The 122,420-nt window shown below is 38.1% G+C and overlaps 1 protein-coding gene across 2 annotated transcripts; it reads right to left on the reverse strand.

The window, feature by feature from the left end:
• Nucleotides 1-7,461: 7,461 nt before the first annotated feature.
• Nucleotides 7,462-91,595, reverse strand: LOC101442035 (prolyl 4-hydroxylase subunit alpha-2). Of its 2 annotated transcripts, XM_023589180.2 has the most exons (14): nt 91,514-91,595; nt 90,763-90,859; nt 80,833-80,981; nt 58,226-58,363; nt 57,275-57,514; nt 52,777-52,973; nt 50,554-50,730; nt 24,074-24,144; nt 23,326-23,425; nt 22,787-22,840; nt 21,387-21,449; nt 10,231-10,299; nt 9,621-9,717; nt 7,462-7,891 (listed from the first exon to the last, which is right to left on the reverse strand). In XM_023589180.2, exons 1-14 carry the CDS (start codon nt 91,593-91,595, stop codon nt 7,821-7,823), a joined length of 1,605 nt encoding a protein of 534 aa, XP_023444948.2. In that variant the 3' UTR covers nt 7,462-7,820. The 2 variants fall into 2 exon arrangements, with proteins under 2 accessions (XP_023444948.2, XP_071075220.1); XM_071219119.1 differs by lacking the exons at nt 57,275-57,514; nt 58,226-58,363.
• Nucleotides 91,596-122,420: the final 30,825 nt, after the last annotated feature.

Raw genomic sequence — 122,420 nt, forward strand, 5'->3', positions numbered from 1 at the left:
AACGAAATAGGAGGAATCACACTTCCTGACTTCAAAACATACTACAAAGCTACAGTAGTGAAAACAGCATGGTACTGGCATAAGGAGAGACACACAGACCAATGGAATTGAATTGAAAGTTCAGATATAGAACCTCATGTATATAGCCATATAATATTCGATAAAGCCACCAAACCCTCTCAACTGGGAGAGAATGGCCTATTCAACAAATGGTGCCTGGAGAACTGGATAGCCATATGTAGAAGAATGAAAGAGGATTACCATCTCACACCTTATACAAAGATCAACTCAAGATGGATCAAAGACCTAAATATAAGAGCCAAGACCATAAAGACCTTAGAAAGCAGCGTAGGGAAACATCTACAGGACCTTGTAATAGGAAATGGCTTCATGAATATCACACCAAAAGCACGAGCAGCAAAAGAACAAATAGATAAATGGGACTACCTCAAAATTAAAGCCTTCTGCACCTCAAAGGAGTTTGTCAAGAAAGTAAAAAGGGAACCCACACAATGGGAGAAAATATTTGGCAACCATATATCTGATAAGAGACTTATAACTTGCATATATAAAGAACTCATATATCTCGAAAACAAAAAGATAAACAACCCATTTAAAAAATGGGAAAAAGATTTAAACAGACACTTCTCCAAAGAAGAAATACAAATGGCTAAAAAGCACATGAAAAAATGCTCCAAATCCCTAGCTATCAGGGAAATGCAAATCAAAACTACAATGAGATACCATCTTACTCCCATAAGATTGGCAGCCATGAAAAAAACAGTAGAATACAAATGCTGGAGAGGATATGAAGAAAGGGGAACACTCATCCATTGCTGGTGGGAATGCAGAAGGATCCAACCATTCTGGAGGACAGTTTGGCAGTTTCTCAAAAAATTATCCATACTTTTGCCATATGACCCAGCAATACCACTGCTGGGTATATACCCATCAGATCTGAAAACAAGGACACAAACCGATATATGTACACCAATGTTCATAGCAGCATTGTTCACCATCGCCAAAAGTTGGAATCAATCCAAAAGTCCATCAACAGATGAGTGGATCAATAAAATGTGGTATATACACACAATGGAATACTACTCAGCTGTAAGAACCAATACACTACAATCGCACGTAATAACATGGATGAACCTTGAGAATCTTATGTTGAGTGAAGCAACCCAGGCATTGAAGGACAAATACTATATGACCTCAATGATATGAAATAAGTTAACTGCCTCAGAGAGCTAGAGTCTGGAAAAGTGGCTTACTGGAAATTGGGGGGTGGAGGAAGGATGTGAGTTAATGTCTGTAGGGGTGGAATCTGTGATGAGCTGGGGGTAAGTATGAGCACAAAGAAGGGACAAAATGGGGGCAAGGGGTTACCTTCGGGTGGGGTTTTCTGGGTTTGAGGGGGGCTGGGCATGGGAAGAGGGGTAATATGGTCCAAGAAATAGGTGGGAGGGAGGGGCAACATACAAACATGGGAGAGTGCCAGAATTTCGTTGAGAACTAAATGTTGAGTAAAACGTATCAAAGTATAAGTAGGAGGGTCACCTGGTTAGGACGCTCAGGGGGTATGGTCTGATGCGGGACGGACTCCAGAGGGAATAGCTGAAGGCTCATTTTGCCAAGGTGGGTTCTACCATTGGGTGGGGTGGACCCATATCCTGGGGAAGACTAATGCCGTCGAATAGAGAGAACTGTATCTCTCGTGAGAAAGGACGGCTCCCAGGGCATTAGATTGGCAGGCGTTGTGGGCCCTAAGGGGAGGGGAAAATGGACGTGCAATGGATGGAACAAAGGTAAATAAGGGGGCAAAAGAGGAGTTATGTGAGAGTACACGAGGATGAATATAAAACAGCTAATATTACACCAAAAACATATAGGGGACGACAGACTAATAATGAAAACCATAAGACAAAACATAGGATAACTAAAAAATTTAGAAAACTGTACAACCTAAAGTATGGACCACATAGTAAGCACAAATGTTACCTTGTTTGAAAACTATAGTTTCGGAATCTGTACATCAGTTTCAGGAAATATGATATGAATAAGTTAAAAGATCATTGCTGTGGAAGGGAAAAGGTTTTATGGTGGATCTGGGGAAATACTGTATATTGTATATATGAATTTCGGTGATCTAAGACTCTTCTGAAGCTGACATTATGTTGGGATTCACTTTACGGGAAGTTTTGGATCACAGAGTGGTTCAACAATGGCAGCGGAGGAATACTGATAAGGGATGTTATTGACAGGATATATATGGTTGACAGGGAGTTATACAGGGCATATGCCCAGGGTATATGGTAATGTCTATATATACTCATAGTGGAAACAATTAAAAACAACAGCTGGGGGGGTACTGGGCTCCTGGCCGGGGGGTCACTGTTGTGGGCCCTGGGAGAGCAGCGGCAATCCTCCAGGTACAACGGCAAGAACCAGGAAGGAAGGAGGGCCCAACAGTGGGCTCTTGATACTAATGGCTACACTTTTGAGCCTATGCACCTGCAATAAGAACAAGGCCTAGAGTAGCATTGTGCCTGGGGGTTTCCTCCTGACAGCCTTCATGTTACTCAAATGTGGCCACTCTCACAGCCAAACTCAGCGTGTAGATGTGATGCATTCCCCCCAGCGTGGGACACGACACCCGGGGATGAGCCTCCCTGGCATCGAGGGATCACTACCACATACCAGCTGAAGAAGCAACTATAAAATGACCTTGAATTAAAGATTCAATGCGGAACAGCAGAATATACCTGTCTACATATAATAACATGACTTCGGGAAGCGGTTTGACCTAATGTAAGGGGGAAATGGAAAGGAGAAATGAGATTATAAGGCTGTGAGTCTCTAAAAAAGAGTCTGGAGGTTGTCAGAAGGAATACCCCTATGTACAACTGAACAGAGTCCAAGAGACAGATAAGGTAGATACAACCCCAGGTATTGGTTCTTTTGAGGGATAAAAAGACCCACGGGTTCTATGGTCATGGCAGAAGGGGTTCACTGCCATGACAGATGGCCCTTCTTTGGAGCTGGTGTTTCTGCGTGATGGAAATGGACTCAGAGGGGATCTCTTTTCACAAGACTTGCATGCTACTTTATTGGAATTGTAGTTGGTGCTGGGTTTAAGATATATGTAGGGGATTTGAATCTCTGGACTGATAATATGACACCCAGGCCCAGAGCCTCAACAGACTTCAGCTCCTACACTTTGACTTATTGGACTTACTCCACTCAGCTAACATAGAGTTGAAGAAGGTCAACCACCACAACATGGAGCCTAGAGTGTCTACAACTAGAAGCGGGAAGAGTGCATCCAGTACCCATGTGGAATCTAAGCCCTCACTTGACATAGGTGTGCAATGGACACAACCAATCCAATGTCCACAGAGAAAATGTGGAATGGGTGTGGGAACGGTAGCCATGGGGGCTGCTGGGTGTGGGGAACGGGAGGAAGAGATGAGATGTGGAGGCGTTTTCGGGACGTGGAGTTGTCCTGGATAGTGCTTCACGGACAATTACGGGACACTGTAGATCCCTCCAGGGCCCACTGGATGGAACGTGAGAGAGTCTGGGCTATGATGTGGACCATTGACTATGGGGTGCAGTGATGCTCAGAGATGAACTTACCAGGTGCAATGGATGTATCACGATGATGGGAGAGAGTGTTGCTGTGGGGGGAGTGGGGGGCGGGGGCGGTGGGGTTGAATGGGACCTCATATATTTTTTTTAATGTAATTAAAAAATAATAATAATAAATAAATATTTTAAAAAAAAAACAAAAAACGATACCACTGCACCCTTATTAGAATGGCCAAAATCCAAAACACTGATAACATAAAATGTCATTGCTATTGGGAATGTAAAATAGTACCACCACTTTGAAAGACAGTCTGGCAGTTTCTTACAAAACTAAATATAGGCAATCATTCTTCTAAATAGAGTTGAAAACTGATGAAGCCTGCTCATGAATGTTTATAGTAGATTATTCATAATTTCCAAGAACTGATTAGCAACCAAGATGTTCTTGAACAGGTGAATGGATAAATAAACTATGGTACATCCATACACTGGAATATTATTCAATAATTAAAAAAAGAAATGAGGGAGCCACCGCAGCTCAGTGGTTGAGCACTGGCGTTCCACATATGAGATCTTTGGTTCAATCTCCAGCCTCAGTACCTCCAAAATAAATAAATAAATAAAAATGTTAAAAAAAGAAATGAGCTAGAAAAAGGTACAAAAAGACATGGAAGAACCTTAAACACATATTACTAAGTGAAAGAAGCCAGTCTGAAAGGCTACATACTATATGATTCCAACTGTATGACATTCTGGAAAAGGCAAAACTACAGACATGGTAAAAAAATCAATAGTTGCCATGGATTGGAGGTGGAGGAGGGATGATAGGTAAAGCACAGGGTATGTTTAGGGGAGTGAAACTATTCCTGTCTGATACTGTAGCAGTGGATATATAACATTATGCATTTGTCAAAAACCATAGAACTCATAAAGAGTGAAAACAAATGCAAACTCCAGACTTTAGTTTCTAATAATATATTAATATCGGTTCATCAATTTTAACAAGTATACCACACAAATGTAAGATGTTAATAATATGGAAAACTGTTTGTGGGAGGTGTACTTTCTGTGCAATTTTTCTGTAAACCTAAAATTCTTCTAAAAATAGTTTACTATTTTAAAAAATCAGTAATGATACAGGAATATCTGAGCAAAATGATTTAAAAATATAACCTAACTGACAGACATAGAACACTGTGCCCAATGACTATAGAATATACATTCTAAGTTCTTTTTTTTTTTATTTTTTGCTTCTTGGCAGGTGTAGTTTTATTTTTTTAGTCTTTATTCATTTTTTTAATATTACATTAAAAAATATGAGGTCCCCATATATCCCCCACCCCCCTCACCCCACTCCTCCCCCCATAGCAACAATCTCCTCCATCATCATGAGACATTCACTGCATTTGGTGAATACATCTCTGAGCATCGCTGCACCTTATGGTCAATGGTCCACATCATAGCCCACATTCTCCCACGTTCCATCCAGTGGACCATGGGAGGACCTACAATGTCTAGTAATTGTCCCTGAAGCACCACCCAGTACAACTCCAAGTCCCGAAAACGCCTCCACATCTCATCTCTTCCTCCCATTCCCCACACCCAGCAGCCACCATGGCCACTTTCTCCACACCAATGCCACATTTTCTTCGATTACTAATCACAATAGTTCATGAATAGAATATCAGTAAGTCCACTCTAATCCATATTCTATTCCTCCATCCTGTGGACCTTGGATTGGTTGTGTCCACTCCACATCTATGTCAAGAGGGGGCTTAGATTCCACATGGATGCTGGATGCAATCCTCCTGCTTTCAGATATAGGCACTCTTGGCTCCGTGGTGTGGTGGTTGACCTTCTTCAACTTCATGTTAGCTGAGTGGGGTAAGTCCAATAAACCAGGATATAGGAGCTGAAGTCTGTTGAGGCTCAGGGCCTGGCTATCATATGGTCAGTCCAGAGATTCAGATCCCCTGGGTATACATTAAACCCCAGCACCAACTACACTTCTGGTAAAGTAACAGGACAGGCTTGTGAAAAGAGATCACATCTGAGTCCAGCTCCATCACACAGAAACACCAACTCCAAAGAAGGGCCAACTGGCATGGCATTGAACTCCATCTGCCATGACCATAAAACCTGTGGGTCTCTGTAGCCCTCAGAAGAACCAATACCTGGGTTGTATCTATTTTATCTGTCTCTGGGACTCTGCTGAGGTGTGCATAAGGGCAACCCCTCTGATAACCTCCCAGCTGTTTTTTAGAGAGTCACAGTCATATAAACTCATTTGTCCTTTCCATTTCCCCCTTGATTTAGGTCTAAAAGCATTTTTAACTCCTGTTATTATATGTAGACAGAGCTATTCTGCTGGTCTGAGTTGAACTTTTTATTCAAAGTCATTTTCTAGTTACATCATCAGCTGGTACTTGGTAGTAATCCCTCGGCACCAGGGAGGCTCATCCCTGGGAGTCATGTCCCATGCTGGGGGCAAGGCAACAAATTTACATGCTGAGTTTGGCTTCGAGACTGGCCACATTTGAGCAACACGGAGGCTCTCAGGAGGTAACTCTTAGGCACACTGCTGCTCTAGGCCTTGTTCTTATTTCAGGTGCACAGGCTCACAAGCATAGTCATTAGTATCAGGGGCTCATTGTTGGACCTTCATTCTTTTTTGGTCTTTGCCGTTGCACTTGGGGGACTGTTGCTGTTCCTTTAGGGACTGTGATAGAGCTCCCCTCACTAGGAAGTCAGCACTCCCTCAGTTGTTGTTTTTCATTGTTTCCACTATGAAAATATCCAAACATTTTTATGTACCCTGGTCTAAGTTCATTTTAAATATTTTAAGAATTAATCATATGCTGGATCATTAAGAAAATTTCAAGAAATTTTAAAGGTCTGCAAACAAACAAAATACATTCTCAGGTTACAAAGGCAATTAAATTAGAAATTAATAACCAAAGATTTTAAAAACCCACAAATTTTGAAATTAAGAAATCTGTTTCTAAATAATACATGGGTTAAAGAACAAACCACAGTGGAAAATAAAAAGTATTTTGGATTAAGTAATAATAAAAATACAGCATATTAAAACTTGTGGGATGCAGCTAAAGTCATGGTTAGAGGCAAATGTATTAATTAACTATTTTGGGGGTTACTATCTAAAAGTTTTCTGTTTTGCTGGGCTGCTCCTTTTCTGGTCCTTTGGCATTACCAGGTTGCCAGCTTCTCTGTCACCAAGTCTGGGATACATAAGGCAAAAAGGAAACCCAAGGAAGTAACTGCTGGGTTACTTTTTATGTCCCAAGGTCTCTAGCTGGTCTGCCTCCCTACTCCACTTTCAGAGTCTCCTTACGTTTGTTTTATATATAAATCCAGGGCTTTTAGCTGTACTTAGTAAGGGTTAAAGGGAAAAGTACTTCTCCATTTTTCTATAAGTAGAAGTCTTTCATCACGGTTTTTAAGGTAATAACAATACTGTTGTTTCTTAATTTTGGTGGTGGTTTTGTGGGTGCTCACTTTATTATTCTTGAAACTGTATGATTTATGCATGCTTCTATGTGCATACTTCACAATTTTAAAATAATCATGATTGTAAATTGTAATAGTATCACAGTCCCACAATTACGTAAAGCAAGAAGGGAATATCCCCACCACTTTATAGCAGAGACCACTAAAGCTTTGAAAAGACATAAGAGTACTGGACCTGAGTCTAGAACCCAAGTCAGGGCTCTTTCCACCACACCATTCATCATTCAAACCCCCAAACTCTGAGGCTTGACTACCACAAAGATGATGTTTAAGAAATGCTGAACTTGGTAAAAATTTTTCTACTCTCAAAAAAACTCAACATAAGGCACTTCAAGGTTTTTGGAAGGGACACTTTATTTTTTGGTTAAAGCCACAATCAGTGGAAATCACATAAAAATAAATCAGGGTATCAGAACTTGGATTCACTAAAATATTTCACAAAAGCATCACTAGGCACTAGAAAGCTTGACTCCACTGCAGTCACTCCAACCTTGTCCTACGGTACGGAGATGGCACAGACTAGCCAAAGAGGCTGCCAGATCATCAGGGAGCCAGCTCACCCAGGAACTTCCCTAGTCTTCTTTCTCACTGCTCCAGACAAACATTCACTTCTGAAATTCTTGCCTGACTGGGGACTGAATTCACAAAGGTGTGTGTGAATGGGCTGTGTGATCAAGGAAGAAGAAAAGCAGAGAAGGATGTCAGTCAACTTCTGTTGTTCCACAAGGCCTCAAGAATTCCTGTCCTCGTGCATGGAACCACTTATTGGAGACTGTGAACAGAAGAAAGCATGTTACAATTCTCTTGGGTCACTCAAAAGCCAAAAATGATGACCCTTTCATAATGATCCCTGTACTAGGTCTTAGGAATAGATATGAGTAAGACAGTCTCAGGGCTCAAGTTGATCATGAGTTGGTGAGAAATACAAATGCTTAAACAGCTAATTGTACATAATTCTGCCAGTGACATAAGACAGTTGTGTGCAGGCTGCCATGGGAGCAGAGTCAGGAGTGTCTAACTAGGTAGGGCAAAAGGAGAACCCAGAGCTGTAACACAAGGCTGCATAGGTGTTATCCTGGAAAGAAGATGGCCATGCCAAGGTGGTTCTCACACAAAGGAGTCCAGGAAGTGGTACAGGATAAGAAATATATTGAGCAGAAACCACCCTGGCACATGCCAAGGACCCAAAGAAGCCTGATATTGCTAAATGTGGCAGATGGGAACTGAGAGGCAGGAGAGGATGAGGAAGACTGTCAGGGCTGTGGAGGGTTTGGGCCATCTACCTCAGGGGCATGCGCTAGCATATCCAGTCTGCATGCTGTGGGTACCAGAGCAGCAGAGCCAGTCCTAGCACTGTCTGTCTCCTCAACTTCCCTGTCTCCAGTACAAAAGGACCATGATTTTCTTCCTCAAACACACTTTCATGATGAATAAAAACAAATACATTTTAATGCATTTCTGAAGTCATAGAGCTTTTAAAATATAATTTGACTTTTAATTTTTTTAAGTACATGTACTTAGCTGAAAAAGTAAATTGATCTACAAGTTTACAATGAAAAACAGCAATCTCATTCCTTATCCCCATCCACATTTCCAGAGGATTTTCAACTCTTTTAGTTGTTTCCTTTGATACTTACCTTATTTTTCTAGGTAATATGCTTGTAGTGCTATTTCCTGACTTTCAACTTTGGAATTCTTTTATAATACCCCTAGTACACATTTTTATCACAAATTTTGGGTAAATTAATATACAGTGATTACATTATTATGGTCACATAAATGTTGCTCATATCCAAGCTACCTAATAAATTATACTTAAAGATCTTTTCTTATATAACTTTTCTCTGACGTCAGAAATTGCCTCATTAAATTTTTTTTTGCCTAGTTTTCTGCGTACTTATCACTATCATCCCCAAAACTTTCCAACAGAGCTATAAAACTTGTCTTTGCAATCACTTCCTGTCACGTCCTGGTTCATTCCTCTCCATGACTCAAAGCAGCTGCTTCTGGGATAAGGCTCAAGCTCTAGCCTTGGCAGTGTGGATTCAGCCTTGAATCTTAACTTTTGGCCTCTGTGCCTCTTAACTCAAGAGACAAAGACAGCCTCCATCCCTATGGCTTTAGCCTGTTCCTCATTCTATGTGGGCCCCACTTGCCTGTAACACCCTTTCCCCTTTCTGATTCCTACTGTCCACTCTGCTCCCTGGGAATCCTTGCAAGTCTCTGGAGAACCATATTCAAGAGCCTCTCCTGGGCCCTATAGTATTTTCAGAGTACTCAAGGGGCACTCAATCAGTTGCCTTGGTACTTAACCAGCGAAGTGGATGGACAGCTCAGTGACTGAAAGAGGATTTAAAAACAGTATAGAAAATCTTGCACAGGAAAACTGTTTTGGCTTTGTGAAAATTTGGCAATAGTTTTCTCCCAGCTCAGAATCTATGGCTGACCACTAAAACCCAGTCTGAGGTCACCAAAGCTAACCCACGTCTTAAGCCACTCACCCCACTTGCAGCCCACAAGCACAGGGCAAGAACCATGATTTGTTAAGTGGTCACCTTTCCCACTCCGCAGAAGGTTGTACCAGAACAAGGCCGACCCCTGGGAAAGAGACAGCATGTCAGAACATGTTTTGAGACTAGAATTGAGGGGATAAATGGGAGATACAATTTCTGAACTCCATAAAAGATACCAGTGTGATGAGCATGGGATTTTGTTTTTGTTAAGGGAAGGGCATCAGCAGCACATATACCCACCATCCCATCTCCACAGTGTTTCTGGAACCTGACCACAAAATGGTCCAGAAACTCCAGTCTAAGAGGAAGACACTCACTTCCTTGTTTCCAAGAGGACAGAGCTCTGGAACTCCAGGGACAGGAGAATTCTCCAGGCAACACCTATGCCTCATTGTGTGGTGGATGTAAGGAAATCCACCTGTCCCTGAAAACCTGCTCCTACTCCCAAAATAGGTGTCACAAGATTGGAGAGTAAGCTGTAAGTTCCTGAGGTCTATCGTAGTCAGAGTCAAGCAGGGTAGGGAATGGGGCAGGAGCAGGGAAATGGACAAGGACTGAGCCCTGTGGCAACCAGTGACCTATACAAAAAATAATTTACCTTCTTAGGAAAAATCGCAGCTCCCAATTCTGGGAAGACAGTGGCACCACCAGCTTCTACATCACTCATCTGAGAAAACAAAGCACAGTGGTTGGCCCTTCTCACTTGAGTTTCTCAGACTCTAGATCCTGCGTGGTCTGAGCTATTGACTAACTAAAAAGCTTAAAAGGAAAAGCTGGGGAATTAGGTGTCCACAGGAGTTTTGAAAAGCTTTGACATATTCCTAATAATCTAGAAGGTCACGCACATGTAAAAGACTGGGTGCATGCTCAGGAAAGACCCCAAGAAGGCCCTAAGGTTTCACCTCAGGCTGACCTTGAGCCTCTATGCAAGCAGGAAGAGAAAGCTAAGGCATGGTTGTCCAATTCCTTGCCGAGTGTTGAAGGAATGCACCAAGACACACACAGCACCACGGCAAAGACTACAAGACTAATTGCTTCAAAGTAGTTAATATCCCTGTTCAATCATTGGCAGACCAATAGGCTAATTTAGTAGAGACTTCAGTGGTCACACACAACAAAAAATACAGACTTTACAGATTGAATTCAGAAAAGTCACTAAACACAAAATAGCAATAACTAGAACAAGCCACAACAACAAACCCAAGGGAGAGGAGAAAATCTGGTTTCTGAAGATTCCAGAATTGCCTGACTATACTACTTAAAATGTCTGGTTTTCAACAAAAATTACTAAATATGGATGAACAAAATGTGTTATAGCCATATGATTTCATTTTATTCATCCATAAAAAGGAATGAAATACTGATACATGTTACAACATGAATCTTGAAAACATTTGCTAAGCGAAAGCAGTGATATAAAAGGCCACATATTGTATAACTCTACTTGTATGAAATGTCCCAAATAGGCAAATCCACAGAGACAGAAAGATTTGTGCTTCATAGGCACTAGGGTAAAGGAAGAATGTGAGGGACTGCTAAGGGGTAGAGAGTTGCTTTTTAGAGAAATGAAAATATTCTTGTACTAGTGGTGATGGTTACATAATCTTGTGAATATACTGAAAACACTGAATTGTACAATTTAAATGGCGAATTTTATGGTGAATTATATTCAATAAAAATAAAAATAGAGAAAAATAAAATAGTGCTACTTCATGGCTTGACGATGAATACAGAGACCTCAGCCTTGCAAGACTATGTGTACACCTCTCAGGATCTATGCCTGCCTTCCCTTCCGGCCACTACACCAAAAACAAGGTCAGGTTACAATATAACCTGATGAGGAAGGGTTCACTGAAGAAGGCACAGAACCTAACCAACAGGTTCAAGCAGGATCTAAATAATATTATTGGGTCTGCATTCAGAAAGCATGGGTTCAAGAGGTGTCCTGCCACATGAAATCTTGGTATGAATGTTTAATTTTACCTTGGGCAATACTTCTTTTCATCAAATGTGCACCACCCAGAACTCTGATCATTAGAAGGATTTCCAACAGCAATGCTTTTCAGGCTGTGGAGGACCAGGATTTGCTGAGACTAAACTCCTCCAACTATGGGAAAATGGTGGCTAAAGCAGAATGGGCTACCACCAAAATGTTTTTTTGCCGAGTTTTTACCTGCCTCAGAGCCTTGTACTTGTAACTCTTTTTGCCTGGAATATTCATCTTCTGTATATTTTATATGGCTGGCTCTTTTATCATTCAGATCTCAACTCCTTACAGTGGTTTCCGTTGATCAAAAACTCCTCTGTTACAGGTATTATTTTTACAACATTCTGATTAATTCACACATAAGACTTCTAAAATATGTATTCATCTTCTTTATTGATTTTTATTAATAGTTTTTGTTAGAGAGGTTGTAGGTTCACAGAAATATCATGCATAAAATGTATATAATAGAGTTCCCATTTCCACCCTATTATTTTTTCTCCCCCCTGCCCCGCCCTGCTGTGTTTTTTTGTGTTTTTTTTTCTGTGTCCACTTGCTGTGTAATCTTACTATATCTATTTCTCTTTTTGTCTTCTCATCTTTCTCCTCTAGGATTCACCAGGATTAGAGCCTGGGGACCTTGATATGGAGAGAGGCTCCCTGTCAATCGTGCCACCTCAGTTTCTAGTCTCTGCTGTGCTTCACCTTGACTCTCCCCTTCATCTCTCTTTTGTTGCATCATCATCTTGCCCAATGACTCACTTGTGTGGGCACTGGCTCACCCCACAGGTACTCACGTGGGCACTCAGCTCGCCACATGGGCATTGGCTCACCACACAGGCGTGCTTTCTCGTCTTCTTTTCTACCAGGAGGGCCCAGGGATCAAAGCCGGGTTCTCCCATATAGTAGGTGGAGGCCTTATCACTTGAGCCACATCTGCTTCCCCACCTTATTATTAACACCTTGCATTAGTGTGGTTCATTTGTTATAATTATAAAAGAACACTTTTATAATTGTACTATTAACTATAATTTATCATTTACAATAGGGGTCATTGTGTTGTAAAGTTTCGCCGTTTAACCAAATTCACGTATATAATACAGTACTGTTAATTACATTCACAATGTTGTGCCATCATCACCATCCATTACCAAAACATTACAATCAACCCAAATAGAAATTCTGTACAATTTAAGCATTAACTCCCCATTTTCTACCACAGACCCAGTCCCTGGTAACTTACATTCTAGTTCCTGATTCTGTGAATTTGCTTATTCTAATTATTTCATATCAATGAGCTCATACAATATTTGTCCTTTTGTGCCTGGCTTGCTTCACTCAAAATGATGTTTTCAAAGTTCATTCATGTTGTCGCACGACCAGAACTTCATTCTTTTTTAATGCTGAATAATATTCCATTGTATGTTTATAACCACATTTTGTTTATCCATTCATCAGTTCATGACACTTGGGTTATTTCTATCTTTTGGCAACTGTGAAGAATGCTGTTATGAACATCAGTGTGCAAATTATCTGTTGGTGTTTCTGCTTTCAATTCTTTTGGGTAAATACCTAGTAGAAGGATTGCTGGGTCATGTGGTAATTCTATATTTAGCTTTCTAAGGCGCTGCCAAATAAATTGTCTTTCATAGCAGCTGCAACATTTTACATTCCCACCAGCAATGAATGAGAGTTCTTATTTCTCTACATCCTTTCCAGCATTTAATATTTTCTGGGCTTTTTTTTTTTTTAATAATATCCATTCTAGTGGGTGTGAAATGATATCTCATTGTTGCTTTGGTTTGCATTTATTGAATAGCTAAGAATATTGAACATCTTTTCAGGTGCTTTTTTAGCCTTTTGTCTATTCAAGTCTTTGCCCATTTTGTAATTCGGTTCTTTGTCTTTTATTGTTAAACTGTAGGATTTCTTTATATATTCTAGATATTAAATCCTTATTGGATATGTGGTTTCCAAATATTTTATCCCATTGAGTAGGTTGTCTCTTCACTTTTGTGATACAGCCCTTTGATGCCCGAATGTTTTTAATTTTGATCTGGTCCCATTAATGTATTTTTTCTTTTTGTTGCTTGGGCTGTGTGTGAACTCTAAGAAACCACTGCCTAACACCAGATTCTGTAGATGGTTCCCTATGTCTTCTATGAGTTTTATACTTTTGGCTCTTCTATTTAGGTCTTTGATCCATTTTGAGTTGTTTTTTTTAATATATTGGGTAAGATAGGGATCTTACTTCAGTCTTTTGTGTAAAGATATCTAGTTTTCCCAGCACCAATTGTTGAAGAGACTATTGTCTTCCAATTTAGTGGACTTGGAAGCCTTGTCAAAAATCAACTGGCAAAAAAAAAAAAAAAATTGCCCACAGATTTGAGGGTCTATTTCCCTGAAATATTAATTCTATTCACTGGTCTATATATCTATCCTTGTGCCAATACCATGCTGTTTTAAACACTGTAGCTTTGTAATGAGCTTTCCTAAGGCATAAAGTGTGAGTCCTTCAACTTCGTTCTTCCTTTTCAACATGTTTTTGGCTTTTCATGGCTCCTTACTCTTCTAAATTTGATGATTGGCTTTTCCATTTCTGCAAAGTAGGCTGTTGTAATATTGATTTGGATTGTATTGAATCTGTAAAACATTTTGGGTAGAATTGACATTGTAACAATATTTAGTCTTCCAATACATGAGCATGGAATGTCCCTCCATTTATTTAGATCCTCTTTGATTTTTTTAGCAAAGTTTTATAGTTTTCTGTGTACAAGTCCTACATTCTTGGTTAAATTTATTCCTAGACATTTGATTCTTTTCATTACTTTTGTAAATGGAATTTTTTCTTAATTTCTTCCTCACATTGCTCATTACTAGTACACAGAAACACCACTGATTTTTGTTTGTTCATCTTGTACCCTACCACTTTGCAGAATTCATTTATTAGCTCTAGCAGTTTTGTCACAGATTTCTCAGGGCTTTTCATTTATAGTATCATGTCATCTGCAAATAGAGAAAATTTTACTTATTTCTTTCCAATTTGAATAGCTTTTCTTTTTCTTGCCTAATTACTCTGACTAGAACTTCCAGTACAATGCTGAATAACAGTGGTAACAGTGGACTTCCTTGTCTTGTTCCAGATCTTGAGGGAAAGCTTTCAGTCTTTCACCATTGCGAATGATGTTAGCTGTGGGTCTATCATATGTGCCCTTTATCAAGTGTAGGAAGTTTCCTTCTATTCCTATTTTTCTGAGGGTTTTTCTCAAGAAAGGATGCTGGACTTTGTCAAAAGCCTTTTCTGTGTCAAATGAGATGAGTATGTGTTTTTCTCCCTTTGTTTTGTTAATATAGTTTCTATATTAACTGATTTTCTTATGTTGAACAACCCACACTTGCATACCTGGGATAAAACCCACTTGATCATGGTGTATAATTTTTTTTTAATTTTTAAATTTTCATTTGCCTTTTTTTTAAAAAAGATACATAGATCATAAAAAATGTTACATTGAAAATATAAAAAGTTCCTTTATACCCCACCCCTCATCCCCCTACACTCCTCCCACATCAACAACCTCTTTCATGATTGTGGCACATTCATTGCACTTGGTGAATGCATTTTGCAATACTGCTACACACCATGGATTATAGTTTACATTGTAGTTTACACCCTCTCCAGGCCATTCAGTGGGTTAGGGCAGGATATATAATGTCCTGCATCTGTCCCTGCAATATCATTCAAGACAACTCCAAGTCCCAAAAATGCCCCCATATCACACTTCTTCCCTCTCCCTGCCCTCAGCAACTCCCATGGCCACTGTCTCCACATCAATGATACAATTTCTTCCATTGCTAGAGTTACAATAGTTCTATAGTAGAGTACCAATAAATCCACTCTAATCCATATTATATTCCTTCATCCTGTGGACCCTGGGATGGTGATGTCCACTCCACCTCTAAATCAAGAGAGGGCTTAGATCCTACATGGCTGATGGATGCAATTCTCCTACTTGCAGTTGTAGAGAGACACTCTTGGTTCCCTGTGTATAATTCTTTTCATGTGTTTTTGGATTCGACTTCCTAGCATTCTGTTGAGGATTTTTCATCTATATTCATAAGAAAAATTGGTCTGTAACTTTCTGTTCTTGTAGTATCTTTATCTGGGTTTGGTATTAGGGTAGTATTGGCTTCATACCAGAGTTAGGTTGTGTTCCCTCTTCACCATTTTTTGAAAGAGTTTGAGCAGGACTGGTATTAATTCTTCTTGGAACGTTTGGTAGAATTCATCTGTGAAGCCATCTGGTCCTGGGCTGTTCTTTGATGGGAAATTTTGATGACTGATTCAATCCCTTTATCTGTTATTAGTTTGTTAGGATTTTGTATTTCTAGAGTCAGTGTTTGTTGTTTGTGTATCTCTAGCAATTTCCATTTCTTCTGGATTGTCTAACTTGTTGGTATACAGTTGTTCATAGCATCCTCTTTTGCTCCTTTTTATTTCTGTAGGGACAGTAGTAATGTCCCCTTTCTCATTTCTGATTTTATTTATTGGCATTTTCCCACTTTTTTTTGGTCAGTCTAGCTAGAGGTTTGTCAAATTTTTTGATCTTTTCAAAGAACCAACTTTCTTTTTGATGATGCTCTCTACTAGTTTTTAGTCTATATTTCTTTACTTTTTTTCTGTTCTAATTTTTTATAATTTCTTTCCATCTGCTTGCTTTGGATTTAGTTTGCTATTCTTTTCTAGTTTCTCCAGGTGAGGAGTCAGGTCTTTGATTTGGCTTTTTCTTCTTTTTTTAAAGTAAGCATTTAGGGCTATAACAATCCCTCTCAGCACTCCATTCACTGTATCTCATAAATTTTGATACGCTGTGTTCATTCATCTAAAAATATTTATGGATTTCCCTTGTAATTTCATTTTTGACCCACTGATTATTTAAGGGTGTGTTATTTAACTTCCATATATTTGTGGACTTTCCAGTTCTCTGTTATTGATTTCCAGCTTCACTCCATTATTGTAAGGGTCGATGCTTTGTATAGTTTCATTCTTAAATTTACTGTGACTTGTTTTGTGACCAAACATGGTTCATCCTGGAGAATGATCCATGAGCACTTGAGAAGAATATATCCTGCTCTTCTGGGTGCAATGATCTGTATATGTCTGTTAGGCTTGAATCCTTTACTATATTATTCAAGTTCTCTATTTCCTTATTGATCTTCTGCCTAGATGTTCTATCTATTGATAAGAGCAGTGTATTGTGGTCTCCAACTATTATTGAAGAAGTGTCTATTTTTTCTTTCAATGTTGCCAGCATTTTCCTCATACATTTTGGGATACTGTGGTTAAGTGCATAAATATTTGTAATTGTTAGTTCTTCCTGGTGGATTGACCCTTTTATTAATATTTAATACCATTCTGTATTTTGTAACAGTTTTTGACAGAGTCTATTTTGTCCTTTGTAGTATAGTTACTGCAGCTCTTTTTCGGTTGCTTTTCACATGGATTATCTTTTTCCATCCTTTCATGTTCAACCTGTTTGTATCTTTGGGTCTAAAGTGATGCTCTTGTAATTAACATTTAGTTGGACTGTGCTTTTTTATTCATTCTGCCACTCCATGTTTTCTGATCGGAGAGTTTAATCCTTTAACATCAGTTTAATTACTGTAAAGACAATAATTACTTCAGCCATTTTGTCTTTTGTTTTTTATATGTCATATCCTTCTTTTTTTTCCTCTTTTCCTCTATTGCAACCTCCTTTTTGGTATAGTTGATCTTTTGTCATGTATCTGACTGATCCCTTTCTCATTTCTGTTTCTGTGTATTTTTTAACTACTTTCTTTGTGGTTATCCTGGGATTTGTATTATACCATCTACATCTATAACCTAATAATTTGAATAGATACCAATTAGCTTCAATAGTATACATGTTTTCTGCTCCTCTCTTTATGTTGTTTTGCCCCACAAACCTCTTTATATTTTGCGTGTCCATTAACAGCAAATATTATTTTTCCTGTTCAATTGTAGTCTGACTTTTATAAGAATTAAAGAGTAGAGTTATATATTGAGGATACAGTACAACTGGGTCTTCCATTCTTTATTTCTTCACACTGCTTCAAGCCTCTCTCCCACTCTCCCATCTTTTCCTTTCAACGGTAATTCTTGTAGAGCAGGTCTTTTATTAATTCTCTGTTTCTGTTTATCTGGAACATTTTTAACTCTCCCTCATTTTTGAAGTAAAGTTTTGCCAGAGAAAGAATTTTTGGCTTGGAGTTTTTCTCTTTTAGTACCTTAAATATATCATAATATAGTCATCTTGCTTCCATGAGGCAAGATTTCTGATGAGAAATCAGCACTTAGACTTATGGGAATCCCTTGTATGTGACCAATTGCTTTTCTCTTGCTGCTTTCAGAATTCTCTATCTTTGGTATTTGACATTCTGATTAGTATGTGTCTCAGTATTCTACTAGGGTTTATTCTACTTGGAGCAAATTGTGCTTCTTTGATATGTACATATTTATGTTTTCCATAAGAGCTGGGAAATTTTCAGCCATTATTTCCTCAAATATTCTTTCTGCCCCTTTTCACATCACTTCTTCTTCTGGGACAGCCATAATGTATATGGTTTGTGCTTCATGCTGTCACTCATATCCCTGAGACACTGCTCAATTTTTTTCTATTCTTTTCTCTCTGTTCTTCTGACTTCAATTTCAATTGTCCTGTCTTTTAGGTCACTGAGTCTTTCTTCTGCCTGTTCAAATCTGCTGTTGTATGCCTCTAGTGTATTTTAATCTTTCTTGTGCCTCTCATCCCCATAATTTGTTATGGTTATTTTTAAACTTCTGAATTCTTCTTTATATCCACATATTGTCATCTTAAAATCCTTTAGTTCTATATCCATCATTATTTTATTGCTATCCATATTTTTCTTCATTTCCTTGAATTAAGAGATTTTGTCTGAACTTCTTTGATTAATTTTTCCCAATTCTGTCTCCTCTCAAGATTTAATTTGTTCTCTTGCCTGAGGCATGTCTTCTTGTTTCTTAGTATGGCTTGTAATTTTTGACTGATGCTTGGGCATTTGATCATTTTGATGTGTTAACTCTAAAGGCTTAGGATTATATTGTTGATTGGCTTTGTGTTACAGCTATTCTTTTATACTTGGCACAATTTACTCTGGATCTTTAGAGTAGCCTGTATTTAATTGTTCAGGTGTTCTCAGCTTTCCTGCATCTGATTCTTGCCTTGGATATGTAGTACAATTTTTTAAAAATCTTCTTTCATGATTATTTTCCAGAGGGGAGTTTTCCTCAGCTGAGGCATATGCAGAACAAGTTTAGAGACTGCCCATTTTGAGTGTAATTGTTTCACCTCCAAGAGAAAGCATCCTTTCTTCTGTTCATTTTCTGGGTATCTTGACTTTTTGTTTGTATTAGTGCAGAATTTTCTGCCCAGCTCCTACAATTTATTTAAATTCTTTCCCTCAGTCTATGACTCCCTTTCATTACACTTTTCAGTTCCAGGACCCAACCTGTCTTACAGTACTTCAGTTTCCTCCCTGCTCCCCTTTTTTCCCATGAAGCTTTTTTGCCTCCAATTTCTTCCCCATAAGGGTATCCTGCCCTAATAAGCCAGATAGGGTCAGTCCAGAGAAGCCCATTTTGCATGTAGGTGGTCCAGCAAACAGATACTTGACTGAACTCTTGCCAGCAGTTCTGCCATCGTCTCTTTTTTTTCCTGGGGCACTTCTGTATGAGGCACTCCTCAGCCACTTGTGTTCTTCCCTGAGTCTCTGTGGACTTGGGTTCCTGTGCCTGGATACACATGGGGTTATAACTTGCTGCTGTGAGTGGCTCTATGCCTGCACCTGCAGTAGGAAGGATCCAAGTCATGTTGCCTCTGTAATGACTCCCAAGGTGTGTGGAACCAAGTGGGGGGGAGGAGCCCAGAGTGGTGGGTCTGGGCTGTATTCTCCTATCTGATTTGGGTGCTTTTTCCCCTTTTTTTAAATTCAGCATTTGTGGAGCTTTCTCCAGTATTTATCACACTTCAGAATTCCAATCAAGTGGGATTTTTCCTTTTATTAGCTGATTCTGAGAGAAAAATTTCCCAAGGGATGTCTTACATTGTCATGTTGATGATGTCCTTTATTGATTTTTTATTTTTCTCTTTTATTATCCAATTCTATGAATTTAATCTTCATGTGGGCAGAAACATTGGAAGGTCTATTCATTGCAGTATCCCCAGGACCTTACACATTTAGGTGCTAAATGATTATTTGCTCATAGGAACAAAAAACCTAGAGAGGAGAATAACTTCTCAAATATATACAGCTGATTCCTAGTAGGTTACACACCCAAATTATGGTTTTCTGGTATCAAATGTCCTGCTCTTTCTATTGAATCACTGGCACAAATGTACTGATACTGCAACCATTCTAAGAATATGGCAAGCAGCTCTTAAGCCACATGTAGAAGTGAATTACAATTAGCATCAGCTTTATTACTCTATGGACCACTTCTTATCTGTATCATCCTTACAAAACTGAACAGAACAACTCCCAACTGTCTATTGTAGCAGCAATGACTGGAAAGGTAGGAACATATTAAATTCAAAAGAGAATCCAAACTGCATTTCTTTATCAGTCTCTCTTATAAACCCTTTATTAATGCTTCTTGAAGTGCCATAAAGACAGTATTTCTCCTATGTTCATGCTTATATAAAGGAGATGTGGGGGTTGTGCTGTGAATAATCTGTAACTAGAACAATGGAGTTCTGGAAGTAGAACATTTAATGAAGCCTAAAATGCTTTACACTCATTGTGTAATAAATGACTTTTTCCTACTCTATCATGGGAGAAAACAGAAAATTTTCTCATTGTGAATACTGTTTATTACACTAAAGTAGATCACTTGTGTATATTTTCCAAATTATAAATTCCACACATTGTAACTAATAGAATAATGCTTTAAAAAGTCCTGTAAGAAAATTCCTTTGCCAAAACATGTTCTTTTCCTGATAAATTTTGTTATTAACAGAAGAGGATCTTCATATTGTACCAGCCTCAAACTGGATAAAGGATTATGACAGAATTTCAATATAACAAATTATTTTTTCTCAAAAGGAATCAATAAGGATGAGTTTCAGAAATCACTCCCTTTTGAAACATTCACCAGTTATGAGCAAAATTCTCTGGGGCTGTCCCTCCATTCAGATCAGTCTAGATCTAACATGACTTTGGAATGAAGAAATCTTAAAAGCAATTTAAGAGCTGAATTTTATTTAATACAATTTTGGGTAGAGAAGGAAAGACAGTAGAAATATGCCTGATACATACCTAAGAGTCCTGAAATTTTTTCCATCATTGTTTATTAAAAAATTAGTTTAAGAATGAAATAATTATTTTAAGAATTAAAAAATTAGCTCTAGTCCAGAGGAGGAAGTCACATCTGATGAGGCAAATCAAATGGTCAGATCTTTACTCCTCAGTGAGGAGACTGACAACATAAGGAGTAATTGTAAAGAGGTACTGTGTAATAAGAAAAAGTTCCCTAGGTGATTCTGCTACACTTCCCTTTCTCTCCCTGCCTCTCTTTCCACCTATAATCACTAGCCAGTAGTAGCTCCTATACCAGATTGATCATTAGAATCTCTTGGGGAGTTTTTTAAACTACAAATTCCTGGAGCCCAACCCTAGAGATTTTGATTCAGAGGGGACCTTTCCAGCCTGTGTCTGGCGTGCCTGTGGGGTAATCCAGCATTAACCATACTTACATAGTTCAAGAACGTGGCCACACGATTCCCTTCCTTTACAAGTTCCAAGTCATATTCAAGTCCCTATGAATTTTAAGTTAAAGTTAATAAGCAGGTCTTACATTTAACTAGTTAAGAAGCATGAAAAAAAAAACCAGTTACTTTCCCACCTATTATAATTAAGGATATGATATGAGAATGGGAAACCCATCATACCCAAATGGAGTTCACCCTATCCCTTAGGGATGCAATACATAAGGCAAGTGAGACTGGAATCCAGGCAGGATAGAGAAATACAAGAACAAGTGTTTTCACAGAACAAGCCAATCTATACATTTGCCCATGATAGTTAGAAAATTCAATATAGGAGGTGGGTCAGATAAGATGGCTAAAAAAGAATGCATGCCACTCTTAGAAAACATTTGACCCAAAATATCAGGAATAGTTCAGAGTACAATAACAGAAGGGGTTTATCCACAGAAGAAGCTGAATTTTGCATTCAAGGTCTACGTGTCTCCTCTGTGAAAACTGTTCCTGCAGCATCAAGAAGGCAGTTTCCCAGATTCCTATAACCAGTGGGGTGACCCTGTAGAAACTACTATTACTGGACCATACCCTATGGGCATTGAGAAGGTTCTTATTCTAGGGATATCTTCAAGTGAAGGGACAAGTTTAAAGAAAATGTCTTAGCTCAGACCTAGCTCTCCCAGGAAGCTGTCTCTGAATGAACAGACTTCACGGCTGCTTACTGGGTCCTACGAACACTCCATGCATACTTCTTTTACACAACTTTCAATTATTTTTAAAGTAGCTATACATATTTATGTCTGAAGACAAAAACAAAAACAAAAACAAAAACAGCATCATGGTTTCTATATGGGAAAGGACACTGTCTTCTTTGCCTTTTTATCCCAGGTGAGCAATACACACATCAAAAGTACTAAAGAAATGTTTGTTGCTTAGTCTGCTGGCTCAGCTTGTCCTTCCCAAAGCACAAAATACTTATCTTCTCTCTCTGTTTAGCTCAGCCATTCCAGGGGTTGTGCTGGGCTAAAGTATTGGATCTCAGAGCAATAAAATCAAGCCATTCCTGTCAACGGAAGAATGAGATCTGCCTGAAGATTGGGGCAAAGGCATAATTGGGGCCACAGGTGGGGGCAAAGGACCTTATGTGGCTTCCTTGCCATCACTTTCATTCCAAGAACTAATCAGAATTCCAGGTGCCTGGCAGACACAGCAATACATTAGGAGAAGTGGGTAAAAGATGTTTCTTATTCTGGGCCTAATTTTAATACTGTTCTCAAAAATTTATCCTTGAGAATTTAGGGGCCCCTGCGTTAAAAGCCAAGCCTCCCATATGAGCTCTGACCCATCTTTTGCCACTTGCAATACAGTCCAAAGGAATAATATTTTGTCCTTACCAAAAAAAAATCCACATGAGGTGCATAGAATCCCCCAATGCCATAACCAGCAACCTGGCAATTAAAAAAAACAAAGAGGCAGGGTTAGCCACATGGGCAGCCTTCAAACAAGCCTAGAAACTCTGCCTTCCAAGGTCTGCTCCTAAATGAAGACACAGTAAGAAGATTATTTAGCATGAGGGGTTCTGCAAGACAGAAGTCATCCTGCATTTGAAACTTAGCCAAGGAAACACAGCTAATGAGTGGCAGAGCTGGTTTTCACAAGCAGGCTATCTGGTTCCTGAGCCCATGCTCTCAAACCTTCAGCCATTTGTAGATCCAGATAAAGATACAAGAAACAATCAACAATCAGACTGGGTGGGCCCCTGTAGGAAGGGCATAGAAGTGGGACTCATAACATTTCAAAGCCAGTGTCTACAGGATGGATACCAGGAAGTTTCAGGGTAAGCAGTTACTATGGCCAAACTGCCAGGCTTGAAAGGACAAGAAGGGGGACAGGACAGAGATTCCTCACTCATGTTGACGGGGACACCTCCTACCTGTAAATATTCCGCTGTTTTATCTGACAGACCAGTGATGAGCTGAATCCTTCTATTCACTTGGCGAATGAGAGGGTCTTCCTTTTCCTTCAGAAATACACTGGGTGGGGAATATCAGGTGGAAGAGAAGGGCATGGGGAAGGGAGTAGAAAGGACTAGTGTGACTGAGGGGAAATGGAGTAGAAAATGAGGGGAGGGGTTCAGCAATCATTCCCATCTCCTCTGGATTCTATGTAATAGTCATTTTTGACTCAGAAATACCTCATGAGGAGGCTCAGAGTTCTTACACTGTCAGCATTCAAAGGTCTCTCATCTCTTCCAACCTTCTCATATGACAATGACAAAACTGAGACAACATTGAGGAAGTGAACTGCCCAAGTATATAAAGCCAGTAAGTGGCAGAGCTGGGACTATAGCTCAGGTCGTCAGGATACTAGTCCTTTGCCTTTTTTGATGACCTAAAAAGGCCTCCCAAATGTCTAATTAGTAAAAAAAACCAACAATATAAACGAGAATATGCAGACCAGGACAAAATTACTCCTGGGGCCCATAAACAAACACAGATTACACACATGCATACATATACACTGTCACACACAGGTCCACATAGAGTCACAACTAAGGAAAGCATGATAAACAAATAGTAAACAAATGCAGAGACATCAAATAAATATCTAGATCAGAGAAATCTAACATATTTGATTGGGGTGACTGGAAGAGATGTCAAACCACCCCATCTCCAAGTTACCTTTTGCTGATCCTGCTTATGGATGCATGTGTGGAAACTGTTGTGTAATTATAGATTCTGGACCGTTTCATCTAGGTAACAGAAGCCAAGAATAAATATAGTTTCACTTCACGCCTATCTACCTACTTATACCTTAGACTAGAAGCATCATTAACTGATTCATTCATTCATTCTAATAAGAAATTATTCTGAAATATTTCAAGCATATAGAGAGATTTAGAGAATAATATAAGAAATTCACAGGCATCCCTCACTCGTCCAGTCAAATCTTAACATTTGGCTATATGAGAGAGAACCTAACTGCTTATATAATATTTTTTTCTCCCTTTTGATTATTAAGAGTTTTTATTTAGGATACCAATGTTCCCAGAAAACAGACTGTACCTTCCCATCTCACTTGCATCCTGGTATGTCTCTGACTCTTTTATGGCAAATTATTTGTATGCAGCTATTGTTGGGAGGGGAGGGTATGGAACTTCCAGGGAAGCTCATTAAAAGAGGATAACTAGTTGGAACAGACCACTTTTTGGTCCTTCCCTCTTTTACCTGCTTCCAGTCTTAAACTAAACTGTAGCTCTAGAAGCCCTTTTGTAACACTTGGGATAAAAACTATGAACTAAAAAAAAAGATGAAGCAGAAAGAAGGCTCCAGGTCCCTGATGATTCTGGGGAGCTACCATAATGACCTCCAGCCTCCTTACATCGGTTTATGTGAAATACTAAAAGTTAGTGTTTAAGTCACAGTAGTTGGGTCTCTAATACAAGTAGCCAAACATAATTCCTAATTATATACTATATTTACTATTGTAAAGAAATAAAACTTTACAGATAAACTAGAAACCCCCTACATTTACCTCTGCAGCTCCCAAAAGATAATCACTATCCTAAAATTAGTACTGCTTTATTCTGCAGTATGTTTTTATACAGTTACTAGTTTTGTATTAAAAAAGTGAATATAAGTAGAAATGTTTTCCATGTGTTTAAATATATATATATAGTATAATAATGAACATATCCTTCTCTACCTGGTTTTACTTTGGTTTAATATTATACTTTTTTGATATATCCACGAAAAGCATGCAGTCCTATTTCACTCATTTTCACTAGAGCTGAATATTGGATTATATGCATATTACGCAAATTATTTATCTATTATCCTTTGATGGACATTCAGATTTCTGTTGCAATGAAAAGGCTGTAATAATTCTTCTACTATATCTCCTTGTTCACATAGTAAAGTGTTTTACTATCACAGTGGTCTTCAAACTAGGGTGTGTGTCCTCTAAGGTGTGCAAAACTTTATCAAGAAATACACAGGAATTGATTTCCAGATCCTCAACTTCCATATATTCTTTCTTAAATCTGAGTAATTTCTCTTTTCAAATAGTCCTTCTCTCTCTCCTCCCATATATACACAATTCCAAGAAAAGCCTGGCACCAATTAACTCACAGTAGGGTTTCCCGTATTTAACACATTTCTGTTACGTGTGAAGCATGGCATGTAGAATTGGGACATTTTGGCCCTTGTTGGATGTTTTCAATAAAGAAGTTATGGAGGAATACTGATATGGGATGTTATTGACAGGATATATATGGTTGACAGGGAGTTATACAGGGCATATGCCCAGGGTATATGGTAATGTCTATATATACTCATAGTGCAAACAAAAACAACAGCTGGGGGGGGTACTGGGCTCCTGGCCGGGGGGTCACTGTTGTGGGCCCTGGGAGAGCAGCGGCAATCCTCCAGGTGCAATGGCAAGAACCAGGAAGGAAGGAGGGCCCAACAGTGGGCTCGTGATACTAATGGTTACACTTTTGAGCCTATACACCTGCAATAAGAACAAGGCCTAGAGTAGCATTGTGCCTGGGGGTTTCCTCCTGACAGCCTGCATGTTACTCAAATGTGGTCACTCTCACAGCCAAACTCAGCGTGTAGATGCGATGCATTCCCCCCAGCGTGGGACATGACACCCGGGGATGAGCCTCCCTGGCACCGAGTGATCACTACCACATACCAGCTGAAGAAGCAACTATAAAATGACCTTGAATTAAAGATTCAATGCGGAACAGCAGAATATACCTGTCTACATATAATAACATGACTTCGGGAAGCGGTTTGACCTAATGTAAGGGGGAAATGGAAAGGAGAAATGAGATTATAAGGCTGTGAGTCTCTAAAAAAGAGTCTGGAGGTTGTCAGAAGGAATACCCCTATGTACAACTGAACAGAGTCTAAGAGACAGATAAGGTAGATACAACCCCAGGTATTGGTTCTTTTGAGGGATAAAGAGACCCACGGGTTCTATGGTCATGGCAGAAGGGGTTCACTGCCATGACAGATGGCCCTTCTTTGGACCTGGTGTTTCTGCGTGATGGAATTGGACTCAGAGGGGATCTCTTTTCACAAGACTTGCATGCTACTTTATTGGAATTGTAGTCAGTGCTGGGTTTAAGATATATGTAGGGGATTTGAATCTCTGGACTGATAATATGACACCCAGGCCCAGAGCCTCAACAGACTTCAGCTCCTACACTTTGATTTATTGGACTTACTCCACTCAGCTAACATGGAGTTGAAGAAGGTCAACCACCACAACATGGAGCCTAGAGTGTCTACAACTGGAAGCGGGAGGAGTGCATCCAGTACCCATATGGAATCTAAGCCCTCACTTGACATAGATGTGCAATGGACACAACCAATCCAATGTCCACAGAGAAAATGTGGAATGGGTGTGGGAACGGTAGCCATGGGGGCTGCTGGGTGTGGGGAACGGGAGGAAGAGATGAGATGTGGAGGCGTTTTCGGGACGTGGAGTTGTCCTGGATAGTGCTTCACGGACAATTACGGGACATTATAGATCCCCCCAGGGCCCACTGGATGGAACGTGAGAGAGTCTGGGCTATGATGTGGACCATTGACTATGGGGTGCAGTGATGCTCAGAGATGAACTTACCAGGTGCAATGGATGTGTCATGATGATGGGAGAGAGTGTTGCTGTGGGGGGAGTGGGGGGCGGGGGCGGTGGGGTTGAATGGGACCTCATATTTTTCATAATGTAATTTAAAAAAATAAATAAATAATTTTTTAAAAAAAGAAAAAAAGAAAAAATATTAAAAAATAAAATAAAATAAAAAAAAAAAGAAGTTATGTAAAGTAGGACTGTGGAAATGATAAACATTTTTGTTTAATGGCTTTTCCTCTTTCATCCCTTGACTATTTTCAAAGAAGTTGTGGCAATTTGAGATTATTTATGAATCCCAAAAAAACAGATTGTTTGTAAAATAATCTATTCCCCTGGGTTTGATATCCTTTGAATGCATTAGATTCAGCTCACATGTCTTAATTAGAGTGTTGATTAGACCACATCAGTAAGGCATGACTTAGATTGAGACTCCCCTGCCCCCTTGGTGGGGCTAAATATAAATGGACTCTCACTCAAGAAGACACATGACATGGAATAGGAGAGACTTGGTCATTTCAGTCTAGCCATATGACAAAGAGAAGGCTCAAACAGCTAAAGCCCCTGGAAGAGAGATTCCATTCACCTGAAAGTATGCAATGGAAGAGAACAGCTGAGCAGCTAAGAAACTAATATAGAAAGCCCTGAAAGACCAGGCAGAGATTGCCTGCCATCTTGCCTAAACATGTGGCAGGTGACTTTTGTGAAAAAGTACCTCTTATGGTACCATTAGTTGGACTTTCCACTGCCTCGGGACTGTAAGCCTGTATCCCAAATAAACACTCTTTATAAAAGCCAACAGATTTCTGCTACTTTGTATTAGCACCCCTTTGGCTGACTAATACAGAAGGTATGACTTGAGAGAGGATCTAGTAAGGGTAAAGTGAGCCTTGACTAAAAAATAACATGAAAAATGGTAGATTCATGTATTTCAATATAGGCAATTCTTTTCAGTAATTCTTAACATTTATCCCTGGTATGTGTCATTAGCAAAAAAGAAAAGCAAATGCAAATTGGTGAAAACATTCAGGTTAGTGACAGTGATTATTTTAAATATCACAGAATATAGACATCATCCTAAATGCAATTCTGTCGCATTTATTCCTGAAAATCACCGATAAGAAAACAAAACCACCTATTATAACATATGCCTACAATTAAGTAGGAAACAAAGAATAATACAAATTTCAATTTTCTTTTAAGTTGGGTAAATAAACACTCAATAGCAAAGAATCTAAGCAAAGAATTGGTCTAGACCTGTAGAAAAGGAAAAAGAGTACAGTGGCCATAATGGTGATGAAACACACACAATGACATCTAGAGGCTTTCTTTCAGGAGGAAAGTACCCCACTCTGTGTGGAAAAACACTGAAAGAACATTTGAGACTTAGGGGATCACAGCACTGGCTTTAGATCTCTTGAATGAAACAACTCGGAAAGTGTACTGAACCTAAGGTGGCAGTATAGAGTAGACATTATTCCTTGGGTTAAGGAAGAGCCTTGGAAAGTAAGATATACCTTGGTGGTTTGGTAATGAAAAGAAAAAGGAAATAGTTGAATATAGGGACCCAATTAAAATTATATAGTAATAAAAAATTAGAAGATAGACAAAAAATAAATAACAATAAAGCCCATTAATTAAAGAAACTACACTTCACGGTAGGAATAGAAGAGGAAACACTTGGTGTAAGATCACTGGTCCAGAAAATCTAACACAAATAAACATGAACAATAAAAATAAAAAAGAACCCAGGATCCATGTAAGGCACTATGAACAGAAAAACATACAATGAGAATCAAAATTTCTCAGGAGTTTGAAAAAACAAAAGAAAAACAACCCAGCCAAAAAAAAAAAGTTGTAATAAAATATTGCAATATGTATTAAATATAATTAAATAAGCAACTGTACATATGAAAGAACACCACAGATCAGAAATTCAAAAGCTCAGGAGGATATGGATAATAAAAGAGATGTGAAAGATGGCATGTGGTGATGTCATCAACATGGCAATTCAAAAGATCCCCTGGAAAAGTCTCCCCTCATCATCAACCAAAAAAGAACAAATCCCACTTCCTTGGAACTCTGGAGGGCAATATAGACTAGAGAAAGAATCCACAAACACTGAATTGAAGAAAAAGAAAAATAATCTCCAAGATCAGGTAGGAGATTTCCATCTTGAAACTGCTGGCCTAGACCCTTCCACTTCATTCGGTCCCATGCAGCTTGGGAGTTGCACAGAGGCAGTACAGCCTACCAGGTCCCTCCTGCTGCAGATGCAGAATATAGAGCAGCAAGTTAGACCCACACACATATCCAGGCATAAGGACACAAGTCCACAGAAACCCAAGGTGGAAAACACCAAAGAGTGTCAAACACAAAACGTTTCCCAGGGGGAGAAAAAAACAAACAAACAAGCCAGAACCACTGGCAAGAGGTGCACGCAATCAATCCAATTTCTGTAAGCTGGACCCCCTAAACACAAAACATACTTTTTAAAATTGATATATCTTTCTGGATTGATGCCATTCAGCTTGCCGGGGTAGCATAAATTAATGGGGAAACTGAAAGCAGAGAAGCCTCATGGAAAAAAAGGGGGAGGGAGCTGAATGAACTGCTAGAAGACAGGATGGGTCCATGAACTGAAAGTATAAAGAAAAGGAGACACTAAGAGAAGGAGGGAATTTAAACAAATACTAGGCACTGGGGAGAAAATTCTACATAAAAACTGACAGAACAGATCAATTTTCTCAGAGAAGGAGCAAAGGAAAAGAAGCTTTCTCCTGGAGGTAAAAAAAAATTACACAAAAAGTACAAACTTAAAAATTGTACCACATATCCAGGGCAAGAATCAGATGAAGTAAAGCTGAGAAAATCTGAACCATTAAACATGGGCTAATCTAAAGCTCCAGAATAAGTTGGAGCAAGCACCAAAGAGGGTCTTAACACAAAACAAAACAAAACAAAAATCAATAAAACTGAGACAAGAAGGAAAACTAACCTTTGGAGTAAACATACCAAAAATAAGCAGATGCCCAGACATGAGCAAAGAGTCAAAAAATAAGAAACAAGAAGATATGGCTCAGTCAGGGAAACATATTAAAACTTCAGAGAATATAAAGAATTTGGAATAACTAATCAAAGAAGTTCAAACAAATCCCCTAAATCAATTTTTAAAAATGAAGAAAAATATGGATATAAGGTAAAGGATATAAGAAGACAATGTATAAGCATAAATAAGAATTTGAAAGTTTAAGAAGAAAAATAAATTGTAGGATAAAAAGTAAAATAATAGAGATTAAAAATATATGAGGGGCATATGAAAGCAGTTTTGAACAGGCAGATGAAAGAATCTGCAAACTAGAAGACAGGACAATCAAAATTATACAATCAGAAGAACAAAGAGAAAGAAATAAAAAATATTTAGCAAGAAGAGGCTGTGGCTCAGTCAGTTGGGCTCCCATCTACCATATGAGAGGCTCTGGGTTCGTGTCCCAGGGCCTCCTTGTAAAGGCAAAGCTGGCCCCAGCCCATGTGCCATGAAGAACTGACGGCCCATGCATGGCAGAGAGTTGGCACAGCATGATGCAACAAAATGGAGACAAGCAGATACAGGGGAAAAAACGCGCAGCAAATGGACACAGAGAAGAAGACAGCAAAAGAAAAGGAACAAGCCACGAGGGGGGGGGATAAATAAATAAATAAATCTTTAAAAAAAAAATTTACCAGAGTCTCAGGGATTTGAGTGACAGCATGATGTGCACAAACACATACATCATGGGTGTCCCAGGAAAAAAAGCAGAAAGAATATTTGAGGAAATTACAGCCAAAAATTTCCCAACTCTTAAGACATAGATATACACATCAAAGAAGCACAATATGCTCCAAATAGAATAAACCTTAATAGACCTACTCTGAGACACACACTAATCAGAATGTATGCCAAAGATAAATTCTGAAAGGAGCCAGAGAAAAGCACCATGGGAGGATACTATGAACAACTGTATGCCAACAAATTGAACAACCTAGATGAAATGGACACATCACTAGAAATACAAAAACAACCTACACTGACTCTAGAGGAAATACAAAATCTCAACAAATTACCAGTAAAGAGATTGAATCAGTCACCAAAAGGCTCCCAAAAAAGAAAAGTACAGGACCAGAAGGCTTCACAAGTGAATTCTACCAAGCATTCCAAGAAGAGGTAATACCAATCCTGCTCAAATTCTTCCAAAAAATTTGAAGAAGAGGGAGCACTCATTGTTTGAGGCAAATATCACCCTAATTCCAAAGTCAGTTAAAGATACTATGAAACCAAAAAGTTACAGACCAATTTTTCTTATGGATACAGATGCAAAAATTCTCAACAAAATGCTAGGAAATCGAATCCAAAAACACATGAAAAGAATTAGACATCATGATCAAGTAGATTTTATTCCAGGTATGCAAGGGTAGTTCAACATAATAAAATCAACAATGTAGAACACCACATTAACAAAACAAAGGGAGAAAACCACATGCTCACTTCAATTGACACAGTAAAGGTTTTTGACAAAGTTCAGCATTCTTTCTTGAGAAAAACCTTCAGAAAAATAGGAATAGAAGGAAACTTCCTACACATGATAAAGGGCACATATGATAGACCCACAGCTAACATCATTCGCAATGGTGAAAGACTGAAAGCTTTCCCTCAAGATCTGGAACAAGACAAGGAAGTCCACTGTTACCACTGTTAATCAACATTGTACTGGAAGTTCTAGTCAGAGCAATTAGGCAAGAAAAAGAAATAAAAGCTATTCAAATTGGAAAGAAATAAGTAAAATTTCCTCTATTTGCAGATGACATGATACTATAAATGAAAAGCCCTGAGAAATCTATGACAAAACTGCTAGGGCTAATAAATGAATTCTGCATAGTGGTAGAGCACAAGATGAACAAACAAAAATCAGTAGTGTTTCTGTGCACTAGTAATGAGCAATGTGAGGAAGAAATTAAGAAAAAATTCCATTTACAAAAGTAACAAAAAGAATCAAATATCTAGGAATAAATTTAACCAAGAATGTAAAGGACTTGTACACAGAAAACTACAATACTTTGCTAAAAAGAAATGAAAGATCTACATAAATGGAGGGACATTCCATGCTCATGTATGAGAAGACTAAATAAGTTAAGATATCAATTCTACCCTCAAATGAATTACAGAGTCAATGCAGTCCCAATCTAAATTCCAATATCCTACTTTTCAGGCATGGAAAAGCCAATTATCAAATCTTTTGGAAGGTTAAGGGGACACAAATAGCCAAAAACATCTAAAAAAGAAGAATGAAGTTTGATGACTCACACTTTCTGACTTTAAAGCACATTACAAAGCTACAGTGGTCAAAAAAGCATGGCACTGGCACAAGGATAGATCAATGGAATCAAATTTGGAGTTCAGAAATAGACCCTCACATCAAGGGCCAACTAATTTTTGACAAAGTCCATTCAACTCTTCAACAAGTGGTGCTGGGAATACTGCATCTCCATTTGCAAAAGAAGGAAGGCTGAATAATACCTCATGCCATATATAAAAAACAACTCAACCAAAGACCTAAATATAAGAACCAAAAGTATAAAACTCATAGAAGAAAACATAGGGAACCATCTACAGAATCTAGTGTTAGGCAGTGGTTTCTTAGAGTTCACACACAAAGCACAAGCAACAAAAAGAAAAAAGTAGATGAGACCAGATCGAAATTAAAAACACTGGTGCATCAAAGGGCTTTATTACAAAAGTGAAAAGACAACCTACTCGATGGTATAAAATATTTGGAAACCACATATCCAATAAGAGTTTAATATCCAGATTATATAAAGAAATCCTACAACTTAAAATATGAAAGGACAAACAGTCCAATTACAAAATGGGCAAAGACTTGAACAGACAATTCTCCAGAGGATATACAAATGGCTTAAAATGCACCTGAAAAGATGCTCAACATCCTTAGCTATTTGGTAAATGCAAATTAAAACCACAGTGAGATACCATTTCATATCCATTAGAATGGATATTATTTTTTTAAAAACCAGAAAATCACAACTGTTGGAAAGGATGTGGAGAAACAGAAACACTCATTCATTGCCGGTGGACATGTAAAATGGTGCAGTTGCTATGGAAGACAATTTGGAAGCTCCTCAGAAAGCTAAATAAAGAATTACCATATGACCGGGCAATCCCTCTACTAGGTATTTATCTAAAAGAATTGACAGCAGGCACTCCAACAGATATTTGCACACTGATGTACATAGTGGCATTATTCAGGGCCAAAACATGGAAGCAATCCAAGTGCCATGAATCAATGAATGGATAAAAATGTGGTGCATTGTACATACAATAGAATTTTATTCAGCGTTGAAAAAGAATGAAGTTCTGTTTCACATGACAACATGGAAGAACCTTGAAGACATTATCTTCATTGACATAAATCAGACACAAAAAGACAACTACTATTTGAACTCACTGATAAGAAATAATAATAATAAGCAAATTTATAGGGTTAGAATCTAGCATATAGGTTACCAGAGGCTGGTTTGTAGTAGGGAATGGGGTGTTAATGCTTAAATTGTACAGAATTTCTATTTGGGTTGATTGTAAAGTGTTGGAAATGGAAGGTGATGGTGGTAGCACAACATTGTTAGTGTAATTAAGAGCACTAAATGATATATGTGAATGTAGTTAAAAGGGAAATTTTATGCCCTATGTAAGTTACTATAATAAAAATTAAAAAGATACAACATAGGACTGTAAAAAAATTACTGCATGCAGTTGGCCTCAGAGAAAGAAATTTTTTGTAATGCAAAAAAGGATGCCTACTGTCTCTGAAATAATAATATGAGCACACCCTACCCTGTAGTCATACTTGCTTTAATCTACTTTGATTTTTCAAGGGGATCGGATGAAAAGCCTATCTGTCCTCATCTGATCTGTGGTGTGCAGCTCTATTGATGAGGTTACATCTAATCTGCATCTGCCTACTTCTTGCCACTCTCCTATTGCCCTGCTTTTTCCACTTCCTGAACAAGGATCTTTGCCAATATTTACCTCAAGTACCAGAACACGGAATAACATGCTTTATCTCACAGGACACTGAGCAGGGAACAAATGATGCTAAAGAGCTCTCTTAGATATGATGATGCTTGCATAGAACAGAATTGAAAGAACAGAATTGCTTCGGAAGAGCACTGGGTACAAGGTATTTTGTTAGGATATTATTTTACTTTATTTTTTAAAGATTTATTTATTTATTTCTCTCCCCTCCCTCCACCCCACCCCTGGTTGTCTGTTCTCTGTGTCTATTTGCTGCGTCTTGTCTCTTTGTCCGCTTCTGTTGTTGTCAGTGGCACGGGAATCTGTGGTTCTTTTTGTTGCGTCATCTTGCTGTGTCATTTCTCGGTGTGGGCGGTGCCATTCTTGGGCAGGCTGTACTTTCTTTCACGCTGGGCGGCTTTCCTTACGGGGCGCACTCCTTGTGCGTGGGGCTCCCCTATGCGGGGGACACTCCTGCGTGGCATGGCACTCCTTGCGCGCATCAGCACTGCGCATGGGCCAGCTACACACGGGTCAAGGAGGCCTGGGGTTTGAACCACGGACCTCCCATGTGGTAGACGGAGGCCCTAACCGCTGGGCCAAGTTCGCTTCCCAGTATATTATTTTAAATAAAAAATAAAATCAATTATATCTAGTTTCATAAGCTAATGCAATGTCAAATTACATTTAATTTTAAATAAATAATTCTCTTAATGTTACTTATTAAAAATATTCTATTTTCTGGTTATAGACTCACATATTTTTCATAACTTATAGGTAGTTTCATTTTAATCTATAAATTGTAGGATAACCTTTTTGACATTTACTCCGAAATTTTTAATTAATGATTGTATATAATTTGATATTTGAATTTAGCATATAAATTTCCTATAGAATGTGCAAAAGTGAAAAACCTATGGAGGATGAGAGAACTGAAAAGAACTTGTGCAATAAATATGCATATTTAAAGTTCAAAATTAAAAATAAGTGAAATAGAAACCAAATAAACTCAGGAAAGATAATGAAGAAAAGAACAAAATCATTTCAGCAATGAAAACTAAATTGTATGGTGTCCAAGGAAGAAAAATATATGACCAAAAGTGTACCAAGATGCTCAGAGGAAAGAATGAGAAAAAATCAAGAAAGTAAAGCAAAAACAAAGGTAAAGGTAAATAGAATCAGAGAAATAGTGCTAAATAGAAAAGACTGGCAAAGAACAACAACAGAGGTGTAACTGAAGTCCTTAAAAAAAAAAAAAAAGAATGGAGACCTGCAATGGCCAATTCCAAAATTCCAAGATATGTATAATTAATCCACAAGACTTTAAGATAAAGAAAAAAAGATTTGGTGATCTCCACACAAAATGACCAAATCAATTGTGAAGGAAAAAATCAGGTTGCCATCATATGTCTCAAATAACATAAAAAGCAAGACAACAATGTAGCAACATTTTAAAGAAATGCAAAGAAATCAAGTGTAACCTAAGGATTTTATATCAAATCCAACTGTCCTTACATTATCAAGACTATAAAAAACAAGCAGTTTTCAATCAGTATGAACTCAAGCACACATTCTTAAGGATGTGATCATCCCAAAGATAATCAGAGAAACTTTAACAAAGTAGTAAGCAATGGGCTGTTTTAAAGTTATCACTCTAAGACTAAACAAAGGTGGTGATATGGGCGGAAGAAAATTATAAACATGTTATATGCCCTTACAAAGTAGAAAAAATACAACTTTTTAAATGGAAGAGGAAGGAGAGAGAAGGAGAAAAAGTAGTATAAACTCAGTGATTGCTTATCATGAAAAATATATCAAAATGCATCATGAGCACTGATTTAAAACACATAAGGAAAAAAGAACATTATTTAAATATATTTGTGTAAAGATATCCAATTGAATGAAAATTCAATCCTTATTCAATATGCAAAGAAATAAAAAACAATGGAACAAGTCAACAGTTAAGTAGGTAAATATAATAAACACAGTAAATTAACCTAAAATTATGTCAAAACTGATACCAAATAATTCAATCACATGAAAAAATTTAAGTGGATTTAATCCAGTTTAAGAATTACAAATAACCACACTCTCAAAGGAATATAACAGAATCTAGAGTCCCTACATCATAGTTTTTACAGCAGACAGAACACAATCCAAAATCACTTGACAAGAAGAATCAGGAACATATGATCCATTCTCAAGAGATAAAGCAATGAACAGAGAATGTCCCAAAGCTGAAACACATTTTGGAATTAGCAGACAAGTATTTTAAAGCAGCTATCATAATCATACTCAATGATGTGAACAAAAATAATACAATGAATGAAAAGAAGGGAAATCTGAGAAAAAAACTAGAAACTAAAATAACAAAAACAATAATAAAGTAAGCAGCTTTAAAATTTGACATAGTTATGAATTCCAAAAATAGGTATTAGATTATGTTTATAAATTGATCTGAACCTGCATACGATTAAGTTATGATTAGGGCTTTGATTGGGCCACGTCATTAGGGCATTGAGTCCCCACCCACAGATAAAAGGCACAGCAAAGGACAGAGTTGAGGGTTTTTGATGTTGGAGTTTGATCTGAAGCCTTAAGCTAGAGCCCCAAGAAGTAAGCCCACAGAGAAAAGACAATCAAGATCCTGGAAGGAAGAAACCCAGGAAGCCTGAACCCTTGCAGACGTCAGCAGCCATCTTGCTCCAACACGTGAAAACAGACTTTGGTGAGGGAAGTAACTTATGCCTTATGGCCTGGTATTTGTAAGCTCCTACCCCAAATAAATACCCTTTACAAAAACCAACTGGAAAGCGGACTTGGCCCAATGGATAGGGCATCCACCTACCACATGGGGGGTCCGTGGTTCAAGCCCTGGGCCTCCTTGACCCGTGTGGAGCTGCCCCATGTGCAGTGCTGATGTGCACAAGGAGTGCCGTGCCACACAGGGGTGTCCCCTGCGTAGGGGAGCCCCACGTGCAAGGAGTGCACCCCATAAGGAGAGTTGCCCAGCACGAAAGAAAATGCAGCCTGCCCAAGAATGGTGCTGCACACAAGGAGAGCTGACACAACAAGATGACGCAACAAAAAGAAACACAGATTCCCAGTGCCGCTGATAAGGATAGAAGCAGTCACAGAAGAACACACAGCAAATGGACACAAAGAGCAGACAACGGGGGGCAGGGGGGTGAAGGGGAGAGAAATAAATAAAAAATAAATCTTTAAAAAAAAAACAACAACCAATTTCTGTTATTTTGCATCAGCACGCCTTTGGCTAACTTATACAAAGTATAAACTAAAAATCCTATTACTGAAAAATACAATTGATGAATTTAAAATTCACGGATGGGCTTAACATGAAAATGGAGATGACAGAGGAAGGAGTCAATGAAGTTGGAGGTAGTTTAATAGATACCACATATTTTGAAAAACAGAGCAAAGGCTATCTGTACTTTTTTTAGGTACCAGGGGTGGGGAATTGAACCCGGGATCTTGCATATAGGAAGTTGGCACTCAATCACTGAGCCATTTCAGCTCCCCTGAGTTGGTTTTTTGTTGTTGTTGTTTTGCTTGTTGTTTGTTTTTGGCTTTTTAGAAGGCACTGGAAACCATACCCAGGACCTCCCATGTGGGAAGCAGGTGCTCAACCACTTGAGCCACATCTGCTCCCTGTACTTATTTTGAAATGAGAAAATTCTGAGAACATTACCAGTAGCTTGGGGAACTATCAGACTACAACAAAGGGTCATACATATGTGTAATTGGAGTTCCAGAAGAAGAAAGACAGAATGAAGTAGAAAAAACTATTTGAAGAAATAATGGCCAAAATTTTCACAAATTTCATGAAAGACATAAACACTTACAGATTCAAGCAGCCAAACAAACTCCAAGCAACATAAATACAAAAAAAAACCATCGATAGAATGGATGTCCCACAAGTTGTCTACCCATTCACCAGATGTTGGATTTTTGGGTTTTTCTCGGTTATTATAGATTATAAAGCTTCTATAAACATTCACATACAAATATTTACATGAAAATGTTGTCATTTCTCTTAAATTCTTAGGAATGGGATAGCTGGGTCATATAAGACTGTATTTAACTTTAAAAGAAACTGCCAAATTTTTTCCAAAGTAGTTGTACTATTTTGCATTCCCAGCAATAATGTATGATAATTTCAGTTGTTCTGCATACTTGCCATTATCCTGTCAGATATTTTTGTTGTTTTTCAGCCATTCAATTAAGTCTTTATTGACATGTCAGTATGGTTTTAATTTGCCTTTCCCCTTTTCCCATAAGGATATTCAATTGGTTCACCACCATCTCTTAAAAAGATCACTCCTTTCCCACTGAAATGCAGTGGCACTTTGTCATAAATCAGTTGACAGGACTGGCCTCTTCACTTGTTTAGTTGCTCTCTTTGCCTAATCTTTGTACATTCAATATCACATTATCTTCATTATTATAACTTTATAAGTCTTGAATTTTGAAGTATAAGCCCTCCAAGTTTCTTCTTCAAAATATTCTTGTCTAATCATGGTCATTCATATTTCCGTATGAGTTTTAGAATCAGCATGCTGACTTCCACAAAAAAAAAAAAAAGCTTTGATTTTCATTGAGATTGCAGCAAATCTATAGATCATTTTGGGGAGAAGTGAAACATTACAAAATACAGATTCATCCAATCCATGAACATTTTAAACCTTCCAATATTTTATAATTTTCTGTGTACAGATCTTATATACATTTTTAGTTTTGTATATATTTCTGGGCATTTTATTGTTATACTGTTTGTTTTTGCTGTTTTGATGCTATTGTAACCTACATATTTTTATTTCATTTTCTAATTATTGCTATACATAAAAGTATATTTGGTTTTTATATACTGATACCTCAAGTAATCTTAGTAAATTCCATGAATAATAATACTTTGTATTCTTTCGGATTTTCTACATACCCAATAATGTCATCTAAGAAAAATCACAGTTTTACTTCTATGTCTAAATCTTTATGCTTTTATTTATCTTCCTTGCATTAACACACTGTAAGGTAAGACCTCTAGTATCATGTTAAATAAAAATGGTGGGAGCAGACATCAAGTTTTGCTCTATATTCAGAGGGATAGTGTTAAATATTTTACCATTAAAAATGATGCTAACTGTGGGTTTTTTGAGAAACTTTTCATCAGACTAAAGAATTTTCCTTCTATTCTTTGTAGGCTAAGAGGTCTATCATAAACAGATGCTGGCTTTTATAAAAACATTTTTCTATATCTACGGATTATCATATAGTTGTTCTCTTTTATTCTGTAATGGTTGTGAATCAGATTGATTTTTAACATGAACCTATACTTTCATTAGTGAAATAATTTTATTTTGATCATGATACAGTTATCCTTTTTGTATACTGCTATATTTGATTTACTAATCATTTCTTTAAGACTTCTGGTCTATGTTCCTGGGAGATATTGGCCTGGCGTTTTCCTTTCTTTTTTTTTTTTTTTTTTAAAGATTTATTTATTTATTTAATTCCCCCCCCCCCCCCCGGTTGTCTGTTCTTGGTGTCTATTTGCTGTGTCTTGTTTCTTTTGTCCGCTTCTGTTGTCGTCAGCGGCAGGGGAAGTGTGGGCGGCGCCATTCCTGGGCAGGCTGCTCTTTCTTTTCAGGCTGGGCGGCTTTCCTCACGGGCGCACTCCTTGCGCGTGGGGCTCCCCCATGCAGAAGACACCCTTGCGTGGCACGGCACTCCTTGCGCACATCAGCGCTGCCCATGGCTAGCTCCACACGGGTCAAGGAGGCCCGGGGTTTGAACTGCGGACCTCCCGTATGGTAGACGGACGCCCTAACCACTGGGCCAAAGTCCGTTTCCCTGGAGTTTTCCTTTCTTGTAATATTTTTTTCAGGCTTTGGTACAAGGGCTTTGGTGACCTCATAAAAAGAGTTGGGGCTTCAAGATAACCTTTATGAAACATTTCCAATGGTATTTAGATTATTCCGAGACATAGGAAAGGAACAAAAGTACTTCCTTCAATTTATCTCATGAAGCCAGAACCACTATAATACCAAACCTTCATAAAAATAGTTTAAAAAGAACAATCTTCCAATAGTACATATGAAAACACAAGAAAAATTATAAATAAAGTATTTGGCAAGTAAGAATTCCTGCTACATATAAAGATTATATCCCTCTAAGAATACAAAAAGAAAGATCCAGAAGATCCTTTCTAATTTCCAAAGTATCACTGACTGAGATAAAAAGAAATGAATGAAGATGTTTTAGAAAGAAAATTTGCCTGTCATCAATCATCCAGATGCCAGTAGAAAAAACATGCTGGAGATTAGAATAGTTAAGGGTGAATAGATGACTAGAATTTTAAACCTTGCAGCTCTCTGAAACTGATGTAAGGATTTCCATGGAAAGATCAGAAAAGGTTTCCTCTGTTCCTATTCACAAATTAGTGTAGGTTGCATGAGGTAAATATTTGGAATCCTCTGTCTAACTCATTTATGATAAACTTCAAAAAAGTCATGTAAAAACTTTAAATTAAAAACTAAAACTTTTTAAATGAATTAAAAATTCCAACAAATGTAAAAAACATCTCTTCTGAGGACCAAATTAAAAGATAATATATAAGAGGACTGTGGGAAGATGGTGGAGTAGGAAGCTCCAGGAATCAACCCCTCCACCAAACAACTATTGAACTGACTAAAACTATCTGAATCAAACATATTGGAATGTTAAGAGTCTAGTGGAACACTTTCAGCATCTTGGGGAGAGCTGGATGAAGAGACCAGCAAATTGTAATAATTATCAGTGAATTTCGCCTTCTAAGGAGTGGCTACCTTCCCCCAGGATGAAAGGCAGCCGTGAGGACTGTAATCTGAGTTCCTGGTGCAGCTTGCAGGTGCCAGGGTAAACAATAAGGACATTATCCTCCAAAAATAACTGGGTGTGTATGACCTGACTGCTGATCAATAGGGAAAGGGTAGGCAAGGAGGGTGGTCATTGTTTCAATCCCACAGACAAAATGGTAGAGTCATCATAAAGAAACAGAGCCTTTTCTTCACCCCTTTCTTTCCTTTCCCTGGTTTGGAAGCAAGAATTGTTCATAAAACTAAAAACTGATGGCTCCCACTCTCGACAAGAAAAAAACAGCAATCCCAGAGGAATGAGAGAGTAAGATTTCCAGATTTATAACAACTTAATACTCAGAATGTCCAGTTCTTAACGAAAGTATCAAACACACAAAGGAAAAAGAAAGTACGGCCCATTCTCAAGAGAAGAAAAAGAATTAGACAGAAACCATCCCTGAGGAAGTTCATACTTTGGAACTATTAATTAAAGACTTTAACTGTCTTAAACATGTTCCAACAACTAAAGGAAACCATGGACAAAATACTAAAGGAAAATTGGGAAAACAAATGTCTGAATAAAACAGAGAAATAAAAATTACAAATAAGGAGTCAAACATATTCAGGAGCTGAAAGTACAATAAATGAAACTAAAAATCAATAGAGGGTTTCAAACGCAGACTTCATCAGGCAGAATAAAGGATTAACAAACTTGAAGACAAAACAATTGAAATAATCCAATATGAGGAGCAAAAAGAATGAAGAAAAATGAACAAAGCCTGTAGAACTTGTGGGACTCCTTCAAGCATACCAACATGTGTATCATAGTTGTCCCAGGAGGACAAGAAAAAGAGAATGGACAGAAAAAGTATTTAAAGAGATAATGGCCCAAAACTTCCCAAATATGAAAGATATAAATGTATTCATGAAAGAAGTTCAGGGAACTCCAAGCAGGATAAATGCAGAGAGAGAGCTACACCAAGACACATTAAATGAAACTGTCAAAATCCAAAGACAAAAAGAGAAATCTGAAAGCAACAAGAGAGAAGCAATTTGTCATGTACAAGTGATCCTCGAAAAGATTAATAGGAGATTTCACCAAAAGTTATGGAGGCCAGAGGCAGTGGGATGTTGTATTTAAAGCCTTTAAAGAAAAATTCTGTCAACTAAGAATTCTGTATCCAGCAATACTATTCCTCAAGAAAAAGGAGACATTAAGATATTTAAAGACAAGCAAAAGCTGAAGGAATTCATCATCAGAAGACCTGCCCTAAAAGAAATGCTAAAGGAAGTCCTTCAGGTTGAAATAAAGGACATTAGACCATAATTTGAAGACATAAGAAGAAATAAGGAACATTTGTAAAGATAACTACATAGGTAAATATAAAATCCTGAATTATTATACTTTTGGTTTGTAATTGCTACCCCTTCACTTTTATAACTTAAATGGCAAATGCGTAAAACAATAATTAAAATCTATCTTAATAGGTATACATGAATAAAAATGTAATCTGAGACAATAACAATATAAAAAGGGAGGGACAAAGATGTATAGGATTAGGGCATTTGTATACTACTGAAACTAATTCAAACTAGGTTGTTATTAGATTAAGATTTTAATTGTAATTACAAACATAATACCAAAGAAAATAACTTGCAAATACAGAGAAAAGTAAAGAAGGGATACTACAAAAAAAAATTAACTAAATACCAAAAATGCAGTATTAGAGTAATTGAGGAATGAAAACATAAAAGATATTAAAAAAAAAAAAAAACTAAATGGGAGAAGTAAATCCTTTCCCATCACTTATTACCTTAAATGTAAATGAATTAAACTCCCACATTAAAAGGTAAGACTGGCACACTGGATAAAAACACATAATCCATCTTTCTGCTGTCTATAAGAGATTTATTTTAGATACAGATTCAAAGAGATAGAGAGTACAAATACGGAAAGGATATTCCCTGTAAACGATAGCCAAAAAAGAACAAGAATGGCTGTATTACTGTCAAACAAAATAGACATTAAGTGAAAAACAGTTATAAGAGACAAAGAAGGACATTATATATTGATAAAAGTTTCAATCCACAAGAAGAAATAATAGGGAAACGGACTTTGGCCTAGTGGTTAGGGCGTCCGTCTACCATATGGGAGGTCCGCAGTTCAAACCCTGGGCCTCCTTGACCCGTGTGGAACTGGCCCACGTGCAGTGCTGATGCGCGCAAGGAGTGCCGTGCCACGCAAGGGTGTCCCCCGCGTGGGGGAGCCCCACGCGCAAGGAGTGCGCCCGTGAGGAAAGCCGCCCAGCGTGAAAAGAGGGAGCAGCCTGCCCAGGAATGGCGCCGCCCACACTTCCCGTGCTGCTGACGACAACAGAAGCGGACAAAGAAACAAGACGCAGCAAATAGACACCAAGAACAGACAACCAGGGGAGGGGGGGAAATTAAATAAATAAATAAATCTTTAAAAAAAAAAAAGAAGAAATAATAATTATAAACATGCAAACCTAATAGAATCCCAAAATATATGATGCAAGAATTGACAGAATTACATTCATATGCCTGTTGAGCCCTAAATATCAGCAGAGTTGCAACACTTACTCTCCAGTTCATTGGACTTGCCCAAGACAACTAACAAAAGGATGATGATGGACAATACCCATCCCAAAAAACAGTATCCACAACTGCAAGCAAGACAGTTCCATCCATCTGCCCATGGGATCTAAGTCCTCTCTCAATCATAAACAGAGTTGGCATCACCATCCCAAAATCCTCAAGATTGAGGAATGAACAAACATAAAGGGGGAATACAACTGTGGACTAAAGTATACTTATTATTTTTCTAGCAACGGAAGAACATGTATAATTGATATAAAGGCAGTGGTCACCAGAGGTTCTGAGGGGACGGAAAGGGAAGAATAGGTGCAACATGGGGCATTTTTGGGACACTGAAAATGTCCTGCATGATACTGCAATGACAGATACAGGCCATTATACATTTTGTCAAAATCTATAAAATTGTGTGGTGCAATGTGTAAACTAGAGTGTAAACCATAGACCATGGTTAGCAGCAATTCTTCAATATGTGTTCATCAACTGTAGCAAATGTACCACACTAATGAAAGATGTTGTTAATGGGGGAAAGTGGGATGGGGGAGGGGGGGAGTATATGGGAAACCCATATATTTTGATGTAACATTTATGTAATCTAAAGCATAAAAGTTTTTTAAAAAATTTTTAAAGGAATTGACAGAATTAAAGAGAAAAACAGATATTTCTACATTAATAGTCGGATTCAATACACCACTTTCAATAATTGATAGAGCATCAAGATAGAAGACAAACAAGGAAATAGAGGACTCAAACCATATTATAGACCAATTACACATAAAGAATATTGCGGTCACCCCTTGGGCTGAAGTGTGGTTTGCTGGCCTGGCGGGGGAGCGGCCGCGGTAGGCCTAATTCCGCTGCCCCCATAATAGGGTGGTTGGTCGGGCCCACCGCCACCCCTGAAGGAAGCTCGGCATGGGCGCAGAGTGCCCTCGGGTCTCCCCTTCTCGGCAGCCATGCTTCCGCGGCCACCCCTCCTCCCAGATGGCACCACCCGATGCCTTGTGGGGCGGCACCCTTCTTCTTCCTTCTCCCTGCGCAGGCGCAGGGCAGAAAATTCCAGTCTGCCCTTTTCCCCTCCCCCGACAGCAGCAACAGCCAGGCGTGGGCGGAGAAATCCAGTCTGCCCTTTTCCCCTCCCCCAACAGCAGCAACAGCCAGGTGTGGGCGGAAAAATCCAGCCCGCCCTTTTCCCTTCCCCCGACAGCAGCAACAGCCAGGCGTGGGCGGGAAACTCAAGTCTGCCCTCCACCCCAGCAACAGCAGCCACCAATCCCTAAACCCTGCCCCTTCCCCCAGCAACAGCGACAGCCAATCCCTAACCACCACCCCTCCCCCGTCCAGTACCGCCCACTGACCTTTCGCCGGCAACCAATCAGAACAGGGCGTGGCTTCGACCAATCAGCCTTCCCCAGCCCCTATAAAACTGTTGCCTCTCCCTCAATAAAGTTGGACTTGCGTGTTTACCTTGTCTCCGCGGTAGTTCTTCTGCCGTGCGCCCTCCAGTCCTGAGAGCCCCCGACAAGGGCCTGGCCTCCCTTGTCCCCAGTTCGTCGCCGGCTTCTCCGGGCGACCCCTTCGTCGCCTGCTTCTCCGGGCGACCCCTTCGTCGCCTGCTTCTCCGGGCGACCCCTTCGTCGCCAGCTTCGCCGGGCGACCCCGTCAGCCGAACCGCGCAACCTCTTGTGAGACCGATCCCTCGTCTGCTGCCAGACCGACCCCTCGTCCCAAGCGGGACCGACCCCTCGTCCAGAGCTGGACCGACCCCTCGTCCGCAGCCAGACCCCACCTCTACCGACCGAGCAAGCCGCCGCAGAATATATCAAGAACACTCCACCTGACAACAGCATAATACACATTCCTTTTGAGTGTGCATGGATCATTCTCAAGGATGGAGAATAGTTTACATACATTTACTATGTAAATCCAATCTCAATAAATTTGAAAGACTGAAATCTTACTAAGTATCTTCTTTGACAACAATGAACTGAAGCTATATATTACAAAATGTAGAACTTAAATAACATACTCTTAGACAACCAACGTGTCAAAGAAGAAATCACAAGGGAAATTAGAAAATACTTAAGAGACTAAAGAAAATGAAAATGCAACATATTGAAATTTATGCAAATATTTCAAAGGCAGTGTTCAGATGGAAATTGATAGCTGTAAATGCCTACATTAAAAAAAAAGGATTGCAAATCAATAACCTAACTTCATACCTAGAAGAACTAGGAAAAAAAAGAGCAAGCTAAACTCCAAGAGAGCCAAAGGAAGGAAACAGTAAGGCGCGAGCAGAGCAAAGTGAAGTAGAAAGTAGAAAAAACAATAGAATCAATAAAACCAAAAGCTGGTTCTTTGACAAGATCAATAAAATTGATAAATCTTTAGCCTCACTGACAAAGAAGAAAAGAGAGAGATGCAAATAACTAAAATCAGGAATGATAGTTGGGTCATGACTACTGACCTTCCAGAAATAAAAACTAATACAAGAGATAAAAACTAATACCATGATCAAGTGGGATTTATTCTAGGAATATAAAGGTGGTTCAGCATAAGAAAATCAATTGCTTTAATACACTACATTAATAGAATGAAAGGGGGAAACCACATGATCATCTCAATTGATGCAGAAAATGTATATCACAAAATCCATGATAAATTCATGATTTAAAAAAAAACACTCAGGAAGCAGACTTGGCCCGGTGATTAGAGTATCCGTCGACCACATAGGAGGTCCACGGTTCAAACCTTGACCCGTGTGGAGCTGGCCCATGTGCAGTGCTGATGAGCACAAGGAGTGCCGTGGCACGTAGGGGTGTCCCCTCGCTGGGGAGCCCCATGTGCAAGGAGTCCGTCCCGTAAGGAGAGCCGCCCAGCACAAAACAAAGTGCAGCCTGCCCAGGAATGGCACCACCCACACGGAGAGTTGACACAACAAGATGACGCAACCAAAAGAAACACAGATTCCCGTGCCGCTGACAACAACAGAAGTGGACAAAGAACACGCAGAAAACAGACACAGAGAACAGACAACTGGGGCAGAGGGGAGAAGGGGAGAGAAATAAATAAATCTTTAAAAAAAAAAAACTCAGGAAACTAGGAATAGAAGGAAACTTCCTTAACATGATAAAGGGCATTTATGAAAAACCCACAGTAAACATCATATTCAATGTTAATAGACTGAGCACTTTTCTCTTAAGATCAGGAACAAAACAAGGATGCCCAATTGTCACCACTGTTATTCAACACTGCACTGGAAGTTTTGGCCAGAGCAATTAGGCAAGAAAAAGAAAGAAAAGGAATCAAAATTGGAAGGGGAGAAAAAAAACTATTCCTATTCACAGATTAGATATGATCCTACACATAGAAAAACCCAAAGAATTCTTAAGAAAGCTACTAGAACTAATAACTGAATTCGACAAAGTTGCAGGATACAAGATCAATTGCAAAAACAGTTGTGTTTCTGTACACCAGTAATGAACAATATGAAAAGTTAAGAAAACAATCCCATTTACAATAGCATCTAAAAGAATAAAATACCAAGGAGCATCATTAATCAAGGCAGTGAAATACATATACACTAAAAACTATAAAATATTGCTCAAAGAAATTAAAGAATAAATAAATGAATGGCAAGACATTACATTTCCTAGGTTAGAAGACTTAATATTGTTCAAATGTGAATGCTACCTAAAGCTATTTACAAAATTAAAGCAAACCCTATCAAAATCACAGCATCCATTTTATAGAAATGGAAAAAGTGAATCTCAAAGTCATATAGAATCACAAGGGGACCCGAAGAGTCAAAATCTTGAAAAAGAAGAACAAAGTTGGAGGACTCATACTTCCCAATCTCAAACCTTACTATAGAGCTACAGTAATTAAAACCATGTGGTAGGGAAATGGACTTTGGCCCAGTGGTTAGGGCGTCCGTCTACCATATGGGAGGTCCGCGGTTCAAACCCCGGGCCTCCTTGACCCGTGTGGAGCTGGCCATGCGCAGTGCTGATGCGCGCAAGGAGTGCCGTGCCACGCAAGGGTGTCCCCCGCATGGGGGAGCCCCATGCACAGGGAGTGCGCCCGTGAGGAAAGCCGCCCAGCGTGAAAAGAAAGAGCAGCCTGCCCTGGAATGGCGCCGCCCACACTTCCCGTGCCGCTGACAACAACAGAAGCGGACAAAGAAACAAGATGCAGCAAATAGACACCAAGAACAGACAACCAGGGGAGGGGGGGAAATTAAATAAATAAATAAATCTTTTAAAAAAAAAACAAACCATGTGGTATTGGCATAACACATAGGCCAATGAAATGGAACTGAGTCCAGAAACAAACCCTCACATATATGACCAGCTGATTTTTGACAAATCCACTCAATGGTGAAATAGTCTCTTCAACAAATGGTGCTGGGTCAAAAGCATGAAGTTGGACCCCTATCTCTCACCATTTAAAAAATGAACTCAAAATGGAACAATGACCTAAATATAAGAGCTAAAATTATAAAGCTCTTAGAAGAAAACACAGGGAAATATCTTCAGAACTGTGTATTAGGCAATGGATTCTCAGATATTGCATTAAAAGCATAAGCAAGAAAAGAATTAATAAACAGGACTTCATCAAAGTTAAAAACTTCTGTGTATCAAAAGACCTTAGGAAGAAAGTGAAAGACTACCTATAGAATGGGAGAAAATACTTGGAAATCATATCTGATAATGATTTAATATTTTTTAATATTTTTTAAAACTCCTACAATTCAACAACAAAGAGACAAACAACCCAATTTAAAAAATGGGTAAAGGATTGGGTAGACAGTTCTCCAAAGAAGATATACAAATGGCCAATAAGCACATGAAAAGATGATCTACATCATTAGCCATTAGAGAAATCTAAATCAAAACTACAAGGAGGAAAGTGGATGTGGCTCAAGGATAAGGCCTCCACCTACCATGTGGGAGGACTGGGTTCGACCCCTGGGGCCTCCTGGTGAAAAAGAAGAGAATATGTCTGTGCAGCGAGCCAGTGTCCACATTGTCAGCCAAGTGCTCACACGAGTGCCTATGTGGGCAAGATAAGTGCCTGCACAGTGAGCCAAGTGTCCATGTGGGTGCCCATGGAGTGAGCCGAGTGTCCATGTGCTGAGCTGAGCGCCCACGCGGCAAGCCGAGTGCCCACATAAGTGCCTATGTGGTGAGCCAGTGCCTGTGTGGTGAGCCAATGCCCACGCCGTAAGCCAAGTGCCCATGTAAATGCCTGTGTGTTGAGCCAAGCGCCCGTGAGTGCCCACATGGTAAGCCAGTGCCCACACAGCGAGTCAGTGCCCACATGGTGAGCCGAGTGCCCGCACAGCAAGCCAAGTACCCACGTGGTGAGTCAGTGCCCACTCAAATGAGTCACACAGCAAGCTGATGATGTAACAAAAGAGAGACAAAGGGGAAAATCAAGGTGAAGTGCAGCAGAGACCAGGAACTGAGGTGGTACAATTGACAGAGACCTCTCTCCACATCAGAGATCCCCAGGATCAAATCCCAGTAAATCCTTTAAGAGAATTTACTAAATTCTCTTTAGGTGAAATAGATACAGAAGCTCACATAGCAAATGGACACAAACAGCAAGAGAAATAGATACAGAAGATCACATAGCAAATGGACACAGACAGCAAAAACAGCAGGTCAGGGTGGGGATGGGGCAGGGGATGGAGAGGAAAAAAAAAACTACAAGGAGATGCCACTTCACACCCACTAGGATAGCTGATGTTAAACAGAAAATAAGTGTTGGCAAGGATGCAGAGGAAGAGGAACCTTAGTACATTGTTGGTGGGAATGTAAAATGGTGCACCTGATGTGAAAAAATGGTTTGGTGGTTCCTCAGACAGTTAAATATGTAACTATTATATGACCCAGAAATCCTACTTCCAGGTATATATTCAAAAAGAATTTAAAGCAGGGACTCAGATTATTTGTACACTAATGTTCACAGCAGCATTATTCACACAATAGTCAAAAAATGGAGCAACCCAAGTGTCCACTAACAGATGAATGGATCAACAAATGTGGCACGTCCATACAATGGAGTATTATTCAGGCATAAAAAGAAAGTGCTGATATATGCTACAATAAAGATGAGCCTTGAAGACATCATGCTGAGTGAAATAAGTGAAACACAGAAGGGCACAATTGTATTATTTCTCATATATCAATTACTTAGAATGAGGAAATTCATAAAGACAGAAGCAGAATAGTAGTTACCGGGGCTCGGGGAGGGCAGAATGAGAAATTGTTGCTGTTTCAGGATGACAAAAATTTTCAGGTGGGGAAACGGACTTTGGCCCAGTGGTTAGGGCGTCCGTCTACCACATGGGAGGTCCGCGGTTCAAGCCCTGGGCCTCCTTGACCCGTGTGGAGCTGGCCCATGCGCAGTGCTGATGCGCGCAAGGAGTGCTGTGCTACACAGGGGTGTCCCCCGCATAGGGGAGCCCCACGCGCAAGGAGTGCGCCCGTAAGGAGAGCCGCCCAGTGCGAAGGAGGGAGCAGCCTGCCGAGGAATGGCGCCGCCCACACTTCCCGTGCCGCTGATGACAACAGAAGCGGACAAAGAAACAAAACGCAGCAAAAGACACAGAAAACAGACAACCGGGGGAGGGGAGGGGAATTAAATAAATAAAAAATAAATCTTTAAAAAAAAAATTTTCGGGTGGTGTAAGTTACACAACATCGTCAAGGTACTTAATGTCCCATTTTTGTACACTTAAAATATGGTAAAATTTATGTAATATATATTTTATCACAATGAAAAAGGAGAAAAACAGAAAATATATAATAAATTCTATTTTCTGAGAAGGCTTGGAGGATTTCTGGATAACCAGGTCATAAAGAAATCTACTTCTAACTTACTGCCACCAGCTTTTCCCTTAAGGTTCTCCAAAATACTAACAGAATGGTAGGTCCCAGAAGGTGGCAGAATCAGGGTGAAAGCAAATTGAGAAACTTACTTTGGGTTTTGCAATCTCCTTGATCCTCTTGATTTCTTCATCTGACAAAACATCGTAGTACCTGACAATGTGCGGGCTGTCCCACTCGTCCTCCTCTTTGAAGGGAGCGATGAGCAGTTGTGGAGTCCTATTACCATGGTGATATCTACAGAAAAGTGTCTTCCGCTTCTGTGGTGTCTAGGGAGCAGAGAGCAATAGACTCTGACCCCTCTGGCTGGAGGCAATGGCCTTGCTACTTAGGTCCAACTCCCTCTAAAAGGAAATAAATCCCTTTCCTTGGTCAGCATGAATGACACACACAAATTTTTAAATGCCTTCTTCTTCCCAGGAACATCCCTCCTTACATTTACAAGCCCTAATAAGGAAGGACACCCTTACACTGGACTTGGAAAAACAATGACAATTCAATGTAGGTGGGCTTGGATCAAAGAGCCTTTCTCTTCCATCCATCTTCCTACAATGTCCAGGAGTGACTGGATGAATCCTGTTCTCTATAGCCTTGCTGCCCCCAGCATGGTCTTATGGACCAGCAGTAATAGCATCAGCTGGGAGATTGTTAGAAATGCAGAATCTCAGACTGTACCTCAACACTACTGGATCAGAATCTGCATTTTAACAAGATCCCCAGGAGATTCCTATGCTCATTAAAGTTTGAAAAGCACTGTCTAACAAAAATAAAATCGAAGTTCTACCTCATGACCTACCTAGCCCTCCATGCTATTAGCCTACCTATATTAAAATCCTGGGAAATGGATTTGGCCCAACTGATAGAGCGTCCACCTATCACATAGGAGGTCCAGGGTTCAAACCCAGGACCTCCTGGCCCATGTGGTGAGCTGGCCCACATGCAGTGCTGATGCATGCAAGGAGTGCTGTGCCATGCAGGGGTGTCCCCTGTGTAAGGGTGTCCCCTGCATAGGGGAGCCCCACATGCAAGGAGTGCACCCCTCAAGGAGAACCACCCCGCACAAAAAAAGTGCAGCCTGCCCAGGAGTGGCGCCGCACACACAGTGAGCTGACGGAGCAAGATGATGCAACAAAAAGAGACACAGATTCTCGCTGACAAAAATACAGATGGATACAGAGAACAGAAAACCGGGGGGTGGGCACGGGGGATACAGGTGGACATAGAAGAATACACAGCAAATGGACACAGAGAACAGAAAACCAGAGGGGGTGGGGGGAGGGTGGAGAGAAGGAGAGAGAAATAAAAAATAAATCTTAAAAAAAAAAAATCCTGAATACCATAGCTTCCTTCTTCAAAATTTGTTCTATTAATATAAAAAAATGCTTATAATTTTCAAAATACAGTATGATTTTTCTCCTGTACATTTATTTGCATATGGTGTGGTATCAACCTAAAATTTCTCTAACTACATTGTCCACATGGGATCTAGTTCAAGAGTCCTTGTGAACCCTCATTCCTTTTTGCCCTAATGTAGAATAAATTAATTCTTCTTCAGTGTGGCCACCAAATCTTGCACTTCTAATTACTGTATTAAAATTACTTGTTTATGTTTTTTTATTTTCCTTTAGTAGATTACACTCTTCCAGAGCAGGGCCACATATTATTCATTTTTGTACATGTATCCCTAATACTGAGCAAGAAAAGTAGGACCTTGTATTAGACAATGGATTCTTGGATTTTATATCAAAAGCATGAGCAAGAAAAGAAAGAAAATAGCCATCCTTCCTCTCTTCCCAGACCATATTCCAGCTGGACAGGTATCTCCTTCAGTTCTATACTCAAATGTCCCATTATCAGAGAGGCTATCCCTCTCCATCTATTATAAAATAGCAACTGATCAATATCCCCCACTCCAAACACAGCTCTGCCTAGCTACCTTATTTTTCTCCAAAATAAGCTACCTTATTTTTCTCCAAAATAAAAATTATTGAATTAGTTTTATACATATATATACACAAACACATATACATATAACTATATATACATATACACACACACGTATATATATATATGGTGCCTAGAACCCAATTAATCATCAATAAAAAGGAGTATGCAATATACTTGTAATACTAAAAAAACAAACCCTTGTTACACTCATGGGACAGATCTGGGGACTGGAATACTTTCCTAGTATTCTAGGAAAGAAGCTCTAGCTCCGGCCCAGAGCTCTAAATGCTCAAATTGTCAAGTGGTCTGAAGGTCTCCAAGGTCCTAACCAACACCCTCAACTGCATCCATCCCCTTTCCCATCTTACAAGTTTGACACCCTCTCCACGGCAAAGGCTCTCATAGACCTCCCAGCTGGGCATATGGTTCAGGGAATCCTCATGGGTACTGATCAGTGTTTCCGAGTTGGTCTCTGATGCTCTGTTCCCAACCTTTCCAGTTCCTCCTTCTTCCAACAACTTCACAAAGTATGGCAGATTCAACCGGGCTTGTTCATGAGAGGAGTCTGCATCAAGGAAAGAGAGGGAAGGAAATTACTATTAGTAAGGTCACTTAAAGAGCTCTGCAAATCCCCTTCTTCAAACCACTCTGTCAAATCTGTATGTGATTTGATCATAGTCTGAACTGCACCCCTTGAATTACAATTGAGAGATAAATAGAAACTGAGCCCCACAGTACCCTGAACTTCTGTCATAGTATTTTCAATTTTCATTGAACTTAGCTGTTTACATATCTAATCTACCACCACCATATCCAATTAGACATAAGATATTCTGGAAAGAAGCCATATCTTTCACTTTTTTGCCTACAACAGCATCTAGCATGAACAGATCTTAATATGTTTGCTGAATTTAATAAAAATGAGGGGGCTCTGTAATATCCTCATTTGTTGGTTGCCTACTTTATGCCAAAACATCTCTTTGGAAAGAAAGGGAATAGACTACTTGTCATTGCACTTTTTGGCAATTAGGTAGATTTCTCTTCATACAGAACCCAAATACATCTTTCTGCATTTTCTGTTTTCTAGGGATAACCCTCAGGGCCACAAAAATACAAATATAAACAATTGCTCTAATACTTTCATTTATCCTTCCTTCCACCAGTAATTCCAATTGTTCATTTAATACAGAAAAAATTAAGTGCTTAGCACTATGCTGGGGCTTGGAAATAATAAAATAATAAAAATCAGTCTTTGCTTTCTAGGGGAAATGATCTATCTAATAAAGTGATAAAGATCTATATGGACAACTAAAATAAAACAAACTTCTACAGTACAGAGAATCACAGGCTACTATGGAACAAATGGAAGATACACCTGTGGGGGATGAAGAAGGATGCAGAATTTATCAGAAAAGATAATACCTCGGCTATAAGCCCTTTTACTTGAAGACAGCTTTATGTTCCAATGGAGTTTTTCTTTTTTCTTTTATATGTCTCTGTTACACATGCTGTTTCTCAGACCATATGTTTACATGATCCTATAACATCAGTGCAGCTTTCTTCTGAATTAATTAATACTGTGCAATTATATACCTCCAGGGTTGTTCTGACTAAGAAACTGCCCCTTCTTTTAAGTTTTCTTTAATTTCTTTCAGCAATGTTTTATAGATTTCAGTATACTCATCTTTCACCTCCTTGGTTAAATATATTCTTAGGTATTTTATTCTTTTAGATGCTATTGTAAATGGAATTCTTTTTTGAATTTCCTTTTCAGATTGTTCATTACTGGTGTACAGAAACATAACTGATCTGGACACCAGATCACTATTAACTCTATCTAGGGTCATATTAGGTTGTAAACATATTTGACTATTGAGATATCAGCACACACTCTGCTTATTACTACCATAGAAGTCAGTGAAATTCATGAACAATTCAGGAGGTAGAAGACCCAAGAAGTAGAAACTGGGCCTCCTGTTGATAAGGTTGGTTTGAGTTCAACGGATTATCTGAAAAAAAACCAAAGCATTTGTGGGGAAGTCTGAATCAGTTAAATATATAAATATTCTTGAACCCACTTCACATTTGGCCATCATTTCCATAAGGAAAACATAAGTCACACTGTTGACTATATGAACTGTTAAACTTCCACTCCTAAATTGAATATTTTACTCAAAAATGGATATGAGGTTAGAACGACATGACTTATATGGTGCAGTAGCTGATCACCAAAAATCTGTGCTCCCATCAACCATTGCTGGAAAATGACTACCCAGTAAGAATCTATTTTCCCCAGTGCCCTCACATCTATGTGGTGCCTGGCGAAAAGAATATGACAGGAAGTAACCAGTGTTCTGCCCAGGTCAAAATGGTTAAGTATTTGGTGGACGTTCTCTACTACCTCATTCCCTTCTGTTGGTAACTTTGAAAGCAAAATTGTTGAAGATAGCATTATCACAAGAAGGAAAGAGAATAGATACCCGAGTCACCACTTGGAGGAGGCACACACTAGACTTTGTGTGAACAAGAAAGAAACCAAATTTATGTTCAGGCACTGAGATTTTATCTTTGTATAAGACAGCATTACTTACACTAGTAGAATGTGACTTGGTAAACCTATATTGGGGCCTACCAAGTACTGACTTCAAACTATTCCTTTATTCACATGTGAGAAAAATGTATCCCAGGATAATCTCTAAGTGCCCCAGTCTATAGCTTGAAGGAATTGTCTTCTTCCATGTTTGAAAATAAGAGTGACACTTGTCTGCCTCAGTCTTTAATTCTCACAATTCCTCAGAGGTCACAGAAAGTTCTGTTTTTGTTTTTGTTTTTGTTTTTATTTGTAGTGAAATTCCTTTTGGCTAGGAGAAAGAAACTCATTTGAGTCAGTTGCTGACGTTCTTAAAATCTCTTGCCACACAGCAGTTAACTGTTTTCCCAACCAACACTTATTCTATGCTTTTTGGTCTGAAGATTATTCGGTTCAATAAAAAGGGCAAAAATGTACTGGGGAAGTCTGCATTCCTGAATCATCTATCTATATTATCCCAAAATCCCAAAGGGAAATTTTAAGCCTATCTTGATTTTCTTCTGTGAACCTAATTCAAAAACTCATCTTGATGTTCCTAACAACAAATGTTGGCCATTAGCCTTCTTGTCATCTTCTTGTATTTATCACTGATTATGAATATTTTGAACAAGTTTAAATATGCCCTTTAAAAACACAAGCTTGCTCATTCAATCATTCCACAAATAAATGCAGAGCATGTATTACATTTCAAGAACAGTGCTCATGTATAATAAAGAGAGGAGACTAAAAGATATATATTTCAATACAATGTACAAAATGCCATGAGTTGGATAAGTACAGGGTATTTGGTGTATGTAGTAATGGAGTACCTAATTCAATTTAGAGGGAAGTATCAGGAAAGGATTTCGGCAGGGGGGTTTATCCAAGTTGAGAGTGGGAAAATATAAAGTAGCCAAATGCCAAATCTCAAGTGGCTTCCCTTCCAAAGTCTCAACTTTTCCATGCATTTAAAAAAATATGTATTACCAAAGTCTAGGCTTAACCTCTGCCTTACTAGCAACTATAAATCGAAACCAATTGCTTTCTCCACAGGTTTATAGTTCACGTCTATCTTCTTGAATGCCAGCTGGAAAGAAGGAAACATGTCTTATTCATTTTAAATCCAGATGATTGTCAATGGTAGTCATCAATATATGCTTCTAAATTAGAATTAGAATTAAAGATACTAGTCATTTACACGTTGGTAACTAATTCTTCCCCGTCGTTTTAAGTTAGGACCAGAAGAATAACATCTCTTCCTCTCCTTTCTTGAAGGTAAAATTCTTAGCAAGCCAATGTGTCCTAGTCACTTTATTTTTTACTTTAACTATAACTTTGGAGTGTTTGAAAAAAAGTTTTAAAAGTTACTTCTTTTATTTTTCCTTTTAATTTACTTTTATTTTAATCAAATTTATACATGCCTATTTTAAAATTCACAGTTCTTGAAAGCTTATTAAGAAAAATAGGAATCACCTATTTAAACTCCTCTCCCTTCACTTACAACCCCTAAAGATAGCCACTTTCCAGTGGTTTCTTTTTGTACTTTATCTCCAAATGCATGCATCAGAAAATGATCAAGTTAAATGGGAATCCTATGATTATACATGACTGTTCTGTAAACCCACAACTTCTCTAATTTAAAAAAATTGCTATTGAAAAAAAGAAAATGATAAAAGTTATCATTAGACTAGGTTTGATTAAGGTCTAAAAACTACAAGCAGGCCCTCCAAAAACTGTGTCTTTAGGAAGAAAGTGCATTAACTGATAATGTGCCATACCAAAACACATAGTTAGAAGTTTTCACTGTACACATAGCTCTTTAGTGAATTTCCACTAGAGTGGCAAAGACTGGCTAGTTGCTTACCAATCCTGTTTTATCTTCCTGGGTACAGAAAACTCTACATTTCTCAGCCCTCCTTGAAATAAGATTGACGCCATGATAGTTCTGGCCAGTAGAATGTTTGGCCTGGCCTCTAACATGTCTTATTAAATTCTCCATTTAGGTAGTATTCAAAACAGCAGGATTGTACAGTGGAAAAAATCTAAATCCCTGAATCAACATTTCAAGGAGAGCCATAAACCTGCATAGGACTTTTTCTATCGTGTCATGACGATTTGGGAGTTTGTTTCCATAATAATCTAGCCTGCCCTGACTAATACAATTAAGTAACAAACATTCTGTGCAATACTGTGTCTAAGACCAGGGATCCAAGGCCAGGGGTCAGTTGGTAACTTGGATGAAGGCGCAGGCCAATATAGAAAAAACACTCACTTTACCTAGTTCCTAAAAGTCTTACCAAGGGAAAGCAATTGATGGGTGAAGTCCACAGCCCTGTGCAGGTCTCCAAGCTGGAAGGTGACATTACTAAGATAATCCAAAACCTTGACCTTAGAGATAGTGCTGTGCTCCCCTGCATGTAGTTGTTTCAGTGCCTGTTGCATCCAAAGGAAAGACTGATGATAGTCCCTGATGTCGTGGGCTACCTGGCCCAGCCTGAAGCAATCACCAACACTCAGGGTTGGGCGATACTTGGTCCCTAGGAGCAATCAGAACAATGATATTTCTGAGAAAGAACATGGTGGATGGTCTCTAGGGAGCTTAGTACCAAAAAAGAAGTAATTCCTCCTCCATTTCTGCTCCCCAAACATAGTCACTCTTTCCAGCTATTTCTTTTCATATTTCATCTCTAAATACAAACTTCAGGATTGATCAAATTATGATTAGACCTATGTTTGGTTAAGGTTTAGCCCCAGAGAAGACATTGAAAAGAGTGCCTGTGGATCAGCTTATTAGCAGAAAATAATTTTTTAAAAAGGGCCAGGTCGAGATGGGGGGAATAAATGTGATTTAGGAGATCTGTACAGATTCTAGTCTAAAATAATACAAGAATGAGATACCAATAAAGGTTATGTTTGGTGAAACAGGATATTTAAGGTTATCTGTTTATTATACCAAAACCACTCAGGTATGACTGTTCAACTTCTCTTGTATTTCCTAAAATCAGATCTCTGCTTCCTGGAACATGAAGCCATCCTGGTTTTGATCGTCTAGATTCCCAGGAAAGGCTTAGAATTCCTAGAATATCTCATGGCCACAAGACTGACACTCTAAATGATACTAGGGAATAAATAACTTCTTTCTTCTATATTCCTCAATGTCTGGAGGATAAAATAGCAAAATTTTGAAATTTTGAAGAATAACTTGGAAGCAACTGTTCACCCAAGGGAAATCCAGTGATAGTCATTACCTGGTAGTGCTCCCTTAGAAAGAGCCTTCAGATCCAGTTTGTACATGCGCTGAAGGCGCAAAAGAGCCCTGGCAGCGCCAATCTCATCCTCTTCTTTAGGTAATTGTTTGCGTAATGATGTGAGCCTGGCAGAAAATTCTTCCACATACCAGAGAGGCAGAAAAAAAGATTACATGCCATGAAAAAGAAATAAATTAACTAATGAATAGACTAGAGCATACTGTCTGACTTCAATGCAATCTACTTTATACAAAACTGAAATCATCTGGAAATAGTAGAAATGGGAAGTCTGGGAGGAACGATTTTCTAAAACTTGCTGTCCAACAGAGTAAGCTTTGCTGACTATAGCTATTAAAATGCAAATTAATTAAAATTAAATAAAATTTAAAATTCAGTTCTTCAGTAACATCACATTTCAAATGCTTTTAGCCACCCTTGTTACCTTGTTACAGGCATAAATATTTATGATTGTTCTTTCTTTTGAAAGATTATCCCTTTCACTAATATGTAGTGTCCATCTTTGTCTCTCACAATAGTTTTGCATTTAAAGTCTATTTTGTCCAATATTAATATAGCTACTCCTGCCCTTTTTTGGTTATTATTTGCCTGTAAGATTGTTTTCCAGCCATTCACTTTCAATCTCCTTGAATCCCTGAGTTTAAGATGTGTTTCTTGTAGACAGCATATAGATGGGTCATATTTCCTATCCAATCTTCCAATCTGTGTCTTTTAACAGGTGAATTTAATCCATTAACATTCAGTGTTATTACTTTTAAGGAATTACTTATACATATTTTCTTTGGATTTGTGTTTGTCATATGTTGTTTCATTTTTTTATCTCTTTTGGTTGTTTTAGTTGTTCTTTACACTCTCCTCCAACTCTGTCCTGTTTTTTTTTTCTTTCCTCCTGCAGAACTCCCTTTAGTATTTCTTGAAGGGCAGGTTTCTTGTTGGCATACTTTCTCAGTTTCTGTTTATCTGTGAATATTTTGAACTATCCATCACTTTTGAATGCTAGCTTTGCTGGATAAAGTATTCCTGGTTGGACATATGTGAGGCAAACACTGCAAAAACTGAAGGAAGGAATAGATGCCTCAACATTTATAGTGGGGGACTTTAACACACCACTGTCACAATTGGACAGAACATCTCAAAAGAGAATCAATAAAGAAACAAAGACTTTGAACTATGTTAGAGGATCTGGACATCATAGGCATATACAGAACATTACACCCAAATACAGCAGGATATACATTCTTCTCAAGTGCACACGGACCATTATCCAAGATAAACCACATGCTAGGCCACAGAGAAAGTCTCAATGAATTGAGAAAGACTGAAATCATACAAAACAATTTCTCTGACAACAGTGGAATGAAGCTGAAAATCTGCAAGGGCTCCAAGATATGGAAGTTAAACAACACACTCTTAGAAAAACAGTGGGTCAAGGAAGAAATCTCAACAGAAACCAAAAATTACTTTGAAATTAATGAAAATGATAATACAACATATCAAAATTTATGGGATGTAGCAAAAGCTGTACTACAAGGGAAATTCATAGCCATAAATTCAAACCTCAAAAAAGCAGAGCTAAAATTGAAGAACTAACAGCACAATTGGAGGAATTAGTAAAAAAAAAAACTAACCCCAAAGAAGAAAGAAAGAAATAACAAAGATCACAGCAGAATTAATTGAAATAGAAAATAAGAAACACTTGAAAAAATAAACAAAACAAAGAACTGGTTCGTTGAGAAGATTGAAAAAAAATGACAGACTAACAAAGAAAAAAGAGAGAAGATGCAAATACACAAAATAAGAAATGAGAACGGGGATATCACCACTGACCCCACTGAAATAAAGACTATTATAACAGGATACTTTGAAAAACTATATTCCAACAAGAAAGACAATTTAGAGGAAATGAGCAAATTCCTAGAAACACATAAGCAGCCTATATTGACAAAAGAAGAAATCAATGATCTCAGCAAACCAATCACAAGTAAAGACAGAGAATCAGTCATTAAAACCTCCCAACTAAGAAGAGCCCTGGGCCAGATGGTTTCACAGATGAATTCTACCAAACATTCCAGAAAGAACTAACACCAATCTTGCTTAAACTTTTCTAAAAAATTGAAATAGAAGGAACACTGCCTAACTCATTTTATTTTTTTTTAAAGATTTATTTATTTATTTACTTCTCTCCCCTTCCCGCCCCCCCACCCCAGTTGTCTGTTCTCTGTGTCTATTTGCTGTGTCTTCTTTGTCTGCTTATGTTTTTGTCAGTGGCACAGGAATCTGTGTTTCTTTTGGTTGTATCATCTTGTTGTGTCAGCTCTCTGTGTGTGTGGCACCATTCCTGGGCAGGCTGCACTTTCTTTCACTCTGGGCAGCTCTCCTTATGGGGCGCACTCCTTGCACGTGGGGCTCCCCTACACGGAGGACACCCCTTCGTGGCATGGCACTCCTTGTGCACGCATCAGCACTGCGCATGGGCCAGCTCCACACAGGCCTAACTCATTTTATGATGCTAACATTACCCTAATACCAAAACCAAACAAAGACACCACAAGAAAGGAAAATTACAGACCAATCTCTCTAATGAACCTAGATGCAAAAATCCTCAACAAAATACTTAATACTCACTCTCAACAACATATTAAATGAATTATACACCATGACCAAGTGGGTTTCATTCCTGGTATGCAAGGATGGTTCAACATAAGAAAATCAATGAATGTAATACACCAAAAATCAGACTGAAGGAAAAAAAAAAATACGATCATATCTATAGATGCAGAAAAAGCATTCGATAAAATACAGCACCCTTTCTTGATAAAAAAAACTGCAAAAGACAGGAATAGAAGGAAACTTTCTGAACATGATAAAGGACATATATGAAAAACCCACAGCTAATATCACTTACAATGGTGAAATCCTAAACTCTTTCACTGTAAGATCAGGAACTAGGCAAGGATGTCCACTATTACCCCTTCTATTTAACACTGTGTTAGAAGTACATGCTTGAGCAATGAGGCAAGAACCAGATATAAAAGGGATCCAAATAGGAAAGGAAGAAGTCAAAATTCCACTATTTGCAGATGACATGATCCTATACATAGAAAGCCCTGAGAAATCTACAACAAAGCTTCTAGAACTTATATATGAGTTCAATAAAGTTGCAGGTTATAAGATCAATCCACGAAAATCAGTAGCATTTCTGTACCTTGGTGATAAGCAATATGAGGAGGACATCAACAAACAAATAACATTTACAATAGTAAATTAAAAAAATCAAATACCTAGGAATAAATTTAACCAAAGATGTAAAAGACTTATACACAGAAAACTACACAACACTGTTCAAGGAAATCAAAGAAGACCTAAATAAATGGAAGACTATTCCCTGTTCATGGATAGGAAGACTAAATATTATCAAGATGTCTATCTTACCAAAACTGATCTACAGATTCAATGCAATCCCAATAAAACTCAACACAGAATTCTTTAATGAACAAGAAAAACTAGCTTGAAATTTATTTAGAAAGGAAAGAGGCCCTGAATTAACAAAGACACACTGAAAAAGAAAAATGAAATTGGAGGAATCACACTACCTGACTTTAAAACATACTACAAACCTACAGTTGTGAAAATGGCATGGTATTGACACAAGAATAGACACACTAACCAATGGAACCAAATTGAGAGTTCTGATATAGATTCTCATATATACAGTAACATGATATTCTACAAGGCCACCAAACCCACTCAACTGGGAGAGAACGGACTCAACAAATGGTGCCTAGAGAAATGGATATCCATATGCAAAAGAAGGAAAGATGATTACCATCTCACACCTTATACAAAAATCAACTCAAGATGGCTGAAAGATCTAAATATAAGAGCCAAGACCATAAAGACTTTAGAAAATAAAGTAAGAAAGCATCTACAGGACCTTGTGATAGGAAATGGTTTCATGAACTTCACACCCAAAGCACAGGCAGCAAAAGAACAAATAGATAAATGGTACTGCCTCAAAATTAAAGCTTTTTGTACCTCAAAGGAATTTGTCAAGAAAGTGAAAAGAGCCTACCCAATGGGAGAAAATATTTGGTAACCATATATCTGATAGGAGACATATCCTGCATATATAAAGAACTTCTATATCTTGAAAATAAAAAGACAAACAACCCATTTGAAAAATGGGCAAAAGACCTGAACAGACACTTCTCCGAAGAAGAAATACAAATGACTAAAAAGGACATGAAAATATGCTCAAAATCACTAGCTATAAGGGAAATGCAACTCAAAACTACAATGAGATACCATTTTACTCCCATAAGACTGGCAGCTACCAAAAAAACAGAAGACTACAAGTGCTGGAGAGGATATGGAGGAATGGAAATACTCGTCCACTGCTGGTGGGAATGCAGAAGGATTCAGCCATTCTGGAGGACAGTTTAGCAGTTTCTCAAAAAGTTAGCTATGGATTTGCCATATGACCCAGCAATTCCACTGCTGGGTATATACCCAGAGGAACTGAAAATAAGGACACAAACCAATATATGCACACCAATATTCATAGCAGCATTATCCACTATAGCCAAAAGTTGGAATAAACCCAAATGCCCATAACAGATGAATGGATAAATAAAATGTGATATATACATACAATGGAATACTACTCAGCTATAAGAAGGAATACAGTACAAACACACGTAATAACATGGATGAATTTTGAGGACCTTATGTTGAGTGAAGCAAACCAGGCACTGAAGGACAAATACTACATGACCTCTCTGATATGAAACAAGCAAACCAAGCTGTCTCAGAGAACTAGAGACTGGAAGATAGGCTTAAAGGAATTTTTGGGGGGTGGGAGAAGAAGGTTGCAAGCTGACGCCTACATGGATGAAGTCTATGATAAGCTGGAGGTTAAGTATTTGTACAGGGAAGGGATAAAATGGGGGCATAGGAATATCACTGGGTGGAGCTTTGCAGGCTTGAGGGGGACTAAGGTTGGGAAGATGGGTCAGATAGCCCAAGGAACTGGGGGAAGGGCAGGGGGGAACAGTTGAATATGGGAGAATCTCAGGTATATGGTTGAAACTATAAGGTTGAGAAAACTCTTTAGACAATATAATAAGGAAGGATTACATGTTTAAGGTGCTTAAGGGGGGGCATCTGGCAAAGGGGCAGGCTGTTAGGGAGTGTGTGAGTGCTCAGTTTGTCATAGTGTGTTAAATCATTGGGTGGAGACCATACAATGAGTGTGAAGATATACCCATGTCCTGGGGGACCTGATGTTCTCAAACAGTGGCTCCCAATGAGTTAGGGCAGTCTAGTGTGTCAAGCCCTCAGCATTGTTGCAAGTATCTGTAAATCTGGTCCTTCAGGTAGTGAAGATTGATTGTCACTGTGGGCCCTAAGGGGAGGGGAGAGAGATAAAGAACAGATGGAAGCAGGGCAACTGGGGGCAATGGAAGTGCTCCATAAGATCATGAAATGATGGATCTAGGACATGTTAACGTACACCAAAAATGTATACAAGTCTATAAGCTAAAATGTAAAACATCAGGAAACAAAAAATTTAAAAAATTGTACAGTCTAAAATATAAACTATAATGTAAACCAAAATGGAACCATGTTTGAAAGCTATGTTTCAAAATCTGTACATCAGCTGCGGCAAATGTAACATGGACATGTACAAAGATCACTACTGGGGAAGGGGGAAAGGGTTTGATATTGGATATATGGGAGTCCCCTATATTGTATATGTGAATTACTGTCATCTAAAACTTTTTTGAAAATAAAATTAAAAATTAGAAAAAAAAACTTTTAAAAAGGAATGGATGTAGACACTGAGGAAGAAATGAAATAAAGTGCCTTGACACTGTACATACAGGGAAACACCTATTACAGTGATGAAAGGCAAAACGTTAAAAACAAATCTTTATAATATTGTTCATTTTTATTAATACACCAGTTTATTTTTACTTTATCTTAGTATTTCTAAATTAGTGTATATACTTCTAATCTTTAAACCCATCACTATATTTCATTTTCCTATTAATTGAATTTGGCAATATATTAGGCTTCATTGTTGACGAAGTTTTGGACGACAGAGAGGTTCAAATATGGCAGGGGAGGAACATTGGTGTGGGGTGTTATTGTGGCGGGAGGGGGGGGACATGGTTGGGAGGGAGTTCTCCAGGGCATGTATATAGGGGACATAAAAATGTTTGGATAACAGTTACAAATGACAACTGAGGGAGTGCTCAGCTCCTAGCTAGGGGAGCTCTATCACACTCCCCAACGGAACAGCAACAATCCCCCAAGTGCAACAGCAAAGACCAAAAAAGAAGAATTTTCCAACAATGAGCCCTTGACACTGATGACTATGCTTATAGCCTATGTGCCTGAAATATGAGCTGCAGGGTGCCTAAGAGTTACCTCCTGAGAGCCTCAATGTTGCTCAAATGTGGCCACTCTCTAAGCCAAACTCAGCATGTAAATGCATTACATTGCCCCCACATGCACATGACTCCTGGGGATGAGCCTCCCTGGCACTGAGGGATTACTAGCAAGCACCAGCTGGTGATGTATGTAGAAAAAGACTTTGAATAAAAGGGTTAACTCAGACCAGCAGAATATCTCAGCCTACATGTAAATAACATGAGGTGTTAAAAACTGTTTTTTGACCTTGAATAAAAGGGGGAAATGGCAAAGACAAATGAGTTTATATAGCTAAGAGTTTTCAAAAAAGAGTCAGGAGGTCATCAGATGGGTCACGCTTATGCACTCCTCAGGAGGACCCCAGAAATAGCTAAAGTGGATACAACCTCAAGTACTGGTTCTCCTGAAGACTAAGGAGACTCACGGGGATATGGTCATGGCAGACAGCTCTGGAGCTCGATACCATGTCAGTGGGCCCTACTTTGGAGTTTGTGTTCCTGAGTGTGATGGAGTGGGACTCAGATGTGACCTTTCTACACATACCTCTTCTGTCACTTTTAATGAACCTTTGGTTGGTGCTAGCATTGGTGTATACTTAGGAGACTTGAATCTCTGGACTGTCTATGTGCTAGCTGGGCCCTGAGCCTCAGCAGAGTTGCAACACCTACTCTCTGGTTTGTAGAACTTACACACGTCAGCTAACAGGGAGGTGAAGATGGTCAATCACCACACCAGGGAACTGAGAGTGCCTACAACTGCAAGAAGGAGAATTGCATCCATCATCCATGTGGAATCTAAGCCCCCGCTCCCTCAATATAGAGTTGGAATGGACATCACCACCCCAGGTCCACAGAATAGAGGAATAAAATGTGGATTAAAGTGGAATTACTGATATTCTACACTGAAACTTTTGTGACTACTAATAGAAGAAATTATATCATTGACAGGGAGAAAGTGGCCAAAATAGTTGCTGAGGGCAGGGAGTGGGAAGAAGAGATGTAATGTGGGGAGCATTTTTGGGACTTTGGAGTTGTTCTAAATGATACTGCAAGGTCAGATGCTGGACATTATATATCCTGCCATAACCCACTGAATGTACCAGGGAAGAGTGTGAACTACAGAGTAAACTATTATCCACATGGTGCAGGAGTGCTCCAAAATGTGTTCACCGAGTGCAATGAGTATGCCACAATGATGGGGGAGGTTGTTGGTGTGGGAGCAGTGGGGTAGGGGGAGAGGGGTATGCCAGAACCTCCTATGTTTTTGATAATGTAACCTTTTTTGTGATGTATGTATCTTCAAATAAATACAATTTACAAAAATCATGAGGGTGGGGGTGTGGGGAGTGGGTTATATGGATACCTCTTATGTTTTTTTAATGTAACGTTCTATGTGATCTATTAGCTTTAATAAAAATTTAAAAATTTTAAAAATATAGACAGAATCTATAAACAGTTATTTGAAGGTATTAGAGAGCAACTAATGCAAACTGATTTAGGAGCTACAGTCCTTCGGGAAGAAAGGTACAAGAGGTGAGCTCCACATTCAGCCTAAATTTAGTAAAAACCATTGAACTGTACACTTAAAATAGGTGAATTTTATGGCATGCAACATGTACTTCAATAAGGCTGCTTTTTTAAAAATCAGAGTTCTTCTATAAGGAATTAAATAGACCCATGGAAAAGACCAGATACACTGCATTTTGATGCTTTCCAGCTTTATTACCAGCACCCTTCCCAATAACTTTAAATAAAATCCTTCCAATCAAAATGCTGTACCCACATATTCACTGTTTTTAACAGGTTTTTAGTTTCCTCTCTCAACTTTAAGATGAAGAGGCAATAAAAAAATCACCAGACAGTTAATGAAAGCTTCTAACATCAGAATTCATGATAATTAACAAAAGGAGAAAAAAAATGTTCTGGATGAAACACACGTAATAATATGTATAAATTTCCTAAAAACTATTAATATGATACTTAAAGATATTTAAAGTTATTGTACATCCAAATACAAATGCAATTATGCTATGAAAAAGGACAGTAAAAAAAATGAAAAAGATTTTAGAAATTAAAAATATGAATTCCAAAACACAAAATTCAATGGTAAAAAACAAAGAAATAAAAAATATGAGAAAAAAGTAAAGAGGCATTAGTACCAATCCAGAATATTCCCATCCAACTAGCATGAGTTCCAGAAAGAGAGAAGATGGAAAACAGAAGGAAAGAAATTATCAGAAATATAATACAATTTTTCATTTTGAAACACAAGTTTCTATATTAAGCAGGCTTATGGAATGCCAACCAGGTAAAATGGAAGAAAATCACCATTGTGAAATTTCCAGAACAAATATAAAGATAAGATCTTACAAGGTTCAAGAAAGAAAAAAACAGTCTATAAAGAAGATAGAACCAGACAGGTAGCAACCCTCTCATCAAAAACACTGGAAAAAAGAAGGAACAAAAGTTCTGAGGAAAAATTACTTTCAATTTTGGCATATTTGAAGAAGGACTAAAGAATAAATGTGTACTATTTGGAGTATGAAAATGAAGGTCTTCAGAAAGAACTATTAAAGCAACTTATAAAAAGTAACTCATATTAGACTTAGAAAGCAAAAATAAATGGTACTCTGATTTCTGCTTCTGTCCAAGAAAAAGTAAGTGCTACAGTACTTTCCCTTCCACCAGAGACAACTAGAGAACTGGACAAAATTAATATAACAACCATTCTCAGAAAATGGACAAAAAGCAGAACGTGAACAACCCCTAAGAAAAGAGAGAGAAACAAGGTGAGCCATAAAAGAGCCCCATCTTCCTGCCTGGAAACAAATTCCAAAGACATAGACCAGGGTTTGAGGAGGCTAGGTCTACTAGAAATTGTAGAACACAGTACCAAGAAGGAGCTACGCACACAAACAAATGTCCTGAAATGTGCAAATGGGTCTCCTTTGAGTCTTTGGCTGAAGACAATTCTGCACATGCATAAGGTACAAATCCAAAAGTTGGCCAAATAACTACTGTGGGGCAAAATAATCATCATCAGTAAACTGTATGCCAAACAGTTCTCAGAGTTCACACAAGGCAGGGAATCATTTGATTGAAGAAACTGTGGTAAATGTATGGGGCACTCAGTAGAACCCCAGAAAAAATCAGGCCTTGGAAAGGGCACAAACAATCCATAATAAATACTCAAAGGGATAAAACCAATCTATAAGTAATTTAAATACTTGACAGAATTAAATAAAATACTCATTCAAAGAATACCACAAAGAAATGGAAAATCTTAATAGTTTTGTATTTAATAATAAAAGTGAATTTTGAATTGAAAAATCTTCTCAAAAAATCAATTCCAGATCACTCTATTTGTGAATTCTATCAAACACTTAAGAAATAATATCAATCTTACATAAGTTTTCTCAAAAAATAAATGAGGGAGGGTTAAATATTTCCTAATCTTTTAAGAAAGCTATCACTACCCTGAACCAAAACTTGGCAATGATATTACAAAAAAAGAAAATCAGAGACCAGCATCCATCATGAACATAGAGACAAAAATCCTTAACAAACTACTAGCCAATTGAATTCTTGACCAAGTGGGGTTTATCCCAGGAATACAACATGGGTTTAACTTTTGAAAATCACTCAATGAAATGTGCCACATTAACAGAACAAAGAGAAGGGGTGTAGAGTCCCCAATGTTTATCTCAATAGATTCAGAAAATGCATATGACAAAATTCAATACAGATTCATGATTAAATTACAAAAGAAAACCTCACCAAACAAAATAACTCTAACCAAACTATAAATGGAATGGATTTTCCTGATATTCAGGTTAACTATGAAAAGATGATACTGTATGGAGAATACTGCATGGTTTCCTCTTAACTTCAGGAACAACAACAAAAATGTCCACTTTCATCACTTCCGTTCATTATTGTACTGGAATTCCTACACGGTACATTGGAAAGAAAGGGAAGGCAGGAGGGAAGAATAGAAGGTAGAAGAGAGAGAACCAAAGAAAGAGAGAGCAAGAATAAGAAAGAAAGGAAGCATAAGATTGAGAAGGAAGATGTAAACTAGAATTATTGAAGAGGATATGATTGTGGACATAAAAATTAAACAGGAATCTACAAGCTACTAGAATTAATAAATAAATTTAACAAGGTCAGGATACAAGGTCAAGATATGAAAATCAATTGCATTTCTAATGCTACCTAGAAACTAAAAAATAAACTTTTTATAAATAACATGACAGCATAAAAATACCTGTGACTAAATTTGCTACAGAGGTTCAAGATACTTACAGGGAAAACTATAAAACATTGCTGAAAGAAATTTAATAAGATCTAAATAAATGGAGAGTCATACCATGTTCAGGAATTGGAAGATTCAATATTGTCAGTTCTCCCCAGACTAATCTATATATTCAAAGAAATCACAAATAAAATCCCAACATATTTGTAATGTAGAAATTAATAAGTTGAATCTAAAATTAAAATGGAAATGCATAAAACTTAGGACAGTCAAAACAATTTTTAAAGAGGAGAACAGCCCTTTCTCTTCCTTGGGAGATGGAGCCATCTTCTATCCGGAATTGTGGCTGCCCTCAGACCCCTCACTAAACCCAAGATCATCAAAAAGAGGACCTAGAAGTTCATCCAGTACCAGTCAGACTGATATATCAAAATTAAGCATAACTGGTAGAAACCCAGAGGCACTGACAATAGGATGCAGAGAAGATTGAAGAGCCAGATCTTGATGCCCAACTTTGGTTATGGGAGCAACAAGAAAACAAAGCACTTGCTGCCCAGTGGCTTCCAAAAGTTCCTGGTCCACAATGTCAAGGAGCTGGAAGTGCTGCTCATGTGCATCAAATCTTAATGTGCAGACACTGCTCATAACGTTTCTTCCATGTACCATAAAGTCATCATGGAAAGAGCAGTCCAACTGGCCATTAGAGTCACCAATCCTAATGCCCATAGTGCAATGAAAAAAATAGCTCATTTCCAAGTTTTGTTTGTGTCAAAACCATAAAAAGTAAAATTAAAAAAAGAGAGAACAAAACTCAACCATTTATGCAACCTGATTACAAGAATTACTATTATGCCACAGAAATCAAAGCAGTATGAAATTGTTATAAGGATACATATATCAATAAATAGAAGAGAGTTCTGAATCTGATCCACAAACACAGTCAACTTTATTTTTACAATGGTGCCAAAGTAATTTAATGGGTAAAAGGTCTTTCAACAAATCGTTTTAGAAAAACTGGCTAATTCTACTGAAAATTATGAATTTCAACTACTAGTTCAGGTCACATACAAAAAATTGAGATGAATCATAGACCTAATTGTAAGGCCAAAATTATAGTTTCTAGCAAAAATCACAGGAGAGTATCTTCACTACAGGATACAAGAAACATGAACTTGAAAAAAAAAGATTAAACTTCAACATAGCTTGAAATTTTGCTCATAAAGGCAATTTATGAAAATGAATAGCCAACCCACCACCTGGGAAAAATATTCACCATATGCATATATAATTGCATACATAAGAAAGGACTTATATCCAGAATAAAAAAGAATTTCCAATTCAGTAACGAAATTCAGTAACGAAAGACAAAACACAATAAAAAATGGACCAAAAAAACACTTGAACTGACAATTCACACGCAAATAAATAAGTACACCTGGACAATAAGCACATTAAAAGGTGCTCAACATCAATATTCATTAGGGAAATACAAAGTGAAACGTAAACAGATGCTTCACATTCTCTTAAATGTCTAAAATTTAAAGATGGGCAAGTTCAAGTGTTGTTGAGGGTATAAAACTAGAACTCTCATACATTCTAGTGGGAGAGGAAAATTATACAACACTATAGAAAACACTGGAAGTTTATTATGAAGTTAAATATATATATCTCCTATGACACAGAAATTCCTCTAGTAGCTATAAAATGAAATGAATATCCATAGCATCTTTGTTCATTAGAGCCCCAAATTGGAAACAATACAAATGATCAGCAGAAAAATAAATAAATTGCTATTTACCTATACAATGGAGTACTAACCAGCAGTAAGAAAATAAACTATCGACACACAAAAGAACATAAAAAAATTCAAAAACAATGTTGAGTGAAAAGGGCCATATACAAGAGTATATACTGTATAAATCAAGAACAGGCAAAACTACTCTATGGTTATAAATGTCAGATTATTGGATACCTATCTGGAATGACTTGGAAAGATTACAAGAGAACTTTGTTAGGTAATGAAACAATTCTATACATCTATCTGGGAATGGGTTACATGGGTGCATATAATTTGTCAAAACTTACTAAGACTATATACTTAAGATCTGTGCATTTCAATGGATAAAAATAATACTTTAATTTAAAAATATATTAAAGGTACAGATAAATTGTTATTGACATTTAAAAATCCCCAAGGAACAACCAGCAGGATGGTAGCAGAGGAAAGAGCTCCTAATGTCAGCTCATGCTACAGGGCAGTTAGTAATCACCCAGAGCTACCTAAAGCACCAGGAAACCAGAAGAGCATCCTGCAACATCCTTGAAAGAATGGAAGGAGGAGAATGTCCCTTAGCAGAGAGGATTTGTGAGCAGAGCACTCCATGCCATAGAGGCAGGTGCTCATCCTCCACTGGTGGTGTAAAACTCCTTGGAAACTATTCCATGGCTGGAATTGGAAACTCCATTTCCCAAAAACAGGGGAGAAAGAGACAGTTGGGCTCCAACTTCAGCTACTGATTAGTAAACTCAGCTGGCAAAATATAATACCAAGAACAGCTAAAGTTTGAACTTGTCCAAGCTGGAAAAAGGCTGGTAGCTGCCATTCTGGCTCTGCCCGACAGGAGGGAAAGCAGGGCTCAGTGAAAATCACAGTGATAGTAGGGTCCGGCTTCTTTCCAACCAGATCAGACTGCAGCCCTAGTCAGGCTCCAGCCCCACCTCTGGCAGGGAAGAAGCTGGTGGGGAAGCTGGTGGGACCTGCACCAGCCTCTCCGGGTAACTGGCAGGTATATTTGGCTGGCACAGACTGAATGGGACACCTGGGGCTCCATCCCCACACCCCAATAATACAGGAAAGGAGCTATGTTTCCTCAGCCTCTCCAGGCAACTGCAGGCACTTTCAGGCCACAAAAACGGATTTGTTGAATGCCTTCAATTCCATCTCTCCCTCCCCCCAAACTCTGCAGGATAGGAGGAGGCTAGTTTCTTCAGCCTCTCTGGGAAACTGCAGGTGCTTTCAGCCCACACAGACTGGATACTCAGACACCTGTACCTCCATCCCCCAGTCCCCAATAGGGTAAGAGAGGGATGTGTTTCCTCAGCCTCTCTGAGTAACTGCAAGTGCTTTATTTCAGCTCATACAGACTGAACAACCAGACAGCTATAGCTCCATCCCTGCCCCCAAGTAAGGTAGAAGAGAAGTTGTGTTTCCTCAGCCTTTCCTGGCAATGGCTGGTACTCTTGGCCTGCATGATCAGACTGGTGGATACCTGTGGATCCACTCCCACCCCCCAAAAGGATAGGAGAGGGAAGATGTATCTTCAGCCTCTACAGGCAACAGCAGGTACTCTTAGCCTATAGGCACTAAACTGTTGATCCACCCCCACCACCCAATAGGATCAGAAGGGGCTAGTGTTTCCTCAGTCTCTCTGGGCAACAGCAGGCACTTTTGGCCTACACATACTGAACTGTGGGAATTGGTGGTTCTATTCCCAACCCTTAAAGGGCAGTCTCTCAGGGCAACTTCAGGTGCATTTAGCCCACATGAATTAGATTGTTGGAGAGCCCAGAGGGTCCATCCCCAACCCTGGTAGGGAAGGGGAGGGCAGTGATACATCAGTCTACCTGGACATCTGTGGTCATTTTGGATCTGCACAGCACAGATTGCTGCCCACACCTGCAGCTCCATCCCAAGCCAAGGCAGGAGAGGGAGGAGCATGAAGCTTTGTCTGTCTCTCTGGGTAACTACATGTGGTCTTGGCCTGCACAACTTAGATTATTACACCTCTGTGGCTCTGTCCCTACCTCTGGCAAAGAAGAAAGGTGAGAGAAGCATTATCAGTCTCTGGGGCAATGTGGGCAGCTTTAGCCTCCACAACTTAAAGCACCAACTACATCCTCAGCACCTACTACTGAACCAGCAAGGGAGAAAGGGCAAGAAAGTCCTAAATTAAAGAGAGTAACTGCACCCAGAATAAATATGTCTAGCAAGCTGGATACCAAGACACCAACTAAAAAATTACAATCCATACCAAGAAACAGGAAGATATGGCCCAGTTAAAGGAACAAGATAAGCCTCTGGGTGACATAAAAGTGTTAAGACAACTAATCATAGATATTCAAACAAATCTCCTTAATAAATTAAATGAGATGGCTAAAGAGATTAGGGATATAAAGAAGAAACTGGGTGAACACAAAAAAAGAAACTGAACGCATACACAGAAAAAATAGCAGATCTTATGGGAATGAAAAGTGCAAATAAATGAAATTAAAAATACACTGGAGTGGGAAGCATCTGTGGCTCAATTAGTTGGGCTCCTGTCTACCATATGGGACATGAACCCAGGGCCTCCTTGTGAAGGCAGGCTCGCCTGCACACAGCAGAGAGTTGCCAGCCCGGGCACCGCGGAGTGCTGCCTGGCACACCAGCGCCATGGAGAGCCAACTCAGCAAGGTGACGCAACAAAAACGGAGGCAAGCAAAAACACAGAAGAGCACGCAGCAAATGGACACAGAGAGCAGACAACAAGCAAGCCGCAAGGAGGAGGGGGATAAATAAATAAATACAGACACAGAAGAACGCACAGTGAATGGACACAGAGAGCAGATAGCAAGCAAAGAGCCACAAGGGGGAGGGGGCGGATAAAAAAAATACACTGGAGTTATATAGCAGTAGATTTGAGGAGGCAGAAGAAAGGTGTGGTGAGCTTGAATACATGGCCTTTGAACATAAACATACAAAAGAAAAAATGAAGAAAAGAATGTGAAAAAATGAACAAGGTCTCAGGGAACTAAACAATAGCAAGACATGCAAATAGATGTGTCATGGGTGTCCCAGGGGGAGAAAAGAAGCAAAAAGGGGCAGAAGGAATATTTGAAGAAATAATGGTAGATAATTTCTCAACCCTATTGAAGGATGTAGGTATTCCTACACACAATATACTCCCATATGAATAAATCAAAATAGATCAACTCCAAGACACCTACTAATGATAATGTCAAATACCAAAGACAAATAAGAATTCTGAGAGCAGCAAGAGAGAAGCAATGCATAACATATATAAGGTGTACCCAATAAGACTGAGTGCCAATATACCCAATAAGATTGAGTGCCAATATCTCATAAGAAGCAAGAAGGCAGTGGTATGATATATTTAGAAACTGCAAGAAAAAAACTGCCAGCCAAGAATACTTAGTCTTTTAAAAATGAGGGTGAGTTTAGAATATTCACAGATAAACAGAAATTGAAAGAGTTTATAACAAAGACAATAGCTTTGCAGGAAACAGTAAAGGGTGTGCTACAGCCTGAAAAGAAAATACAGGAGAGAGAAAGGCTTGGGAGAGATTCTAGAAATGAAGATTATATCAGTAGAAGTAACTATAAGTGTCAAAAGAGCAGTGAAAATAAAATATAATATAATATAACCCAAAGGTCAAAATGGGTGAAATAAAAACTGCCTTTACAGTAATAACATTGAATGCTAAGGGATTAAACTCCCCAATCAAAAGACACAGACTGGTGGAATGAAAAGAAAATAAGAGCCATCTGTAACAGTTTGATATAGTTATGAATTCCAAAAGTAGATACTGGATTATGTTTGTAATCTGGTCTATTACTGGGCATGACTGAGTTATGATTAAGGCTTTGGCCCATGTCATTAGGGTATTGAGTCTCCACCCCTTGGTAGGTGGGGACTCACAGATAAAAGGCATGGCAAAGGACAGAGTAGGAGCTTTTGATGCGAGTGTTTTTGATGTTAGAGTTTTGATGGAGTTTTATGCTGAAGCCTTAAGCTGGAGTCCTAGAAAGTAAGCTCACAGAGGAAAAGAAGCCAACCCCAGGGAGAGAGACGGAGCCATTCACCTGATAGTCTACAGCTGACCTTGTGGAGAGAGGCAAAGCCTAGAGGGTCTTACAGTCTACAGCTGACCTTGTGGAAAAAACAGAGGAGCTGAGCCCAGAGGAACCCAAGAAGCCTGAACCCTCACAGATGCCAGCAGCCATCTCACTCCAATACTTGAAAATAGACTTTGGTGAGGGAAGTAACAGGCTTTATGGCCTGGTATCTGTAAGCTCCTACCCAAATAAATACCCTTTAAAAGAACCAACCAATTTCTAGTATTTTGCATCAGCACCCTTTTGGCTGACTAATTCACCATCTATATGCTGTCTACAAGAGATTCACCTTAGACCCAAAGTTACAAAAGACTGAAAGAAAAAGGCTGGAAAAAGATATTCCATGAATGCAGTAACAGTAACAATAAGAAAAAAGCTGGAGTAACTATACTTATATTACATAAAATAGATTTTAAAAGCAAAACTTATTATAGACAAGGAAGGATATTACACAGCAATAAAGGGGGCAATGTACCAGTAAGATGTAACAATCATAAACATATATGCACCTAACCAGGATGTCCCAAGATACATGAGGCATACACTGGCAAAACTGAAGGGAGAAATAGATGTTTCTACAATAAAAGTTGGAGACTTCAATACACTACTTTCAGCATTGGACAGAATATGTGGGCATAAGACAAATAAATAAAAAGAGAGCTTGAATAATATGAAAATTGGACTCAACCTAATAAACATATGCAGACCACTGCACCCCAAAACAGCAGGATAAACATTCTTTCCAAGTGCTCATAGATCTTTCTCTAGAATAGACCACATATTGGGTCACAAAGCAGATCTCAATAAATTTAACAAAATCAAAATTATGCAAAGCATTTTCTATGATCATAATGGAATAAAGTGGGAAATCAACAAGAGGCAAAAAAAGGGAATATTCACAAATACATGGAAAATAACACAATTTTAAATTTTTTTTTAAAGATTTATTTATTTATTTCTCTCCTCTTCCCCCCTCACCCCGGTTGTCTGTTCTCTGTGTCTATTTGCTGTGTGTTCTTCTGTGTCCGCTTGTATTCTCGTCGGCAGCACTGGGCATCTGTATCTCTTTTCTGTTGCGTCATCTTGCTGCATCAACTCTGTGTGTGTGCGGCACCACTCCTGGGCAGGCTGCACTTTTTTTGTGCAGGGTGGCTCTCCTTATGGGATGCACTCTTCGCACGTGGGGCTCCCCTACGCAGAGGACAACCCTACATGGCACGGCACTCCTTGTGCACATCAGCACTGTGCATGGGCCAGCTCACCACACAGGTAAGGAGGCCCTGGGTTTGAACCCTGGACCTCCCATGTAGTAGGCAGACTCTTTATCAGTTAAGCCAAATCCACTTCCCCAATAAGGGTTTGATTTCCATTCTATATAAAGAGATCATACAACTCAATAACAAAAGAGCAAGCGATCCAATTTTTAAAATGGGCAACAGATTTAGACATTTCTCCAAATAGGAAATACAAATGGCAAAAAAAGCACATGAAAAAATGTTCCATATCACTAGCTATTAGGGATATGCAAATCAAAATGACAATGAGATATCATCTCACACCACCTAGAATGATCATTATTTAAAAAACAGAAATCAATTAAGTGCTGGAGAGGATGTGGAGAAATAGGAACACTCCTTCACTGCTGTGGGATTGTAAAATGGTGCAACCTCTGTGGAAGACAGTTTGGTGGTTCCTCTGGAAGCTAAATATAGAACTGCCATATGTACCAGCAATTCCTCTAGTAGGAATATATCCAAAAGAACTGAAAGCGGTGACACAAACAGACATCTGCACACTGATGTTCATAGCAGTATTATTCACAATTACTAAAAAATGGAAACAATACAAGTGTCCATTAACCAATCAATGGATAAGCAAAATGGTATCTACATACAATGGAATACTATGCTACAGTAAGGACAAATGAAATTGGGACACATATGATAACATGGATGGATCTTGAAGACATTATGCTAAGTGAGGTAAGCCAGACACAAAAGGACAAATATTACATGGTCTCACTACTATATGAACTAAATGCCCAAATAAACACATGGAGATAAAACCTATAGTATAGGTTATTAGGAGATAAGAGGAAGGCTTAGAAGGACTACTGATGCTTAATATATGTAGAAGTTTTAGCTAACTTTACTGTAAAAGTGTGGAAATGTATAGAGCTGATGGTAGCACATTATATTGAGTAACAGCCGGTTTATAAATGGGATTGTGGCTGGAAAGGGTAGTCTAAGGATGTAAATGTTAATTGAAAGAAAGCTAGAGAATAATCTAGGGACTGAATAACACAGTGAACCCAAAGATGAATGAGAATTGTGGTCAATAGTACAGATACAAGGGTGTCCTTCTGTGTGCTACAGCAGATGTACATCACTATTGCATAGTGGGGGGAGTGTGGAGAAGTATGGGAAAAATATAATCAGTGTTACCTATGGACTGTGGTTAATGGCAGTACTGTAATATTCTGCATCTATGCCAAAGATGTACTGTGTTGATAATGAGGGAATATGAAAAAAGTGTGCCAAATGTACACTATGGACCATGGTTGGTGGTAGTAGTATGTTATCTCGTAATCTGAAACAAATGTTCTACCATGCTGTGGTGTGTTGATGAAAAGTTATTGTACAGGAATTCTACAGATGTGCATGATTGTTTTTTAAGTTCTCAACTTCTGTAATAAAAATATTTTTTAAAAAATAATAAAAGGGTGTGTTGGGGGAAAAATACACCAAATATAAGGTATGGGCTATAGTTAGTAATAAGATATTGACAATATTCTTTCATAATTTGTAACAAACATCTCACAACAATGCAAGGTGTTTGTGTTGGGTTGATGTCTGGGACCCTGGTATGATGTTATGTATATTTGCTTTGTAAGTTCACAACTTGTACTATACACTTATTATTTATATATTTTCATGTATAAATGATATACTTAAATAAAAATTTAAAGTCCTCAAGGAATACTGTTCCCATGACTTGTTACTAAAGACTCTACTGGAGAAGGAGCTTCAGATAACTAAAATGACTAAAGACACATCACTATAAGGATAGGTGGTGAGTATTAAATAAATGGTTACTTGTAGACTATAGAAAGACAAAATGTGCGCTTAAAAGGGGAAGAGTAGTATGCACTACAGCCTCCGGAAGGAAATTTGTATTTTGGACAACTATAAAAAATGGGGACAGAAGGAGAGAGGAGCTGAAAAATAAGTGTTTAACTGTTGTATGTAAGGGGAGAAAAACAGATGAGTAATTATGGGATATTCTATTTCTATAATTCTCTGTGTATCTGAAAAACAGTATTTCTGGTAGGGAAGAATAAGGACACAGAGGGACAAATAGAAAACAAATAGGGAAATGGAAAACCGAAATGCAATTATATTAATAATTGCATTAAATGTTAGTGGACTAAGCATACAAACTAAAAAGCAGAAATTATCAGTCTACATAAAGATTAAAGAGCCAAATTTGTGGTGACTAAAACGAGACAAATTTTAAATATAAAGACAAAGTTAGGTTGAAAGTAAATGGGTGAAAAACAAAACAGTATGCAAACAGTAAGTGTGAGAATGCTGAAATGACTCTCGATATCAGCTGAAGTTTACTGCAAAACAAGAGCATTGCTGCATATAAAGAGGGACATTTCATAAAGATGAGTCAATGCACTAGTAAAACATAACAATTTATAACTTTGCATGCATTTAATAAGAACCATAATAATGCATGCATTTTTCTTTTGAAGCATGTAGAGCTTCAAATAAACGAACAATTTTAAAGAATTAGGTGGAGAAAAAGACAACTTCACAATCACAGATGGAGATTTTAACAACCCTCTTTCAGAAATTGATAGGTTAATTAGACAAACCCACAAAGATGTAAAGGAACTAAACAACCAACACTATCAATCACATTGACCTAATTAATACTTATGGAACATGAAACCTTGGCAAGTGCATATGGTATACTCATCTTGATAGACCATATGCTGGACCAGAAAACAAGTCTCAATAAATTTAAAAGGACTGAAATTACAGAGTATGTCCTCTGACCATAGTAGAATAATATTAGAAATCAATAACAATAAGATATTTACTATCTACTCCCCACCTAAATATTTGGAAATTAAACCACACGTATCTAATTAATCCACAGGTCAAAGAAGAAATCATAAAGAAAACAAATCAATATAATTCACACAGCTGAATATGGGAGAAAACCATATTATCAATCTCAGAAGATCCAGAAAGAGAATATATCCAAAAGAAATGTGTACATTTTGTGTATTGAATATATACATATTCATTATTGCATGATTTATGAACCAAAGTGGAAAAACTGAAAATCTAACTACACCAGAAGAGATAAATTGTGGTATATTAATATCAAAGGAAAAGAAGAAACTAATGCTACATGCAACAACATGGATGAATCCCACAGACATAAAGTAGAGGGAAGAGAAAAAGACACAACAAAATCTAAACTGTGACTCCACTTACAGCAGGTGCATAAATAGAAAAAACTAACCTATTCTGGTAAACTTCAGAAGAGTGGTTACCTCTGCAAGTCAGTAATGACTGAAAGGCAGAATGAGGGAGGCTTCTGGAGCACTGGTTATGCTCTACATCTTAATTTGGGTTTAGCTATATAGGTGTGCTCACTTTTGAAAATATTCTTCAAGTGTACACTTAAAATGTGGGCACCTTACATTATGTTTATTTCAACAAAAAGTAAGAAGCAAAATAAATAGCACTCCATATCAAAAATTTAAGACTTGGAAAGCAAAAACAAAAAAACCTGTAAGATGAAAGAGAAAGGAAAAAAAAAATAGCACTCCAGGTAGCCGCTGTCTACTATTTCCAATTTTAGGCCCCAGAATAAGACACATGGTACAGACTTGCTCCAGCTGACCCAAAGGTAGTACATAAGTGAGAAATAAATGCTTTCTGTTGCATGCCAAAAAACCAAAAAACTAATACATAGCAAAAACAGTATTTTGGAGGAATTTGATTCCTTTAAATACACTTAATGGAAAATAAAAAAAATTGCAAACACATGCTAAGCATTTAACCAAATCTGCTATAAAAAAGCAACAGGATAAATCAAAGAAACAAGAAGGAAATAAATAATAAAGCCATGAGCAGAAAATCAGTGAAAAATGGAACAAAATAACAATGGACAAAAATAAAATTAAAAAGTGATTCTTTAAAAACATTTTTAAATGGTCAAAATGGGGAAGGGGATATGGCTCAAGCAACTGGTCTCCCGTCTACCAAATAGGAGGTCCAGGATTCAGTGCCCAGGGCCTTCTGGTGAAGGCACACTGGCCCGTGTGATGAGCTGGTCCATGTGGAATGCTGGCCTGCTCAGAGTACTGCCCCGCGCAGCAATGCTGGCCCATGCGGAGAGCTGGTGCATGAAGATAATGCAACAAAAAGAGAAACAGAGGAGAGACAATAAGAGACACAGCAGATCAGGGAGCTGAGGTGGCGCAAGAGCATGAACGCCTCTCTCCTACTCCAGAAGGATTGGTTCCCGGAGCCGCCTAATAAGACACAAAAGAACACACAGCAAATAGACACAGAGAGCAGAAAATGGAGGGAGGAGGGAGAAATAAGTAAAAAAATTTTTAGAAGTCAAATGGTCAAGGAAAAGATACAAATGAATGCTGAATTAAAAATTTACTAGTACAAAATATATTTAATATCATAAAGGGATATGAACAAGGATAGGCTAATAAATTTTAAAACCTAGAAAAAACAAAATGACAAAACTTGATATGAGAAAGAACAGAAAACTTAAATAGATCAATAAAACATAAAAGACATAAAAATATATCAAATACCCATCTCTTAAAAGTTCCCCTGGTTTTGGTATTTTTATGAGTGACATCTACTAAACTTTCAAGGAACACATTCTCAAATACCCTTATAAATGCAAAAAGAAATTCAGAAATATAAGGGAAAAGTCACAAGTGTGTCCAGCTCACCAGGAGATGGGTCCTGGAGGACAAAGCTCTTCACTAATGACCAATCCTTATTCAGATGCTTCAGGATCTTGTATACATCCAGTGAGTTGCTCAAGCCCTCTTCATCTTCAGGGATTACAAGGTTCAGTGCATCTCTTTTCTCAACCCAGCTAAGGGATTGGTTGGGAAGAAGATTGGGGAAATAAGGAGAAGGTAAGATTAAGCCAAAATTAGAAGATTTTATTTTATTATAACCATTTAAAAGAGCAGCTCTCAAACATTGTACTTTACTGTGTACCAGGTTCTCCATTAAAGAATTAAAAACACTACCTCTTTTAATCTTTCCAATAATCCCATAAAGTAAATACTAATCCTCCCATTAAACAAATGACCAGTTCAGAGATATTAAGTCATAGGACTTTCTAAAGTCATACAATTGATTGTAGCAGCAGGATATAAGCCCAGATAGGTGTAACCTCAAAATTAATGTTTTAATCACTAACCTATATCTGCCTCTCAGATAAGTCAATATATTTGAAATTTATATATCTGGTTGAACAGGTCAGGAAAGAACATAAATATATCCACACAAAGTCAGCAGGATACAATCTTTCTGAAAAGAACTCTTGAAAATCTAGTCTACCAATTCCATTTCTAAGATTTTATCATTCAGAAATGATGAGAAACTGGGGAAAGATGTAGGTACAACATTGTTCACCAAATAGTTCAAATGTTCCCAATAGTTAAAATCTGCAACAATAAGGATTGTATTAAATTATGATACAGCTATATAATAGAATAATATGGCACTATTAAAATGATAATGAAAACCTATTTTTACTACCAGAAAGGCATTAATTAGCAAGGCATATTATAAAACAGTAAATATTATGATACAATTTTGGTTGAAACTTAATTTAACTAAATTTGATCAAAAGATATATATACATGTATGAGTGCATGTAAAAACTGAAAATACACATACAGATATCAATGGCTAACCCCATTGGGGAGATAATGGATGGTTCTTACTCTCTTCTTTATTCCTACAGCAGTCACACTGGTTGCCAAATCTGCCAATAACACTCTTCCAGATTCCTATGAAAACAGTTCTGCTCAGGTGTCTTTCATGCAACCATTTGCTTCAATGAAAGCTAACACTATTCACTGATCCTGTCCTGATTACTCTTAAGACTTCTAAGCTAATCATAATGATCCTGTTCCCCCTGTCAATGATTTGTTTCAGCATGGGCAGGTAATGCAATTGGGTCAATGACACATGAATTTACTGGGAGGCATCAGAAAAGAGTTCTTCTGTCTTCAAAATAAAAGGAAGGAAGAAATGATCCTTTTCCTGAATTTTGTGTCTAAATATGGCACCCAAAACTACAAAAGATATCTTGGTTCAGGAGAGCTAATCTGAGAATATATGTTGAAATGTGTTATGTTACAGTAAGATATGTTGAAAATAGGAAAGGAAAAGATGAAAAGAACTTGAGTCATGATGACATTGTTGAGGTCCTCAATCAACCAGCCCTAAAATTCCCTGCTTTGGATTTTTTTTTAAAAGATTTATTTATTTATTTCTCTCCCCTTCCCCCACCTCCCCATCCCGGTTGTCTGTTCTGTGTGTCTATTTGCTGCATCTTCTTTGTCCACTTCTGTTGTTGTCAGCGGCACAGGAACCTGTGTTTCTTTTTGTTGCGTCATCTTGTTGTGTCAGCTCTCCATGTGTGCGGCACCATTCCTGGGCAGGCTGCACTTTCTTTCGTGCTGGGCAGCTCTCCTTATGGGGTGCACTCCTTGTGCGTGGGGCTCCCCTACGCAGGGACACCCCTGCGTGGCACGGCACTACCTGGGTGCATCAACACTGGTGTGGGCCAGCTCCACACGGGTCAAGGAGGCCCGGGGTTTGTACCGTGGACCTCCCATGTGGTAGACGGACGCCCTATCCACTGGGCCAAGTCTGCTTCCCCTGGATTTCTTTTTATCTGTCCTTTTTGTTTAAGCTATTACTTTCTGCCAAAAGGGTATCTAATTAAAAATATTTTTATATAGTATCAATCTTATTTACAATATGCACTAATCATTTTTACATCTCTACTTGAAAGTCTAATAAATACTTCAGACCCAACTGTTGAACTTTATCACCCACTGTCTTCACCATTTCAGTTTTCAGCAACTTTGTTTTTTAACTCTAAGGCTAAAATTCTTAGGCTTATCATAATCCTCTCTCCTCTCACACTATAATTATTCCATCAGGAAATCCAATAGTTATAGCTTCAAAATTAAAGTAGAACCTGACTTTTCACTAACTCCACCACAGCCACCCTGGTTAAAGCCAGTATTTTCAATTTCTTCAATTTTTCAATAGCTTTCCTAACAGGTCATCCTCCCTCTATACTTTCTCCCTATAGGAACCAGAATGATCCTTCTAAAACATAATGACTTCTAGTCAACCAAACTGGTGAAGTAAGACACTTTAGGTTTCCATTAACCCACAAAATCTTTGTGCTGGCAAAAACTGACAGAGCTATGGAAAATATTTAATGGGTTACAGTAACTGGGCAAGTGCCATATCAAGAAAAACGGCAACTTTAAAAAGGTAAGAAAAACTTGTGGCACCCTTGCTGGTCATCTGAGCTCTTCCTCAACCACCCAGCATAGACCCAGCTTGCATTCTCAGTATGGGTTCCTCATCCCAGTTGATGAGGGAGCCGAATAACCCCTATGCACATACTGGGGTGCACGTATGTCTTTGGAAATCTGATGGTAGACTGAGGACAGAACCAAAAAATTTATCTCTGGCTCACCCTCCAAGAACTTGTCCTACTCAAAGAAGCAGCTTTCAGATGGCTAAATCAGTGTAAGAAACAATCAAATTGCAGCAGCCTAGGATAAAGGATTACTGGCTTTAAAACATAATAAAAGCTTTTATGCATCAAAACACTGTCACAAAAGTGAAAAGACAATTTACTCAATGGGAGAAAATATTTGGAAACCACATATCCAAGAAGGGTTTAATATCCAGAATATATAAAGAAATCCTAAAACTTAACAATAAAAAGACAAACAACCCAATTACAAAATAGACAAAAGACTTGAACAGACATTTCTCCAAAGTGGATATGCAAATGACTAAAAAGCACCTAAAATGATGTTCAGCATCACCAGCTATTCAGTAAATGCAAATCAAATCACAATGAGATACCATTTCACACTCATTAGAATGGACACTGTTTAAAAAGACTGAAAATTACAAGTGTTGGAGAGGATGTGGAAAAATAGAACAGTCACTCATTGCTGGTGGGAATGAAAAATGGTGCAGCTGCTGTAGAAGAGTTTGGTAGTTCCTCAGGAAGCTAAGTAGAATTATCATATGACCCAGCAATCACACTACTAGGTATATACCAGGAAATTGAAAGAAGGAACTCAAACATATTTTCACACCAATGTTCAAAGTAACATTATATACAATGCCAAAGATGGAAGCAATCCAAGTGTCCATCAACCTATAAAAGTATATAGAAACAACAGAATATTATTCTACCATAAAAAGGAATGAAGTCCTGATGCATGCAACAACATGGATTAACCCTGAGGATATTATACTGAGTGAAATATGCCAGACAAAAAAGGACAAAATTGTATGATCTCACTGATATGAATTATTATAATATAATAAGCAAACTCAGAATCTAGAATATAGGTTACCAGGGGATAGACTGGAGTTGGAAAATGAGGATTTGCTGCTTAATTTGCAAAGAATTTTTATTTAGGTTGATTGTAAAGGTTTGGAAATGGATGGTGGTAATAGTAGCACATTATTGTGAGTGTAATTAACAGTACTGAATTATATAGGTGAATGTGATTAAAAGGAGAAACTTTAGGTTGTACATGTTACTAGAATAAAAAGTGAAAGATAAAACATCATACAGGACTGTATAACACAGTGAACCTTATTAGAGATGATGGACTACAGCAAATAGTACAAGTATAAGAATGGTCTTCCATGAATTATAATAAATGTACAACACTAACACAAGGTGTTAATAATAGGGTGGTTAGGAAAAACTATACATAATGTTAACCAGGGATAATAGTTAATAGTACTATTTTAATAATTTTCTCATCAATTATAACAAAGGCTAAGTACTATTGAAAAAATAATACAACTACTAAAAAGTGCTATCATTAATATTTAACAAATGTTCCACACCTATGAAACAACCCATTGGTATTGGGTGATATATGAGAATCCAGCATTTTATGCAGGATTGGTGTATAAACTCACTTCTCTAATAAATTTTTTTTTTTAAAGAGTGAGCCTATAGCTCTTTTCTCAGGGGAAAAACAAAAAAGACAAGGACTCTCAAATCAATTACTTAATCTCATACCTGAAGGAATTAGAAAAAGATAAGCGAACTAAATCCAAAGTGAGCAGAAGGAAGCCAATAGCAAAGATTAGAGAAGAGATGAATGAAAGAGAACAGAGAAACAATAGAATCGACAAAACCAAAAGTTGTTTTCTTTGAAAAAAATTTAATAAAATTAATAAAACTTGAGCTAGACTGACAAAAAAAGAGGATGCAAATTATAAGATGATACTATGAACGATTATATGCCAACAAATTAGATCAATTGAGCAAATTCTTAGAACACAAATTACAAGAACTGAATCAAGAAGAAACAGAAGATCTCAACAGATAAGTAAGAAGCAGAGATTTAGTCAGTAATCCAAAAGCTCCCAATAAAGAAAAGTCAAAAGACCAGATAGCATCACTGGTGAATTCTACCAAACAGTCAAAGAAGCATTAATATCAGTCTTGCTCAAACTCTTCCAAAAATTGAAGAGAAAGGGACATTTCCTAACTTATTTTATAAGTACAGCAGCATCCTCATATCAAAGACAAAGATACTGTAAGTAAAGAAAATTAAAGACCAATACCCCTTACGAATATAGGTGCAAAAATCTTCAACAAAACACTAGAAACCAAATCCAACAGTACATTAAAAGGATTATACACCACAATCAAATGGGATTTATTCCAGGAATGCAAGAGAGGTTCAACGTAAGAAAATTGTTAATATAATACACATCAGTCCAATGTAGGAAAAAAGTACATGATCATCTCATTTGACATAAGAAAGGCATTTGACAAAATCCAGCACTCCTTTATCTCTGGATATGGAAACACCACTTCCCAAAAACAGGGGAGGTAGAGACAGCTGGGCATTAACTTCAGCTATTGTTTAGTAAACTCAGCTGGCTAAAGTATAATGTAAGAAGAGCTAAAGTTTGAACCTGTCCAAGTCAGAAAGAGGCTGATAGCTGCCATTTTAACTCTGTCCCCAGCATAAGAGGAAGCCGCACAGACTGAAAATCACAGTGCTGGTAGGCACCAACTTTTGTCCATCCAGATCATATTGCAGCTCTATCCTAAGACCCAGTCCCACCCTGGGCAGGGAGGAAACTGGGGGGACCTAGACCAGCCTGTCCTGGAAAATACAGGCCACACCACTTTCTACTCTGGCACCACAAACTGCCTCGGGAGCTGTTCTGTGGCTTGAGTTGGAAGCTCCGTTTCCCAAAAACAAGAGGAGGGAGAGACAGTTGGCCACGGACTTCAGCTACTGATTAGTAAATTCAGCTGGCTGAAGTATAATCCTAATAACAGCTAAAGTTTGAACATGTCCAGGTTGGAAAGAGGCTGGTAGCCACCATTTTGACTCTGTCCCTGGCATGAGGGGAAGCCAGGCTGATTGAAAATCACAGTGACAGCATGGGCTGGCTGATTTCACCCAGATTGGACTGCAGCCCTAGCTTAGGCTTCAGCCCCACCTCTAAAAGGGAGGAGGCTGGCAGGCCCTGCACCAGCCTCTCCAGGTAACTGTAGGTATGTTCAGCTGGCACAGACTGAATAGTCAGATGACTACCAGGGTAAATGCAGTCATTTTGAACCTACATGGCACAGACTGCTGCCCATACCTGCAGCTCCATTCCATCCCCAGGCAGAGGAAGAAGGGCATGAAGCTTCATCAGTCTCTCTAAGCAACTAGAGTTTAGGCCTACAAGACTTGGATTATTACACATCATTCTGTTATTCTGCCCCTACCCCTGGCAAAGGATAAAGTTGGGAGAAGCTTCATCGGTCCCTTGGGCAATGTGGACAGCTTGAGCCTCCACAGCTTACAGCACCAACTACATCCTTGGCTCCTACTATACAATCAGCGAGGGAGAAAGGGCAAGAAAGCCTGTCAAACTCACTCAGCTTGGACAGAACAGTCAATTCAACAATGGTGCCAAGAGAACTTGATATCCATACCCAAAAAAAGGAAAGAGGATTCTTATCTCACACCTTATACAAAAATTAACTCGAAATGGATCAAACACCTAAATATAAAAGCAAAAACTATAAACTTTCTAGAAGAAAATGTAAGAAAATATCTTCAAGCCCTGGTGGTAGGTGTTGGATTCTTACAGAAGAAAAGAGGAGGACTGAGATGGACTACTGATGTTTTTTGTTTTTTGTTTTTTTTTTTAAAGATTTATTTATTTATTTAATTCCCCCCCCCTGGTTGTCTGTTCTTGGTGTCTATTTGCTGCGTCTTGTTTCTTTGTCCGCTTCTGTTGTTGTCAGCGGCACGGGAAGTGTGGGCGGCGCCATTCCTCGGCAGGCTGCTCTTTCTTTTCACGCTGGGCGGCTTTCCTCACGGGCGCACTCCTTGCGCGTGGGGCTCCCCCACGCGGGGGACACCCTTGCGTGGGGCGGCACTCCTTGCGCGTATCAGCGCTGCGCATGGCCAGCTCCACTCGGGTCAAGGAGGTCCGGGGTTTGAACCGCGGACCTCCCATATGGTAGACGGACGCCCTAACCACTGGGCCAAAGTCCGTTTCCTGATGTTTTATATAGGTAGACATTTTAATGAATTTTATTGTAAAAGTGTGGAAATATAGAATTGATGATAAAACATTACAGAGTGCAACAGCTGGTTTATAAATTGGAATGTGGCTGAAAAGGGTAGTCTAGGGATGTAAACGCCAACTGAAAAAAAGCTAGAGAATAATCTAGGGACTGAATAACACAGTTATTCCAATAAGAGGATTAAAACCCACCCTGAATGAAGTGGGTCACATAATAACTTAATATCCTACTCACCAAAATATCCAACTTACAATAGGTCCACATTCACAGGAATGCATTAACTTGAAGAGAATATTTTTCTGGGGTACATACAGCTTCAAACTACCACAGACATGTTCATTTTCTAACCTCCAGTCCTGTGGATGTGAACCCATTTGTAAATATGATCTTTGAAGTTATTATTAAAGTGAGGACCAACTGAATCATAGCATGTCTTAATCCAGTATGACTGCAGACCTTATAAGCAGAAGAAATTTGCACATAGTCAGGAGTAGGAAACATAAGGAGACACATGTGAAGGAGGTAGAAAGTAGGTTATAGATTTCTGGAATGCCACTATCAGAATGCTACAGGCTTCAGAAAAAAGCATGATCCTGCTGACACCATGACTGTGGACATCTAGCCACCAAAACTGTGAGACAATAAATTTCTGTTGTTTAAACAAGTAAGTCTGTGGTCTTTATTATAGCAGTTCTACAAAACAGAGACAAATTCAATCTTATTTTCCATATCTTTATCACTCTGTATTGTACCCTGGTTAATTCTCCAGTCATTCTCCTAAGTCACTTATACTTTCTTTAGCTATGCCTAATATTCTGTCTATCAGTCATGGTACAGTCAGAAAAACAGAAATCACACCATGAAAGCAAAGAGAATTCACTACAGGGATGAAAAGGCGAGAACACTGAGATAACATAGAAATAGTAACTGCAGAAAGTAGCTCCCACCCCTATAATAGAGGCGAAAAAGGGAGTGTTCAGAGTACTGAACCTAGTATTTTGTGCAATAACTTCCCCCCAACATGACACATGACTCCCAGGGATAAGTTTCCCTGGCACCAAGGGATTACTACCAAGCACCAACTAGCAATGCACCTAGAAAAAGACCTTGACCAAAAGGGGAAAAGGTAAAGACAAATGAGTTTATATGGCTAAGAGACTTCCAGGTGAGTTGGGAGGTTATTTCAGAGTTAATGCTTACGCACATCTCAGCAGGATCTCACTAACTGCCAAATTACACACTACCCCAAATAGTGGGGATCCTGAGGGCTCTGGAGACACCCAGGCACTATGGTCAGGGCAGATAGCTCATGAGTTTGGTGCCTTGCCAATGGGACCTACTTAGGGATTTGTGCTCCCCAGCGTGACAGAATTGGACTCAGTTGTGGTTTCCCTACACATAGCTATCTGTGCCTTCTATTTGAACCTATACTTGGTGCAAGAATTGGTAAGTGTGCATCCACGAGACTTCAATCTTTGGGCTGTCCATGTGCCTCAAGAGAGTTGCAACATCTACTCTCCAGTTCACTGGACTCACATAGGACAACTAACAAGGAGGTGATGATGGACAACCACCATACCAAGGAACCAAGAGAGTCTATAACTGCAAGCAAAAGAATCCCACCCATTGGATGAATGCGACTGAAGATCCCTTTCAATTAGAGGTGGAGTGGGCATCACCATCCCAGAATCCTCAGGACTGGGCAATGAACTACAGACTAGAGTGGACTTACTGGTATTCTACTTAAGACTTATTGTAATTCTAGCAATGGAAGAACTTATATCATTAATGTGGAGGCAGTGGCCACAGGAGGTTCTGAGGTCAGGGAGAGGGAAAACATGTGTAGTAGAGGGGCATTTTCGGGACTTGGGAGTTGTCCTGAATGACACTGCGATGACAAATATAGGCAATTATATATATTGCCATAACCTACAGAATTGTGTGGGAGAGAGTATAAACTACAAAGTAAACTATAATCCATGCTTGGTGGCAATGTTCCAAAGTGTGTTTGTTGATTGCAATGAATGTACCACACTAGTGAAGGATGTTGTTAATGTGGGTGAGTGTGGGCAGTGTGGGGAGTGGGAAATATGGGAATCCCCTATATAGTTTATGTAATATTTACATAATCTACATATCTTTTTTTAAAAATTACAAAATAAAAACAAACATAAAAAACCTAGGATTTTGGAGGTGGGACCAACCCTGCAGAGCTAGAATCCAGATCTCTAGAGGGGATGCTGCTGCCCGGCTATTCTGGTACTAGAGGGAGCAATACAAGGAGCTGGACTCAGGCCTCTGAGAAAAAGAGTACTGCCTAGATGGTACTGATGGGACACAATAAGGCTTCTTTTAGGAAACTGGAAAAACACTGAAAACTGGAAACAATTACCACTGCAGGAGTTTAGGATTATTGCTGGATTGATGCTGACAGAAAGAACAAGCAAAATAGAAGATGTGCCTTTCAGTCTACATCTACTGTAGATGACAGAACCTGACATGCTGACAAAGACAAATGTAATTTGCCAAGTTCTAGCCTCAGCATCAATGCAGAGTATAGAAGGGTGAGTTTGGATCCAAGAAACAATAGCTTAAAAACTGGTATGTTTAACCCATCCAGAGAGTTTTCAACTTCTAGAACAGTTTTGTACTTTTAGAAAGTCTATTTGGTTGTTTTTCAACTCTGCATGGACTTCTAAAAAGAATTATATTCCTTTCTCATTTGTTCTATTTCATCGTTTATGTGTTTAATCATACTAAATACATTTATTGCCTCTATTTGTTCTAATAACTGACATTCTTGGGAGTCTAATTTTAATTCTGCTTTCTACTGTTTCTGATGACATTCGTGGTGACTTGGCTTTAGCATTTAATAGTTAACTCATGTTAAGCAGGGTCTATGTGGCCTGGATTTAGTTTGAGCCCCTTCTGGAGAAGATTTGTATTTATTCATGTTAATTTCCATTTTTGGAGAGGGAGACATGAGCAGGGCTCTAGAAAGAATGGGTGGAAAAATTACCTTTACCTTTTAATCATAGAGAGTCTGGCTTCATCCAAAAGGATATATTCTTTCAGAGCCTGAACCAGTTGTTTTTCCACATGAATCAAGCTAGTCATGTGTCCTGTGTGAGGAGAGAAGAAAGAGCCAGTCAGAACTGGACAGATGACTGCCCACCTTTTTTCACTGGGACATGAGCTCCACTGAAGGACAGGTCCCCAAGTCAGGAGACAGTCAGCTCTTTCTGGATCATTGGAACTTAGAGATGAAGGAGATCTGATGCTCACATAGATTCAACCTCTGACTTTCAAGCAGAGATACAGGAACTCTCATAGGGATGTTTTAAGACTGGGACCCAAACAGTGTGCTCTATCTTCAGGAAGGAACCTGCATTTTACCCTTTTACCCCTACTGTTAATCATGTCACATGAGGCATGGTTACTCTGGAGGCTAAAACCACTTCAACAGATAAGAACTCTGAATTTTAGTTGAAAAGGAAAAGAACAAACAGGATTCTCATACCACAGAGTAAAAGGATACAGCACCTGTTTCCCAGGTAAACCATTTGGGCTTTTGAAGCCCAGACCCTTACTGCCTCCAAAAGGAAAAGCACCAGTGCCTGAAACCTCCTTTCTCACTGTCCCTTTAGCTACTAGTCAAAATACAGCAGTGAGACTTTCCCACTCTGATGACGAACAGGTAGGCTAGATCTGAGGCTAGATCTGACATGGGGAGCTAAGAATTATTTGTGGAGAAGACTATTCACCCTGGCCCATACCAACAGATGTAAAGAAGTCAGCCCATGTGCAGCCCAGGAGACCGAACCAGGCCATCACTAGAGTGGCTACTTCGAGCTTCATGATCCCAGAGGTCAGCATCTGCAAGGCATTCAGTAACATTCATTAGACTGCCATAGAAAAAAAAAATGTGACCAATTTAGAGAGACTGATACGTACATGTGAAAACACACAAACCAAAAATCACTGACTTACACTATATAGGCTTAAAATAACCTATGTGATTATATGCTCCTCAGGAACCCAGGCAGTAGCATTTTAATGCTGGGATAATCAACATGAGCTGGATGCTAAGAGTCATAAGTTAAGCATATTATGAATCTTGGAATTAAAATGGTTCAGTCTAGGAATGCAGTGATCAAAGCTGAGCAAAGTCCGAACAGGTAACTGGTCAAAATCCTATAGACACCAAAAACGGCAGCGCTCAACAAGAAAAATAGGCTGGAGCAGATAAGAAATAATTCTGGATTTCACAGATGATTCAGATGTCTCTACTTAAATTTGGTCCCCAAAGTTAAGCGAAGGAAAGCATGTTCTGGGTAGTTTCAGATCTTATTAGTAGAATAAGCAAGAACATATGTGAAAACATTTGAAAAAAAAACACCTGTACATTTAGACTCAGGAAACAGAACAGTTATTTAACATTTTAAGAACCAGTTCATCTATAAAAATTATATATCTGTATATCATAATCTTTAAGGCTACCTCTAGTTTAAAGTAGGGTCTATGATATTTGTGTAATCCTGCCTCAAAGAAGATATTGTGTGTGTGTGTGTGTCTTGAATAAGACAGTTCTTCTATTTATTCACTGTGATGCTTTGAGCAAGTTAATTTACATTTCTAGATTCTGTTTGTTACTCTGAGATACGGTAGGTGTAAGGAGGACTAAATAACAGATATACTGTGCCGGGCACATAGCCATCATTTCATAAATGTTTACTATAGCCATTATTATTTCACAAGTGTAGAAAGTATCTGCTTTTCTTATTTTCTTAGGTTTCCCAAATCTGCTCTTGGTCTACTTCTCCTCTACACTTTTAATAATAATAGCGGCTAACATTTATTGAGTGATAATCATATGCCAGGCACTATTCTATGTGTCTTACATAATTAACTAACTTAATCCTCATAATTCTATGAAAGTAGAAACTCTTATTATCACTATTTAATAAATGTGGAAACTGAGCACAGAGAGGTTAAATAACTTGCCCAAGGTCACACAGCAAATAAAATATAAAAAACAAAAAATCTGGTTTTAAAGTTCATGTTCTCAACCATTATACCACAGCTATCTCAACTAGCATACCTAAGTAGATAATCCCTAAATCTAGTATTCTAGTGCTCTGTAACAACATTCTAAAACAGGGCCAAAGCCAGGACTGTGTAGAATCAATTGGCAGAATTCCTGTTACTATGGGTTGGATCCCAATGACTAAAGTTGCAATAGCAATTTTTAGAGTACTGTACTTGTGAAGTCAGTTGATAGTGACACAGCAAGCCTCCTGCTAATCAGCACTCTAAGGATAATCCTACAACAAAGTCATCACACAAGCTCAAAACACCAATGGCAAACGTCTTTCTTGTTGTAGAAAACTCTTCTATACACTTTTTTTTTTTGAGGATAATAGCTTTTTTTGTTGTTTCTTTTTTTTTAACCATTTAAAAAAATTTTAAGATACTGAGATTATATAAATGTTACATTAAAAATGTAGGGGATTTCCATATGCCCCACTCTCTACCCCTCCCACCCACACTTTCCCAAAATTAACAACATCCTTCATTAGTGTGGTACATTTGTTACAAGTGATGAACACATATTGGAGCACTGCCACTAAGTGTGGATTACAGTTTACATTACAGTTTAAACTCTCTCACACAATTCTGTAAGTTATGACAAGATATATAATGGCCTGTATCTGTCACTGCAAAATCATTCAGGACAATTCCAATGTCCCAAAAATGCACCCATATTACACCTATTTTTCCCTCTCACTCCCCTCAGAATCTCTAGGGGTCACTGCCTCCATATCAATGATAAACGTTCTTGCATTGCTAGAATAGCAATAAGCTTATAGTAGAATAACCGTAAGATCAGGTATCTGTACACTCTTAACCCTGTTCCCATCCTCCAGGAGGTAGCTTGCAGGTACAGTTTGAAACTGAGGCTGGGAAAAGCCAATCTCACCAAGGTAACATAAACTAGAGCTGGAAATATAGGGAACAGTTCAGATGTTTTTAAAGTCTATTATTTACTGAGCACTGACATTGTGGCTGGCAGTAGAATATAAGCTTTATAATATTATTTTATTACATCCCCATCAGTAATTAGCATACCAGTCTGGTTCAACCAAAAAGCCATGGAGTTATCTTTGACTTCTCTAATCATCTCATCATTTCATAATACATAGTATGCGATCCATTAGCATATCCTGTCATCTCTATCTTAAAAATATATATCAAATCTAACCATTTCTCACTATTTCTACCACAACCAATCTCATCCAAGCTGCATAACTTTTCTCCTGGCAAGACTTCTTTCTCCTATTTTTACCCCTCTATAGGATATTCCCCACAAAGCAACTAGAAATGATTTTGGTGTGAGACTGCTATGGTCTCACTCAGTAAATCCTGAAGTCCTTGCCCTGGCTACCTCACCTATAAAACCTCCCCAATATTGTTTATCCACTCCAGCCACACTGGCCCAACATTTACTGGTCCTTAAAAACACCAACTAATCTCCAACCTCAGGTAATTTGTACTTTTTTCAACAAATCAATATTATAGATACATATTAATAAAGCATAAATCCACCCAAAGTGTACAATCAATGGTATTCAGTATATCACATAGTGATGCATTCATCACTTCAATCACTTTAGAGCATTTTCATTATTCCAAAAATAATAAACAAAAAACAAACAAAAAAACTCATCACCTCTCAATCCCTCTCTGTTTCTCCTGCCATACATAGCTGCTATTCTGTTTCTTTCTCTCTAGTTTATTCGTGTTTATATTTTTTAAAAGTCTTATATGTGCAATATCATCCATATTCATATTTTGCATGAGGTTTCACTATGTTATCAGTCCCATATTTTTTACCTTTCCTTCTAGTAATACACATGACCTTAGACTTACCCTTTCAACCACTGTTGTACCCATATAGTAGATCTGCTAGTTACAAACACTATGATGTGCTTTCATCATTACTATTCATTTCCAAAAATTTACAAGCAAACTTTTTACCAGTTCTGCACAGATTAACTCTCAGCTTTCCATTCTCTACCCGCATTCTATTTTCTGGTGACCTATATTCTAAATATTAACTCCATGAGTTTGCATAATATATTTAGTTTATAATAGCGCAATCACACAGTATTTGTTCTTTTGTGCCTGGCTTACTTTACTCAACATAATGTCCTCCAGGTTCATCCATGTTGTCATATGTTTCACAACGCCATTTCTTCTTACCACTGCATAATATTCCATCATGTGTATACAAAATTTGTTTATCCATTCATCAGCTGATGGACACCTGGGTTGTTTTCAACTTTTGGCTATCATGAATAATGCCACTATGAACACAGGACAGGTGTTCAGATGACTGTTCATTTCACTGCTCTCAGTTCTTCTGAGTATATATCTAATAACGGTATTTCCAGGTCACATGACGAGTCTATATTCAACTTCCTTAGGAACTGCCTAACAGTCCTCCACAGAAGCCATTCTACAATCCCACTGATAGCAAATAAGCATTCCTATCTCTCCACATCCTCTCCAACACTTGTAATTTTCTGTCTTTTTAATAATGACCAGTCTAATAGATGTGAAATGATATCTCACTGTAGTTTTGATTTGTATTTCCCTTATCACTAGTGATACTGAACATTTTCTCATGTTTTTTGTTTTGTCTGTCATTTGTATTTCTTCTTTGGAAAACTGTCTTTTTAAGTCTTTTGCACATTTTAAAATCACATAATTTGTCTTTTTATTGCGTTGTATGATCTCTTTATATATCATAGATATTAAACCCTTATCAGGTAAGTGATCACCAAATATTTTCTCCCATTGAGTTAGCTGCCTTTTCACCCTTTTGATAAAGTCCTTTGAGGTGAAAAAGTGCGTAAATTTGAAGAGGTCCTATTTATCTATTTATTTCGTTGCTTGATCTTTGACTGTAAGGTTTAAGAAACTAATGCATACCATAAGATCTTGAAGACATTTTCCTACATTTTCTTCTAGGAGTTTTATGGTTGTCACTTTTATATTTAGGTCCTTTGTCCATTTTTAGTTCATTTTTGTATAGGGTGTGAGATATGGCTATCCAGTTCTCCCAGCACTATTTGTTGAATAGACTGTTCTGGCCCAGCTAGGAGGGCTTGACAGCCTTGTCAAAAATCACTTGACTGGAAACGTGAGGGTCTATTTCTGAGTTCTTGATTCAGTTCTATTGGTCAATCTGTCTGTCTTTATATGAGTACCATGCCGTTTTTATGACTGTAGCCAAGCAATATGCTTTAAAGTCAGGAAACGAGTTTGTTTTTCTTTTTTTAAGACATTTTTGGCTATTCAGGAACCTTACCCTCCCAAATAAATTTGATAATTGGCTTTTCCATTTCTGCAAAAAAGGCTTTTGAGATTTTTATTGGGATTGTGTTGAATCTGTAAATCAGTTTGGGAAGAATTGACATCTTAACAATATTTAGTCCTCCAATCCATGAACACAGAATGTCCTTCTACTTATTTAAGTCTTCTTTGGTTTCTTTCAGCAATGTTTTGTAGTGTTCTTAATACACATCCTTTATGTCCTTATTTAAGTTTATTCCTAAATATGTGATTCTTAGTCACTACCATAAATGGAATTTTTTCTGATTTCCTCCTCAGATTGCACGTCAGTATTACATAGAAATGCTACTGACTTATACATATTAATCTGGCATTCTGCCACTTTGCTGAACTTGTCTATTCATTCTAGTAGTTTTGTTGTGGATTTTTCCGGATTTTCTAGATACAGGATCATATCATCAGCAAATAGTGCAAGTTTTACTTCTTCCTTTCCTATTTGAGTGCCTTTTATTTCTTTATCCTAATTGCTCTAGATAGAACCTCTAGCACAATAAGGTAATTTGTATTTATTATTTCTTCTGACTCAAATGTCTTCCTCCTTTTCTTCATTCAGGTCTTTTCTCAAGTCACCCACCAAGAGAGCCCTTCCCTGATGTCTCTATTTAAAATAGTAGACTCCATCACCTTTCTATCTCCTCAAGCTGCTTTATTTATCTTCATAGAAGATACTGAGAGATAACTGATCTTCCTGTCTTTCGTAAAAATCTAAGTGCCATCATGCAAAGAAATTTTAATGAGGAATGGAAGAGTATGACTTTTAATTTCTGAAATTAAAAAAAAAAAACAGATCAAAAGGAAAAATAAATGTATAGGTAAGGGAACTGAGTATGATGCTAGCTGGCAGCATTCCTAAGAAAAAATTAAGGCCTCCAGGGTGACAGTTCTATGGTAAATCCAGAAATGCAGATCCCACATACCAGGATTCCCAGCCTTCATAAAGAATCATGAACTCTAAATATGGCACAGAAGCAAAATATTGCTATATTTTAAGGAAACACTGTGGATGTGGACAAACATCGACATTATATCAACAATGACTATGACAAATTCAAAGTTAGAAGCCTTGTATAGTTTGGTGGGAATCTCAGAAGGTACAAAGCTCCCATAATGACTGACAATTTATTTCTCATCAACCCAAGAGGAAACAGGCTCTCGGTCAGATTTAAGTAATTATGAAAAAATTTTAAATGTTATTCCTTGTTCACCGGGTTTTAGATTCAGACTTAATATACATAAATTGAAGTTTCTTCTCATCTTCAAATATTTCAATGACTTTCAACTACATTTTAAAAAAATACAGGCTCCTAACCACAGACTTCAAGATTTTGCATGGTTTCATTCTTATTTAGCACTCTAACCTTATCTGCCACTTCATTCCCCTTGTTCCCTCCTCCAGAAACTTCTCTTCAGTTTTTCAAAAATGTCAAGCTCTCTTTAAACTCAGGGTCTGTTCCCTTTATCTACACTGCTCTTTACCCTCCTGCGCTCTTCACGTTCTGATTCCTTCTAATCTTTAGAGCTCAGCTTATACGTCACTTCCACAAAGAGGCCTTTATTGAACATCCTATTTGGGACCCTCCTGCCCAGGATTCACCATCAATGCACCACCATAATTTCTTTTAGCAAAAGGCATAGATTTTTAGATTAAATTAAAAAAAAAAAAAAGATCCAAATATATGCTGCACACAAAAGGTACCCTTTATATTCAAAGACATAAAGAGGGTGAAAGTAAAAGGAAGGTAAAAGACATACCAAGCGTATTAGTGAGCCAAACGGGTGCTGATGCTAAGTATCAGAAATCTGTTGGCTTTTATAAAGAGTATTTATTCGGAATAGAAGCTTACAGTCATAAGGCCCTAATGAGTCAACTCAAGGTACCATAAGAGGTACTTCCTCACCAAATGTCTGTTGCCAGGTGTTGAAGCAAGATGGTGGGTGATATATGCAAGGGTTCAGGCTTCCTCTTTCCTCATAAGGCTCTGTGGTCCCAGCTTCTTCCGATCTCAGCTATAGGCTGGCATAAGCCTTGTCTCAGGGCTTCTTAGCTGCTCTGGTCTCTTAGAAAGGTCAGCTGTAAACTATCAAGCAAATGTCTCATCGATCCCTGGGGCTCCAGTGTCAAAAGCAAGTTCTCTCCTCTGCCATGTCTTTTTCTGTGTATCTACTTCCATATTCTGGATTGAGGATCCATTTATATAGCCTACCAAGGAGGGCAGGGACTCAACCCTGCATGCCCTAATGACATGGTCAAATCAAAACCCAGTCTTAACATAATTTAATCAACGGCATCTCAGCTGAATCAAATACAATCAAAGGGTATCACACCCAAAGGAACAGACCATTTTACAAACATAATATTTCCTTTTGGAATTTATAAATTTTATCAAACTGCCATGTATGCCTTTTAACTGAAGGGTTTAATTCATTTACATTAAACCAAGACTTTTTTCCACTATTTTACTTTGTGTTTTGTCTTATACCTTTGTCTTTCAATATTTCCATTACTGCCTCTTTTTTGTATTTAGTTGATCTTTCGTAGTGAACCCTTTAGAAACCCTTCTCATTTCCTTCTATGCATACGTATTTTCCCCTTATTTTCTTTGTAGTTACCATGGGGCTTAAATTTAACATCCTAAATATATAACAACCTCTTCTGATTTCATACCAATTTAGTTTCAAATACTAAATTAACTATGTTAACCATGACAACAATGACCAATACCACACATTGGATTGGCTTAACAACAAGAATTTATTGGCTCACAGTTTTCAAGGCATCAGCAAGACCATGCTTTCTCCCCCAAAGTATTCTGTGCTGACTTGTTGCAATCCTTTGGGTTCCTTGGCTTATATCTCTACCTCCTGTCACATCGTGATCTCTCTCTCCTTGTGTCTACTCTTCCAGTTTACAGACTTTTAATTTCTTGCTTTTCTCCTTTTGTCTATTTCTCTGTAGGGTATCCAGTAACAGGATTAAGGCCCACTTTGATTCAGTTGAGCCATACCAAAATAGGATCTTAGAAGATGCTATTAACAAATGAGTCCATACTCTGACTCATCTAATCATATTCAATGATATTATTTACTAATGGTTTCACACCCACAGGAACATGAAATAAGAACATGTCCTTTCTTGGGGCACATAATTCAATCTATCACACGTGGCTTTGATCTATTGTGTAGTATCCTTTTCTTTCAACCTGAATAACTCCTTTTAGCATTTCTTACAGGATTAGTCTAGTGGTGATGAACTCCCTCAGCTTTTGTTTATCTGAGAATGTCTTAATCACTCTCTCAATTTTGAACACTTTTGCTGGATACAGAATTCTTGGTTGGCAATTGTTTCCTTTTTGCACTTTAAATTTGCCACTCCCCTTCCTTCTTGCAACCATGGTTTCTGCTGAGAAAACAGCTATTAATCTTATTGTGGCTCCCTTGTGGCTTTCAGAACTCTTTTTACCTTTGACATTTAACAGTTTGTTTACAATTATCTCAATAAGGCTCTATTTGGGTTTATCCTGACTGGAGTTCATTGAGCTTCTTGGATGTATATATTCATGTCATTTGTTAAATTTAGGACATTTTCAGCCATTATTTCTTTGAATATTGTCTCTTTCTCTGTTTCTTCTCCTTCTGGGACTCCTGAAATGCATATATTGGTATGGCTGATGGTGTCCCACAGGTCTCTTAGGCTCTTTCACTTTTCATTATTTTATCTTTCTGCTCCTCTGAATGATTTAAATTGTCTTATTTTCAAGTTTACTAATTCTTCTGCCAGCTCCAACCTGCTTTTGAACCTTCCCAAAGAAATTTTTTTATTTCTGCTCCTGTGGTCTTTTGTTCTGATTGGTTCCTTTTCATGGTTTCTATCTCTTTAGTGATATTCTGTGTCCATCGATCATTTTCCACATTTCCTTTAGTTCTTTTTTCATGCTTTCCTTTAGCTCTTTGAAAATATTACAATCACTTTTTTCAAAACTTTTGTCTGGTATGTCCCAGGTCTGTCTCTCCTCATTGATAGTTTCTAATATTTTATCTTGCTCCTTTGCATGGTCATTTTCAGTTTTTCTGTAACCTTTTAAACTTTTGTTGCAACCTGGGCATCTGGAATTTAAATACTGAGTCAATTGTTCCTTAAGCTTATATCCAGCTAGTATTATGACAGATTTCTTTGGCTACCAGAAACTAACAACAAAAAAAGAAAAAAGAAAGAAAGAAAAAGAACACTCTCCCATTCTTTGTAGATTGTCCTATGCAAGTGTCTCTCTCCTTCAGAGCTTAGCCATTCTAATAATGTGTTTAGAGACCAGCTAGAGACAAAAGAATAAGATCTTCCCTAGACCTTTCTGCATATGTGTCTTATCCAGGCATACATGCGTGGTCCTAGGGATTACACCATTTACATGGATATGAATGTTCTCATTCTCCTAGGAAACAATGTTTCCTCATAATCCCAGGCACTACCTCCTACATCCCACAGCCAGTAGTCCTTTGCCCCAAGTAGATGCAATTTGACTGTTCTCCTATAGCATTCTGCAGAGTCCTGTGAGCTAACTCTATATGCAAGACAAGTTCTGGGATGGTGAGACTGCAATGAGTCTCTGGTTCATTTCTTCAGGCTGCCACCAAACTGGTACATGCATATGTGTGCAAAAGTTACTCTGCTCCCTTATAATCAGGATCAGGAACCCACATTGAGAGTGCAGCATGGCTCCATGCCAAACAGTGTGGGGATGGGGAAGGAGCCAGCAAGAGCACCCAGGAGATTCAACTTTTTTAAGTATTCATGCTGTTACTGAAATCCTTAATTGTTTTCCGGAACCTTAAGAAAGATGTTTCTGCTAGCATAGAAACAAGTTCAGTTCTTGTTTGTTGTTTAAAGTTTCTGTGGGGGGGAACAGAGCCCTGGAGCGCCACCCCCCCAAAACTATCTTGATAGGTACACTGTGCCCATGCACATAAATGTTTAAATAGGTAATATTAGGGGAGTAGATGTAGCTCAAGGGGTTGAGCACCTGTCCTATGTACAAAGTCCCAGGTTCGATCCCCAATACCTTGTAAAAACAAACAAGCAAATGAAAGGGAAAAAAAACTCCCTGGGAGCAGATGTAGCTCAGTGGCTGAACGCCTGCTTCCCATGTATGAGGTCCTGGGTGAATTCCCCAGTACCTTCTAAAAAAGAAATGGTAAAATTAAACTATATTGTTAAATTATATCACAGCGACCACTAAATATTTAATTAAATATATATACTATCATGGAAAAATAAAGACATACTAATAAAAGTAAACTATAGAATAATATATATGATTCTATTTGTGTAAAATATAAAATCTCCTTGCATGATACATACCCAAAGCCATATCCAATATGACTCACTTGCAACAAAGGAATCGTTCTATAATTTGTACTGCTCAATTCAGTAGCCATATGTGGCTGTTAAACACATAAAATACAGTTATTATGACTAAGGAACTGGATTTTTTATTTACTTATAATTAATTTCAATTTAAAGTCTCGTCTGTCTTGTGGTTACAGTACTGGACAGTGCAGTTTAGATAAATAAATATACACACACATAGTACCTCTAGAACAGGGTTTCTTAGCCTCAGCACTATTGACATTCGGTATAGGATAAGTCTTTGTTGTCTGGAGCTCTGTGCACTCTGGATGTTTAGCAGCATCCCTGGTTTCTACCCACTAGATGCCATTTGTATTCCTTCAGTCATGACTATCAAAATTGTCTCCAGAAATTGCCAAATGTTTCCAGGGGACAAAGTCCTCCCATTGAGAACTGCTGCTCTACAGGTAGAAGGGAAATGTATGTGGAGGAGAGGGGAATATTATAATGTTTTTTTCTGTTCCTATATTGCAGACATCATTTAGAAGGCACATATAATAAATGTTCTTCACACAACTAATAATTTTAAAATTAAGTCTGTTTACTAATGGGTAAAATGGGAACTATATACCTAAATCCTAAGGTGGCTATAAATATTAAAAACAAATATTAAAAACAGAAACAAATCACCAATTGCCTAGTACAGGAAAAAAATATTCAATAAAAGAAAGAAAATCAGCATGGATAGTTATCAAAAGCAGTGAGACAGAAGTGGAAATCTCAGACGATACTTAGGTTTGGATAAGAGAAATGGTTGGATATTTTTCCATTCACAAAAAGATAAGTACATCATAAATAGGATCCACTTACAGGAAGTATAATGAACCTGGTTTAGGATATATTAAGTTAGAAGAACTTGTGAGCCATCTAAGTAAAGATGGAGGTGCTAGGTTGAAAATGGTAAAAGCTATAATTAAAGATTCTCAAGTTATCAATACATAGGTAGTATTTAGAAGTCATGAACTTTGATGAATTTTTCAGAGAAAACAAAATGGCTACAAAGAAACTCTGAGTAGTAATTACAGATTGAGAAAAAAGAGAGACAAAGGAAATTATTTGTGCATTTATAGTCAGGGAGGTAGGAGAAAAACCAAAATACGGTTGTATCATGGAAGACAAAGGAAGAGTTTAAAGAGTAATTAATGTCTCCTTGGGTCTCATATCTATTTCTTTTTTAAATTAAGTGTTATAATAAGCACAAGAATAAAGAGATGAAAGAGATTTAATTCAGGAGAAAGTGGGGTTAAACTCAAAGCAGCCTTATTATCAAGGGAAAAAACTCTGGAACTGGTCAATCACTGGTCCTACAAAGAAATCACCAAGGAAGGAATGTTCTGACAAGAGGGAAACTCTGGGATCTCATTCACCTCTATGCTCACTCAGGGCTGCTACCATGCACCAGGCCTCAGAATTTTAGCTGTACTCTGGTCTTCAGAAGGAAGGGATGAGATTACCCTTTCACTATCAAGTACTTCCTGAGTCTGGAGAAGACCAGGATCTGGCAGATTCCATCTGGACAGTGGAACAAACAACTTTGTTTATCAGAAACTCTCTTAAGGCTCCAGACTTTTCATTCTATGTTGTTACTTCTAAAGACCAAATTTCCATTAATCAGCCTGAAGGATTAATTTACGTTAATGTTCCATGAGGGCTAGAATACAATGTAGACTCATGGTAAGGTTCTAAGTCTGGTGTATAGCTACAAAAACACACTTTTTCATTTTATCATTTGGTCCCTCTAGTTCATGAGCCTCCAAACCAAGATCTGAGTTTTGGAACTGTATCAGGTCGGTGAAGCTCTGAAACTACAGGAGAAATTCGGTATGTATTTTTTTAGGAAGTAAGTCTCCAATATGCATAAGATTCTCTAGAGTCTGTCACCCCAAAAAGTTAATAGTCACTGTATTTTTCTACATCAGGGCCTATTTTTCATCATTCATTGAACAGACAATCCGTGAGACCCATTCTAGACTTTGATGTGATGTCCAGGTAGATAATTCTATTAGGAAGTTGGATATAAGGGTCTAGAGTAGAGCTCAAGAGAAAGATTTGGGTGCAAAGAGATAGTTTAATAAATCACGAGCATATAAATGACTGTTAAAACAGTGGAAGTGGATAAAATCCTTCCTTCTAAAATACAGTCCTATGGGGAAAAAGCAGAAGCTAGTGTAGGGAGAGTGTGTGTGTACACGACGCGAGGGCGCGCACGCACATGGAGGGTAGGCCAGGGAAACAGGGTAAGGATGGCTGGGAAAGAAGAGAGAATCAAGAAACAGGAAGCGCTTCACCGAAGGAGGAAAAAAAGTGCCTGCGGTTTTGGCCACTAGATGGACCCCGAACACTTTACCAGACCAATTTCAAGGAATTCGGTGGGGTGGTGTGTATTTGTCATAAAATTAATAAATGGGAGGTGAGAGGACAACAAATATATGGTTTTAAGTAGCTTAGTCCATCAGGAACAAGAGGGTTTTGGTTATTTCTGCGGGTACTTGGCTGCAACTCATGAAGAGAAAAAAAAGATCAAATTTTCTGAGTCCAGTCACAAAACTTAGGAAGATAAACATCCTGAGGAGCTTGCAGATCTCTTCATTCTAAAGCACTTTCGGAAAAACACTGCAAAGTGACTTAAAAACATACACTTTGGGTTCTCCAAATACCTATGGCATTTCCCTACCACCACCATCTCTTAACTCCTAAATGCTCTACAAAAAATAAAAATAATAAAAATTGTTTTCTTCGAGTTTTAAAAGAATAAAGAATTTTTACATAAGTTAAATAAACCTCTTCAAAGTAGCCTCAACCTTGGAAAAGACCTCTTTTCCTCTCCTTGGACATCCCAGATCCTCAAGGCACATCCTCTACTCCAGCTCCTGGGCATCAGGGAGACACCCTTCAACCCCTGACAAGGCCAGAGCTCCGGAGCGCCACGCGGCCTCGCTGAGCTGGCCTCGCTGAGCTGGCCTCGCTGAGCTGGCCTCGCTGAGCTGGCCTCGCTGAGCTGGCCCTGAGGGCATCTCTAACAGGCTGAGCCTGAGCGGAGGGGCAGGCAGAAGTTCTGAGCCAGAGCAACTATACCCACAGCCTTGGTCAGCCACCCAAGAAGTCCCTCTGCCCCATGCCATCTTACCACCTCACCTTTGGAAACACCCACGACAGGCCAAAGGTCTTTCCAGAACCTTCTGGCCCCACCCCTTCCGGCGCCACCCCTTCCGGCGGTTCCCCTTGGCCCTCACAGGCCCCATCCCTTCCCGTGGCCTCCTGCAGGCCACGCCTTTCCGCACAATCGCCCCGCTCCCGGCCCCCTGCACTTCATCCTGGAGACTGAGCTTAATAACTGTTGACAGAGAAGCTGCTTGCTGCGTGTCAGGCACTGTTGTGGGCATTGGGGATAGAAAAGTGAAGAAAGAAAATTCCTTCACTCAAAGAGCTTCTGTTCGGAAAGACATCATAAACTAATACGGGAATAATATAACATTTAACGGGTGGCGATAAGTGCAATAAAGAAAAAGTGGGGTGAGGAGAGGAATGAGAATGCAAATCTTAAATGTAGGTGGGTAGTGAGGAAAGGCCGCTTTTATAAGGTGACGTTTGGTCAGTATTGAAGGAAATGAAGGTGGAAAATCTGTGATTATCTGGCGGAACAATAGCAGGCAGAGGGAACAGCAAGCATAAAGGCCCTGAGGAGGCCCCTAACTGCAGCAGAGGAAGCGGACAGTGGTGGGAGCAGGGAACAAGCTCTGCCCTCTCCTCCCCAGGCCTGCCCTCCGTGGAGGTGAGGATGCAGTGGTCTCCTGAGGCCTGGCAACAATTAGGCCTGCTTTCCAGCTGATCAGTGTGACAGAAACCACGCTGCTATAACCAGTGACCAAAATGGCAAGACAGCACAAGTAGAACTGTAAAATTGTACCAAGAAGACAGCTTTTTCAACCATGTAAGATAATAATGGCTAAGGTTGCCAGATAAATACAGGCCTCCCCAGGTAAACTTGAATTTCAGATAAACAGGTAAACACAATTTTTTTTTGTATTAAGTATATTCCATGCAAAATTATTAGCTGTTTATCTGAAATTCAAGTTTAACTGGACAGCCTATATATTGATTAGCTAACTCTGGCAACACTAATATTGGAGTTCAGGTGACAAGTTTGGTGATGCAAGGGCAGTGCTGTGTCCAACAATATTGGAACCTAAAGCAAAAAAAATGTGGGCCCCTTATATACACGTTTTTGTGTATTTTTAATGGTTAGTTTTTCCAAAACATTAGTAAAATCTTGAAAAATTGAAAATAAGTATATTAAAATTCACATGAAGTTAAATACTTTTCTTTTTTAAGATTTATTTCTTTCTCCTTCCCCGTACCCTCCTCCTCCAGTTGTCTGCTCTCTCTGTCCATTTGCTGTGAGTTCTTCTGTGTCCGCTTGTGTTCTTGTCAGCGGCACCCGGAATCTGTCTCTCATTTTGTTGCACAATCTTGCTGGGTCTGCTGTCCAAGTGTGCGGAGTCATTCCTGGGCAGGCTGCACTTTTTCGCGCTGGGCGGCTCTCCTTACGGGGTGCACTCCTTGCATGTGGGGCTCCCCTATGTGGGGGACACCCCTGCATGGCATGGCACTCCTTGCGCGCATCAGCACTGCGCGTGGGCCAGCTCATCACATGGGTCAGGAGGCCCTGGGTTTGAACCTTGGACCTCCCATGTGGCAGGCAGACGCCCTATCCGTTTGGCCAAATCCGCTTCCCAAAGTTAAATACTATACAAAAAATTTTATTTTCCTAGCTTTAATGGAGGCAAACTCGTCAATAAATTTTTTAAAATCTACTTGTCTTGGCCAAGTGCCAATATAAAGAAATTTTTAATTAACTTAAATTTAGCAAAACATCTTGTGCAGGATGCCACTGTTACTGGTTTTTTTAATTCTCAAATCTGGAATACTTCAAAATTTGGATAAGATTGCACGAAGAAAAATTTGTGAATCAGTTTTAGACAAACACAATGCTGATGTTATATTAAAAATTATTGATATTATTTCAGATGAAATTTTCATATATTTAAACCTTCAGAATATTTAAGAGCCTAATCAGTGCCTGCTTTTTATAAATCAGATGCATTCATAGAAAATACCTTTCCTCCAGGTAAAAGTTAAAAATCTTAAGGTACTTAGTTTTTTCAGGTTTTCCATCTCCCTATTTGTAGAACACCTATAATCTCCTTAATTTCTGGTTGATATATACTTTTCCCATGACAATTAATGTGCTCATCCAGTCATTTCTTTTTCTTAGTATATAGTTATTCTATTGTAAACCTTAATTAACTTTTTTTACTTATTTCAAAGTACTGTCTCACAGAGATGAGTTACATAAAACATTTTAATCTATTTGTGCCAAAATGCTTTCTATTTCAGCATACTGTACTTTGTCATTTGATGTCATACATTTCAATATTTGGCAAGCATCTTTACTTTGTGTGTGAAGTACCTTTATTGCATTTGATTTTGATGCCCCTCAGGATTTGAATGTTTTTAATGTAGTCATTAGAAGAGACATAATATCCCATCTACTCATTGAATTCACACAAAAATTATACATCCTTTCTACAATACTGAAAAAGTTATTTTGAGTTTACAAAGGCAGCATTTTTGCACATTGAATTAGGATTATGAGCTGAGCAAGGCACAAATTGGGCATAATCATTTTTTTGGGATATAATAGCTTTCATATCCTTGTATACACCTGCTATATGTCATTATATCCCTGTCCTCATGGATTTTTATTTCAATATTTTTCCAGTTTATTAATGATTTCATAAATAACCCATTTTAAAAATAGAAGAAAATATACCAATATGGAAAAAAAAAGGAACTCTTTTTTTCAACTAAAATAACTAATCTCCTTTTTCTTTATTTCTTATGAAAACCTCATTTTGATTTAAGCATTTTACAACTATGCCTCTTTCCAGGGGTTTAATCACCTAATAATGCAAAGGAAGAGTGAATCTTACAGAGCCAAATCTTACAGAGCCACCAGATTCTGAACCAGAAGCCAATCCATCACCAATTGTTCCACAAAGAAAATACCAGAAGAGCCTGGCAAGGGAGTGCAGACTATCCCTGGATCCTTCTCCAGGCAGCTCACCTTTGTCTTAAGCTCAGCCTGTGACCTCAGGCCTCTCTGGGTCTAGAGTAGTTCCTTCACTCCTCTCACATCCTACCTCCAAGGACACAGAGCCTGGTTCCTGTTCTGATATCCTTCCCCACCCTCCCATTCTAATTGTCTAAGTAATTCAATATGATCTCAACCATAAACCTCATTTACATACTCATAAGAGTCAAAGTGGCAATCTATCCAAGTTTTAAAAAAAGTAAGCATAACTGAAAGAAAATACCTACAACATATACTAAAAAGAATAGTATCAAAAATATGTAAAGAACTCCTAAAAAAACAAGCAACCCATTAGAAAAATAAGAAAATATTAGAACCAGATAACTCACAATAGAGAAAAGACATCTTTCAAATATTTTTTCTTAATTTTTGGAGGTACCAGGTAGTAAAGCTGGGACCTCATACATGCAAGGAAGGTGCACAACCACTGAGGTACATCCACCTCGCAAGAAAATACATCTTCAAAGACATTCAGCTAGTAATTTCTAATTACTAGTCATTAGACCATTGTAATTTTTTCTTTTAAAAAGTTACTATTTCAGAGCCAACAAATTTTTTAAAAATTTTAAGTTGAGAGTATGAAGTATAGGTGAGGTTATGGGAGAGATGTACACATTGCTGATGGGAGTGACAATTTGTTCAGGCACTTTGGAGGGAATCCTGACTCTATCATTTAAACCAAATACGAACTTTACAATAAAGCAGTTCTAATTCACAGTGACCACTCTAAAAAAGTCATTTGATTTTTAATGTAAATAAGAGAGTACTGTTTTAGTAGCCAAATTTAGGGACAGGTATGTCTGTCAACAATGAAATAGGTAAAAGTAATATATTCTGAAAATGCCAGATCTGTGTTGTTTTTTTAAACAATGTAAGATAAACTAGTTGCATTATAAAATCTAGGCATTAGAAACGAAAAAACTCAATCATCTGAATAGATGCAGAAAAGCATTTGACAAAATCCAAAGGTTTTTCTGGACCAAAAAAACTTGGAATAGAAAAGAACTTCCTCAATTTGTTAAAAGATATCTACAAACAAACAAAGAAAAAAACAACAAAAAAGTATAGCTAACATATTAATGATGAAAGACCGAATGCTTTCCATATTAGAGCAGGAAAAGGCAGATGTATATTCTTAGAACTTATCTTTAGCACTGTACTAGAAATTCTAGCCAATGAATAAAGTAAGGAAATGATATAAAAAACAATCCAGATTGAAAAAGAAGAAGTAAAACTGCCTTTAATCATAGATGGCATTATTGTCTTGATAGAAAATTCTAGGGAATCTGAAAAAAAAAAAAACACTAATAGAACCAATAAGTGGGGTTGGCAAGGTTGCAAAACACAAGAACGAAACGCCAAAAAAAATTGTATTTCTATATACTAGCAACAAATGAAAATTGAAATTTTAAAAATATAATTTAAGTCCTGAAAATATAAGATACTTAGGAATAAATCAGACAAAATATGTGCAAGATCTGTTAAACAAAAACCATAAAACATTGTTAAGAAAAATTAAAGAAGACCTAAATAAGTAGAGAAATATACAATGCTCATGATCAGATTCAATATTATTAAGATATCAATTCCCCCCCAAATTGATCTAAATATTCAAGGTAATCCCAATAAAATTCCCAGCAGGTTTTTTCAGTAGAAACTGACATACCGATTCTAAAATTCATGTAAAACTACAAAAGGATCTTGTATAGGCAAATCAACTCCGAAAATAAGAACAAAATTGAAGAACTTGCAATACCTGGTTTTAAGATATGTTATAAAGCTAAAGAAACCAAGAGAGTGTGATACTGGTGAAAGGAAAGATATATAGCTCAATGGAACTCAAGAGAGTTCTGGAAAGAGAATTACACATATATGCTTGATTCTCAACAAAAGGACAAAGACGAGTCTTTTCAACAATAAGTGTTTGGAACAATTGATATAGAAATGCCAAAAAAAAAAACCCAACAACCCTCAACTTCTATATTTCCTCATGCTATATAGAAAAATAATTCAAAATGACTATAGAACCAAATCTAAAACTATAACAATTAGAAGAAAACAAAGGAGAAAATTTTTGTGACCTCATTTTAGGCAAATAGTTCTTAGATTTGAAACCAAAAATATGATCTATGGAAGAAAAATTGTTAAATTGGACTTTATCAACATTAAAAAGTGCTTTTTGAAAGATACTGTTGTGCTCCAAAATGTATTAATCAAATGCAATGAATGTGCCAAGATGATGAAAGAGGTTGTTGATGTGGGAGGAGTGGGGTGAGAAGGGTGGGGGGTATATGGGGACCTCTTATTTTTTTTAATGTAAGATTTTTTTAAAAAATAGAGAAAAAAGGGGAAAAAAAGAATGGAAAGACAAGTCACAGACTAGAAGAAAATAATTGCAAATCGCTTATCCAATATATGACATACAGTCAAAATGTATACAAACTTTTCAAAACTCAATATGATCTAACAAACAGTACAATTTTTTTAAAGGTGGGGCCAAAGATTGAACTTGGATGTTATATATGGGAAGCAGGCACTCAAACCACTAATCTACACCCACTCCCCCAAAATTTTTTAAATGGGCAAAAAAATATGAACAGACACTTCACCAAAGAAGATATATGGATGGTAAATAATCACATGAACAGATATTCAACATCACTAGTCATCGGGGAAATGCAAATTAAAACCACAATAACATACCACTAGACACCTATTAGAATGTCTAAAATTTAAAAAGCCTGGCCTTATCAAGAGTTAACAAGAATGTAGAACTGGGATTCTCATACACAGTGGGTAAGAATGTAAAATGTTAAAACCACTTGGAAAACAGTTTGGCAGATTCTTGACAAGTTATGTTATACATACCAGTCATTACTCATTCTACTCCTGTTTATTTACCCAAAAGAGATAAGCATACATATCTATACAGAGACTTTTACATAGATGTTCATAGCAGATTTATTTGTGAAAGTCGAACTGGAAACTACCCAAGTATCCATCAGTGGGTAAAAGGATAAACACAGTGTGGTGTAACCATCCAGTGGATAATTGGTGAGCAATAAAAAGGAATGAACTACAGATACACAGAAAATGGGTGAATTTCACAAACTATTTATGCTTAGTGAAAAAAGCAAGATTGTACCACTTCCCCCAAAAAATAAATACATACATACTGTACAGTTCCACTGACATGGAGTTCTAAAAAAACTGCATAACTTTAATGACAGAAAGATCAGTGGTTGCCAGGGATAGAAGTAAGACAGGGATTGCAAAGAAGAAAATTTGGAGGTATAATGTTATGCTGTGTATCTTCATTGTACGCTGGGTACATGACTGTATAAATTTGCCATATCTCACTAAATTATATACTTAAAATTAGAGAATTTTTTTGTAAATAAATTTTATTCATCAATAAAGCAGATTTTAAAAATAGAGCAGGACAGAGACAATAGAGACTAAAAGGAGATTCAGATACAAGTAGGGGAGGGAAACAGTGCCATGAGATCTCAGAAAGCAGGCAACCATATTTTTGAACACTACATGAAAACAACAATAGAGGAAGCTCTGTGAAGTTAGAAAAGCCATCTAGAACCATTCAAGGAAAGAAAATGTAAGTCAAAGATTTTTATATCCAGCAAAAGTAGCCTTTAGATATAGAAGGCACACATTATTATCATTATACAAGAACCCAAGGAATAATGTTCTATAAGCTCTTTCTGAGCAATCTATTAGAGAATAAGCTTCAGACGACCAAAATGACTAAAAACATCAACATAACTGATGGTAAACATTAAATATACAGTTTCTTACAAAATTAAGACCAAACAAGGGCTAAAGAGGTGTTGTGGGAAACTGGCTTACCTATTAGTTGTTCCTTGTTATTGTACCAGATATTCCTATACTGTATTGTAGATGCTGCAAGTTGCTTCTTGTTAATATACAAGATGTTCTTGTACCTTATTGTAGATGTTGCAAGTTGCTTCCTGTATAGCCCACAGCTGCTCATTAAGCTTTCAGATAAATCCGATGGAGAAACTAGGGTTGAAGCTCTCGGTTTCAAAAGCTGTGAAGTCCCCTGGTTCCATCTTTGTTTCCTCTCTTGTGTCTTTCTTTCTGTCCTTTTATTTCTTCAGTTCTGTGTCACCTTCCCTTCATGCAGACCTATTGCTGAGCTGGTCTCAGCAACTGGCACCTGAATGGGGACCCGAAGGGAAGAAGAGCTTCAAGCTAAAAGGTGTTGTCATGGCACAGAGCCCTGAGTGGTTTAGAAGACCTTCCAAGTCCTTGGTGAATAAGGACACTCTCAGGTATTCTAGCAGGGTTACAATGGGAAATGGTGACAGTTATGTCTGTCTCCTCAAACAACAACTCAGGGCAGGAGGAGCCGAGGCCAACGAGTCTCATATTTTAGAACACTTAGAGATTATAGAATAATATTGCTCATAGTCCCTGGCAATAGGAAGTTTAGAATTAGGAGATTAGGAAAGAGTAGGAAAGAGTTAAAAATTTTACATGTGCGAGGTGTTTTGCTCCCTATTACTATCTGGCCCACTTAGATTATTACTAAATCTGTTTTGACACTAAATCTAAAGTTGTTTTGCCTTCAACTCCTTCATTAACTGACTTTAGAAAGTCACTTTCCCCTGCTGACATCTCCTCCGCCTCCTATGCCTGGAGATGCTCAGCCAAAGTTGTCAGCTTTACCACAGGGCACCTTGCAGACCAGAGGGAAATCATGTTGAGCCACTTGTGCAAGGAAAGGTTAACTCACAAATACAATGTCCTGTGCAGGCAAAAGTGCTTTTGTGCTTATTTAAGGCCCTTGCTAGTGAAATCATGCTTGTGAGAAAACTCTCTGTTAAAGTGTTGACTATGATAAGGAAAGTATTCTGGCAGCAACTGTGTAAACCCCTTGCTGCCTAAAGGATAATGTGGCTGTGGGCTAGTGGGGGGCTAACAGGATTAAACCTCTGGAAGAGTAGGAAAGCATGGCAACATTGGTGATCTGTTCTGTTTCCATGCTGATTCTGATTGGGCCTCTTTAACCAAATTAATAAAATTAGTTCAAAATTTTTATCAAGGTGTTAAAAGAAATTTTCATTGTTGATAGCTTACTCCTGAACTTCAAGTCTCAATGTAGTTTTAAAAAGTAGTAATCCAAAAAATGTGTATTGTCTGTCTAAACTGCTAAATAAAAAGCTTGACTGCATTTATCCTGTTCAAGTTATCCTAACTGGTTGCTCATTACTAATAAAAGTGTTTCCAAGAACAAGCTTGCATGTTACAGGCAACATAGGTTCCAGAAGAGATCTTAAAAGCAGTAAAATCTAAGATGTGAAATGATGGAGGGCTTGGAAAAACCTATATGAAAAGAGTAAGAATTAATTAATAAGCTTTATGTTTCTGTTGATGTGTTGTAATTGTTTTGTGTTTATCTGTTTGTTCAAAATATCTGTTTGAACAATGTGTGGTAATTATTTCAGTGTGTGTTGTATTTTTGTGATTGTTCATTGTCAGTATATATTTTGATACCTGCAGATGGTGATATAAATTAATAAAGAAAAACTTCTAAAAGAGCTCTATTCAAATGGCAAAAAATTAAATAAGTGCTTATATTAATACATAATTTTAAATGTTAACAAGACCTCTATGGTGATAAAAATTGTAAGACTTGATTAACAAAATTACTATATATATTAATACATAATTTTAAATGTTAATAAGATCTCTACAATAATAAAAATTGTAAATCTTAATTAATGAAATTACTATAAGTCTCTTCATAAAAAATAATTCTTGTTCAAATTGAAATGAATAGTTTATTTTTCTTCACAGGATAAAATGAAGGATGCAAAATTTAAATGAATATTTAGAAAGGTAAAAAGTTTGTGGGAGTGCCAACTGAAATTTGATAAGTCTGTTCAAAAAAAAAAGTAAAAGTATGTTTTGGCCTAAAAGAAGATGGCTAGTTTTCATAAAATTAAAATGGAAATATGCAGGACAAAACTTGAATGCATGTGGCGAGTTGTAAAAGGTATTGTGGTAACTTTTAAGTAAGGGAATGTGTTCTGTAAAGGTGAAATTAGTCTTAAAATAATATAATTATAGTCTATATGGTTATAAATAATTATAAGAAGTTTGTGGAAGCATTGCTTGAATTGAGGTGTTCAAATGGCTAATTCCATTATGGAACAAAAACTGAATTGATAATAATAATGAAAGGTAATTTTATAACAGAAAACTTGTTGGGAGCAAACCTCCCCTGCCAACTTGCTTCTAAAAGACTGTTTCTAATATTGCATGCCACTAGGTATTTGAAATAAAGAAAAGTTATATTTGCATATAACCAAACAGAGTTATTATTTTAACAAGTTTGTTTAGTGTTAATGATAATTGTATGTTGTAAGAGGTTTGACTGGAGACAGTTTCCAAAACCATTTTGGTAACTTATGTATGTAGGATGTATAGAGTGTGTTTTTATTATTAAGAAAACAGAAAATAATTTTGTCCTAAAATAGAATGATTGGGTATTAAGAACCAATAATGTTGCCCTAAATCTGAATGAACACAAAAAGTGCAGAAGGTTTGTGGAAAAGGAATTTTTTGTGGTTAAAGTTGAGTAAGATTTGATGGGCCTATCAATTAAGTTTTAAGAGATTTAATATTAAATAGTATGTGTCATAGAAACGACCTCTTATTGTAAATTAAAGTGATACCATTGTAGTATACAGCAGTCCCAGATATTGCTGGTTTGTTATAAAAAATGAATACCAAACTGTGTCGCTATCACTTTGTTTTGAAACTTGCTAGGCTTTTCTTTGGTGTTTCCTTGGGCAAGTCAAGCCAGCCTGCGTTCTCCTACCTATAGAAAAGCCAACAATGGACTTTTGCAGTGCTTCTCCAAGGCTGTGTGTGTAGTCCAACCATCTGCCCTGGCCTGGTGGCAAAGAATCTGGCTGCATAGAAGAAACCTGTGGCAGTGACCTACAAAAAAAATCAGACAATGGTATTTTAGGGGCCTGGAATAGGCAAACAATTGGGACAGGCTACAAGGTCCCTGCTGCTCTATCAAATTCTTAAATGTTATTTGATTAAGACAAAGCTACACTCTCTGCTGTAATTGATGAAGTACAATGTTTTCCCATGTTAATACAATTTTTAATATTGTTAGAATACTAAAAATCTTTTATCCCTCACTGAGATGTGTTAATTAGGAAAGTCCTAATTAACCCTCCAGCAGGCTGCTTTAAAAATAATAATAAAAAGGGGGAGAAGGTGGATATTGACTTAGCCTGTGAATGGGATATGGCCCCAACAATATTGGCTTTAGGTGGGGTTTGTGGCAAAGGCAACATTCTAATTGAGTACCCTTCCGGCTTCAGTCACAATTGTGGGAAAAGGCAATAAGTACAATATAAAAAAGCAATTGTGTGCAGCATAGGAAGCCCTGCTAAAAGTAAAAGGCTTAACCCAATAGTGTCTGGTTACTCTGAAGACTGCCATCCCTATCCAGGCATGGATTGCAAATACTAAAAGCAAGACAAAAATGATGGGCTGTTGTGAATCACCCTCTATGGGGGAGAAATCTGTGGAAGAACATCTGGGACATCTGCCAGCAGTGACAGGTAATTGTCTGTCATGTCCCTGCCCACTCCTCTAGCATCCTTCTCAGGATTGTTGAGGCAGATAGATGCCTCATAAAGATCCAGAACCATACAACTGAGACCTGAAAAGGAGAGTAGCTCCACCAGAAAGGTGAACATTGTGAGTACCAGACCTTGTGGTGCCTAGCCCAGCGGTTCCAGCTACCTGTTGTTCACCAGCAGTTTGTGAACATCACCCATGGGTGTCCCTCATGCTCACTTCAATGACTGTGGTATCGGTCCTCTCCTGGTCTTGGGAAAGGCAGGATATGCTTTCATTGCTACAGACACTACATCAGGACTCTCATAACAAGCCAGCTATTGTTTTCTGCCTGGAAAATGAATCCTCACAATGATGAACTAATTCAACACTGAGTGTGGCCTCAGGTCCAGTGAAGATGCTAAGAGCAGGACCAATGAAGGCATTGAAATTATGTGATACCCTTCCAGCTGCCCTACAGCCCAAAATAGGGAAGTAACAATAATTTGTCATTGCCTATGCCTCAAACTATACAAATTGGGGGAAATGAGGTCATTTTTGATCAAGTACTGGCCTATATAGCCTTGCTGGTAAGAAATCTTAAGCCCATGAGAGATAAATCATCTGTTAGTTGGAAGTTTGTATAAATCTGCTGTAGTTATGGATTATGTATAAAATGCTGTTTTCTGACTTATCATTGTCACTTAAAAAGTAAGCACACAATGAGCACTCAGGGTATGAGGCAGTAAGAAACCACCTAATCTGCCTTTGATGCTTTAAAAAACAAAAAGGGGGATATGTTGTGGGAAACTGGCTTACCTATTAGTTGTTTCTTGTTATTGTACCAGATGTTCCTGTACCTTATTGTAGATGTTGCAAGTTGCTTCTTGTTATTGTACAAGATGTTCTTGTATCTTATTGTAGATGTTGCAAGTTGCTTCCTATTATTGTACAAAATGTTCTAAGTTGCTTCCTGTTATTGTAAATTACCTTATTGTAGATGTTGCAAGTTGCTTCCTATAGCCCACAGCTGCTCATTGAGCTTTCAAATAAATCCAATGGAGAAACTAGGGTTGAGGCTCTCAGTTTCAAAAGCTGTGAAGTCCCCTGGTCCCATCTTTGTTTCCTCTCTTGTGTCTTTCAGTCCTTTTATTTCTTCAGTTCTGCATCACCTTCCCTTCATGCAGACCTATTGCTGAGCTGGTCTCAGCAGAGGGGAGAAGGTATAGTATGCAATGGCTTATGACCTGACAATATAGATATTGTTCAACTGTTTTTTAAATGGGGAAAGAGAAGCAGATACAAAAATTATTTTTGCTGTCTTCAGTTATATTAGTGATGGTGGTATTAGGACTGCTATTCTGGGACTGTGTGTGTGTATGAGATAGAGAAAAAGAGTAATTACTGAATATTCTATTATCCCCTTGATAATCAGGATTCTTGGTGAAAAAAGGAAATAAACATATTACATGAGAGTTAAAACACTGTAACTCTAAATTTAAATTGGATGTATTGGTATGAATTCATGAGATTTTTTAAAAAATGTTATTTCTTAGCTTTCCACTGAAAAAAACCTAGAAACCCATAAGCAATGAAGATCCCTAGCACTCAAGTCTTGAAATAGCAATTCCTGGGGCTATTTAGAAAGTGACTAGTTCCATGTTTGATGCAGCACATGTTCAAGATAATAAAGGAAGATATAAAAGACAAGCTTTTCTGTAGCTATATTTTATTTGAAAAATAATTAATACAAAAAAATTCAATGGATGGGAGACTTCCAGCCAAGATGAAAAATCTTATTTATTCATGCCAAAAACAATCATAAAAATTGGATAAAGTTTTAAAAAATCTGTTTGAAAGCACCAACAAACTGCTGGAGCATAAAAGTCTTGAGCATCAAGATCCCAGGAAAGGATGTATTTCAGGTTGGTGAACCAAAATTCTGAATCTTCTTTTACATCCTCAGAACATTTGCTGATTCTAGGCATGGAACAAGAGACTGAAGATTCAGATAAAGTACTCAAGATAGAAAATTCAGTGGAGTTTTAAGTGGTCTCAAAGGTCATTGAAAGAAAAAATTAAACTTTGTCAGAATATTGATTAGTCTTTTAAAGCTTTTGTATTTTATTATTTTTTAAATTATTCCATTTTCTTACTAATTTTATTCAGTTATGTTGGTTTCATTTTTGAAGAGATTTTGGAACACAAAGGGGTCGCAGCAGTGGTGAGGGAGGATCACTGGTGCAGAGTGTCAGTGATGCAGGGATGCAAGGGAAGGAGTTCACCTGGGCATGCCTTTAAGACATATGAATATGTTCAAGTGTTCATGGGACATTGTCTCAGTGAATCCACATAATAACTGAAAGACTATTGAATTCCCATCCTGGGGAGTTCTGCTACATTCTCTAGTAGAATAGCAAGAATCACCCAAGTACAAGGGCAATATCTAGTGAAGGAAGACAGGGAAGCAGATTTGGCTCAACTGATAGAGTGTCCGCCTACCACATGGGAAGTCCAGGGTTCAAACCCAGGACCTCCTGACCCATGTGGTTAGCTGGCCCATGCACAATGCTGATGTGCACAAGGAGTGCTGTGCCACACAGGGGTGTCCCCTGCGTAGGGAAGCCCCATGCACAAGGAGTGCATTCCATAAGGAGAGCTGCCCTGCACACAAAAAAAGTGCAGCCTGCCCAGAAGTGGTGCTGCACACACAGAGCTGACACAACAAGATGACGCAACAAAGACATAGTTTCCCAGTACCACTGACAAGAATACAAGTGGACATAGAAGAACACACAGCAAATGGACACAGAGAGCAGACAACCGGGGGGGAGGTAGGGGAGAGAAACTTTTTTAAAAAGGTAGATCATTATGCCAGGCCGATGATATGGATGATTTTACTTATTTTTTCTTGTGAAATTGAAACTTAGCCTAGTATGATACACTGCCTAAGTGTTACCTCCTGAAAGCCTCCTGGTTGCTCAAATGTGACCTGTCTCTAAGCCAAACTCAGCATATAAATGCATTATCTTCCCTCCAGTGTGGGACATGACTCCAGGGGATGAGCCTCCCTGGCACCGAGGGATTATTCCCAAGCACCAACTAGCAATATGTCTGGAAAAAGATCTTGACCAAAAGGGGAAATGGCAAATAACAGATCAGTTTTTAGGGCTAAGAGATCTCAAATTCAGTCAGGAGGACATTCCAGAGGTTACAGTTATGCAAGTCTCAGCAGGATCTCACTGACTGCCACAGTGAACAGTGTGTCAAATAGTGGGGATCCTGAGGGGTCTAGAGACATCCAGAAACTATAAACAGGGCAGATATCTCAGGAATTCAGCACTCTACTCTGTTTGTGGATCTTATTTTGGAAATTATGTTCCCCAGGGTAACATAGTCTCATTTATAGGTTCTCTACACATGGCTCTTCTGCCTCTGTTATTTGAACATATAATTAGCACTATACTTGATAAATACATGTCCCAGAGACTTAAACCTTTGGTCCATCTATGTGTCATTGAAGCCCTGAATTTCAGCAGAGCTGCAACACCTACTCTCCAGTTCACTGGATGCACCCAGGCTAACTAATAAGGTGATGATGGACAACGCCTATCCCAAGGAACAGAGGGAGTCTGCAACTGCAAGCAAAATAGTTCCATCCATCTGCCCCATGGGATCTAAGCCCTCTTTCAATTAGAAGCAGAGTGGGCATCACCATCTCAAAATCCTCAAGATTGGAGAGTGAACAATGGACTAAAGTAGACATACTATTCTTCTACTATAGACTTACTATTATCCTAGCAATGGAAGAATACTTATCATTGATGTAAAGGCAGTAGACACCAGAAGTTCTGAGGGATGGGAGAGGGAAAAATAGAAGTAATATGGAGGCCTTTTCAGGCCACTGGATTTGTCCTGCATGACATTGCAGTGATGGATACAAGTCATTGTATATTTTGTCCTAACTTAACGAAATTGTGCAAACACAATGTCCAGTATTCAATCCAATACTACTGGGAATACCTAGAGAGTGGACCAAAATACCAGACACCAAAGGGTTGGTTTTTTGTTTTTTCTCTAAAAAAAGACAATAGAAACAGACCCACAGAAAATGTAAAATCAGACAAAAATTAAAAACATAGAGAAACCATAAGATAAATTCCCCAGAGAATCAGAATCCTTAAAAAGGGAATAAATAGATATTCTAGAACTAAAAAATATAAGAAGTTAAATTAAGAAAATAGATAGGTTTAACAGCAGAAGAGATAAGTGAACTGGAAGACAGGTCAGTGAAAATATCCAGTCTAAAGCAAAAGGGAGGAAAGGATGGTGAACACAGAAAAGAGAGCAGGAAATATATGAAATGGTGAAAAGTTCTAACATTCAGTTTACTGGAGTCCCCGAAGGAGAGAAAAGAAAATGGGACAGCAACAATATTTGAAGATAAAATGTCTGGGAAATTTCTGGGAAATTTCTAAAACTGATCAGAGACATCAACTCAAAAATTCAAGCTCTGTAAACTCTAAGCAGGACATCATCATAATAAAACTACTAAAAACTAAAACAAAGACAAAAATTTTTAAAGAAGTTAGCAGGGAGGGGATTGGTGTGGGAGAAGGCGTATTACCTTTGAAGGAGCAATAAAAGGACAAGATAACTGACTTCTCAATAGAAATGGTGTAAGCCAGAAAAAATGGAATTACATCTTTAAATGCTTAATGAAAAACTTGTAGGTGCAATTAATAGTTAAAAAGAATTACTAAACTAGAAGCCAGCTGTAAAAACTATTCAAAAACATAGCACAGATACAAAAAAACAGAAAAGACAGGTTAAAAGACAGGAAGGAGAGGGAAGCAGATTTGGCTAAAGTGATAGAGCCTACCATATGGGAGGACATGCGATCCATCTCTGGGGCCTCCTGCTGAAAAAGAAGACAAAGCATGCCCGCATGGCGAGCCAGTGCCAGCGCAAGTGAGTCACACAGCAAGATGATGACACAACAAAAAAGAGAGATGAGGGGAGAGTCGAGGTGAAGCACAACACAAACTAGGAACTGAGGTGGAACAATTGACAGGGAACCTCTCTCCACATCAGGAGTCTCCAGGATCGAATCCCAGTGAATCCCAGAGGAGAGAAAATGAGAAGAAAAGACAACAGAGACAGCAAAAACAGCAAGGCAGGAGGAAGGGAAGGGGGGGGGCGGAGAATAATATAAAATAAATCTCTAAAAAAAAAAAAAAGGCAGGAAGGAGACTATCAGGTCTAACTTCCATTCAGAGTTCCAGAAGGAAAAAAAAATAAGAAAATGGCTTCATAATTTTCCAGAACTGGTGAAAGACACCATTGTTCAGATTAAACCTAATGAATCTCAAGCAAGAAAAATAACCTGGTGTACCAGTAATTTTCCTGTTGTTTCTCACTTTCAAGCTCATCCTTCCACAGTCTGCTTGGTTAAGCTGGAGCTGTGACTCTGCAAACTAAATTTCCCAGAGCCCCTTGCCAATTGGCTTCATATCAGTTTCTGCCAATGGGAGGCTCTAGAGCTGAGGTTCTTAACCAGGGGTCCGTGAGCTTGAATTGAAATTCGAAAAAACATTATTCTTGTGGGGACATGTTGGTGGGGGTGTGATATATTTATTGAATAATACACAGTATACTGTGGACTTAGTAAGGGATTCATGGTTTTTACCTGACTGGCAAAGGAGTCCATGGAACAGAAAAGGTTAAGAACTCCTGCTCAGAGGAAGAATAGATGGTAATTAGGGAGAACAGTGTTCCAGCAGTTGCCCTAGACTCAGGATTTATGCATGTGTTCCATGTGTTAAGCCATTGAGATTTATGGGGTTATTACTGTAGCATAAGCCCAGCCTATATTTTTTATTTTAAATATATAAAATATTTCTTAAAATTTTTAAGTGGACTTTCTACCAAGTAAACCTCATACCATATACAAAAATGAAACCCAGGTTGACAAAAGACCTAGATGCAAAAGACAAGAATACAAAGCTTTTATAAGGGAACATAGGAAATATCTTTATGATACTGTAGTAGAGAAGAATCTTTCATACAAGACATAAAAAGTATAAATCAAAAAGGAAAATCTTGATATATTTGACACCAAAATTAAGAAATTCTACTCAGCAAACGACATACCTAAAGAAGTGAAAAGACAACCTACAAAACAGAAGACATTTGCAAAACATATAAACGACAGAGAGCTTGCATCCAGAATACATTAAGATTTCCTATGAATCAATATGACCTAGTCTTGAATGGACACTTAGCAAAGAAGCCTAAAGACGTATGAAAAGGTTTTCAATATCACTAATAATCATGTTGAATGACATAATACTACAATGGAGCAAGCTAGCTAAAATACAAATATGATATTCAATATCAAAAAAGGTTGCAGTAACAAGAACGTATATTTACAGCTGGTGAGAATGAGTATTACTATGGAAAACATAATATGGTAAAGTTGAAGATTCACTTATTATAGGACTTAATTAGCATTTCCATTCCTAGATACATATCTTACAGAAATATGTGCTTATGTGCTTCATGAGTCATGTATAAAAATGCTAATCACAGCATTATTCATAACATACAAAACTGAATCCAACCCAAATGTCCATCAAAAGTATATTAACTGTATTGTGGCATAGTCCTACAAGAGATAGTGGCAACAATGAGTAAACTATAAAAATGAAAATGAATTACAGCTACACACTATGGTTGTATCTTAAAATTATAATGTTGAACAAAAGAAGCCATACACCCACAATACATACTCTGATTCCATTTATAGGAAGTCCAAATCAGGAAAAACAAAATACTTACTTTTTTATGGCTTTATACACAGATGGCAAATTATAAATAAAAGCAAAGGAATAACTATCACAAATAAGCAGACATGGTCATCTCCAGGGAACTGGGGGCAAGGAAGGAAATGTGATCCAGGAGCTTACAAGAGGTTCCTGAGTGTTGACTTGAAAATAAATGTTCTCTTACTAACCTGGATGGTGGTGGCATGGGTGTTTGTGGTCTGTCATGCACAATTCTGTGTATATATCTCATGATTTAA

This window comes from Dasypus novemcinctus, chromosome 2, assembly GCF_030445035.2.
Source record: "Dasypus novemcinctus isolate mDasNov1 chromosome 2, mDasNov1.1.hap2, whole genome shotgun sequence".
Taxonomy (NCBI): domain Eukaryota; kingdom Metazoa; phylum Chordata; class Mammalia; order Cingulata; family Dasypodidae; genus Dasypus; species Dasypus novemcinctus.

What these genes read in the sequence shown, in the direction of transcription:
- LOC101442035 (XM_023589180.2), bottom strand. Translation starts at nt 91,595, where the DNA reads ATGAAGCTCGAAGTAGCCACTCTAGTGATGGCCTGGTTCGGTCTCCTG. An exon ending in CTCATGTGGATTTTTTTTTG is followed by an intron (nt 21,450 to 22,786) that starts GTAAGGACAAAA and finishes TAAAATTCATAG; the next exon opens with GGACTTGAATATGACTTGGA. An exon ending in GCTTGTGGGCTGCAAGTGGG is followed by an intron (nt 7,892 to 9,620) that starts GTGAGTGGCTTA and finishes TTCTGTTCACAG; the next exon opens with TCTCCAATAAGTGGTTCCAT.